This window comes from Arachis ipaensis, chromosome B5 (assembly GCF_059453495.1).
Source record: "Arachis ipaensis isolate K30076 ecotype BB chromosome B5, ASM5945349v1, whole genome shotgun sequence".
Taxonomy (NCBI): Eukaryota; Viridiplantae; Streptophyta; class Magnoliopsida; order Fabales; family Fabaceae; genus Arachis; species Arachis ipaensis.
Genome location: NC_142440.1, coordinates 158501628 through 158625242, shown reverse-complemented (window position 1 = coordinate 158625242; position 123615 = coordinate 158501628). Strand labels below are relative to the sequence as shown.

At 31.1% G+C, this 123615-nt stretch overlaps 12 protein-coding genes, 1 long non-coding RNA gene and 1 pseudogene across 16 annotated transcripts; 7 read left to right on the top strand and 7 right to left on the bottom strand.

Moving 5' to 3' along the window:
* Positions 1–5028: 5028 nt before the first annotated feature.
* On the top strand, positions 5029–7724 carry LOC107644881 (beta-hydroxylase 1). Its single transcript, XM_088489052.1, has 7 exons — positions 5029–5555; positions 5762–5821; positions 5926–5997; positions 6415–6549; positions 6858–6983; positions 7359–7415; positions 7522–7724. Exons 1-7 carry the CDS (start codon positions 5163–5165, stop codon positions 7630–7632), a joined length of 954 nt encoding a protein of 317 aa, XP_088345178.1. The 5' UTR covers positions 5029–5162; the 3' UTR covers positions 7633–7724.
* Positions 7725–12612: 4888 nt separating this feature from the next.
* MIND (septum site-determining protein (MIND)) lies at positions 12613–14301 on the bottom strand. Its single transcript, XM_021103259.2, has 2 exons — positions 13004–14301; positions 12613–12831 (listed from the first exon to the last, which is right to left on the bottom strand). The coding sequence occupies exon 1, from the start codon at positions 14203–14205 to the stop codon at positions 13198–13200; it is 1008 nt and encodes a 335-aa protein (XP_020958918.1). The 5' UTR covers positions 14206–14301; the 3' UTR covers positions 12613–12831; positions 13004–13197.
* Positions 14302–28831: 14530 nt separating this feature from the next.
* On the top strand, positions 28832–31380 carry LOC107644879 (uncharacterized). The gene is made up of 2 exons (XM_016348827.3): positions 28832–29154; positions 30151–31380. Exon 2 carries the CDS (start codon positions 30580–30582, stop codon positions 31198–31200), a length of 621 nt encoding a protein of 206 aa, XP_016204313.1. The 5' UTR covers positions 28832–29154; positions 30151–30579; the 3' UTR covers positions 31201–31380.
* A 4517-nt stretch (positions 31381–35897) lies between these two features.
* LOC107644878 (pentatricopeptide repeat-containing protein At5g42450, mitochondrial-like) lies at positions 35898–38124 on the top strand. Its single transcript, XM_016348826.3, has one exon. It carries the CDS (start codon positions 36156–36158, stop codon positions 37794–37796), a length of 1641 nt encoding a protein of 546 aa, XP_016204312.1. The 5' UTR covers positions 35898–36155; the 3' UTR covers positions 37797–38124.
* A 513-nt stretch (positions 38125–38637) lies between these two features.
* LOC107644877 (deSI-like protein At4g17486) lies at positions 38638–41250 on the bottom strand. Its single transcript, XM_016348825.3, has 4 exons — positions 40759–41250; positions 39828–40089; positions 39283–39350; positions 38638–39140 (listed from the first exon to the last, which is right to left on the bottom strand). The coding sequence occupies exons 1-4, from the start codon at positions 40891–40893 to the stop codon at positions 38841–38843; spliced, it is 765 nt and encodes a 254-aa protein (XP_016204311.1). The 5' UTR covers positions 40894–41250; the 3' UTR covers positions 38638–38840.
* A 4601-nt stretch (positions 41251–45851) lies between these two features.
* LOC107644875 (Protein kinase superfamily protein) lies at positions 45852–48821 on the bottom strand. Of its 2 annotated transcripts, XM_016348824.3 has the most exons (2): positions 48244–48696; positions 45852–47817 (listed from the first exon to the last, which is right to left on the bottom strand). In XM_016348824.3, exons 1-2 carry the CDS (start codon positions 48562–48564, stop codon positions 46075–46077), a joined length of 2064 nt encoding a protein of 687 aa, XP_016204310.1. In that variant the 5' UTR covers positions 48565–48696; the 3' UTR covers positions 45852–46074. The 2 variants fall into 2 exon arrangements, with proteins under 2 accessions (XP_016204310.1, XP_016204309.1); XM_016348823.3 differs by having other exon boundaries at positions 45852–48821.
* An 11120-nt stretch (positions 48822–59941) lies between these two features.
* On the top strand, positions 59942–61156 carry LOC107641535 (putative F-box protein At2g33200). Its single transcript, XM_016345021.2, has one exon. It carries the CDS (start codon positions 59942–59944, stop codon positions 61154–61156), a length of 1215 nt encoding a protein of 404 aa, XP_016200507.2.
* A 4763-nt stretch (positions 61157–65919) lies between these two features.
* LOC107641534 (uncharacterized) lies at positions 65920–69145 on the top strand. The gene is made up of 2 exons (XR_015883625.1): positions 65920–66448; positions 68476–69145. It is a non-coding gene; the product is annotated as an uncharacterized LOC107641534 (long non-coding RNA).
* Positions 69146–79357: 10212 nt separating this feature from the next.
* Positions 79358–81628, top strand: LOC107642225 (RNA-binding protein-like RNA recognition motif protein). Its single transcript, XM_016345519.3, has 5 exons — positions 79358–79492; positions 80216–80288; positions 80742–80815; positions 80914–81040; positions 81116–81628. The coding sequence occupies exons 2-5, from the start codon at positions 80286–80288 to the stop codon at positions 81380–81382; spliced, it is 471 nt and encodes a 156-aa protein (XP_016201005.1). The 5' UTR covers positions 79358–79492; positions 80216–80285; the 3' UTR covers positions 81383–81628.
* Positions 81629–88277: 6649 nt separating this feature from the next.
* LOC107641533 (threonine--tRNA ligase, mitochondrial 1 pseudogene) lies at positions 88278–90393 on the bottom strand (annotated as a pseudogene). Its single transcript, XR_015883232.1, has one exon. The product of XR_015883232.1 is annotated as a threonine--tRNA ligase, mitochondrial 1 pseudogene (transcript).
* A 6968-nt stretch (positions 90394–97361) lies between these two features.
* Positions 97362–99267, bottom strand: LOC107644874 (large ribosomal subunit protein eL34). Its single transcript, XM_016348822.3, has 3 exons — positions 98992–99267; positions 97714–97823; positions 97362–97632 (listed from the first exon to the last, which is right to left on the bottom strand). Exons 1-3 carry the CDS (start codon positions 99148–99150, stop codon positions 97539–97541), a joined length of 363 nt encoding a protein of 120 aa, XP_016204308.1. The 5' UTR covers positions 99151–99267; the 3' UTR covers positions 97362–97538.
* Positions 99268–108620: 9353 nt separating this feature from the next.
* Positions 108621–114839, top strand: LOC107644873 (uncharacterized). 2 transcript variants are annotated; one of them, XM_016348820.3, is made up of 6 exons: positions 108621–109010; positions 109426–109652; positions 109749–109859; positions 110083–110241; positions 110349–110590; positions 114190–114839. In XM_016348820.3, the coding sequence occupies exons 1-6, from the start codon at positions 108751–108753 to the stop codon at positions 114511–114513; spliced, it is 1323 nt and encodes a 440-aa protein (XP_016204306.1). In that variant the 5' UTR covers positions 108621–108750; the 3' UTR covers positions 114514–114839. The 2 variants fall into 2 exon arrangements, with proteins under 2 accessions (XP_016204306.1, XP_016204307.1); XM_016348821.3 differs by having other exon boundaries at positions 108816–109010; positions 109431–109652.
* Positions 111300–112590, bottom strand: LOC148566401 (putative F-box protein At2g33200). Its single transcript, XM_088486085.1, has one exon. The coding sequence runs from the start codon at positions 112588–112590 to the stop codon at positions 111364–111366; it is 1227 nt and encodes a 408-aa protein (XP_088342211.1). The 3' UTR covers positions 111300–111363.
* A 4811-nt stretch (positions 114840–119650) lies between the features above and the next one.
* Positions 119651–122114, bottom strand: SCL8 (SCARECROW-like 8). Its single transcript, XM_016348819.3, has one exon. It carries the CDS (start codon positions 121901–121903, stop codon positions 119876–119878), a length of 2028 nt encoding a protein of 675 aa, XP_016204305.1. The 5' UTR covers positions 121904–122114; the 3' UTR covers positions 119651–119875.
* Positions 122115–123615: the final 1501 nt, after the last annotated feature.

The following is a 123615-nucleotide window of genomic DNA, read 5'->3' as shown; positions in this document are numbered from 1 at the left end:
GGGTTTGGATTAGGTATAAGTAAGAGTAAGAACAACTCAACAGTGGTGTGTCCCCCACATCAAGCTGAATGATACTATTATATAATAAGACGAATGTTAGTTAGAACACCACGCAGCATGTTTTTTTATAAAAATTGTTAACTAAATCTTGAAATAATATCTCTTGGTAGAAATACATTGATGAAGTAACACTACGACATACAGTACTACATGCAGTATATTAATATTGTCGGTTCCACTACGTTATCAACAGCATATCTGCCAACTTCTGCCAACTCTTATTTATAATTGTGTTTCATGGAAATGTGTTTTGTGGATGTGTCTAATAAAAATGTCTTTTTTATAGTTATGTTTAATAGAAGTGTCTTTATAGATATATTTTCTGGATGTGTCTCTTTATATATGTATTTAAAATATATTAATTATTAGACACATCTACAAACACACTTCCATAAAACACAATTATAAATAAGAATTGGCAGAAGTTGGCAGATAATATGTTGGTACCCTATACTTTTCCTAATACTATTATTATGTTTATGAATCTCAAAATGTTGGTTGGTAATTAATTATTAATTATTACACTTCAACCTATATAGTAGTATAACGTACACTTCCCTTAAATAGTTAAATTAAAATTGTATTTGGGTACATACGTTGTATGTATACTTGTATCGCAATCGGTATCAGAGTAAAGTGATCATGTGATGCTGATGTGGTTTGTTTATATAGAACCCAAAATCTCTGTCGTCATTGATGTCACAACTCAATGTGAACCTCAAATAATTCCTCTCCTTAATTAATGTAACCGTCTCCAAAGCCTTACATTATTATTCCTCAGTCAAATCAAATTTCTGATAGCTAAATAATTCTCGTGGCTACTCCAAATAAAGATATCTTTGAATGAAATCAAATTCAAATAGTAAAACATTGTTTAATCTGGAAAGACATTAATTTTTAAACTTAATTATGACACTTTTTAATTTAGATATGGGTGGAAGAATGGTGTAGAACACAGTTATGGAGTGTATAGGTACTTTACGCAGTTGTGGTGTCAACAGCAAATCAAACCCTCCAATTTGTGTTTAAAAAATAAAAAAAATTGTATTACACAAATCGGACCTTCCGATTTGTATTTTAAACAATTAAAAAAATTTAATAATCAAATCGGACTATCCGATTTTCCTTCCCACACAAATCGGATGGTCCGATTTGTATTCATAATTTTTTTAACAAAGACATCGGACAGTCCGATTTCTTCACTTTATGGTTCAAAAAAAATTTCTCACATTCATGTCTAGCACTACTCCACCTCCATACCCAAGCACAACACACACAGAATTTGCATATCCAAAAAAATGAGCCTAATTACGATATACCGAAAAGTAATAGAATAAAAAAAAAGCAGAAGAATATAATATATAACAACTATGTCAAATAAATATTAAAATTAACTATTAAAATTAATTATTAATATAAAATACATACTAAAATATAAAATATATATTAAAAATAAATTAAATTATATATATTTATATATAAATATATAGTGGTTAATTATAATAATTAATTTTGATGTATAAATAATATTTTTAAATATATAATAACTAGGTTTTTTTTCATAAAAATAACATAAACGTACTAAATAGAATGTTAATGAAGTTGTATGGAAGTAATTAAATGCAGACTTTGTTGTATATATGTAGGCTTTGTAGCTTAGCTTGATGTTAAAAAGTGTCCTATGAAATCAATTACACGGCCGATTGAGCAGTGGAAAATTCATTAGTTATGAACCACTTAAATTATTAAAAAATATTATATGCATTGTTTTTTATATTTTTATTTTAATATTAAAAATAATAAATAAACTAAAAATAAAAATGCTACTTTTTATACTAAAAAGTGTACAAATAAATAGTACAAATTTTATTTATCAAAAAGATATGGATTGGCTTAAAACACCGAAAGGAGTATTATTATAATAAGCATGTATAGTTATTGGAAAATATATAGTATAATATAATAATAGAATTAACGGATATAGAAGGGCCGCATCACCGTTTTCGGTCCTTGAATTGAATGTCATGACTTTAAAGCTTAAACACATTTCACACTTTCCATGGCCGGAGACAAATTGGTAGGAAAGCCTAACATACACATGATGCTATCGTTATCTCTAGTGATCTTTTGCAATTTGCACTTTGGAACTACATGTCTATTGAGTTGTAGTAGATGTTGACATTTTTAATTAATTAGGTTACTTTGTAACATAGTCATGACTTTATTTAGGGATTATGAATGTCAAATAAATAATGGGTTTTTTTTAGTGAGTTTAATTTTGACATATTGACAGTATAAAACGTTTTATATAATTATGTAATTATATTCATTTTTTTAGATAATTATTTATGTAATTAATATAAAAAATAATTATTTCTATTGATGTGATATTACATAATTAAATATTAAAATACACATAAAATTATATTTTACACTGATGGTATATTAAAATTAAATTTAAATTTTATAAAAAAAATAATATGAGATTTTGATTTGCTTTTAAGTTTTTGATAATATTAGAAAGACAAAAAAGTCTAGATTTATTTTATTTAGTATCTATTAATTTTAATAATAATTAATAAATACTAAATAAAACAAATTTTAACTGTTTTTAGCTAATTTTTTTGTTATTAAATATTTTTGAAATTTTAGTATTTCTAAAAATATTTTTGAAACATTTTACTTTTAAGGTTTTAATATAAAATAATCATGATATGTTTATGTTCTAGTACATATGAACTTCAATCAAGATATAGTTTGGTTTTTTTTTTTTTTTTTTTTGTGTTAGGTAACTTTTGGATCTTCTTTAATATAGCACGTGTGAATATATGTTAAACACATTCCGACATTTAAATATGTATTTATTCGAATAGGACTTAAGAGTTCTATAAAAAAAATTACATTATGTAATTATTACAACATAACTCAATCTTAAACAATATATATAATAATACTTTGTCACGCAACTATAATTTTAAGGATTAATTAATATGCTTACTATAGATTTTTTTTCGAAGATTAGTCCAAATAAATTTATATCTATCTGAATGTTATTATTTATAATCGAGTCGAATTCTGACCGAAAAAGCAATTCACTCTCAATTCATTTTGACATTTTGTATTGAATATTTGAATCTATCTAAAATTTCTCACACATTTCACTCTCATATTTTGTTGAATCCTAAACTTTTACACAATTACACTTAATTTAGAATTCTTTCAAGAACACTCTTACATATCGTTTATCCTGGATGATAACAATATTAAAGAAAATAAGTTACAAATCAAAAGATACTTTCTCCCTTGTTTCTTTTTAGTTGAACTTGTACAATCAATCTAAAAACAGCTTGCCACCAAATTTCCAAAATGATTCTGAAGATTGGATCACGATCAAGATATCAAGTTCTAACTAGATAATTATATAATTAAATTATATACAATAAAATAATACAAACAAAATAATAATAAGACATGTTACATGTATACAAAATTAACTATTAAATTGACTATTTGTTTATATAAAATATATATTAAAATATAAAATATATATTAAAAATAAAATAAAATAATATATATTTATATATAAATATATAATAATCAATTTAATTACTTATTTTTTCTGTATAGATAGTATTTTTGAATAATAATAATAATAAGTACCGGAGCTAAGTACATGTACTTGAGTAAAAGTGCCTTTCATTCCCAATTTTAATGCACATGGATGGTTGGATACCCTTAAAGATTCTAGTCTATACCTGTATATATATAAAAAATAATTTTAATTCTTTAACTAATAATTAAATTATAATTTTTCTAGAAAGTTAGTAAATTTTATTATTTTAGGCCGTACTTAATCAGGTAATAATATCTTTATATATATAAAAAAAAAAAAACTTAAATACATTAGAGTACGTGTATATAAGCTTTTTTTTCTATAGTGGTTAAATATTGTCTAAAATAAATAAAAGCATTGATTTTTAAATTTTTCTGTTTTTATATTTATCAAGTTATTATTAAAAATAGTTAATAAAAATATAACTTGAGGACATTTAAAAAGATTATTTATAAATAAAATAAGAATTTAACCATCGTATATTTTAAAAATGTGTTAAAATTATTATTAATAAGTTTTAAAATTGATTTAATAAATATATTAAAGTTTTATATGTTTTCTATAAAAGCTTACTCCAAAAACACATGGTAGGTAGACTATAAAATAAAATAAAGGCCGTTTGGAAAAGAAGTAAGTTTGAATAATGTATAGCCAAGAATGAAGGGTTTTACTTATTCTTTTACTATATAGAATGAAGGGTTTAATTAGTATAAACAGAAAAATACTAGAAACTATATATCAGAATTTATTATTTTTTATTGTTATTTAATTATTAATTTAATCTTTTTAATAATTTAATAATGTATTTTTTATATTTTTAAATATTAATAATTTTTTTTTTACTAAAGATAGGAGATTCGAACCCGCGACCTCTTAATTGAGTATCGGGAGATTATGTCATTTGAGCTATATCTCATTGGCTTTTAAATATTAATAATTAAAATAATAAAAAAATAAATTTTAATAGTAGTCGAACAATTTTTCATAAATAAATACATAAAATAAAGAAAAATAAAGGATGCTAGGGAGACAATGGACTACCATACTATTTAAAATAACCAATCTGAATACTAACGATAATAAATATCTTCCCAAAAACTTAAACTGATTTTGGGATTCACCAAGGATCGTTGACCTTTCAAATTTAACGCTCTAATACCATATCATGATACAACTCATCCCAAAAGCTTCAACTGATCAAAAAAATAACACTAATAATTATATCTCTAATACTCTCTAAACCTCTATTCATTGTATAAATATTCTATTGGCTTCTCGTACTTTCGCTAAAATAAAATACATAAACATATAGCATAGGGTCCACATTAGAAAGAGGTGGAAATTAAAGTTCAAACAGAAATCAAAGTTGTGGTCTCTGTTGTTTCTCTCCCTTTAAAACCCCCCTCTCCTTCCTTCATTCTCTTCCCCTCTCACCATCACCACTCACTTCTTTCTCTCTCTTTTCAGAGCCTCACAACTCAAACCCACCATGGCGGCAGGACTCTCCGCCGCAATTGCCTGGAAGCCCCTCCTCCGACCTCACCACCACCACCACCACAAACACCAATCCTTCAATCCTCACACTCCAACGCCTGCTTCCTTCTTCAGAACACACCAGAAGCCCGCAACTATAAAGTTCACTACCTGTGTTCTCATGGAAGACCCCAAGAAAACCGCCAGCAGCCACGTGGCGGAAAGCGAAAAGGACGAAGAAGAAACCGTTGTGGTTTATCCTCAGCTGGTTCCGCCACGTGTCGCGGAGAGATTGGCCAGGAAGAAGTCTGAGAGATTAACGTACCTCATTACCGCCATGATGTCTAGCTTTGGCATCACTTCCATGGCGGTCTTCGCTGTTTATTATAGATTCGCATGGCAATTTGAGGTAATTATGTAATTATCTCATTAACTGCTTTCACAATTTTCACACTATTTTATAATATTCCAGACTTACGTGCACTTATCTTATAATTTGACTAAATTGTTATCTAACAGTAATAATACTTGCATTATTGAATTCCGTTTGATTAATTAAGAATAATTCAAGCATGTGTTAGTTAATCTGAAATTGAGAGTTGGTGGTTGGTGTAGGGTGGAGAAATTCCATTGTCTGAAATGTTTGGCACATTTGCTCTCTCCGTTGGTGCTGCTGTAAGCCCCTTACATTACAAAATTTTACAAATTCAGAATTTGATTGCTTCCAATTCTATGTGAAATTTGGGTATAGCATATGATATGTGATGATATTGTTTCAGGTGGGTATGGAATTTTGGGCTAGATGGGCACACAGAGCTCTCTGGCATGCTTCTTTGTGGCACATGCATGAGGTAATTTAATTTGATTTTTATTTATTTAATTATAACTTCCAAATGAAGCTTTCCAAAACACAGTAGAGAATCAAGATTCATAATCTCAATTTAGACTTTGTCGGTGCTTAGTCTTACTTTTAGACCTTTTGGTTAAACATGTATTATATTAATCCTGATTTCAAAGTCTTAACTGTTATTTTCACTTGCAAAGACAATATCGTGTGAGTTTTCGTCATAATTTTTTAATAGTTTTACAAATGCAAGGCCCAAACACAAAGTATAAGTATTGAAATTAGAATGATTTGTGATTTTGGTTTATCCTTCCCAATCCGTGATCAACAAATCAGTGTAAAGTATGTGATATGATATCTATCTTAAAAAAGAATAAAGAAAAGGACAAAAAGAAGTGAAATTTTGGTTTGAATAAAATTGCAGTCCCACCATAGACCAAGAGATGGACCCTTCGAATTGAACGATGTGTTTGCAATAATAAACGCTGTTCCTGCCATTGCTCTTCTCTCCTTCGGTTTCTTCCACAAAGGACTAATCCCTGGCCTCTGCTTTGGTGCTGTAAGTATATATATAATAATCTTTTACTTTTTCTTTGTTTTATTAAATGCTGTTACCTAAATATAAATCGGTACCAATTCACGTGAAGTTGACAGTTGAGAATCGTTAGATGATAATTTAGTCAAATATTTAAATCATTTAACAATTTTTAGCTATCAACTTTACGTAAAGACAACTAACTACATCTAAATTTTCACGATATAAATAACTACTTTTTATATCTATGGTGTGAATGATAATCTAAAAGAACGAATGCAGTCATAATTGAATTTCTTGATTAATTAATTGATTTGAGTATAATGGTGCAGGGTCTTGGAATCACAGTGTTTGGAATGGCTTACATGTTTGTGCACGATGGCTTAGTTCATAGGAGATTCCCTGTAGGTCCCATTGCCAATGTTCCCTACTTCAGAAGAGTTGCTGCTGCTCACAAAGTAAACTAATTAATTCTTCTATTACATCTTCAATTTCTTATATTAAATTAATATTAATTTATGAAAATATGATAATTCCTCTCCTATTTTTGATAATGTCACTCATTACATTTTTTTTATTCATTGTATGTTTCTATGAATTTATAGAAAAAATAGCAGCATTATCAAAATAGAAGTAACATTATAATTTCCCTAATTTATGGATGCTATACTATATATTAGGCTATGATTGGTTTCACTTAATTAATAGGAACATAGGGAGGAAACACATGTTGATGTTTGTTTATTTGTGAAAATGATCTGATACAGTACCGAGATCAAGATTTTGTTGTTTAATTTGTCTCTGTTATTTATTTATTTATTTATTTATTTCAGCTTCACCATTCGGACAAATTCAATGGGGTGCCATATGGCCTCTTTTTGGGACCAAAGGTTAGAGAGTTACATATATTCTTGTTTATTTCTCCCTTTATTATTATTTTTTTTCATTTTAAATTATTATATTTTTGGATGCTTACATATGTTTCTTGTGGTGCAGGAAATTGAAGAAGTGGGAGGGTTAGAAGAGCTTGAGAAAGAGATTAGTAGGAGAACAAAATCTTATAATAATAATAATAATAATAATAATAATAATAATAATAGTTCATGACAAATTCAAACATTGACCAGAAAAGCTGTTTTAAAGAATTATATATCATTGTAGAGAAAAATCAAATCAAATGAAATGAAAATTTGCTATCATTTGTACAGTTCTTTTTTTTTATTATTATTATTATATAGCAGCATATATAGTGTAAAAGGGGAAAAAGAGGTATAAAAGAGGTCAAGAAAAGTAATAAAAAAAGGGTTGTGCAAAAAATAATTGGTGCCTTCAATTTTGGCTCTTTGCTAAGACAATGGAGGAATGAGAAATGTACATTCAATAAACATGTTTTTCACTTTTTTGTGTGAAGCAATAACAACATTTGAACTCAATTTAAATGTAGATGACACTAATAATATAATAGAAAAGAGAGAGAAAAACATATATATATTTGAATAAAACTACTAATAGCCTACATTTTGTGTATATGACGAGAATTAGTAATAAATAATGATTAAAATAAGTTCAAGTAACATTATTTTGTATCCAAATAAATTAATAATAGAGAGTTTATTATTTATGTATTTATTTTGATGTTGGATTCATGTAGCCCCAAGTGGGATGGGATGAGTGAGGAAACAGTTCATGGCATGTGCCCTTTTGTGGGGCACTCACTACTCACAAGAAAGCACAGCCAATTCTACTATTGTGTCTTACTCTTACTTGAGGAAAAATATTTTTTTAAAATTTAAAAAAAATTGTACAATATTAATAACAAAATTATTATCTTAATTTAAAAATAATTTATTTTTTTTATTATTTTCTTAACTTAAAAAAATTAATCTATTTCGTAACCAAATCAAATTACATGTCCTTCATATAAGGAGAACGTTTATCTTTTCGTAATTTCAATATTATTAGAATATAATTAGGATCAATTAACATTATTTAGTATATCTAAATATTTATTATAAAAAATTACGTCTTTATTATTACGATTCTCTTAGTCCCTAATTATATTCTAACAAATATATTGAGCAAAAATATCACGTTGATGACTTAGGTTGTGTACAATGAGTCAATGCTAATTTGTAACCGGTTAATAGTATATACATGGTTAAATTAAATGAAAAACAAATTATCAATAAACATTAAATAATAATAAGAAATAGAATTTTAAATTGAATTTGAGTATTCAAATGCATATCTCACTAATCTAGATCAAATACTAAGCCAAAGGTTGGTAAATCTCAACTAGCTTCCCTTTGCACATAAACTATTTTTTTTTTATATATAAAAAAAGGTTTCGTTTCTCTAAGGACATTTACTTTGACTTCGAAAATAGCGAATATTTGACTTGCAATGAATTTGTTCAATGTAAGTGGGATATTAGATACACAGCTAGATTTGAGGAAGGAGGTAAGTAAAATAAAAAATCATATATCAGATTATAATAACGATGCTCCATGAACTAAGCACTTTGTTAAAATTGACCTCCATATAGTTGACGAACCCTAAGTCATTAAGTGTTTCATGACATGAAAAATAATCACATTTTGTATGATTTCTAATTCAAATATTTTTCTTCTTGTTTCAGGTTACATATTCCCCTCCTAAGTCCTAATACCAATAGTAAACTTTTAGTAGTATTAAATAAAAGCATATTGTAAGTTTGTAATCAATTTGGATTGATTGAATTGCCAGTTTATTTATCCGTTTAATAAAATATCAGTGATTTAAATTCTGTCTTATGCATATAGTAATTCATCGACCAACGACAATTTTAAAATTTTAAATGATATATCGCAAATAATTAAAAAAAAAAAAAGCGTATTGCATTGATTCATTGAATAATGTACTTGTTTTAATAATTAATAAATGTATTAATCATCATCTTATATGGTTTATGACGATTGGTGCTTCTCATCCTAGCTTTACCCTATAAAATATGTTAATTATTAACCCTATGAAATCAATCCACATGCAACCCATATTGCATATTTGCATGTCTAATCATGGGTGGGTAATTGTTGCTTGGACTAATCTTCCCTTTCGTTAATATAATTTTATTTTTTTAATTTACTTTATCCTTTCACCTGAACCTAACTCGTTTCTTTTTTGTGTGAGATACGTGTAAGCTAAATATAGAGCAAACATTTTCTCCAATTATTTCCCTTTTCTCTTTTGATTGGAGAAAAGCAACCTTAGTGATTCATGCACTTCACTTTTCTGAATAGTTCCAAATAATCCATTGGTGGTGATTCCATTTTTAATATATAACTGTCATATTTAGAGGAACATCCACCCATGGCCCTTATTGATTGCATTGCTTTATTTAGGGGGAAAAAAACTACAAATTATTAAGGTCAAAAGGGTTACCTGTAACTTAAAGTCTTCTTACTCATGAGTTTATACTGAAATTTATTCTCAATCCAGTAATCACTGTTTTTTTTTGTAAGTAGGCTTAATTTTTTTTTTATTAAAGATAGAAAGATTCGAACCCATAACCTCTTAAAAGAGTATGAAAAGAGTATGTCATTTGAGATATAAATATAATTCATTGACAGCTTAATTATTCTGTTAGTTTTTATAGGTTTATTAAATTTATAATTAAATCTTTATAGTTTTTTAGTTATTTTTAATTTTATAATTAGATATTTTTTAATATAAAAAATATTAGAATTAACTGAATATTTTTCGCAAATTGAAGGTATTCACAATTAAAAATTTATAATTACATATTTTTTTTACAAAAAATACTTCGTTAATTTTAACATTTTTTATATAAAAAGAACCTAATTATAAAATAAAAAAACAATCTAAAGACTTAATTAAAAAAATAAAAATTTACTTAAAATTTTAGTAAAACTATAAAATTTAACAGAATAATTAAACCTTATATATAATAAATGTTTTTTCGATGGTCGTATTCTATAATTAGTTAACATAGTAGTCACGTTATTGAAATCCAAATTAGAGAATTAAATGAAAGGTTAGTTTATAAATATTGCTTATGTAAAAAAAAAAAATTATCGTAGGATTTTGATTAGACATAATCATACATAAAATATCACGTGTCAATTGACCAAGTGTAGGTTATCTATTGAGCCTCGTCATATAATATGCTACAACTTTCACTAGAAACAGAAACCAACCGGCCAACAAACATAGGGTTGAATTTGGTAGTTAATTCTAGGTATCCAAAAAGATATATTATTGGAAATGACCTTATCTATATGAAATTACTTTTGTTTTGTCAAAAATAGAAATTGATATTCTTTTTTCCCACTGGATTAGATATTTAGAATTAGACTTACAGACAAAAGGGTATTAAAAAGATATTATTGGAAATGACCTTATCTATATGAATTTCTTTTGCTTTGCCAAAAATAGAAATTGATTTTCTTCTTCCTAATGGATTAGATATTTAGAATTAGACTTACAGACAAAATGGCATGTATACGTATGTAAATGAAAAATAAATATAAAAGCTAGAAAATAGTTATTTCTATACATGTTGCTATGATGCAAAGATAATGATGTGACACACAAATCACAAAGGATTTTGATGCTGCTTTTTCTATCTAAAAGAGCACATCCATCATTCACTGCTTGGTAATTAACATAGGTTCATTAATTGATCAAAATTGTGGTGGTAAATGGGAAAGGGAAAAGAGAATGTTAGAAGTCACAAGTCATTAAAAAAAATTATATACCGTGATTTTCTTCTTCTTATCAACCTTACTGTACACGCAAAAATATCCAATAGTTACCGCAACGGTGCATGTATGCATGAAATAATGATATAGTTAAAAGAATAATCATGAGTGGCCAATAATTTTGTTACAAACATGTAAAAAGTAATATCGCAACACATTTACTTTCGGAATGGACTTGCCTAACTCAAACCAAGTTGGCAAGTTTAGACCAAATAGTTTGTCATTAGTATTACCAAATATTTTTTAACATAAAAGTGGTATTGTTTTATAACATTTAATTTCTTGCAATTCCAAACTAAGTTTTGTTTTATTCAGTTCCGTTTTCTTTTTTTGGGAATTCACAACCCGTTTAGGGTATATAAATGCTTACTAGATTGGGTTCAATAATACTAAGCTGAGCCCAACAGAAATCATCGAGTCTTTGACCAGTTAACTGGGCCAATGGTCTTTTTGGCACCAATGCAAGACTCCGGAGTCAAAACAATAATACTCCTACATACCATATAGTTATGTACCCTTAATTAACTGTAGGTTAAATTATACAGTTAGTCCTTACACTTTCAGTGAAATTGCAAATTGGTCTCTATACTTTAAAAGTTTGTAATTTGATTCCTAAAGAAAATTAAAATTTGTAATTTAGTCCTCGCCATTTAAAAAGTGTTGATTTAACAGAATATTCTTAGAATATGCTGAAAATATTCTGTTAAAATAAGGAATATACTAAGAATATTCTATTAAATCAAACACTTTTTGAACGACGGAGACTAAATTATAAATTTTAATTCTCTTTAAAGACCCAATTACAAAATTTTAAAGTGTAGAGACCAACTGTGTAATTTAACCTTAACTAAACTTCGGCCCAAAATTATCCATTTACATATGACGAATCAACTTGACCCCAAAAAAGAATGAAACCTGCTAAAAAACTGCTATGTTTACAATACGGGGCACTCTACTATACAGATTGCGGTTGTATAGAGAGAGAATTAAATTTCTTTTATAGTTATTTTTTATTATTTTATTAATATTCGAAATGTGGGTCCCAGTATTTTTAATTTCTCTTTCATCACATAAAAGGAAAGATCTGTAAACTTACATCTTTACTTTATAATTCACCTTACAATACAAGTTCTTTGAAAATGTGGCTGAGGCTTGTCCTAATGGCAAATACATTTGCCTCCTAAAAGTGCCACATAAGTTCGAATCTCTTTTGGTGAAAAAGAGAGTATTTAGTGTGTGGGTGAGTAGAGTGTGTGTGTTGTATGCACCAAAAAAAAAAATTAATGGTGCATCATGATTCATATATGCAGTATTCTAGGATAGCAGAGATTGATAAATTGCTGAGAAGGACAAACCTTCCATAACATTATAAAATCATAGCAGGGATCAAGTTTCGCATCATATTAAGCAGATTTTTATCAGTGACACACTACTACATGCTGCATTAGAATTTAGAAACAAAAATGAACTTATCATGCATGGTGAAGTGTAAACTTACTCATCAAGGAGAGAATTTTGTTCCATGTTCCAAGGCATAAACAACACCCTAGTATGTAGATAAAACAGAGTAGAACAAAACAATATTATTGAATCACCATTAGGCAACCGATTAATAATGCAGAAATGAACTCAAAAAGTGACCCTAAACTAAATCATCCTGAATACTAACACAATTGAAATAAAGCAAATGAAGAAAGAAAGATATAAGCTTTGCTAACCCCCAAAACTGTACACAGCTTCCTCCTTGCTCCTCTCCCACTACCACCTACACATGATAACAAATTTGCAATACTCCATCCTAAAATAAGAAGCAAACAAAATCACACTAACTTGAAAACAGAACCAAAAAACCAATCACAAGCAAAGTTGAAATTTGAAAAAACATTCCAAACTTGGATTCATTGTGTTCTAGTTAGCCACCAAAGAAGGAGAAAAAGCCACGCTTTGGCTCCTCCTCAACCATGACAGCTTGCATTGTATCTTGCTCCACAAGCCTCCAAGCTGCTTGCTCAAATGCCAACCCTGCCAATGTTGGAGGCTTATTCAGAACCAAAGGGTACCCTCTATTGGTACTCCTTATAACCTCCGAATCCTCCGGAATCGCTCCGAGCAGCGGCAACCCTAGCATTTCTTGTACATCAAGAACAGACATCATGTCCTCACCCTTAATCATATCTGTCCTGACTCTATTCACAATCATCTTTATGTCCCTAATTCCATCACATTCAAGCAAACCAGTAACCCTATCAGCATCTCTAAGGGCAGTTATATCTGGTGTGGTTATCAGAATTGCCTCGTTCGCCGGCGTTATGGCGGTGATGAATCCAGCGTCGATGCCGGCGGGGCAATCAATGAGGATGAAGTCAGGGCAACCTTCTGTGCGCGATTTGAGAGCATCGACGAGCCAAATTAGGGCTTTTCCTCCAAACCCTAGGGGCAATTTTGACCTAGGCTTTGAAATGCAGAGCAATTCAAAGTTGGACCAACGCTTGTCCCTGACGAGAGCCTGGTCGAGCCTGCAATCGCCGTTGAGAACCTCGAGGGCGGTGTAGTTCACGCGATTCTCGAGGCCTAAGAGGAGGTCGAGGTTGCGGAGGCCGACGTCGGCGTCGATGGCGACGACGGAGAAGTCGAGTCTGGCGAGGGAGAGGCCGATGTTGGCGGTGGTTGTGGTCTTACCGACGCCGCCTTTTCCGGAGGTGACGACGACTACGCGGGGGGTTTCGCCGGAGAGCTGGGGTTTGCGGTTCCACTGGAGGAGGGCGGTGGGGGATTTGTGGAATTTTGGGGGTTTTGGTAGGGTTTTGGATTGGGGGAAGAGGAATGTAGGTCGTCGTGGTGGGTGGGTGAAGGTTGAGGTAGACGGAAAAAGTGGTGGTTTGGCGGTGGGGACGCCGGGGAGACGGTGGAGAGAGAGCATCGCCGAGCTGAGAGGGTAGCTCAGTGACAGTGAGTAACCACTGACACAGTGATATCGAAAGCAACAAATAAAAAATGCTTTCTTTTTTAGCTCACAATTTACATTGCTTGCTTCGAAATTGACACATAATTTGTTTTATTTTTTATTTTTTTGAGCTTTGAAGTTTTCTTAATTAGTATAAATAAATCATTTTTCAATTGAAATAATTGTGTGTTTATATTAAATGATTTAATTAAATATATTAAATTATCTAATAAAATTTTAATGATTATTTTATGTGAATAATTATTTAATTAATTTAATATTTTTGTATACTCGTTGATAAGAGAGAGTTAATATAGTGAAATAGAAAAGAAAATTCTCATTTCTTGATAATAAAAAAAAATTGTGTTGTAAAGATACTTTTTTTTAGGGAAAAAAAATTTTAATATGGACAATTTTTTTGAGTTGTTTTTTAATATGGGTATGTAAAGTGTTAAATTTTATGGTGGCGGTACCTATTTTATGGTCATTAAAGAGACGATAACAGGATAAAATAGGGTTAATGCTCAAATTCGTTCCTGAAAGATCACGCGATCTTCATTTTCGTCTCCGAATGATTTTTTTAATCAAATTAGTCCCTAAAAGATAAACTGTAAGTCAAATTAGTTTTTTCGTCAGTTGGATGATGACGTGTCACGTTAAGTGCCACGTGGCACGCCACATGGCAGGTCAGGCATACCACGTGTCACTTGACATGTAAAAAAGTTTTTATTAGTCAAAATAGTCCTTGAAAGTCCAGACATAAGTCATTTTCATCCCTCAAATTTTAAAAATTAGTCAAACTAGTCCTTATATAATTTTTTTTATTTTTTCTTCATAATATTAAATTTGAAATATTTTTTGATACTACTAATTTTAATAGAAATGTAATTGACAAACAAAACATTAGTAATTGTATCTTTTCTTCTTAAAAATTTTTTCAATAAAATTATCTCTCTCCTTTAATTCTTCTCAAAATCTCTCTTATTCTTTTCTATTCTAAAACATTTTTCTTACATTATTGCATTTTGCTGGAATATTCAAAATTGAAATGTATGTATTTATTAATCTAAACAAAGTTATATGCTCAAAATCAAAATTTATGTATGTTAACCTAAACAAAGTTATACCACTATTTTTTTTTATTACATCTTTTTTTTCATTACGGTATTACTTACATATAGGATGTAATGGTAGTGATACTTAGAGTCAAAATTTAAGAAGGTTCACAAATTTTGCTTCAATTTCTATATAAACTGGTAGTGATAAATCAATTTTTCAATTGTTGAGTTTTACTATATAAATTAAATAATAATAAAAATTATAATTTTAAAAATTTTAAAAATTTAAAATTTAAAATAATTACTATATTATTTAGTAAAATTTAAAATATTAAATTTTTAAATATATAATCAACAATAATTTGATAAACTCATTTAAATAAAAAAAAATTCACATAAAAAATTACAATTTGAAAATGTAAAATTTTAAAATATAAATGACAAAATAACTTTATAAAAATTTAATTATTTTTATTATTTTATGTAAAGAGAATTTTGTTTATTATGGTTTAAAAAATAATATTAAAATTAGTAGTATAAAAAAATATTATAAATTTAATATTATAAAAAAAATATATAAAGATTAGTTTGACTAATTTTTAAAATTTGAGGGATGAAAATGACTTACGTCTGGACTTTCAATGACTATTTTGACTAATAAAAAACTTTTTTACATGTCAAGTGACACTGACCTGCCACGTGGCACTTAACGTGACACGTCATCATCTAACTGACGGAAAGACTAATTTGACTTACAGTTTATCTTTCAGGAGCTAATTTGATTAAAAAAATTATTCAAAGCCAAAAATGAAGATCGTGTGATCTTTCAGAGACGAATTTGAATATTAACCCAGATAAAGTAAAAGCAAAAACTGCTCGTCAATTACGAGTAATATTTTTTAATTTTTTTAAATCTATCGGATTTGAGATTGGTTTATTTACTTAAAAAAAATTGTATTTACGAAAAATATTTGAAGCAAATAATATTTAAACTCAATAAATTTTGCATGATGGGACATTTTTACTAATTCGGAGACTGCGAAAAGCATAACAATTTAATATTATTTTAGATAAAATTAACTATTTTTTGAGAAAAAAATTGTTAAAAAATTAGTTTTCTTTTCCTATATAAGAGAGTTAGTGTTTCAGAAGCAACATTCATTTTGATTGAAAAGTTAAAACTGTGATTTTGTATAAGTCTTCATCATGTGAGAATTTTCTTGAGAAGTTTTTATTTTTTGAAGTCATGAAAATTAATGTGTGTTTATTAGTATATTTTGAAAGTGAGATTATACCATATATATATAATGGTGTGAAATTTATTTATGTAAGTCCAGTATTTTTTGTTATTCCCTGCATGATATCATTTGTAGAGTTATAAAATAGACTATGCCAGCACATATACGATAATTTGTCAAAGAGAATTAGCAGTATTTTATACAGGCAATTTGTGTTAGTTTTCAGTGATGTAATATAGTTTTAAGTAATGAATGTGACTGATGCCATCATGCTAGAAATGTTAATGATTTATCAACAGAATCAAGCTCATGTGTCGATGATCGAATTGTATGTTGAATTCGAAGAGTTGGCTATTAGTCACGGAGTTGACGAATCCTTCCTACCTGAAGGGGGCAACACAGATTGGGAAGAAAATGACATTGACAGTAAAGAGGAGTTCTTATCCAACAATGACATGTTGGGAGGAAACGAGATTACCGACACGGAAATTCAGGCTGCAACAAGCATGGTAAGAAGCCAACATTCATTTGGTGTTCCATCTTTCATGCGTGCTTTGGATCTTGAAGATATGAACGCACCCGAATTTCTTGAGTTGGCAAACTCAGGTATGTCAGCTTATCATTTTTTTTGTCAAGACAATTTTATTTTTATTTATCAAATTTCGGTTATACATTCTAATTTTATTTGTTGAATTATTTAAAATATATTTGTTTTTAAGTTACCAGTTAAAATGTTTCAAAAATTGCTTACTCTCTAAAAATGATAAATGTTGCTCAACTTGAGAGTACTTTTTAATAAGATTATTTTGTATAAAAGATAAAGAAAAAACCCAACTTACGTTATTTTACTAGATATTATGACTGCTTTGATGAAATTTTGTACAAATCATTGAAAATTGAAAACCCTTTAAATACAATTAGATATACTTTTTTTAGAACTTAGAAATTGTTATTCCACACACACAGGTATTTTTTTGTGCAAGATGGTGAGTTTGCTGTTGGAATGGAGTTCAGTTCTGGAGAAACTGTAGTCATGCCAATTAGGAATTATATTACTTCCATGGGTGTCGATTACAGGGTGTTTGAGTTTGAGCCTTTGATGTTTTATACGAAATGCATGCAGTACGGTAGAGGTCGTGATTGACTGATTCGCGTTAGTTTGATTCAGAGAAAATGTTGTTGGGAAATTAGACGATACAATGGAAGTCATACTTGCACTATAGACATAATATCTCAAGACCATTCGAAACTAGATTCTGACACAATCGTGGACGCTATAAGACTTCTAGTTGAAACCGACCCATATCTGAAGATCCGAGTTGTGACAACAGATGTTCAGTTGAAATTCAACTATACGATAAGTTATCGTAAAACATAATTGGCAAAGTAAAAGTCGATTACAAAAATCTTTGGTGGTTGAGAAGTTTTATACGAGTGTTGCCCGCATAGTGTGTGGCAATGTGTGCTTTGAACCCAGGATCTGTGGTTCAGGTTGATTCTATACTAGCATATCGTGGATCTGAGGTGGAGGAATGTGTAAAGATAATGCTTCGAGGTTTTTAGAGCTTCCATCCATGCATTAGAGTGTTCCGACATTACAAACCACTCGTGCATGTTGATGGCACACATCTGTATGGGCGATATAAAGGAGCTCTTTTGGTTGTTGTGTCTCAATATGGAAACCAAAATATTGTGTGACTTGCTTTTGCCATCGTTGAAGGAGAGACCACTAACGCATGGCATTTTTTTTCTGAATAATTTACGGAAAAATATCGTCAGGAGGGACGGTGTCGGTATTATTTTTTATTGGCACGACTATCAATGCAACAATGGCTAAATGTAATGGTGCGTGGAGTCCTCCTAGAGCATTTCATATGTTCTGTGTTAGGCATATTGCGTCAAACTTCCTATGAAGATTCAAGGCCCTTTACTTGTAAAAAATCATCATAAATATGGAAACATGTTCTTTATATTGAGTTGATCTTTGTTAAACCTAAAATTGCTATATACTATTTGAATTGCTGACGAGTGATATTATATTAAGAGTAAAGTATTGTTTTTGTCCCCAACGTTTGGGGTAAGTCTTAAAGTTGTCCCTAACATTTCAATAATCCTATTTAAGTTTCTAACATTTCAAAATTGACTCAATGTTGTCCTGTCGTTAGGGATCCATTAACAGAATTAACGGCGGGACAAAATTGAGACGATTTTGAAACGTTAGGGACTCAAATAAGATGAAAACGTTGGGAGCAAAAACGATACATAGAAATAAATTTTAGTTTTATCCTTCAATAATATCAATTTTTTACTGTACATAGTATTCAATTATTTTTTAATCACATCTAAGTAAATTACACTTAATCACATTATAAAAAAATAAATTTATTTAGAATGAAAGTAATGTGATCGTAACCCTAGAGCCGCCGCCGCTGTCTGATCGCTACCGCTGCCCCAACCCATTCCAACTGGCCCTCCATCTCTCGTTGACACAGATCTCCGATCCAGCCCATGTCCAGTCTGCAGTTCCACCTGCTCTTCCCCAATCTGCAAACCCAGAGACCACCGAACCTACATCACGCAATCATTCGAAAAAGTATAAGAGAGAGAGAGAAAGGCAAATCACAGAAGGGAAAAGAGGGAAAGAGAGAGAGAGGAAGGAGTTGACAGAGTTGACAGACTCTGGCGGCGGCGGCGACGAGCTTAGAAAATGGAAGGAGAGAGAGAGAGAGAGAGAAAGAGGATGTGGTTAGTGGTGGTGGAGGGGTAAAGATGATGCAGATGATGATAAGGGTAATTTAGAGTTTTTATGTGATTTTTTAGTGTTTAGATAATTTTGTTATATGGAATTCATGTTTTATGGGTACAAATGGTAATTTCTTTTTTTTATGGGTAGATGTGTCAGCGTTTTCAACTTTTATGGGTACAAATAGTAGTTTACTCAAAAGAAAAATCTTATTTCTTGATAATAAAAAGAAAAATATATACTTTTTGTGAAAAATAAATTGTGTCGTAAAGATGTTTTTTTATTGTATGGACAAACTATCATTTATATTATAAATAAAACTTGCCACAAAATCTTTTTTTCCTAACACATCTGACATATTATCTAACTAATTCATCAAAACTTGGTACTACCCATTTCTTATGGCTTTTTTATATAAATAAATAACAAAAATGTTTTATTTTCCAAAATATGCATGAAGAGAAATGCTTCCGAAAATGCGCAGGGCCACTTCAAGCGAGGCGCATACGAATTGGATTTACACTCCAATTCAGGTTTGGCGGCCACGAATTGGGACTGGCAGGGCAGGAATCATTTCTGGGTCGGCGCCCACGAAATGGGTGGGGAGGCCATGTTGTGGCTGGCGCCAGCGAAATGGTCAATTCTGGTGGGGCATCCACGAATTGGATTCCAAGTCAATGGTACTACACGCGATATGGTGCCCTTCAGGTGTACTGCATGCGAAGTTCGTTCCTAATTTGCCTATATGAACGCTTGTGCACCATTCACAGAAGGATGCATTCTCCTGCACTCTCTTCCAACTCTAAAATTTCTCTCAACCTAGCTACTTTCTTTCTCTCTAAAATATTGTGGGTGTTGGTTCAGTTTTGCTATGTGTATGGCTTCCGAAAATGTATATTTGATCATATATCATAATGGAGAAATTTCTCCTACGGCATAAGGTATTACGTTTGTTTGTGACGATCCCCTTTGGATAATGATTCTACCACATACATCATTGCAAGACCTGAAGAATTTGATTCTCATGAATACCGGAATGGTGGGAAAAAAGGAAATCACGAAGCTGACACAAGATGCCAGTTGCAGTAGACAACTCGTTTGCATATCAGAAAATGCAGATTAAATCTGATCAACATGTTTCGATGATGTTTTCTTATCATCGCAGCATTGGAAGTATCTATTCGTTGGAGCTTTGTTTGAATCTTCAAGATATAGGTGGAAGCTCATCTACTTCTAATAATGTGGATGGTGTTAGAAATTTCGGATCGGCGGATTTCGTTCCGGGTCGGGATACTGGTAGGACCCGTAATCCAAGCTTTAACGCGTTTGTGACGTCAGAACAGAATACAGATATTTGTCAAGAACCCCCCCTTCCAACCTTGTTGGATTCGATACATATCATCATGATGGCATGGCAAAAACTTCTGATGAAGATGAGATCGAAGATTTTAGCGGTGATGAGGCAGAAGCTGTTCCCGAAACCCAGTCGCTTCATCACGAGACAGTTCCTCCAATTCATGTCGAATCGGGGGGGTGGGGGTGGGGGTGGTGGTGTATCCAGCAGCATGCTAGCACACTACCTGTCTTTAACTCTTGGAGCAATGCAGTCGACCAATGCAGAAGACAGACCGAGCAGTTACGCTTTATCAGGTGAGATGGAGCTCGAGATTGGGTTGAAGTTTCTCAATAGGGAGATAGCGATGCTTGCTGTTAAAAACTATAATATCCGCTGGAGTGCAGAATACAAGGTAGTAGAGTCAAACCAAAGTAAGTATGTATGTCGATGCAAGCAGTTTGGGGATCAATGTCGTTGGATGGTATGGGTCGCAGAGGTCTTCCGGATTTTGGAAAATTCGAAAATACCAAGGGCCTCATAGTTGCTTGGCAAGTTTGATGTCTCAAGATCATGCTCAACTTGATAGCAATGTCAACTGCCAGCATATATTCCCCATGATGCATGCTGACGCGACCATTTGCATAAAGGTGTTACAAGGATCAGTCGAGTTTGCATACGGGTACAAGGTTTCATACAAGAAGGTTTGGCATGCAAAGCAGAGGGCAATTGCCAAAATCTATGGTGATTGGGACGATTCGTATGACCAGGTGTGGAGATACTTCAACGCCCTGCAAGCTTTCGTGGTATAACTGGCATTGCACACTTATTGGGCTTGGTTATTCATTGTGGTTTTAGTGGTTTATATGTTTTAATAAGTAAGCATTTTCACAACAGGAACAATTGTTGACCTACAAACGAGGCCTTACTATGTTGGAAACACTCTAGACCGTGAGAGTGTCATGTTTCATCAGGTTTTCTAGTCCTTCCTCTCGTGTGCTGAGGCTTTCAAGCACTGTAAGCCACTGGTCTCAGTAAACGGAACACACCTGTATGGTAAGTACGCAGGCACCCTACTTATGGGCATAGCACAGGACGGGAATAACAACATTCTGTCAATCACTTTCGCAATTGTGGAGAGAGAGAATACAGATTCATGGTACTTTTTCCTTACCAATCTAAAGAGGCATGTAGTGAGGCAACCAGGAATTCTGCTTATCTCTGATAGGCATGCAGCAATAAAGGCTGCTTTAGAGCGGGATGGGTGTGGATGGGAGCACAATGTTTACTGTGTATGACATATCGCCTCTAACTTCGCAACAAGTTTCAACAGTGAAGAAGCCAAAAGACACCTGGTTAACGCCGTGTATTTGAAGACGCAAGAGCAGGCGCAGTACTACCTATAGTTAATCAGCGGCGATGATCCTGTAATATCTCCGCAGATGATGGCATGGATCCGAGGGTTAGAGCCACCTAAATAGCTACAGCATTGCGATGACGGTCATCGATATGGTCACATGATGACCAATCTTTCTGAGTGTATCAACTCCGTCCTCAAGGGCACTAAAAATTTACCAGTTTGTGCAATTATCAAGTCTACCTATCATCGCCTTAATGAATTATTTGTGAACAAGGGTCGCCAGGCACAATCACAGATCGCATGCGGTCAGGTATTCTTGCAATTCCTGCAAAAAGCGATATTAGCAAACAGTGGGGGAATTTCCCAGATGCTTGTGATGTCGTATGACAGAGCTACTTCAATCTTCACAGTTGATGAGATAGCAGCTGTAGGGGTGCAGTCTTGGTTTCGCATTTACCTTGAGCATCAGATGTGTGCTGTGGTTTCTTCCAAGCGTTGCACTACCCCTGTGCTCATGCTTTGGCCGCATGCGCCTTTGCAAGACGCGACTGGCAACAATATGTCGAGGCAGTTTATTGGGTTGAAAACATGTTCTAAGTCTACGAGATGGAATTCCAACCAATGCCAGACGAGGAGATGTGGTCCCCATACGAAGTACAACGTGTACGTTTCAATACCCACCTACAACGTATAATGGAAGGACATCCGGTGTCTATAAGGATTCGTAATGAGATGGACAAGGTTGAGTCGGGCTCAGGTAAGCGATGCAGACTTTGCAGGACACCATGGCATACTAGGTGACACTGTCTGCATATTTCTGCCACTTAGTATACCACCATTTTTGTTTAATGTATCAGTTTAGTGCAATATTTGAGCATGTTTCTGCTGAATTATATAAACTTGTTGTTGTTGCTTTATTTCATGTTATGTCGCGTTGTTGTTTAGTTTACCACATTGTTGAATTTATTGCATAGTTGCCGGTACATGGGAACCATCGTTACTAAAACTACGTACATACATCACATGAAAATAAGAACACAACATAAAATTCAACAACAAATGGTGGAACTGACATACGGATAAAATGGAAAGAAATAGCACAACATCGAATGACTAACACAATAGGATGAAGTAGATACTCAAGCGAAGGAAAAGTAAATGAAATAAATGTTACAACAGAATACTAAATATATAAGCCACGCAACTAATGGTGGTCGTGTCCCAATCTGCCACCTGTCCCACAAGCAGGAGCTCGAATGTCACGACAAGGATGACCATCATGACCCTCGTCATCGTCCACATTAGCATCAACCCCGGCGTAAGAAAGACGTCGGCCTTGCATCTGCGTAGCATCGTACGGTCGGAGCACAGATCCGGCGGTGTCACCAATAGAGACGGACCTCTTCCCTACCACAGCAGGCTGAATGACGGTATCGAAGCGGTTGAGGGCAAGACCAAGATCTGTTAGGGAATGTGGGAATGATTGCTGAGGGATGAAATGGTCCAACCCGTCGAATAACGAACAAAGAATGGCGTTAAGCACATAGCTCGATATAACCAACAAATAATGGCACTACCCCAACTGTAGGTACTGATGGCATCATAATCTACCAATAACGGAAGACATCGAACATGGACCATATTATTGGCCTTGTCCAGTAGTAGCACGCCTCCCAACAAGTACAATATGTAACAATGTGCATACTGCATGAGGGCATTGTCTTGTAAATCAAGTGGCATCTGCTGAAGACGATTCTTGAGCCACTTCAACTTTATGTTGAATTTCGTTGTCCTTACGTGGCCAGCTGGAACTTCATCAAGAAGTTCGTGACACCACTCCCAAAGATCTCTTTGGTGGAACTTGCTCTATGACCTCAAAGTACCACTGACAGACTCACCATCAATAGGTAGACCTAATTGCATTGCAACATCTTCCAGGGTTTTGGTACGCTCACCCCAAGGGAGGTGAAATGTGTGAGTTTCGGGATGCCATCGTTTGACACAGGCATTTATAAGTGGATTGTCATACTCGAAGCACTTTATTAAGCAAGCATGGTAAAATCCTGTTCATCTTAAATAAGGCTCAAGTCTCTGCCGCCTAATTTCCATACTTGGATCAGAATCTGACATGAAAACGTTGACAAGTGTGCCATGAGGAGTGAGAATATGTGTGAACTGCAACAGAAGAAAAAAAAAGAATATAATAAAAAATACTTTAACCAGTTTTATTTGTCGACAAAAACAAGAATATAATTTAAAAATTTTACTTAAACACTTAAACTAACCTTATGAAGCAAATGTGTCGCAATATGAAACTCGTACGGGTACGGGTACAATTCTTTTTTACCACCACCACTTTTTTTTTTTTTAAAAAACCCCCTTTCCCTTTAAACCGAATGCATAAGGTCCCTCCCCTTCACCTTTTTATATGTGTTCCATCTCCTTTCCCAAGTGTCCTTTATCACCCAACATAACCAATGCCTGCCTCGTACGGGTACTGGTACTTGCTGAAAATTGGCAGCTTTGACCACCCACTTCGTGGCCTCCAGGAACAAATACTCATTTCGTGGACGCCGCCAGTGCATTGGTTCCACTTCGCTGCCGCTGCCCCTGAGGTCGCCCAATTCGTGTGCGCTAGTGGCGATGTGAGCCATTTCGTGCATGCCAGCAATGTATTAAAGCCGCAGCTTTTTAACCTGCCATGCCAGTTATAATTCGTGGCCGCCACACCTGAATTGGAGTGTAAATCCAATTCGCATGCGTCTCCCTGAAGTGGCTCTACGCATTTTTGGAAACATTTCTCTTCATGCGTATTTTGGAAAATAAAATATTTCTGTTATTTATTTATATAAAAAAGTCCATTTCTCATATTACATCGAAAAAATAATTGAACAATTGTTATAAGTGGTGGAAAAAAACTTTAGTAGATGTTGAAATACATTTTATCTATAGATGAATAAATTGTTAAAGTATATAGACTTGCATACTTTTCTCCATTTAAGAGAAGAGGGGCTCTTACAAATTTACAATTGTAGAATGTTCGTATATAAAGAAGACATGAAAAATTAGATATATAGTCTTTTGAAAATATTTTTCATTACATATAATTAATGAAAAAAAATAGATTTCTTTTATTTAAGATTTAAATTGAAAACTCAATTAAGTTATAAAAAATTACAATTCTAGTAAACTTTAAATTTATTATTAATATCATAATGAATTAATAAACAAATTAGTATTTATTAATGGATATTATTAATATGTGTTTTGAAAATACATTTTAAGAATATTATAAAAAATATTTTATTAAAAATTAAAATTTACATAATATAATTAAATTTTCTATTTTTTTTGTTCTATACGACTCTACTGTATTTACCAGTCCGATAAATTAATAACTAATTTATGGTGTATAAGACGGGATCCAAATCCTAATATTTGTCTAAGCAAATGAATAAACTGTTAGACAAATTGGTTAAATCTTCTATTAATTAATGAGTGAACTACCAACTCGATCACTGTCCATTTTCAAGAATAACAACGTGATCCCTCAAAATAAAATCGATCTACTTCGGTCTCTGTTCCCTGATTTCGTCACACAACGCGGTCTCTGTGGGTATTTTTCCGTCAATTATGAATGAAAAATGCTGACGTGTCAGGTTCAAAAATGGACGGGGTCTAATTGTCTCTAAATTTAAATTGGTTAGGAGTTTATTTGTCCTTATATTTCTTTAAACAATATTTTTTTAAATTATTTTTTATTCATTATATTAATATTCTTTTTTCAATAAATTATTAAATATATGGTATAATAAGTACAGACTAATTAATAAATTATTCAAATTTAAAAGTATCATTTATTAGGGCAAATCACTATATTAAGCCAAGGGGAGCAAAAAATTACACAAATCCGTCAAACCAAAAATTATTTCATGAATCAACCAATGCATGTTTATATATAGTTCGAATCAACTAAATTCGAACTTGATCTGCACATAATTCGAATCATGTTGCTTCGAATTATACACAAAACTCACACACACTAATTCGAATAAACCTAATTCAAATTACACACATACAATAATTTGAATCAGGTTGATTCGAATTACACCCTCATTTATTAAAAGATTTATTAAAAAAATAATAATTTAAAATTAAAAAATATATATATTTTATTTCATACATTAAAAAAAGCTAACAAAATATTTAATTACGAGATTTCTTTAAAATATTAATGAGCTATCAATTCGAATTCCATACAATACTCTTTTGTCCATTTTTAATAGCTTATGAATATTTTTTAATAATTTTTTTTAAATTATATGGTGAGATATTACATGATTCGAATTACGCATGGGAAGTTCAATCACTCTGATTCGAATTATATGGTGAGCAATTCGAATTCTATACAATACTCTTCTGCCCATTCTTGATAGCTCATGAATATTTTTTAATAAATTTATTTTAATCATACCACAAAAAATATTTTATTCTATGCAAAATAATTTAAAAATGGCTTAAAAGATGTTAGGAGTAGTATAAAAATTTGTAATGACTTAGGACATTAAAGAAATACTCTACATAGTCAATAATAATTTAGAAATTAAAGAAAATATATTTTTATCATGTATTTACCTAAATCACTAGAATATTACAAACTTTTATAGTACTCATAACATTTTTTAAGCCATTTTTTAAAATTATTTTGTATAGAATAAAATATATATTTTTAATTGTTTTGGATGGAATAAAATATTTTCTTTAATTTCTAAATTATTATTAACTATGTAGAGTATTTTATTTAAAATTTGTGTACATGCATGTATTTACCTAAATCATTAGAACATTACAAATTGTTATAGTACTCCTAACATTTTTTAATCAATTTTTTAAATTATTTTGCATAGAATAAAATATTTTTTTGTGGTATAGTTAAAATAAATTTATTAAAAAATATTCATGAGCTATCAAGAATGGGCAGAAGAGTATTGTATAGAATTCGAATTGCTCACCATATAATTCGAATCAGAGTGATTGAACTTCCCCATGCGTAATTTGAATCATGTAATATCTCACCATATAATTTAAAAAAATTTATTAAAAAATATTCATGAGCTATTAAAAATGGACAAAAGAGTATTATATGGAATTCGAATTGATAACTCATTAATATTTTAAAGAAGTCTTGTAATTAAATATTTTGTTAGGTTTTTTTAATATATGAAATAAAATATATATTTTTTTAATTTTAAATTATTAATTTTTTTAATAAATGAGGGTGTAATTCGAATCAACCTGATTCGAATTATTGTATGTGTGTAATTCGAATCAGGTTAATTCGAATTAGTGTGTGTGAGTTTTGTGTATAATTCGAAGCAACATGATTCGAATTATGTGTAGATCAAGTTCGAATCTAGTTAATTCGCACTACATATAAATAGGCATTGGTTGATTCATGAACCAAATTTTGGTTTGGCGGATTTGCGTAAAAATTTCTTCCCCTTGGCTTATTTTAGTGTTTTGCCCCATTTATTATGAAACTAAATAAATAATTTTCAAATATATAAATAATAAACATTAAAATTCAGTTAATACATTAATAATAATAATCCTATGATATACTATTAGTATTATGATCTAAATAATTTTTCACAATAAAGTAAAAACTAATCAACACATTATTTGATATATAGTAAAATATTTTTGAGTAATAATAAATTTAATTTTTTTTTATCTCTTTAAACTAAATTAATAGTCCTATTTGATATCTTTGTACTAAAATACACTATAAATAAGTTACTAATACTAAATAAAATAATTAATATATATATATAATAAACTCAACAAATTCAAAGTATCGATAATATTATTAATCTATTAACAATACATATTGTCATAAGGTTATAGATTGATAAAGATTTATCAATATAAGAATAATATAAATTAATTAAAATTTTAAGTATATTAAAATTCAATTAAATTTACATATATTTTACTCAAAATTATATTTTATACATATATAATATTTTAATTATTTCATTTAGTATTAGTAGTTTACTCATAATGTATTTTAGTATAAAGATATCAAATAGAATTATTAATTTAGTTTAAAGAGATAAAAAATTAAATTTGTTATTACTCAAAAATATTTTACTATATATCAAATAATGTGTTCATTAGTTTTTACTTTATTGTTAAAATTATCTAGATCATAATATTAATAGTATATCATAGGGTTATTATTATTAATGTATTAACCGAATTTTAATGCTTATTATTTATATATTTAAAAATTATATTTAAAAATTATTTATTTAGTTTTATAATAAATGATATTTTAAATTTGAATAATTTATTAATTAATTTGTACTTATTATACTATATATTTAATAATTTATTGAAAAAAGAATATTAATATAATAAATAAAAAATAATTTAAAAAAATATTGTTTAAAGAATTATAAGGACAAATAAATTCCAAACTAATTTAAATTTAGAGATAATTAGACCTCTATCTATTTCTGAACCTGACACGTCAGAATTTTTTGTTTAGAGTTGACGGAAAAATACCCACAAGAACTGCGTTGTATGACAGAATCAGATGATAGGATCAAAGTGGATCGATTTTATTTTGAGGGTGGTATTGTCATTCTTAAAAATAGACAGGAGCCGAATTGGTAGTTCACCCTTAACTAATAGACTAATTTGACAATAATGGTAGATGATTATGCCACGTGGTCCAAGTTGTCAGTGAGAGAGCATGGGCCCAGTAGGGTGGGGGTGTCCATTCCAAAGCCCAACAAACACGACGTGTCGTTCCAACAAAAGTCACATACTATAATACACTTGCCTCTCCTTTTTAACCCCGCCACGTGTGTATTTCCTATTGGCCCTTCACACGATTACCCTCTCCTTCTCCCGTCTCACCTCACGTTATCGCTAATTCATTCATATATCTCTCTCCTCAGACACCCACGCTTTCTCTCTCTTTCTTCGCTCTTTCTCTCTCTTTTCTCTTTCAAGCACATAACTTCTCACTTTCTTTTCCTACCCGTCTACGTTTTCTTCAGATCCAACCACAATTTAGATCACCATCACCACCACCACCACCACCAACAACATTTCTTCTTACTTCCGTCTTCAACCACTCTGATAGGTTCACCCCCCTTTTGCTCTCTATGCCATTCCCTCAGGTTTGATTTCTCTTTTTCTCATTCAAATTTGCCGTTTCTTGTTCTTTTTCTTCTGATTTTGATCTCATCGGTTGGTTCCCTCCCCCCTTTCGGGCTGTGATAATTGAACATTTTTGGGTAATTTTGGATCTAGGTCTGTACTATTTGCTTGTGCTATTGATTTTGATGAAACAGGTGCCTTGAATTATGGGTTGTTTAGATCTTGTATTTTTTTAATATATGAGCTGTGTTTAAATTTTAGTAGAAAGTGAATTTCTTCATGTTTTGCTTCTAAATTGGGTGGATCTGATCTCCTTAGAGGTGTAAATGATTTATTCCGTTTTGGATTTGTGCTAAATCAAATTGGGGGAATTGTGGTGTTGGAGATTTTGTTTGGGAAAATCATCAAATCAATCACAGTGAACATGAATAATTGGCCTGAGGTTTGGTCAGATTTTTGTTTTGGCCAATAATTCGTCATGCTTTTACATTATATATAAGTCATTAAAGGACACACTCTCACAATAAATAATGTTATTTTAAGTGATTCTTATTTTGTTCTTTGGGGACATAGGTTGTTAGGCCGACATGTTATTGGTTGCTTGTGACTTTAGAATGAATCGATAGAGGATTTAGGTAGTTGAAGCACTATGGGCACCAGTTGTCTGTTTGACTTGTATTCATCTATGCCTTTTGTTGTTTCATGTGAAAGGGAAAGATTGCTACCAGATTTGAATTATTTATTTATTTATTTAGGACTGATATAGAATGAAATTTGTGGTAGATATAGATCTAAACATTTAGATTACATTTTATGCCGCCTTTCTCCCAGTCCTCAACAAAGATTTGGCTTACAAATAAGAGCTTGATGTACTATTTGATGTTAGCCTTTTTAGTCTTTATCCATCTACTTGTCTTACTTGATCTGTGAATGAATCATGTTTCTCTATTTCTTAAAGCACTTCTATCATCTTCTGATTTTGATGGATTGCATTATGTGTGTTTACTTAACTGCAGTCGGGAAGGGTGTACCTGAACCGGAGTGTCACAGCAGCGTGCAGATATTTCATTAGTCTTGTAGAGCTGTTGGCCTTTTCAGGATGGGCAAGTGCAAGGGCTGTGGGAAGTTAGGAAGAATGAGACCAAGGGATGGATCTATGAGTGCTTATGAATTTTCTCTTCTGTTGTCTCCTGTTGTTTCTGTTTGGGATTGCATTGTTCGCAAGATGAGGTACTCATATAGGCCTGAGTGGGTGTAGCTGTTTCGTTTGCATCAATTGTGTAGCATTAGTCTAAATACTTCAACTAATTAGAATATATTTAGCATTACAATTTAGGGAAAGAGGGAAAAAAGTTATAGAAATATGTATACAGCACTAAAGAATTTATCTTGAAGGAAAAGGAGTTCAGAAAAGATAATTTAGTATTTAGACGCAGTTATATTCTATGGATACCATGGCATGTAATAAAGGGCAACATGTGAGGAAGGCCAAGAAGAAGCAGGTGAAAGACGAGTTGGATCGTCTCAAGCAGGCTGAGAAGAAAAAAAGGCGCTTGGAGAAAGCTCTCGCGACGTCTGCCGCCATCATTTCCGAATTGGAGAAGAAGAAACAGAAGAAGAAAGAGGAACAACAAAGACTAGATGAGGAGGGCGCTGCAATTGCCGAGGCCGTTGCTCTGCATGTTCTGCTCGGTGAAGACTCGGAGGATTCGTGCAAGGTTGTTATCAACGATGAAACATGCAAGACCTGGAACTGCGATCGTAATCTTGACATCTTCGTGGGTGGAGAGAGAGCTTGCTTCCCTCATCTATACGGCGGCACATGGTCTGTGGAAACAAGGGGTTGGGTCACTGATGCATACAGATATGGTTGCAAGTGGGGAGCTGCTGAAAATGGAGGGTGGACATTTTCATCAGAGCCTCTCGGGAGGAATGCACATGAAAAACCACTATATGAAGATGCAACAGGATGGGGGCGTGCCGGTTTCTCCGCTGATCTTATCGCCGCACAAGCAGTTTCGTCACTGCAGATTGCTGAGGCTGATGAGGAAAGGATTATCTTCTGAGAAAAGAAGGGAATGCTGAGACTGAGATGGTGATAATATTAACCGTGTTGTTGTGTTTTTGTGCTTTTTTTATTTTGCTGGATATGTGTGTATATATTATGACTATACTATGAGAGTCTTGTCAGAACATTTCTTGCTTCAGTTGTGTTTGAACACTTAACATGTTGCTTTGCTTTGTCACCTTGTTTTTTGTTATTGATTGTTTATCTTTTAACTGTAATGCGATGCCTCCTAATTTACCGTGTGGAGTTACTTCTAAAATAGTGAAGCTATAGAGACATACTTTTTTTTAGCTGATTGTTAATAATATTAAAATCACAAATGAACCCCCAATTTATATTTGACAACTACTCCAATGAAAATATAAAAAATATCTAAAAATATTAAAAATATCTTTTTATGATGATTTTGGTTTAAAAAGTATGAATTATTTGTTTTGTCATACTTTTAACAAAAATGACATTTTTATATAGCATATAAAAATCAAATTCTAAATCTTTATCTATCATTTAATAGTCAAAATCAAATTGTTACTTGTTGTGAAAGGTTTGTATAGCAATTGAATCTTTGTTTTATTTCTACAACTTATAAGTGTTGAATCGTAAACACTTTCCATCTAGAACAATAAATGGGCACATTTTTCAAAAAAATCACTCAATTAACATCGATATTTGCCAATATAATTGAGTTAGAAGGAGTGTAGTTAGTTAGACTCAATTTGGATAAACAATTAAATTATTTTAGAAAGATAGTTTAAATGATAAATATTTATATTAAAAGTAATTTATAAATAAGTTATTTTGTTTTAGAAAAATAGTTTAAATAATAAATATTTATATTAAAAGTAATTTATAAATAAGTTATTTTGTATTTAATTTTTTAAGTATTTATTTTAAAAAAAATGATAAAAACAATTATTTGAGAGAAGTTATTTTTTTTTAATTTTTTATAAATACTAAAATAGCTTTTTAAAAAGCTGCAATTTGATTTTGAAAATTATATCAGACACTAATACTATATCTTTTTATAAATTAAAAGTAAAAAAAAACTTAGTAAAAAAAAGAGTAAAAGTTTGCCTACGGTAGCCCCTAGATACCCCGACAGGCTAAGACAGATTTAAATTCCCGACACTTGCTTAAGTAAACGAGTGAACTAACCATTCGACCAACCCAAGTTAGTTTTTACTTTGAAGTTTTAAAACTCTTAGATGTGAAGAAAGAGAAAATTTTTTTTCTTTTATTGATTTTTGTTTTATGTTGGACTAAATTCAGTAGTATTTTAACATTGAGTCATCAAAATACTTTTTTTTTTTGTGTAGCAAACCCATTTTAAGTTAGAATTATTTGTTTTATTTAAAATTATAGTGGGTTAAAATTAAAGACGGTAGTAGTAATAAATCAAAGAAAAAAAATAATTTTATAATTTTTTATTTAAAATTTGTTTGGATTAATAATTTTTTGTTTTATTATTTTTGTTTTGGGCTTTTTTATTTTAAAATTGATATTAAACTATTATAATAAAAACATAAAAGATAAAAAAAACTAATAAAATAAGAATATCTTTTTTACAGTTAATTTTAAAAGACTAAAATATCATTTAAAATTAAGATTATTTAATTTGAATTAAAAAATGATTTATTTTAATAAAATAACATATTTTTAGTTAATTTTTAAAATACACAAATGTCCTTTTAAAATTAAAGTTGTTTGATTGTTTCAAATATTAAAAATTTAGGAAAAGTCTAGGGGCAGCAACTTTATTAAATTATGGTCAGCATGTAACCAGCAAAGAAAAGTGAGCCATTAGATGAAATCTCACACCAATCTCACACCATTAAAACCATCATTGATGGCTATTTGATGGCTACAAATCACAAAAGTTGCTGCCCCTAGCATTCCTCAAAAATTTATATTTGAATTTAGAATAATAAAATTATCATTTTTGAGAAATAATTTTAGAATATATATTTAAAGATTAATTAAATAGATAAAGAAATATTTTTAATATTAATGTGTTTAAAAGACATTTAAAATATCCTATTCAGACTATGTGTTAAAAAGACTCTTTTAGGTATGTTAACACCTATGAATTTTGTGCTATTGACTTAAGTTGTTTAAAATTTAAAAAAATTATACTAATAATATCACCTTGCAATTTGATATGATTCTTAACTTGTAACATACTATATCCATTTCATATTACTTAATTTTCTATAGGAGTATATAAGAGTACTTAAGAATACATAGAAATAAGTTGTATTTTTTTTTTGAAAAATAATAATTTTTTTAATTTATAATTAAAAAATCTTTAATAAATATGATTTATTTTTATATATATCTTGTGTGCTCCTACAAAAAGTTAAGTTGTATAAAATAAAAATCTATATAATATATAACAAATTAAGAATCATGTCAAATTGTAGGATGAAAATCTATTTTTTATTTTTATTAAATTATAAAAATATTTTAGTAAAAATATTGATATAATATATATATTTTTTAAAAATTAACTGTCTACATAACATTTTGTTATTTGTCCACATTTTTATCATATGTTTACGTATCGAAGTAAATATCACATCTCAAGTATTTTACTAGTTTACAACAATAGACAGAAAATTGATTCTAGAGACATATTCCCAATAAATAATCCAAATCTCCTTGGCAACCGACAAGTCAAAGGAAAGTAGTAGGGTGATCCATCCTCGTTTCAAAAGGAGTCCTTTTTATTTCATTTCATTTTATTTCAATATAGTGAAATATCATCCCCTCCAAATTCTCTCTCCCTTTAAAATCTTTTCCATGACTGCCACAGCTTGTCTGAGGCGAATTGGCCGCTGTCATAGCAGCCGTCACCGCTGCTTATGGCGGCACAATCCTTCTCGTTCGTCCTGTCTCTGCCAATGATCATGGTGGCGGTGGATCCCACCTTGCCGCCATCCGGCAGAAGATCCACGACCCTAGCACTACCGTTCCATCAAGAGAAGTCCAGCGCTTATCGGGACCAGTCCAGCTAACCCCCTCGATGTTCTCGTCATTGGTGGGGGCGCCACGAGTTCAGGCGTGGCACTGGATGCCGTGACACGTGGACTCCGCGTTGGTCTCGTTGAGAGAGAAGATTTCTCTTCGGGAACTTCCTCCCGCTCCACTAAGCTCATACATGGAGGTATGTCTGATTTGTTTGCCAGTGAACGCCAACTGAAATTGTTTGAACATTCTAGGCAGGAGAATTTGTAATCGGTGGTTTTTGGGAGTGTTTGGCAACTAAACACCTAGATAATTAGGTGCAAAATAAAACTGATTATGTTTCGGACTAGCTGTATAGTGATGGTCATTCGTGTATAGTGGTCCGTCGGTTTATAGTCGTAAGCGGTGGTGGTCGGCAGTTGCTGACGTTAGCAAAGGTGGTAAAATATTGTTGAGAGAAAATTCGCTTGATATAAACCAACCTAAATTTATTTGTTTTTTTATACTAGTTTTTAAATTGATTGAGAGAAAACAAAGTTTAATTTGTTTGTTTGTGGGGCCACCAAACGGTAATTTAGAAAGAACTAGACCACATTTTATGCATAATTGGCCTCGGGTTTTTCCAAAAACCCCTTATATTAGGTGTGATTAATAATTTAGGAGCGTTCAATACCGGACTAACTAAAAATAAGCATGGGTCCATAGCATATGTTGTTGGGTTTTGGGTTTGTCATTTTATAAGTATCATCCTACAATTTGACATGATTCTTAACTTGTTATATACTATGTAGATTTTCATCTTATACAACTTAACTTTTTGTAGGAGCACACAAAAAATTATTATTTTTAAAAAAAAAAAAATACAACTTATTTCTATGTCCTCCTAAGTACTCTGATGTACTTCTATAGAAAATTAAGTAATATGAAATGGATATCTATATTATATAGTATGTTACAAGTTAAGAATCATATCAAATTGCAGGGTGATATTATTAATATAATTTTTTTAAATTTTAAACAACTTAAATCAACAGTACAAAATTTATAGATGTTAACATACCTAAAAAAGTCTTTTTAACACATATCTTAAATGTCTTTTAAACACATTAATATTAAAAATATTTCTTTGTCTCTTTAATTAATCTTTAAATATATATTCTAAAATTATTCCTCAAAAATGATAATTTTATTATTCTAAATTCAAATATAAATTTTTAATATTTAAAACAATCAAACAACTTTAATTTTAAAAGGACATTTGTGTATTTTAAAAATTAACTAAAAATATGTTATTTTATTAAAATAAATTATATTTTTAATTCAAATTAAATAATCTTAATTTTAAATAATATTTTAGTCTTTTAAAATTAACTATAAAAAGATATTCTTAATTTCTTATTTTATTAATTTTTTATCTTTTATGTTTTTATTATAATAGTTCAATATCATTTTTAAAATAAAATAACTCAAAATGAAAATAATAAAACAAAATTCTCAATCCAAACAAATTTCAAATAAAAAATCATAAAATTATTATTTTTTCTTTGATTTATTCCTACTATGGTCTTTAATTTTAACCCACTACCATTTTAAATAAAAAAATATTTCCAACTTAAAATGGGTTTGCGACAAAAAAAAAAGTGTTTCGATGATCCAATATTAAAATACTACTGGATTTAGCCCAAAATAAAACAAAAATCAATAAAAAAAAATGTTTCTCTTTCTTCACATTTAAGAGCTTTTAAAACTTGTAGGGAGACATGTGATGTAGTGGCAAAGATGTTTGCTTCAGCCACACCAGGATCGAATCCTAGTGGAGCTGCTGTGTGTGTGTGGAATGTGTGTGAATATGTGTTGTATGACCAAAAAACATAGAGCTTTTAAAACTTCAAAGTTCAAAGACAAACATAGAGCATCCAACCAAATTCATTTGATTTGAGGGAAACAACATAATTCGTGGTTACTAACAAACCTTAACTTCCACATTGGATGAAGACTAATATGAAAACCATAGTTTCTAGATTATCTATTGCTCCTCCTACATGGATCACACCCCATGTTGTTTCATATGGCTATCTGACTGGAACCCACCAAAAACATGCCATCAAGCATGGAACGTCACCTGTAGAAAGAGTGATTCCTCTGTATGGCTCAGGTTTAATCACTTTCCAAGTTGCCTGCCACATGTTTGAGGAAATGTCTGACTTAACTGTTACATCAGCCACTGCCATAATTGGTGGCTTCGCTAAACGGCACTGCCATGAAGAAGCTGTCTATCTTTTCTCAAGAATGCTTGCCTCGACAATTAGGCCAAACGAGTTCACTTTTGGAACTGTGATTCACTCCTCCACTGTATCTGGAAATGTTCATCTTGGCAGGCAGCTGCATGCCTGTGCAGCAAAGATTGGCCTTGGTTCTCATGTATTTGTTGGTAGTGCTCTTCTTGATTTGTATGTGAAATTGAGTACTATGGAAGAAGCACTGAAGGCTTTCAGAGATACCCAACATCCCAATGTGGTGTCTTATACAACTATGATCTCTGGATATTTGAAGAGACGCATGTTCGAAGATGCCTTACGCATTTTCTCCGAGATGCCTGAGAGGAATGTTGTCTCTTGGAATGCAATGGTTGGTGGCTGCAGTCAAACAGGCCATAATGAAGAGGCTGTGAATTTTTTCATTGACATGCTTAAAGAAGGATATATACCTAATGAATCTACATTTCCCTGTGTAATTTGTGCAGCTGCAAATATTGCGGCCCTTGGAATTGGGAAAAGTTTCCATGCTTGTGCAATCAAGTTTCTGGGTAAGCTTGATGGGTTTGTTGGTAATTCGCTTATCAGCTTTTACGCAAAGTGTGGAAGCATCGAAGAAAGCCTCCTAGTATTCAACAAACTTCTTAAAAGGAACATAGTTTCTTGGAATGCTTTAATATGTGGTTATGCACAGAATGGAAGAGGTGTTGAAGCAATAAGATTCTTCGAAAGAATGCGTTATACAGGTCCTAAACCCAATGAGGTTACTCTTCTTGGACTACTCTTGGCTTGTAATCATGCTGGTCTTGTTGATGAAGGTTACTCATATTTCAATCAAGCTAGGCTTGAGAGCCCGAATTTGCTAAAACCTGAGCATTATGCTTGCATGGTTGACTTGCTTGCTCGCTCTGGACGCTTCACAGAAGCCAAACATTTCCTTCAGAGTTTGCATTTCGACCCGGGAATCGGATTTTGGAAGGCATTACTTGGGGGATGTCAAGTCCACTCAAACATGGAGTTAGGGGAGCTTGCAGCAAGAAAGATATTGGCTTTGGATCCTGATGATGTGTCTTCATATGTGATGTTGTCAAATGCACATTCTGCAGCGGGTAGGTGGTCAGATGTGTCGATGCTAAGGACAGAGATGAAGGAGAAAGGGTTGAAGAGGATTCCGGGTTGCAGTTGGATTGAAGTCACAGGCAAAGTTCATGTCTTTCTTACTGCAGATCATAGTCATACTGAAAATGAGGAAATTTATGTTCTTCTTGGAATTTTCTATGAACACTTCAGGGAAAATGAGGCTTCCGATTTGCTCAACATTCATTGCATTTCAGTTCAGCATAATAAACAATGGAAACAATTGAGTCTGATATAGGATTTTGTATGCTACAAAGGGTTTAATGTTAATTTCTTTTAGCTTGTAACATGAGCATTCTTTCATTTGTTGAACAATAATGAAGTGCGGAAAAGTCTAGCAGGGAAATTCAGAGGTTAGTGAGAATAACAATAACCAAAGTTAAGTGGTGGGAGAGATTTATTATCATTTTCTTGATGGAAGTCATTTTGAATTTCTCAAGCTAGCTTTCATGATTTAAGGCCAATGCTTTATAGCTACTTCTCAAATTTAAGCTACAATATTTACTGTAACATTCACAATTGGCAAATTTCTTTGTATTTTACTAAATAATTTAATTTCATATGCATGTACCCCTTCCCCCTTGAAGCTTTAGAAGCATTAGAACTAAAAGAATAAATCTTTCATATGAATAAAATCTTTTAGATCATAGTTAAGTCTTTAGTATGCATTTGTCTTAAGATACTGTGCTACAGAACAGTTAAGCTGTATTGTTGTCCTTTTATCAATTTAGATATACTAATTAATTAATTAATATCTTGTTCAATAACTGTTTTGTAACAGGATTTGAATACTAGGCGTGCAACTTTCTCTGATAATGTTGATGGAAATGATGTGGTAATAGATTCTTGCTAAAACCGAGAGATTATTTATTTTAATTTTTTATTAATAATACAAGTTCGTAGATAATAACTTTTGTTTCGGGCAAATTCATCTTAATGAAAATATTACTCACCAGTTTTCACCTTTTTCCTGTTAAGTTTCTAGATGGCCCCAATCAAGGTGAAAACATATGAGTGATAGTAAGATAACAAAAAGTACTGATTAAGAACATTGCATCTATCTAAGTGAGACTTAAGTAGGAAGAAAATAGCATAACCACCTTTAGATGAACAGTGTCTTAAGAGGGCATCAATAGAAGATTTGAGTTGAACAAGAAACCGAAAATTTTACATTTGATACACAATGAATAACATGTAATATTTTGTTTCCCTTTTCTGACTTACAGTTACAATTCACATCTATTGCTTTGAGACTTTCACATACACACACACACACACACACTCAAGAATCATGTGAAGATGATGAACTCCGTAGCAGTGCCTTGTCATCTTCATGCGTCGGTGGTCGTCGAGGCTCAACCCCGTTCTCATTCTCAGCTTCTGAACTAGTAGATGGTTTTGCACCAGTGGTAATCATATTTTTCAACCAAGAAGCTTGAAATCTAGGTGATGCTGATGCTCCTCCTCTGTTTGAATTAGGGGACTCTGGTGGAGCACCATTTCTGACATTATTGGTAAGACCTACAAGGAACCGTAATGCTACTTTGCTTGCCGATACAACCTCTGTCTTGGCTTGCCTCAACTGCAGTAACCGAAAATTGTTATCAGTATATTTTTCTCAAACCATGGCAAAATAACAAACATGTTTTGATGATACAATTCCCAGAAATATTATCTTTGACAAAACACCATGTTATGAGTGGATTTTGAAATTTGTTTCTTACACGTATTGCTGTATTTCCAGCCACTTCCATAGCAGTGTCACCAGCATTCGCAAACCTATTAACCCAACCTGTCATGAAAAGTGAAAACCATTTAAAAAAAAAAAACCAACTTGAAGCAATATTCCACAACATGGATCTAAAACCTCCACCTCTCAGCGTATCAATCCACAATGGGAAGTGGCACATTATCTAGCCAATCAATCCAAAGCCACCTAAGTACCTCCTCACACCCTTCCCTATAATATGAATGATTTTTAACTAGATATTTCCCAACTTGCTGTCCCTATATTCAGAAGATAAAGGCAGATGCAACCCAAGCCAACAGCATTTCTGTTGTTCAAGAGAAACAACAGAAATGCAAACTAATATTTAAGTTTGGCACACATTCTATCATGTTAAACTAATAAGAAAGTTAATGAATAGTCCTAAATATTTCTAAGGCATCTTTACTTCTAATACTTTTCATGCATATTACCGAGTCATCTTTTAGCAACCAAAAAAGCCAAATACATATCATATAAGTAGCATTACAGTTACGTGTTTACCTGGAAGTTTTGGAACACCAAGCCTCTCACAGAATTCATCGCAGAAGTGGTTGCAGTTTTTGGCCAATAGATCGTACGAACACCCAGGCCACTCTCTACTGAGTTCTCTCAATATTTGATTTACCTTGAAAATGGAACAACTTGTTTTCCCTAGAACAATAAATTCTCGGTATGTGTACATTGGATTTTTTCCAGAAGGGCAACTAAAAACTCCAGTACCTTGCTCACAGAATCCAAATGACCATTCATCTTCACCATAAACCTGTGTCAGCAGAACACACAATCCTAATAAGTCAGCATGTGACAAAATAAAACACAGGTTTCCATTACAATTTTCCAAGAAAATATGTATGTGCAGCATTGAATTTTTTGACAGTTTGCAAAAATGTAACCATTTTCCAGGATGTATGGGACACAGGTATGGCAACTTGGAGTCATAGCTTAGCTTTAAAGCATGCATGCATCAGTTATGGTAATCAATGTCCAATTGTCCATAATCCATATCTCAATTTATTCTCCATGCTTTTACAGCCATGCACTCTACAGAGCTAAAGACAACCCATAAACACTTCACTCCCAAAATAATCTAATATGAAACGTCTAGAATTAACACCTAGTATTTCTCTAACAACCAAATTTATCCATAGAATTAGGAGCTATATAGTTATACTACAAACAAGCCAATCACAAACTGTTTCTCAATCAGAAAAGAATTACTAAGTAAAGATTAAATCTAATCACAAAACAGTAGTGTGAGTCACATATTGAGCCAATTACAATTCGGTATTAACAGTCTCTAATGAACAATTCAATTACTACACATGAATCAAGAACAAACAGAGAAAGACACAAGAAAAAAAAAAAGAGAAAAAACCAGATCCAATCTACAGTGACAAAAAAGCCACCGACAAAAAGAAGAAAGAATTAAGACCTGAACGGCGCTGTGGAAGATGCCACCGAGACCAATCCCGTCCTTGAAGATCTTGTTGATCTGAACAATGGTGCTGTTCGTCTTCTCCGATCCACTATTCGTCACATCGTATATATGCAGTATCACATCCGTCATCTTCTTCTTCTTCTTCTTCTTCTTCTTTTCTTTCTTCACAACAAACCCAAACAAAAACTCTAACTTCACACAACCTCACTTCCCCTTTCTCTCTCTATACTCTCAGGTTCTCTCTCAGAAACGATTCGATTCAAGAATCACCAACAACAAAAACATAAACTACAGCAAGTATTCTTCTTTCTCTTTCTCTCAGATTTGAATCGAAGCAAGATTCCTCCTCGGGATTCTGGAAAACCCTTTCAATCTTTTCACACACAAACTGCAATTTTAGAAGATTTTTCGCTCTCTGAATTTTTATATTTTTTAGAGGGAGGGAACAAATAGAGAGAAAGAGAGAGTGTGTGTGTAAAATAGAACAAGGCTAAGATATCTAAATTGAAAAAATAAAAAAATAAAAAAAAATGAATGGCTGAAAATACATTTTTACCCCTAATGGGAAGGTGAAATTACGAATTATACCCTTTTCTTTACAGCTGGCGGCTACAGTGGGGACGTGTTTGGCTAATGATAAGTTGGAGTGGGAGAGAAAATGTGGGGTCCCACTTGGTCATGCAGGGCATTATTAATGGTCACACAAACAGTGCGGCTAGTGTTCATTGAAATGACGATAATACCCTTTGTTTTTTTCTATTTGTTGACCGTTGTGGAGGCAAAAGTATTGGTTAGTTGATGGACAATTCGGTCAGATAAAGAGGGAAAATGTGGTGTGGTTAATTCATTAATTAATGATTTTTAATGTTATTAAAATAAATGTTTATATTATAACTAACAATGATAGTGTTTAAGGATATGTATGGTGTGTATTAGTCAATTATTTTGGTGATCAGTGTCATTGTCATGTCAACATTCATTTGATTAATTGCGATTTTTTCAGTGTTAAAAGGAGGTCATATTTGTGCATTTGTTTAGTGATATGGCAATGACACCAAAGATAATAATATCGATAATGTTAGAAAGATGAAAATAAATAATTGTAATTTATTTTTATTCGGTAGGTCAGGTATCGGACAATTTGGATTAGTGTTCTGGTTGATGAGGGGGAGATCTCGCCTGGTCGTAAGTTATCGGGTTGGAGTAGACGACGCCTCGAGCACTTCGTGTGAGGAGGGGGTGTCACCTGCAAAGACACTCCGACGCTCTAGTCAGCAAAGTGTGCAGGCGAAAAAGGTCGAATGGTATGATACGGATCAACCCTCTTCTTGCGTTCTTGCGCCAAAGATCTTACCATTTCCGGAGTAATTGGAGTTACATCTATTTTTCGATTTCCATTCAAGAGTTCTTATGTATTTCCACGCCCCCTTTCGAGACTCCGAAAATTGGACAAATTCCTTTTTCTTAGGAACACATACAAGATTCGTCACCACAATAGGGGTAACCCCGCCGTTAACTACTTCAATTTTATAGTAAAATACATGCCCTACTAAGAAAAAGACAGAATTTGTAACTCCTTGGGAAAGGGTAAGACCTTTCCCATATATACCGTGTCAAAGATGGGCCCTGCAAGGACAGGCCCATAATCTTCGATGCTTCCTTCGCACAGCTGTAGCAAAGTTGTCAGGGACGCGTGTTCGGGTCGGCGACTGACCGCCTCACTCCTAACCGTCCGGATCGAGTGGTGCTCGGGTCGGGTTTGGGCCAAGCCGTAACAATTTTATTTAATATTTATTAATTATTGATAAATGTTAAATTTTGACAATTTTTTTAATTTATTTTGATTACTAAATATTTCCAAAACTATATATAACAATACTTAAGAAAAAACTATTGCATGTTCTAAAAGATTTAGACTTGTTTTATACTTTAATCTATTAGTAAGAATGACATGTTAGGTAAAAATTAGTTTTGTCATAAAAAAATTACTGATATGTCATATTATTAATGAATAATATATAATTCATACAATAATATCTTATATTAAATATTTAAATATTAGTATATATATTTTTGGTAAACCATAAACAATGAAATTTAAAGTAAGACTTTCATGTACATTACCTAAATGGCCAAATTTCTCACGACTAAACAAACATTATCGATCACTAGTTTTTCTTTCTTTTATCACTTAGGAGCCGTGCGAGATGAAAGTCTCATGTACGATTTTGAATGAAAGAAAGAAGTGATGAATCTTTTTTTTGACTTTGACTCTCCCACTCCAGTCTTTATTTTTTTTTCTGTTATTCCGAAAGTAGCTGCTTCAATTTCAGTACAATACTTAAATATTTATTGTTGTTAACATATATAATATATTGATTAGTAATTACAATCATTTAAGAGTAACACATGCTTAATCTCTATAATATGTAAATAAGGTGTTATTATTAGTTCATAGTTACACTGCCAAAAAGATAGAGACGACCCTACTTCTTTTTATTGAAAACATGTTGAAGTGAAAAGAGAATGACCTCACCATATATATAGAAGCTTAATTGCTATACATACAACACCTCATTATATGGAATGTGACATCTCTTCAACTTGTCACAATTATTCAATGCACAAATGTCCCATTTACACATGCTCAGCAATTTAATATATATCAACATGTCACATCTTTCCCATTTATTTTTGTTCTCTTTTTTTCTTCTTCTTATTTTTAGCTAATTTTGTTCTTCATATGTGAACTTATCTTGTTTTGTTCTTTTTGGAAGTTGCTTAGCTTGTTGATGTTAACTGCTAAGCATAGTCATATATATATGTTGTAATTGGATTACATAGAAAAAAACTAATGTAAATCAACATAAGAAGATTTGATTAAACAGGTTATAGAATAACCAAGTTGGGTTGGTCTAGTGGTTAGCTCACTAGTCCGCTTAAGCAAGTGTCGGGGGTTCGAATCCCGCCTTGTGCATGCAGCAACCCATTGGCCAGCGGCAAACCCTTAAATGGAGCTCAGTACCGCGACGGATTAGTCCTTGACCTGCCGGGTTGGGGGATACCGTGGGAAACCAAACAGGTTATAGAATCTAATTAATTATTGCAGCTGTCATGCTTTGGTTATTGAGCTGCTTGCCGTGACTTGAGCCTTTAGCAACTCCAAAAGTTAATGCTAGATCTTGATTAGCCTAATACTAAATTTTTTATTTTGTGACACTTAAATTAATTGGTCTCATATAATAATAATAATAGAGGCAGTGTAAAAAAGAATAAAATCCAATCCCATGTAACCGAAGAAGCATTTGATTTAACTAGATTTAGGTCCAGTTTGGATAACCAATTTAATTAAACTTCTTTTAATAAAATAACTTAAATAATAAATGATTCTGTTAAGAGTAACTTATAAATAAGTTATTTTGTGTTTGGATTTTTAACTTTAAAAGTATTTATTTTATAGAAATGTGATGAAAAGTAGAAGTATTATAAGAGAAGTCATTTTTTTAACTTCTCTATAAACTCCTAAATAACTTCTTAGAAAGTTACAATTTAGTTTTAAAAATTACACCAGACATTAATAAACGGGCTTAGTTCAGTTTCTCCTTATCCTATTTCTCATATGTATTATGTATATATAAACATGTACATGTGACCAATATATTATACTATTATAGATAAATATTTTACATATTCACTGCTTCTTCCATTTGTTTTTGTTTGATAATGATTACTTATTAGTGAAGCTTATATAAAAGGAGTGGAGTAAATGACTCTATTAAATATTAATGACCAACCCCACTTGCAAAATTAGCAGCATTTCACAGAGTTTATTAGCTTTATTGACTTGAAGGCACTGAAATAGAAGGGGAAAAAAAGTTGTTTGTTAACCTATTAGTAATTTAATCTTTAAATGTTGACAAATACAAAAAAAAAAAAAAGTGTGGTACCAACTATGGGTGAGCATAGGTCGGTTCAGTTCGGTTTGGTTCGAATTTATTGTTTGGTTCGAATTTATAGTGAAATTAGAATCGAACCGATTAAAATGTAATTAGTTCGGTTTGATTTGGATTGCATTTTTTTGTATATGTATCCGAAGCAAACCAAACCGATTAAAAACGGATTGGTTCAGTTCGGGTAATTGGGTACCCGATAATTTTGAAATTCATAAAAAAAAAAACAAATTTTTATCTTAAAAATTAACAAGTACAATAAACATGTAACATCAATAGAAATAATCTAAACATGTTAAACACCAAATACATTAAAAATTAAACTCCTTAAAATCCAAACATATTAATAATGTATAATCATTGTCTAATGGAAAAGTCATATATAATTTTTTATTTTTTATTATTTAATTAATATATGATCGGGTTCGCGGGTTGGTTCGGGTTCCGCACCCCTAAAACCGATACCCGAACCAATCATCAACAAAAACCATCAGTTTAATTCGAGTTGAACTTGATTACCCGTTGGTTTCAGAACCAATTTAATTAGTTCGGTTCGGATTCGGACGGATAATGTTTTCTAGTTGTGTTTATATAATACAGAATATTGTGCCAACTCAAATTTTATTTATTGTTTGATGGAATATGAATTTAATTTAAATAACATTTATATTATATTTAATAGCAGATAAAATATCATAGAATAGAGAAATAACATTATTGCATAACTATAGTTCTACGCAGTTTTCACAATTTGTTTGTAGGTGGTTCCACTTGAGCTTCTATTTAATAGATTTTGTTAACATGTTTTTGATCTTTCTAATTAACCTTTTTTTTCCTATTAGACCCAAATAGAAGAACCTTTCTATCAAATACTATTAGGCAGTGTTTGAAAAGCTCATCTCTTAAATTAATGTAAAGAAATAAAGTTGGGCAAAAACAGGTCAATGATTTAGCAATTGATGGAAATGCTTCTTTGAAAAATTTAAAGGAGAACAAATCACTAATAATAATAAGGTTGCTATCTTTTGATAGAGCGGAAATTGCTCCTTCATTCATGGCCTCATGTATGATAACATTATTCTTAATATAAAGTAATTATCAGAAATTAGATTCATGATTTCATGACAACTGTTCATCTTTCAACTGAAGCAGAAGAAGGTTATACTTATATCATAGACAAGGTTTCAATAGTATGAAGCTTAAAACATGATGAAAAATTGAAAACAAAGATTACTCTAACATTTGTATCACAAACTATAAGTAAATGCAGCTAACTATGATTATCTCTTTATAAATCTGATACTTTTTTAGTACATCAGCAAGAATTTGCAACATTTGTAGCATGTTTGATCCTATCTCTCTATCTGCCTTCATTGGTCATTAGTTGAGAAAAAACCTGGCTAGAACTTATGTCAGAATAGCCTTTATCAGAATCATCTTCAGTTCTTGTGCTGCTAGAAGCATTCCCGGGAACAATCGTCGCAGTCGCGTTATCCGGTTCACCTTGTTGTCCATTTTCTTGGAGCTGAAGCAAGTACTCCAAATTCCACAACACATCACCCATGCTTGGCCTATCAACACCATACTCAGCCAAACATTTCTCTGCTGTTTCCCCGAATTTCTTCAATGAACTCTCCTTGATTTGTCCAACAAGACGCGGATCAATGATTTGTTCAAGCATTCCCTTCTTCTGACATTCAAGTGCCCATTCTGCTAAATTCACCTGTTCCCTGTCAAGTTGTGGATCAACAGCAGGTCTAGCACACAGCACCTCGAAAAGCACAACGCCGAATGAGTACACATCTGACTTATCCGTGAGTTGCTGCCTCCGGAAATACTCTGGATCAAGATAACCAAAACTACCCTTGACATTAGTACTCACATGAGTTTCATTGATACATGGCCCTGATCTTGATAGACCAAAATCAGCAACCTTGGCCACATAATTCTCATCAAGCAAGATATTGGTTGATTTGATGTCCCGGTGAATGATTCCTTGCGCGAAACCAGTGTGAAGATAATGCAGACCTCTAGCCGCGCCAATGCATATCTCGAGTCGCTGCTTCCAGGACAAAGGTGGATGTGCTGAAGAGCCATACAAATGCTTCTTAAGTGGTCCTTTCTCCACATACTCATAAACAAGAATCATTTCTGAATGTTCTTCACAGTATCCAACCAGCGAAACAAGATGGCGATGGCGAATCTTGGACAAAATAGTTATTTCAGTCTGGAATTCCGGAAGGCCCTGCCTTGATCCTGGCATCCCTCTCTTGACAGCAACCTTTAACTTGTCCCTGAGAACTCCTTTATAAACCATGCCAAAACCTCCAGACCCTATAATCAAAGTTCTATCAAAATTGTTTGTTGCTAATTGAATCTCAGCAAAAGGGATCTTCAAACCAAGATAACCATAAGAACCAGGAGATGGAAAAGCTACAGCTTCAGACATTCTACTTTGTGAACTCCCTCCAAACATGCGCAACGGCGTCCACACTACACTTTCTACTGATCTTTCTCTTGGTTTCTTCCTCTTGCATTTGACAATAAGCAAAATAGCAGCTACAACTAGAACCAAAACAATAGTCCCTCCAACAATTGAGCCTACCAAAACCCAAATCCTCTTCTTCCTCGGCGAAACATGCGAATCCATGACATTAACCATCTTCAATATCTCTGCTCCATTCAGTATGGCATTCTTCCTCATTGAACTGCTAAGATCAGAAGGGCCAACACTTATCTGAATAACACCCGAATCATCAGAATCTGCAATGAAATCCACATAGACTGGAGATGCAAGTGCGTGGAATGTAAGGGATGACAGATCAACATCCTTATATGCAGAGTAGTTGTTGATATACACATCAAAGTAAAGCAAATTAAGAGCAGGACTAACAATATCACAGAAATGCAACCGAATCAAGTGTCGAACGCCACCGGAAGCCACCGGAAAATTCCATGTTATGTTGAACTGTGAAGCTAAGGTGGACTGATTCATATTCATCTCCTGAGCAGTCATATAAACATTATCCGGCGCAATCTCTCGGGTTGCACCTCCCTTCTGATAATTGGGGGTGTGAGTGGTAACTGCAGCCTTAGCTGCTTCCTTTAAGACAAGAAAATCCTCATCAGGGATCCAAGTCCTCCAAAGGGTATCATTAAAAGGGGTTAATTTCAAACCCCCAACATTGATCCTATGAACAGTTTCAAAAACCTGATTTGAGAAGTTCTTGTACTCCTCAACACCAGAGGCACTAACAAACCTAGCTCCAAAATCTAAAAGAAAATCATCAGGGGCAGAAAAAACTTCCACAGCATTGACAAATCCAAAACCAGAATTCCTCAAAGGCCTAAACATAATTTCAAGAAAATCAGACTCTGATTTCAAAATGAACTCTTTAATCATTGCATCATCATTATTTGGCTTGAAATTGAACCTACTGAGAACCAAATTCCCATCAACCAAGACACTAAAGTTTGCAGATTTAAGATCATGACCTTGTGCCTTAAAAGGTGAGAAATGAAAACGAACCAAGTGAGTGCCGTTTTTCCTCATGCTGAACCTGTAGCCACCATTGTTGGTGAAAACTCTTGCAGTGTGATACAAAGATGGCAACTTTGGATTTGGGTTTTGGTTTCTGAGAGGAAAGGATTTGCCAGAAGAGAGAAAGTTTGAGCCTTGGTTGGTACCATCATCACCAATGAAAATCCTGTTGAAGAATGAAGCATTGTTCTGTGATCCACAGCTTAGGAGGTAGTTGTCTATAGGAGTAAAAGAAGAAGAGAATGGGATCATGAAAAGAAGAAGAATGAAGGGTATGATAATAATGATAACAAGCTTTTGAGTATCCATGGAAATTGAATTTAATTTTAAGGCCTTTTGTTGTGTATGGAACTCACATGGAAGAAGAAGCAGCCATGAAGATCATTTTTTTGGAGTGAAAGGAAACATGGAGATAAAGACAAACAACAGTGACAGATAGGTATCTGAAGATTTTGCAGTGGATGAATTTATTAAGAGAGAAGAAACAGTGTCACCATGAATTTTCGGTTGCTCTAAGTCAAAGATGTTGTCCCTACTCCCTACCTTCATTTTAAGAAATTAATAAAAAAAAAAAAATCATTTTTGTTGAATGTTTCATACGAATTATGTCTTTCCAATGCAAACTGAAGTAACTGTACTAGATTCAGATTGGTTTTGTTTTTCTGTTTCTTAGATCTTGTAGGTCCTTTTACTGAAGTATTAGAATATAAAAAAGGTTTATATTTTCCTATAGTTTATTTGTTAATGAATATCTATCATCTACTTGGTGCAATTTTTTAGTCAGTTATAGTGGTCATTCGGAAAGATGGTTTAATATTAGGGTCTTTATACTGTACAGATAAAAATTTGTACAGGTTTACAGAAATTCTATTTTAACCATAATTTTTTTGACATTCTATTTTAACCATAATTTTTTTGACATGTGTCCATCTTTTGTCTTGTAAATAAAAAGTTGGTTCATAACTTGACTTTGAAGCCTGGAAATAAAACAAGCCTATTTATTTCAAAATTTGTGTAGAGTTCACCTACAAATACATTGATTTTTATACAAGTGTTTCAATAATTGATAGCATTGTTTATTTTATTTTGTTAATCCAAATAACCCAATAATTTTTTTCTTAGTATTTTATAATAATTTTGATCTTACATTTAAATATATATTTGACATTTTTTACGGGCATATTAGTAAATTCAAAATTTATAATGTTAGAATAAATAAAATTATGACATAACATAATATTTATTATTATAAATACTGATTTGATAAAAATTATTTTAAATTATAATTTATATTATACAAAGTATTGGAATAATTTAAATTATAGGTTTTATATTTATAAATCTAAATGAATATAGTAAAAAAATTAAAAAATATTAGATGAATAAATTATTTTTATAATCAAATTTAAAAAGTTTTTTTTTCTTATGTGCCTCCTCCTTATTGTTAACTTAAGGTGGTTTATATCGTGTTACAAAATTATTAAACTAATTTGATTTAACTTAAGTATCAAACCAACTTGGTGTAATTATGTAATATCACCATATAATTATTTTCCAAAAAAAATGTGATACTCATATTACTATCCACTACAAATATTTTTATTGCAGATGATCAATGCGATTTTTTTTAAGGTTCTTTAAGAACAACTAAAATTAAATAAATAGTCAAATTAATCTCTATAAAAGATTATTTGTTCTTTAAATTAGTTCTTGAAAATTTTTTTTAATCAAATTCGTTCTTTAAAGATTTTAAATTAATCATGTTAGTTTTTTTGTCACTTTGTTTATTGATGGTATCAAAATTTATTAATGTAACATATTAAGTGACATTCTAACATACGCATATGAGTCTTAATTAACTATTAACATTATTAGTTTATGAAATTAGATTAAATCAACCCAAAATTAAAGGATTTCAATGCCTCAAGTTTTCTCCTCAATTAGATTTTGATTTGATCTAATTTCATAAACTAATAATGTTAATAATCAATTAAAACTCCTAAATATATGTTGGATGTCATTTAATATGTTATATCAACAAACAAAATCATTTAATTTAATCTAATTAATACAGTTGTTACGGAAAAAAAATTAAAACTAATATAAAAAAAATAAAACTAATATAAAAGAAAAGGCCTAGTACAGTGCTTCTTTTATTCATAGTTGACAAGTGCTTATTCGTAATTTATAAAAGGCGTAGTGCTACATTCTATCAAGGCATGCCACCACAGGGTGTTTTGTTGGTTTGCTAGTTAATGTGCTATTTATTATATATATTATATATATACACAATTAAATTATTTTATATTTATTTAATTTAATTTTAGTTTTATATTCATTTTTTAATTTATAATTCTTTAAAATTTATATAATTATTAAAATAAATATTAAATATTTTAATATTTACATTTACATATTAAAATATTAGTAAAAATATTTATTTTAAATTTTTTAGAATATTGAATCAAGTAGTAGGTCTTCGAGAATTTTAACTTTGGACTAATTAGTAGGACATATAATTATCACCATTAAATTTCATATGATAAATTGACAGAGGAACATAATGTATCCACCGTTTACTATCATGAGGACCAAATTGGTACTTTATTTTTTTTAAGGGCTAATTAATCCGAAGTTGAAAACTTCAAGGACCTAATAGTCACTTTACTCAACTTTTTACTATTTTATATTTTTTATTTATGTAGGACCGGTTCTACTAATTTATCTATTAAACCAATAAACTAATGAACTAATAAACTAATGAACCAATAACTTGATTGGTTCGATTTCGGCTCTGAAAATTATGGCTTCGGCAACTCTTTCCCTATCAGAAAAGTTGCGATTCAGCCGTCCTATTAGGAATACAGAAGGTTTTGGTTGAGGAAAATTGAGACAATTCTTACGTTAATTTCTAATTTCTAATTTTTAATTTTTATGAGTAAAGGTACGCATTCGCACTATAATATATATTCTTAATGATTTAATATGGATGATCTTGAGATTAAAAAATTTTAGAAAAATTCTAATATATATATATATATTAATTAGAACAAATATAATTAAAGCGACTAATGTAATAATATAAATAATAAATAAAATATATAAATTTTGTTCGTTATTATTTTAGTCAAATATAACAATAGAATCTAATAATTTTGATTATTTTTAAAGAACATTCTAAAAAAATTATGTTGATTATTTTTAATTATATTTTGACAAATATTTTTGTAATGAATCATACCATGAATATTATTTTTTTATATGTATCTAGATTTATAGATATAAAAAATATATCATGATTTTTTAATTTTAACAGTATAGATTTTGAATTTATTAATATATTTATAGAAAAAAAGATGTAAAATGTATATTTAACTACGAGACTAAAATTATTATAAAATATTGAAACAAAAGTTTATTGAGTTATTTGAATTAACAGAATTAAATAAATACTGCAATTGTTTTAAGAGACATGTATAAAAGCCAATTAATATGTATTCATATTATATGTGAACGTGAACAAGCTTTCAATATTAATAAATAGACTTGCTTCGTCTTCAGACTTCAAAGCCAAAGCTGAAAACCAACTTTCATTCACAAAAGGATAGACACGTGTCAAAAATTGTATGAACAAAAAAGAATCTCTTTAACTCTATACAAATTTACATCTGTATATTATAACTGTCCTTAATATTATTAATGAAATTGTTTCACATCAACTAAGTGTAAATTATCTTTATAAATGTAAGAATCCATCAAAAAAACAAAAGTGGTGTATGTGAAAATTATTTATAGGATAAATTATATTTTTTCTTGAAATTTACTAAAAATTTTAAAAATATTCTTAAGTTTTATTTTGTTTTAATTTTATTCTAAAAATTTTCAATTTGCATCAAATATATTTGTGATGGTTAATTTTTTAAAAAATTTAGGACCAATTCAACAATAATTTTATAAGAACAATCATCAACACAAGAAAACTAAAGATAGTTGTTATGTACTATTCTTAGATTAATATTAAATTTTTTGAAAATATAACTGTCAAAAGGTATATTTGATACAAAAGATTTTAGAAATAAAATTAAAATAAAATAAATTTTAAAATTATTTTTCAAATTTTTAATAAATTTTAAAGAAAAAAAAAAGATACTTTACATATTTAATGTTAACTTGGTATTAAAGAATAATGTTGCGTGGTACTAAGACCTAGTTTGGATAAATAGTTTGATTAAATTCTTTTTGAAAAAATAGCTTAAATAATAAATAATTATATTAAAAGTAGCTTATAAATAAGTTATTTTGTGTTTGAATTTTTAGTTTTAAAAGTGCTTATTTTAAAAGAAATGTAATAAAAAGTAGTAGTATAATGAGAGAAGTCTTTTTTTTAACTTCTCTATAAACTCCTAAATAGCTTCTTAGAAATCTGCAATTTGATTTTGAAAATTGCACCAAACATAAATACTACTACTTTTCATAAGTCAAAAGCTCAAAAAAATTATTTTTAAAGCTTTCGAAATGGACCCTAATTATAAAACACTTTTAAGGGAATATAATAAATTTTCTAAACATTTAAAACAATTTAAATGCCAAAATTGTGTGTAGGTATTCAAAATTTCAATTATTGCTAAATATTGCTGTGATTTAGTTTCAAAGGTGAGGGTGAATAAGAAAGGTCAACAATGTATAGAATTAGTGCATTGCATTGTAACATGGATGATAGGATCACATACTGGTCTATATACATGAATCAACATTTATTAATTAATTAATTCATGTTATAGTCTTATATAAATATAGTAGTATATACTGATGACTATTAAGTACTTAAGTAGTGGAAGACTGAGTGGTGGAGATTTAGGTTTGAGTCTAGTTAGCAATCATAGTTTGGCTGGCTGCTTCTCTATGAAGTGGTTGTAATCACAGTTTTAAGAAATTTTGATTATTAAGCATAACTGGCTGTACTCCATTATAGGGTATTCTAGCTTATCACAATTTAATTTCTATAATTTGGTATTATTATTATTATTATTATTATTATTATTATTAGAGTAATTACCCAAATCAGTCCCCGATGATTTTAGAATCGGACATTTTAGTCCCCAAGAAAAATTAATACACGGATCAGTCCCCAAGGTTTTACTCCGGCAGACAAATCAGTCCCCAGTTCATTTTCCGGCAGAATAATTACCCAGATCAGTCCCCAAAGATTTTAAAAACGGACATTTTAGTCCCCAAGAAAAACTAATGTACAAATCAATCCCCAACGTTTCTCTCTGTTAGACATAATAGTCCCCCATCCAAAAATAAATAAAATAAAATAATTATTATTATTAATTACACAATAATATTGTACTATATTTTTTGTATTTTTTAGACAAAAATAATGATAAATTTATTCATTAAATTTATATATATATATATATAGTCACTCAATAACAATAATAATAATAATAATAATAATAATAATAATAATAATAATAATAATAATAATAATAATAATAATAATAATAATAATAATAATAATAATAATAATAAAATGATTAGAGATTATTTTACAAGAAATTCAAAGTTAAAATCATTTGATATTTTTATATTTAATATAATCAAAAAATGTCCTAGGTAAAAAAAATTATATATGTTTATATTAAAAAATATGTATTAAAACAAAATATTTTAATTTGAATTTATATTAAATACATATTTTTTTTAATACAAACATATTTTTTAAAATAGTACATCTTTTAATTATATTAAATACAAAAATATCAAATAATTTTAACCTTGATTTTTTTAAAAATAATCTCTAATAATTTTATTTATTATTATTATTATTAATTACATAATAATATTATACCATGATTTTTTGTATTTTCTAGATAAAAATAATGATAAATTTATTTATTAAATTCTTTTATATATATATATATATATATATATATATATATATATCACTCAATAATAATAATAATAATCAATAAAATTATTAGAGATTATTTTATAAGAAATTTAAGGTTAAAACCATTTGATATTTTTGTATTTAATATAATCAAAAGATGTACTATTTTAAAAAATATGTTTGTATTAAAAAAATATGTATTTAATATAAATTTAAATTAAAATATTTTGTTTTAATACATATTTTTTAATATAAATATATATAATTTTTTTTACATAAGACATCTTTTGATTATATTAAATACAAAAATATCAAATGATTTTAACTTTGAATTTCTTATAAAATAATATCTAATAATTTTATTATTATTATTATTATTGAGTGACTATATATATATATATATATATTATATAAGAATTTAATGAATAAATTTATCATTATTTTTGTCTAAAAAATACAAAAAATATAGTACAATATTATTGTGCAATTAATAATAATAATTATTTTATTTTATTTTATTTTTAGACGGAGGACTATTATGTCTAACAGAGAGAAACATTGGGGATTGATTTGTACATTAGTTTTTCTTGGGGACTAAAATATCCGTTTTTGAAATCTTTGGGGACTGATCTGGATAATTACTCTACCGAAAAATAAACTGGGAATTGATTTGTCTGTCGGAGTAAAACCTTAGCCACTAATCTGTGTATTAATTTTCCTTGGGGACTAAAATATCTGATTCTAAAATCATTGGGGACTGATTTGGGTAATTACTCTAATAATAATAAAAGAAGTGCAACCCTTTCAAGCAAACCAACATGAAGCTCCTGCAACATTCTGCCACTCGCACCGCCCTCGTTCATCGTCTCCGTCACCGCAGTCCCCTTTTCCTCAGCAGAGGCGCCGACCTCGGCACTGCTCCTGTCATCGTCGTCGATGTCACCCCGCGGAAAGCCGCTCTGCCGAAGACCCCATGATAAAAGCGGTTCTGCTTGAATCTTTGAAAGTTGTTCTGATTTCCCCACTATTGTTGCGATTTGCTACTTTCTTTGCAATGAGCGTACTTGATTTTCTGGATTTAGAGTTATTTTTTTATTGAATTTCTGGATTTGAATTTTGAATTCCTGCTTGATCTGCAATTTCTGTTGATTCTTCTTGTTGCTGTTGTGGTTGAAATTCAAAATTGAAATCTGATTCTTCTTCTTCATCATCAATTTCATATTCTGGACTTGATGATTTGTGAACTGATCTTGTGAAATTGAATTTGTGATCTGTTGTTGGATTTGTTGCTAAATTGCTTGTTGAATCTGAATTTGCATCGATTTGGCCTCTCTTTTCTTGAATTTCTGTTGATGCTGCTGCAATTTCTTGTTCTGTTGATAGCTGAGATTTGGTTGCTTCTTGATCGATTTGTGGCTGTTGCTGTTGTTGCCTTAGTCTAGCTTTAATCTTCCCACTCAATTTTCCATTCTGCAACTTCATTCCAGCAAATTTCTGGCAAGATTGAACGCATATTCGGTTGGTAGCGATGATAGAATGGGATTTCGAATGTTCCCAAATTGGCAAATGGATTGAGCGCCTTCCATAACTGAAACCATCTCAGAGCTTTCCCTTTCAAACCTTTCCCCACCTCTATGAATCTCTGCTCCTCAGTTGTTTCTCTAGCGTTCCAGTATTGCACAGTACATATTGTCCACCAATGTTAGAACCCCTCTTCGAGTTAGGGAGAGAAACTCCAAATTCAACCAAGTTCAGTATCAATTCATTAATTCCTTATGATACATTGATGAAAGTCTCTTATTTGTACTCTTAAAAGACTAATTCTTATGGGCTTAACTAGTACCTTTCCTAATATTAAATCGTAACATAATTCCTTTTGTTTTGTCTGTGTTCTTTCCTTCTTGTTCTGCTTTTCATTCTTGGTGCCCTTCTGGTAGTTATCTAGTAGAATTGTTGGCATATTGATCGCCTTCAGCATTTACTTCCAAATCTTCCTCAGAGGGTTCATCTTTGTTCAGAATCTCAAATTTTGATGCATAATTTTTCTTTGGTGCATAATTATTACTGCTGTGGTTCTGCTCCGACTGACTAAGCCCAGCAGCACGCTGCTATCATGGTGGTTGTTCCGGCTTTCCGTAGCAGCTCCTCCCTTAGCATTTTCATCCACTTCACTGGTTTTGATGGGCACCTTGGTATTCACTTTGGATTCCTTTCCCAAGGCATAAAACGCAGGCACCAGCTTCTTTCTCAGTTCTACTTCCACACAAATTCGAACAAAACTTTCTTCTTGACTGAACAGGTGAGTTCATTGACTCTTAGCATAGTTCCAAGCGTCTTCTCTACCTTCCATTAGAAATATTGCAACTTTCTGAACTTCAATTTCCTGGGAGATAAACAAGGGTTTCATCTTTGAATGTGGAAGTAGTAATCCCTGTCATCCATGGACCATTGATCAAAGCATGAGCATGATCATCATAACTTGAAAAGTAAACTAGGAAGAAACCTCCTTCCAAATCCATAACACGAATGGCTTCCTTCTTCATCCATCTTTCCATAGCCTGTAGATTAATCCTTTTTAAGAGATATGATTTTTTATTTTAAATTTAAAAGAATGAAGATTTAAAATGCCAAATCTGAAAATAATTTTTATAATTTAATAACCGAAAAAGGCTGATTCATATTGATTACCTAGTTGTACGGAATATAAAATACTAGCTAACAAATACAAGTTTGTGCTGTGTAAGGAAGTAATATAAGTATAACGATAAATAAAAGAAACTCTAGGCTTATGTGATCTTTTCTCCTATTTTTTCTACAGTTTGCATATCACCTGAGATTAACATAGTTATAAACCTATTTCATTAGGTGAATTCTATCAAACCTCTTCGAAAATAACATGTAACTTACCTTTTTTAATGTGTCAAATTTTAATTGAGATGGTAATGATATAATTTCTTAAAATATAAAAACCTCACTTCCATTAATTGAAGCAACTTTTCACTCCTCCATTCTTTCTTCATCGCATAGCTTCCGTCCTTCTAAACATGGCCGTCGTTGTCGTGACAAGAAGCACCAACGTCGTCATCATCATTTCTTAACAACGTTGTTAAATTCTTGTCGTCCGTAACTTTGCCGTCCTTTCCAATATAGCCAGTACTGACTTTATCGTTATCTCTTATCTTCTCACTCGAACCTTCTTTCCGCAGTAATTAATGATTAGTTTGGTTATTAAATTTTTTTATTAAAAAATATATTTTTATTTAATTACATGATAGAACATATACTCGTATAATATAATAAAATAAAATCTATTCAGAGTACTTAAAAGTATAATTAAAATCAGGAACATATAAATATAATAATAAAATTTGTATCTTAAACAAATAAACATATCTTTTATCATACATAATTTATTAAAAATAAATAAATAAACGGTTAATATTAATAACAATCCAACTTTCTTACAAGTATTTTTTATAGTATTTTTATTCTTTTAAATTTTAATTTATTAGTACTTCATTATTTACTTAATAATTAAACAAATTATTTTTATAAAAAATTATTTTTTGTATTATCCTAAAGAAGAGACCAATATAACAGTTTAAAAAATAATATAAAAATAATATTTTAAATAAAAAATAGTTAATATTAAAATTTTTAAATGTAAAAATAAATTATATAAATATTTAAGAGATAAATATAAAATACATGCCTAAAATAAATAAAACAGACGAAAATAATTTTTTATTTCTCAAGAGTATTTCTATTTATATGTTTCATTTATTTTAGACATGTATTTTATATTTATCTCTTAAATATTTATATAATTTATTTTTGTATTTAAAAATTTTAATATTAAATATTTTTTATTTAAAATATTATTTTTACGTTATTTTTTTAAATTGTTATATTAGTCTTCTTTTTAAGATATTACAAAAAATAATTTTTCATAAAAATAATTTGTTTAATCATTAATTAAATAATAAAGTACTAATAAATTAAAAATTAAAAGAATAAAATATTATAAAAAATATGGTAAGAAAGTTGAATTTTATTATTTTAAATTTTTGTTATTAATTCTAACAATTTATTCAATTTTTTAAAATAATTTATGTATGATAAAGTATATATTTACTTATTTAGAGTACAAATTTTACTATTATATTTATATGTTCATAATTTTAATTATATTTTAAGTACTCTAAATAGATTTATTTTATTATATTATATTTTACATATGAATATATGTTCTATTATGTAATTAAATAAAGATATTTTTTCAATAAAAAATTTAATAACCAAACTAACCATTATTTATGTTAGTAAGGTGTGATCCACAGCAGAAAGAGGGAATTCAACGACGTAACTAAGGAATGATGCACTCTAAAAAAAGAGATTGCGTTATAGGGCAGTAGATGACGACGACGTCAGCGCTTCTAACTTCTTATCACGACGGCGACGGCGATGCTCGAAAGGATCGAAGGTCCGCGATGAAGAAAGAATTGAGGAATACAATGGAAAGGTGCTTCAATTAACGGGAGTGAGATTTTGATATTTTAAGAAATTATATCATTACCATCTCAAATAATAAATTACAAAATAACCCAATTATGGTTAAGATAATGACCAATTAAAATTTGACACATGACATGTTATTTTGAAGGGGTCGGGTAGGATTCACCATTTTATTATAATGATAGCGACATAAATAATAGTGTATGGAAATATAAATATTTAAAAATATACATATAAAAATAAATATGAAATTTAATTTATTTATTTAGAAAAAAATGTTTGGTACAAATCATATGATTATATGAATTCCAAATTCAGTAATTTTGATGGGATATTGTAGCAAGATGAAGAAAACATATTTATTGTCTTCAATGTAATTTTAAACTTTTTAAGTGATTGTAACTTTGTAAGTTTGAAACACACTTAGACTTCAATGTGTTCTTACTTATTTCGTGCTGCTTCCAACTAACAGGTCCATGCGCATTTTTAACAATTTCACGGGTGCTTGTTGCAAGTACTAAAGTTTGAGTAATGATTAGAAGTTCTAATCTATTCTATTAATTAGTTTTTTAATATTTAAATAGTAAAAATTTAAATATACATTTTTTTAAAGCATTAGATTAAAAGTTTAATTTACTTTTTGTATTTGATGCAACTCAAATTGTTGCAGATTAAACTATCATTGTAAAATTTTAGTATTTATTTTATAAATTAAATACGTAAAATATCAAAAGATTATAATTTTTATAAAATCTGTTAACTTATTTAAAATTATAATATTAAAAAATAATTTTTTTAGTGAATTTAGTAAATTTTTAATAATAAAAATAAAAAAATGAGAAGTTGCAATTTAGATATTTTTTTTAAAAGATTTTGTTTTCTTAAAAAAATATTTTTTATATAATAAATAAATAAAAAAATATTTTTATATTGTTATGTCCAAACATAATTAATAAATAAAAAAAAATGAAATATCTAAATATAAAATTATTTTTATTTTTTTATAAGATTTTTTAAAAGAAGATATGTCCAAACATAATTAATAAATAAAAAAATATTTTTACAATGAGATATCTAAATATAAAATTAATTTTATTTTCTTATAGTCACCAAAAAAAATTTTATTTTCTTATAAGATCTTTAAAAAATTAATTTAAAAAAAAAATCTTTCTTGAAAGATAATCTATCTAAACAAGCCCTAATATATATAGAGGTTTTGTTCAGTAACTAGCAAAAAGAAACCCTGGTTTAGGCGTCTCTTCTGAGATCTGAATCATGGGTGAGATTGATCGATGGGCAGACATCCATCCAGACATATTGAACGAAATTACAAAGCGGTTCCATTCCTACGACGACCACATCCCACTTCCACTGGTTTGCAAGGAATGGAACCTCAAACTTGTAAGCAACGAAATTCCGTGGTTACTGTTACCTGAAGAAACTTTCAAGGCTAGTTTTGATGAAGAGGAGGAGATCTACAGTCTCATGCATTTACCTGTTACCGATGAAGACATACTTGAGACTAAGGTTCTTGAAGAGAAGGGAGTCTACCATGCCATGCTGCCAGGTATGGAGATGCTGGACATCCTCATTCGTGGTTCCTGTTATGGATGGTTGATCACCCTAACAATATCCGAAGGTATGATGCAAATGTTAAACCCATTTACAAAGATGCATTTCGATCTTCCTCCACTGTCAACTTTTCCCAATATAGTTGAGTATAATCCTGGAGACGATGAATATACTTTTTGGGATTTTCGCGACAAAATCTCTAGCCTAGACCGCGATGGTATGCACAAGATCCAAGTTTGGAAGGTGGTCATAAATTCAGCTCCTAACAATGATAACAAAGATTTTATGGCGGTGGCTATATATGGACAGCTCAAAAGATTAGCCTTTTACAAACCTAACAATAATAGATGGTCAGACTTCACAAGAAACATAGACTTCGAAGATGTCATGTTTTTTAAAGAGAAGATATATGCAGTAGACTATGATGGCCAGCTATACGAATTTGATACAAACACAGAATCAGGGACTATGGGAGGAATCTACGCTGCACCTCCGACTGGGTTTACCGCATCCACTTTTCAGCTGAAGTATCTGATTGGATGTGACAATGGAAACATACTGATGTTGGTAAGACATTTTGGTACATTGAGGGGCACAGAGAAGGAACTCGAGACAAAGAAATTTGATATCTATGAATTGAGAAAAGGTTCCAAAAAATGGTCAAGATTACATAGTTTAGGGAATTTCATAGTTTTGATCGGACTCAATTCCAGCGTCCAGATGTTACCTACCAATTTTCTAGGTAAAGGAAATCAAATTTACTACACAGATGACTTAATAGAGCTGAAATCAACAGACATTCCTTCCACACGTGACATTGGCATCTTCGACTTGAAGGATACAAGTTTTCGAAGAATATTACGGGATGTCAAGTTTTTCTGTCCTCCTGTTTGGTGTTATCCCAATCAACATCTCTAGATTTTTCAGTGTCTCTCTTCTCTCATGTAGTTACTCTTGTTATTCAGTTTTTTGGAATTAACTAGTGTATGTTGACAAATACATAAAATTATATAAATTTTTTTTATTAAATATTAAATAAAAAATATATATAGTAATTATTATAAATATTTTATAATTTAAAAATATTAAAAATAATTAATATTTATTTTAATCAATTTGAATTGGTTGAATAGTCATTTTATTTGTCCGTTTAAACAAATATTTTGAGTTCAAATCTCATCTTGTGTATATAACAATCCATTAATTAACGACAAACCCTTGATAAATAGTGCATTAATATGTGATGGATTAATTCTCGACTTGTCGAGTTAAAAAATCCGTAGAAAAAAATTATATTGGTATTTAAAATAGATTAATTTCTCATTAATAGCAATACTTATAGACTTTTGTCTTTGTTAAAATTTACATAAGACAATTTTATTTGTTGATATCGTATTCATTTTTTAAGTTAAAACAATATGATCAACATTGTTACTTGTTGAAAGTTCACTTTTGATGAAATGATTTTTAAATTTTTTAATTTATAAACTTATATCATTACAAAAGTTATTAGATCGATTAATATTTTTTGGTAATATAATGTACCGAAACACCATTGTTGAGTAGTAATAAGTGTGAAAAGAAACTAATAACAACTTTTGTTATTCAATATATAATTTATTCTATTGAAAACTAAATTAATATTTCTTGAATTGGTAAATACATTTTCTTCTAATTTTTTATACCATTTTTTTGACAATATTTACCATTAAAAAATAGCAAATGACCATACTATCCTACAATATATATGATGTATAAAATAATTTTTATCTTAAAATTAATTATAGTTAATGAGATAAAATTTAAAATATTTTTTATTTTTTTACTCAAATATAAATTTAAATTTAGAATTGATTAACAACTCATCCTTTTTTAATTTCAATAACAAAAATAAAATTGATTAGATACAAAATATTCAACATTTAATAATTTCAATCATTTAAATTTTAGTTACCAAAAATTGGGTTGAAAATTAATTATAAACTTAATAATCAATAATATATTATATTAGTATATAAATAATAATATTTAATATATTAATTATTTTTTTTGACAGAACTAATGTATAATCTATTGAGGATTGATTTATTATCCAAAAATTTTTTCATAAATTTTGTAATATGTAAAATAATGATCTTATTTTTTATTATTATTTAAAAATTACTCATAATTTTTTAATTATATAATTAACTTAATTAATAACCTTTATTATTTCTTTTATACTAAAAAAGTATCAATTTATACTATTTACATATTTTTTGTTGTTAATAAATAAGTAGGTATTTACACTACTATACTTATTATCTTAGATGATGACTTAAGTTATTTATTTTATATATTAAATAATATTTTGAATGTTAAATTCATTAAATATTAAGATGAAAAAATTATTCAATAAATTATATAAATAAATTATATAAATAGTCATTACAGAAAAAAAAAATATTTATCATAAATAATAATTTTTGATATATATAGTGTCATGTATATATTAGGATTATCTATTTTAATTATGTGAGTGATTATTGTTATTTTTTATTTTTTTGTTATATTAGTAAATAATATTTAAAACTAAAAAAATAATTTATTTTTTAATTTGAATTAAAAAAATTTTGTAAATATATTCAACTTTTACATATACTAAGTGTTATAATATTAAATAGTATAGTATTTGTTATAATAATGGCTCAAAATATTAATTCAAGATATATTTGGGTCTAGTGAGACCTAAATGTAAGTAAGATCAACCTTAAAGGCCCATTGTTAGGTTCCAAATTCGACTTAGGTCTATTGCCTTAAAGGTCATCCAATGCAGATGAAGTCCATGTGTCCCCTCTTAAATCAACTCAAATTGGATCTCTGTTGCTAGTTAGGTATGGTAACGGATACTCAGGAGAGTGTGACAAGGAAAAATTCAAATTGGAGGCAGAAATTAGGGTAACTAAATTCAAGAAATGAATTTATTTATATATAAATTAGGATAAGTTAGTAATTTTATATTCGCGTGTATTTAATAAGTTTTATGGGACAGGTACTTGTGTCCGTGTTCCCATTAGGAGTGGCAAACGGGGAAGCCCACCCTGTCCTGCCAAAAGTCCGCCATCTGACGGATTGGACCGCTCCGCCTAGTGAGGCGGTCCTAAATTCTTCCTCCGCCCTGTCTAACGGTAGGCTGGCGGGTTAGCGGGCTAAGCCCGCCAAATCTTTCTTTTTTTTTTATAAATCATTAAATATTAAACAATGTATATAATTTCACAACTATTTTAATAAATTTATAATTTCTAAAGATATAAAAAATATAATTTCTAAATTCACAAATATTAAAGTCTTTATAATTATAAATATATAATAAACATAATTATAAACCAAATTTTTTAAAACAAAATAATAAAACTAATATTGTCCAAAATAAAATAAATATTGTCCAAAAAATATAATTAAACATCTTCAAATTTATAATCAATCAAACATAAAACATAATCTAAAATATAACTTAGAATATCTTCGATTATTATTTTTATCCTCTTGTAGATCAATAACATCACTGAATTTTATAAAAAAAATGACCTTGACAAAAAACCGCTTGGTCCGGTAGAAAAGTCTGTCCGCCTCGCCCCACCAAAACCTGTCAAAACCCACGAATTATATATATATATTTTATTTTGTAGAGATTTATAATTTTTTTTATCGACGATATTAGTAGTTATAGAAAAATTTTTACTTCCAAATAAACTTATAAACAATTAAAAACAAAATTAGTTGCAATTTTTTGATAATTTATTTAGTTTTTAGTTTAAATTAAAATTAAATTATATATTTAATTTATATTTATTTGTTTATCCTAATAATTGTATATAATAGATAATATATTTAACGGTCCGACTAGGTATCCTTTAAAAGTGGTCCTTTAATAAGCCTTTTATTACAATAATTTAAAAAAATTAAAATAAATATATCTAAATAGATTTAGTGTTTTTTTAAAATTAAATATACATCCAAAATATAAACTAAATAAAATTAAAATTTAAAATTTAAAATTTAAAATTCAAAATTTAAAATTTTTATTTCAGTTTTAGCATTTTTAATTATTAACAGATTATCATTTAAATACATATTCAAAAATTAAATTAAGTAAAATTGAAGATTTTAATTTTAAAATTCAAAAAATAAATTTTAAGGATTTTAATTATTAACCCACACATCTAAAGTCCCTAAAAAATATCATATTTTAAACTAATATGTTAGATATACTTTTATTGAATAAAATCTAAAAAAATTAGCTTAATTATTCATTTTAATAATTTTGAAAACGATAGTAAAAAAATAAGAAATATTAGATGTGTTTTTATCGAATAAAATATAAAAAAATTAGTTTTATTTTTAAGGTTTAAATTTAAATTTTGGATTTATGATTTTGGATGTGTTTTAAACATATTTTGTATATAAGTCAATAATTTTAGATGTGTAATAAATGAAAAATAACCAATATTTACAAACATACATTTTAATCATTTTAAAAGCATTAATGTTCAAATAAATAACGATAAAATTCAACAAATAATAAAAAAATGAGAAATATTAGATGAATTTTATCGAATAAGATATAAAAAATTTAATTTTATATTTAATGTTTAAATTTAAATTTCTGATTTATGATTTTGGATGTGTTTCAGAAATATTTTTTGTATCACTTAATAATTTTAGATGTGTTACAATTGAAAACAAAATCGAATTTTTACAAACAAACATTTTAATACTTTTAAAAGTATTAATATTAAAATAAGTAACGAAAAAATCTAACTATTAAAAAAAGAGAAATATTAGATGAGTTTTTTTTCGAATAAAATATAAAAAATTAATTTTATTTTTAATGCTTAAATTTAAATTTTAGATTTATAATTTTAGATGTGTTTCAAAAATATTTTCTGTATAATTTAATAATTTTAGATATGTGTTATAATTGAAAAAAATTAATTTTTACGAACATACATTTTAATAATTTTAAAAGCGTTAATATTCAAATAAGCAATGAAAAAATTCAACTAATAATAAAAAAAATTGTTGAAAACTATAAATTTTTATGTTGCTGGTCATTTCTAATCATTCTAGAGATAAAGATTAAAAAAATAAAAGAAAGAAAAAAAGGAAAAAAAAAAGTAAAGAAGAAGAAAAGAATATTGATGCATACACTGATCATTTATTGTTTAATTCAAATGTTGATATAATCTTATTAAAATTTCATTTGACAATAATGATGAATGAGTTTTGAGTTAGTATGTAAGTCACTCGAAATAGGAACAAAATAGCACGACTCATCTAATAATAATAATAATAATAAAATATTAAATATGAAATAATAAATTTACTTGTAGAGAAATAATACTCTTCTATAAAAATTTTTGTGAAAACAGTAAGAGAGAAAAAAAAAAAAAACGTACACGAGAGGGGGAGGGGAACGTGCAAATAAATAAAAAACTAATAAAATAACTATTTTATGAAGTAGGTAAGAAGTTAGAGAGATTCTAGTATTTAAAATTTAAATTAATTTTAATTACTAACATGTTTAGCTACAAATTAGGAATGTCTTTTAACTAAAATTTATTTAAATAATATTATTTAAATTTAAAAGCTGAATAAAGGCTGAATTTAAAAGGACACATAGCATTTTCCTATCGGTTTAAGTATCACTACAAGTCTACAACAGACACGGAACATAGCGGCCAAAAATTGCCGGCCGCTCAATTCACCGCCGCAAAACATGTCTGCAGAAGCACCAGCCATTCATGTGCATTGTGCCGCACCATCCGTGGCGACTGCATCAAGAAATGCTGCTTTATTTTGCCTTCTTTTTAATCTTATAACCAGTAATTTCCCCCAATATTGCAGAAACCTGCGAAGTGAGATTGGTAGCGCACGAAACCCTGGCACTGCTGCTCCACGGTGCGTCGCTGATCCATCTTCCTCTGTCTAGCGTCGTGCTTTCGACTCTCCTCCACAGTGCCTGAAACCCATACTCCCTCATTCACGGTGCGTGAAATCCCTAATCTCCTATCCACCCTGCGCCTCTGTGTGGTTGTGGTGTCGCGCGGCTGCCCTCCGTCCTTCTCTTACCGGCGTCGAACTTTCCCATCTCCTCGATCGTGCGTGAAACCCTTACACCCTCCTCCCCCTGCGCCAATCTGAGCTATCGCGGCCTCTCCCCTGTCACTGGTTCGTTCTTCTACATTGATCTTTCTTTCTTGCTTTCATTCTTGGTTCAGAATTTTGATTCCCGTTATTTTGATTTAGAATTTGTCTAATCTTCTTTTAATTGGGGTTAATTGTTGCTATTTAGAGTTAGGGATTTGAAGGTATTACTTTTTTTTATTTATTGTGTGCTTTATATTGAAATTGATAGTTAAAGTAAATAAATGAAAAAAGTTATTTGATTGATTCAGTTTCAATAATGTTTGATTTAGTTTTAATAATATTATTATGGATGTAACTGTTTGAAATAAGGTCCCCGACCATCCTTTTTCTGGGACTCTGTTACACACTTGCATTATCAATTGAGAGCCTTAAGGTTCAGCTCAGCTTAATTTCAGTCGAATCATGTGTATCGATTGTCTTCATTCCCTGCTTTATTAGAGTTTTTCCATAAAGTTAGAAAATAGAAATAGCTTAACTTTAGTACTAATAACTAGCTATCTACCATATATCAGTTATTGAGTCTGATGAAAGTTATTTGCTTAATTAATTTTATTGCTTATTCTATCTTCTTGTTAATTTATTATCGATTGATTGAATCTCTCAATGGATGAAAAACAAAAAAAAATAAATAAATATTTAACAAAGGCACATGAAAGATCCTAAATAGCATCAAATATAATGTAAGAGAACATGTGCAGAAGAAACATACATAAATTCACATACTTGTCTTCATATAGGAATTTCAGTGAATAACTACAATTATATAAACATGAATAAGAATAGTATTGTTATCATTTTATTGTTGTTCTTACCAAACTTCTATTGTGCTACAAAATATATTTAAAGCTGGTACTTGGACTAATAGCTCGCTCTATATATACTCAATTTACTCGGTTTGTTATTAATAGAAAAAGACTTAACTTTGTTATCAAAAGGACAATTTAATTTCTTCTCCTTTAACCTGTTATTAGATACACTAGGTGCTTGTGCTGCCTTAATCTTGTATATGAAAAAATTTAAAAAGTAAAAGGGTTCTTTATATACATTTTCTTTTTGGTTTGATTTGTTCTGAATTTTCTTTTTATGCACTTTAAATTTGGTTTTGCTCATTTTTTGTACCCAGTAAACTAGGGACAATTTAATTTCTTCTCCTTTAACCTGTTATTAGATACACTAGGGACAGGGACCTTTTCTTTTTTCGTCCTGTCTCTGTCTCTATTGGCTCAATGTTTCTGAATATTTTGTCCTGAGACACTTATCAAACACAATTTAGAATTTATATTACCCCTTTTGCCATCCCAATCTTTAGAAAGAACTCATTTGTCTTGGCTGTGAATTATAATATATACTTTAAGGGAGTGAGTGGAAATTACATATATGAGATGAGCACTACTTCCTGTTTTTTTTTTCCTCATAAATTTTCTATATGTTGGGAAACCTATGTTTATAGGAATGTAAGATTAGATTTGGAGTATCTCTGAAGAAGTTATTTTGATATTCTAAGTTCTAAGATGTTAACTTTGGATTTGCGGATATTCACTTGATCTCCCGTGTTGTGTAGGTATATATGCATGTTTTTAGGAAACTTTCTTTCATAATTTGGCCATGGCATGTGTTAGAAATGCTTGGAAAATGATGTAAATCTCTTGGTCTGATTGATGTTTCTATTTCAAACCCTTAAGTTCCAATGACGGTATTAAGTTATGTTCATGCTATCATAATGCTATGATGTTGAGGTCTTATGATTACAAGATGGGGATAACTATAGACTATAGTTATAAAATTTTTCACTTAAATTTTATGAAACACATATATAGTAAAGTAAGCATAATTTTACAGGCATATACATTCCTGAACAAAATTTGGATTGAGATAGTTGTCTGCTTGTTTTTTTATCAGATAAACTAAGTCTTAATAGTCCTACCTTTATATGCCTGATTATCAACTAATAAATTTTTAGTTAATTTTTTTTATTATTTAAGAGAATGCATGTTCCTTCATTTTTTCTATTATTATTATTATGCAATTTGATTGTGCTCCTTTGACAGGCTGCGGATTATAGCAATGTCAGTCGTGCCGGTTGATAGCATCCCTTCGTTGAATAGTGATCTCTTCTACGACATATTACGACGTCTTCATGGCCCTACCCTAGCTAGTGCAGCATGTACCTGTGCAGCGTTTTGTTCCGTTTCAAAAGAAGAAAGTTTGTGGGAAAATATGTGTTCATCTGTGTGGCCTGCAACCAACAGGAAAGATATCAAAAGCTTAATATCATCCATGGGGGGATTCAGAAAGTTTTATGCGGATTGTTTCCCACTTATAGTAAACAAGGAAGTCGCGGATTATCAAGAGAAGAACTTTCTTGAGTACCCGGATGATTGGACCGAGGCAGAATACTATGGTGATATGAATGAGTTCGAAAGCCTCTCTCCATCGGATTTCATCTCTATAGTCGACATTAGATTTAAGGATAAGGCAATCTGCTCGAAAGTTCAATGGGGTGTCGGAGTTCCAAATGCTAATGGATATGATGGTTGGTTCTACAACTGCCCCTTTAGGATTGATCTCCTCACATATGTCGGAGTTCCAAATGCATTTTATAAGAAATTAAATGACTCCCCACACTGATTAAGTTTATAGACAGTACTTTAACATATATGTTTTGAAAGAAACTATTAAATTTTATATAATTGAATTTTCATATAATTTTATAGATAATTTATTTAAATTTAAATTTTTATAAATTAATTTATTTTTGTTAAAATGAATTACACAATAAAAATTTCATATATTAAAGTAAAAAATAATCTATTTATAAGTAAAAAATTAAAAAATTATTCTTAAAAATTGAATATGCAGATAATAAAAATAAATTATAATTTATAAAAATTATTATAATAAATAGTAAAATTGTAAAAGTCATGTATCTATATACATTAAATTATATTAAATTATAAGATATTTATATATTTAATCAATTTAATTAATTAGTTGTAATGGATTTGATTTAATAATTTTAAAAAAATTAAATAATTTTTTTTAAAATATTCCAATCTAAATAATGTAGATTGAAAATAGAAAAAATATAACTAATTATATAATACAACATAATATTCGTAGAAGTTTGTTTTATAGCAGATTTAATGCTAAGATATTTATCACCATTTGTGGTATAATCTAATTTCACAATTATTCAAACGTTATTTTTATGAAAAAATTGTATTATTTACTTAAAAAAAAAATATTTACTCACTATTATAATTTAAATAAAATATATAATATATATTAAACTAATTTATTTTAATAATTAATCAATCACAAATATTTATCAAAGATATGAGATTTAAGAGCATACAAAGTAAATATATCACCTACAACTTTTACACTACCACGATAAGATGATTATCTTAAGTCTTTTTAGCATAAATTAAACAGAATAACATATAATAATAAAGAAACAATTAAATTCAAAAAAATTATAGAACACTTATCATACACTACGACTGTTAACATTGAGGACGCTTTAACCATTTATTCTTTTATTAGCTATCTTTTTATCTACTCTGCACTTCATCTACGAATATGTTAAGGACTAAATCTATACTTCAACCTTTTAAAATCTCATATATTCTTGTCAAACACAATATTATTATACGTCAGTCCATACATACCAAAGAACTGAAAATAACAAAAGCATCCATTTGTTTTTTATAGAAACTATTGAATGGAAGAACCGTTGGTAATAAAAAGATGATGTTCTCTTATAATATGTATATGATTTTTTATGAAAATAAAATAAAAATAAAAATAAAAGGCATGGAATAATATTGTGTATATTTAAGTCAATTTTAATCTTTTTTAATAACCAGATTTGTCATAACGTAATTGATAAATAATGACAGTGAGAGCCCCCTCGGGACTGGAGGAAGGTTTCCTCTTCTTCGGGTTCTCAACGACATGGACCTCATCCTCGTCCAAGTCCACCTCCACCCGATCTTCCGGTCCAACTGCCACCTGGAGGGGAGGATCCGCCCCAGCGCTGGTGCCAGCTGCCTCCCCTTGGGAGGGTTGAGACTGAACCTCCGGGTTAGGGGTATCCTCCGGAGGCGCCTGCGCTTCCTGAGCAGGGGTGGCAGAGTCGTCGTCACTCCCGGCCAAAAAGGTGTTGAAAAGTGAGTCAAGACCGGTCATCTCGGCAGACATTGACACTACAATGACACGCAAAAACCGGTTAGTCGTTAAAACAGGAAGATAAAAACATCACAAGCACAAATAAATCGAAAGAACGGACACTCACGTATGTAACTCCTGGCCATATCCTGGTCACCCATAAGGAGATGGGGTTAATAAGGTTTTTTCCAACGATTGCCAACAAGACGTCGGCTACCCTCTTGTTCACGGGGGACAACCCCAGGTTACCTTCGTAAAGGAGTTAGCCCCCCCTCCAAAACTCCAGTACGTCGGAATCCGGCCTTCCCCTTCTAAGGTCAACCAAAAGGAATGCCGACCTTCGGCTGGGCGGACCTTAAAATACTTGTCTTTAAAGCCATGATAAGAATCCTCAAAAACACTAAAAATCCTACGACCTTGGGCAGCCCGGAAGGACATGAAACCCTTTTTGGCTTTCCCTTCCTTCGAAGTATTTGTTAAGGTAAAAAGAAATAAAAACACTTCCACGGAGACCGGTAAATTCAGATGACCGCAGACCATCTCAAAACAGCGAATAGAGGCCCAACTGTTTGGATGCAATTGCGATGGCGCCACGTCACAACGGTTCAATAGCGCCATCTGGAAGGGGGAAAAGGGAGCCGGACTCCCAAGCGAGTGAACATGGCTTTGTACAACCACATCCAGTCGGGAACACGGGAAGCATGCAGGTTTAACTCGTAGATCCTTTCTTTGTCGGCAGGAACGAAGACCTCATAGTTAACTTCCTCGTCAGTCCCACCACAAAGGTACTCATTCTGCCGAAACTCGGTAAGCTCCTCCAACGACATTTGGTTCGGGATCTCCTTTACATCTGAGGTCACCCACGCGTATCGATCATACGCAGCCGGTCTCACGACTCTAACAACAGGACGCTGGGCCATACTTACAGTGGGGCACCACCCAAGATCAGTCTCTAAAAGGTAGGGAGGTCGGCAGCACGCACTACCAGAAAACTACAACATCACTGTCAAAGAAGCTAAAATCTACCTATTCAATAGCTATGACCATCGAAATAAGGTCAGAAAGACAAAATCCTAAGATGGTAAACCCCCTACACTATTCACCTAACGCTGAAACGCTACCAAGAATACAGTTCATACAGAATGACTCGCATCAATAAGCAAAACATGCAAAGCCAAAGCAAGGAAGCAAGCAGCATTACACCAATACCAGAGATGGGAATAAGGAAGCTTACCAGATAGAAGTAGAAAATGCGAAAGGAATCGAGTGATTGGTGGAATTTGAGCAAAGCAAGAAAACGCAGCAAAGATTCTGGAAAGAAAGAAGAGAGAAGACAGGAGAAATGCAATGGCAGCAACAATGAAACTGAAAGGAAACTGGAAAGGAGAGTGGAGAAAATCAGCCAGGGGAAGCGCAAAAGCCAGGGACAAAATGGTCATTTCAGCTAGAATTTCAAAATAATCATTAAGGGTAATTAATGTCAGGCGCGAGGAACGAGGTGACGAAAGACACCCGAGGCAGAGGAGAAACCTGCACGCGCGAAGAAGGCACGTTCCGGTCATGAGCGACCGATTAAGCGACCACCAACGGGCGAGAAAGCGAAACGTGCCATCAACGGCGCTCACGGCCATAGTTGGCACGTTGGAGGCACTGTTGTGGCCCAGCCCAGCTAGCCCCGCCACCGACCCGAACACCTGCCCCCCCTCACAGCTCATCAGTTTACAGCTGTGCTAGGAAGCTTCGAGGAAGATAGATCCGTCCTTAGGGGGCCCACCTCTGACAAGGTATATAAGGGGAGGGGACCTACCCTTCCCCCAAGGTACGTCACCCATTATTCCACCACTTTTTCACCTGCACACCCCACTGATTTGAGCGTCAGAGTGTCTTTGCAGGTGACACCCCCCACTTTGCGAGGAGCTCGGGAAGTTGGATACAACCAACTATTCAACCGGTCCTCAGAGATTAGAGAGACATTCCCGATCCGTCCAGTATCCGACCTACCGAACAAGTTATATTATTCTTGGTCTATTAAAGAATCCTATAGAACAGGCTTAACATGCTTTATTTCTCTTTTTGAGTTAGCTAAGTATGCTGAGTAATAATTAATCTGATTTTGATATTGGTAGGATGAATTTAAAAATGTTATAAAATAGGTTATGTAAAAAATATCTGAAAAAAGAAGTAATCTACTAAATAAAATGGATGTGTGGTGTGAAATAGTCAGAATTAAAAAAGAAAGTTGGAATAGAATCCATTCCAATTGAAAAAAGGCCTAATTACCGTGGCTCAAGTTTTCAGTCATTTAATTGGTTGCGAAGTCAGAATAAGAAAAAATAATGACGATGACTTGAAAACTTGGTTGGAAAAGACAAAAAAAAAAAATTTAAAAAATCAAATATTTTTTATATAATCAATATTTTAAAATTTTTAAAAATATATATAAATTCCGATTCCTCAACTAGAAGGTGGAGAAACAAAATATAGGAGAGAATGAAGATGGTGAGTTAGTGACCGTACATCTAAAGAATAATTATTTCATTGTTGTTGACTAGTTGTGATATTAGTTAGTTAATAGACCTTAAATAATGTAATTAGTAATTTGAGAGTGTTGTTTACTTATTATTATTGTTGTCTATGATATTGAATTGATGAGTTATTTGGTTATTGGTTAAGTGTGTTATATTATTTGAGATATATTTGTTATGGGTTGGCTTTTATGTGTTAAAGTTTAGGTTTTGTATTGATGGTTTTCAACATTTTATGGTTTAGATGTAAAAATTTAGTAAAAAATTGATAATTAAAAAATTAGGATTAGACATGAAAATTTGATCACTAAAATGTTTGGTTGCTGATTAACGATCGATTTAGCGACTGAAATGTTGGTTGCTAAAATACAAATCCCCACTTAGCGACCAAATTAAAGACTGAAACGTTGATCGCGACTTAGAGACCGAAATACTAGTCGTAAATTAGCGACTAAAAAGGTGGTCGCTATTTAGCGACCGATTTACTCAGTAACCAAAAAGTTAGTCATTATTTAGCGATCAATTATGTTAACAACCGATTTAGCAACCGATACTCTTTAGTGAGGGCTTAGTGGTCTTGTTCAAAAATCATTTGCTAACTTAGCGACCGAAGTTGGTCGCTATTTTCTAATTAGCAACCGATTTTTCTTCTTCTCCTTATTATTATTATATAAAATAGATTTAATTATTCTGTTTGTCTTTATAAACTATAGTTTTATCAAATTTTTAATTAAGTCCATATTTTTTTTCTTTTCAATTAAGTCTCTATACTACTTTTAATTTTGTAATTAGGTTATTTTTATGTAAAAAATGTTAAAATCAACAGAATATTTCTCTTAAAAAATATGTGGTCAAATATCTAATTAAATTTTTAATTATTGATACTTTTAATTTATAGAGAAATATTTAGTAACTAATTTTTTACACTAGAAATAATCTAATTACAAAATTAAAAATAGCGTAAGAACTTAATTGATAGAAAAAAATTATGTAAATTTAATTTACAAATTTGGTGAAACTATAAGAATCAATAGAGTATATATTATTTAAAAGGATGAAATTATCTAAATTCTAAAATGAATTTAAAAGAAAGAAAATTGTATATATTATTTAATATTAAATACTAAGATAAGAGTAGATAAGAAATAACAATCCTAAAGAGAAACACATATTCAAGTGTTGTATTGAATCCTAGGAAGCACCGATACGACACGCGATACGGACACGACACGACACGAATACGCCGACACGTTCTTTTTATAAAAAATTGGATACGACATGTTTAGGATACGTTGTGAATTAAAATTTAAATAATATATTAAATTAATAAAATATCATATTATAAATATAAGAGTAAATATAATTGCATAAAAAAGTCTTAAAATTATGCAATTATTAAAAAAAATGAAAAATTTTAATCTACTCTTGCCATCTTGCTAACAGAAAATGTATCAATTTTTTCTCCTCCAAGTCCATCATGAATCAATTATAAAAAAAAAATTGGTTAATCGGGCTATAAAATCACAAAATCAATTGAAGATTTGCAGTCCAGTAGAAAGATCTGTCTCATGAACATCTGAATCGGGTCGGATTCGTTCGGATTCGTGAACTCTCCACCAAGATTCGGGTCGGACTCGTTCAGATTCGTGACCGCTCCACCAAAATTTTGCATCGCAAGAAGACACGCCGCCGATACGCTCGTTTGAAGTATCCACCGAGTGTCGGTGTCGGATTCGTGTCCGACACGGATACGCCAGCACCATGAGAGAATCCGTGCTTCATAGATTGAATCTAAAATGCTGTAAGAATTTTGAGAGCCGCACGCATGACTTATTTATCAATGAAAAATTGTTGCTTGCTAACTCAAGGAAATTTTATGTCAATATAATTCAATTCACCACCTTTAGATTTTCGTCTCTTTCAATTTTACCACACATATTATTGTCGAGTTTAAGAATAATGTTTAAGTATGCTGTATGCAACTCTTCAATTTTGTAGATTGACAATTTGACTTTTGACATCTCAACTATATTATTGTACAACTCTAGCCCTTTTTTTTTCCTGCAAATTTATATAAGATCGAATTTATATGTTATGTTAGTGTGAAAGAACATCATTAGAAGCATTAAATTAAATTTCTAAGCTAACAAAAATCTATTTTACTTTTATATTTATCATTAGTTTTCCTAATATTAGAAACTGTAGGCACAATTTCAATTACTATTGGTATGTGACTGGATGTTATAAATTGGTTATCACTCTATGTTGTATTCAAATTTTGGATTTATTGAATAATACTCATTCTTCATTTTGTTTTCTTCACGTCTATACATTCAAGTTTTTTTTAACCAAATTAAACAATAATATCTGGGTGAGTGTCTTAGTTAATTATATTAAAAATTACAAATTTAAAATTTTAAAATAACTAAAATATCTTTATAATTAATTTTTTAAAACAACAAAATAATATTTTAAGTTTAATTTAAAAAAAAAAACTAAAATACTATTATAGAATTATTCATTTGATTTACTCATATTAAAAATGAGAAATTCAAATTTGATTTTAATAAGACTAAAATATTTTTTTAGTTTGTTTTAAATGACTAAGATTCTCTTTAAAACTCAAATAAAAACAAATTTTTAGTATTAATTTTTTAAAAAGACTTAAATATCCTTCATATTTAAGTATGTTTAATTATATTAGAAATTAATATTTGAATTTCATTATAACCAGTCTGAAGTTTTCTTGGAATTCATTTGAAAAGACTACAAAATTTTTAACATTGATTTTAAAAAGGCAAAAATACCCTTATATGATTAATTAAGATTGTATGTGTATTAAAAATTTAAAATTTTGCATATAAAAATGACTAAAATATCTTTATACTTAACTTTTAAAAAACTAAAATAAATTTTTACGATTAATCTCAATTTTTGAAAGACTAAAATACCCTTATAATTGATGTTCAAAAAAAACAAAACAACCTTTGAGGGTCAATTTAAAAAAAATAAAAATAAAATACCATCATACTATCATAGAACTAATTCATATTATTTGATTGTGTTAAAAATTAAAAATTTGAGTATAATTAAAAAAAAAAAACTCTTGTAGTTCATCATGTTACAGTACTAAAACACCCTTTTAATCATTAGCATGAAAAAGACTAAATTTTTCGTATAAGATTAATTAAAATTGTTTGATTATATTAAAATAAAAAAAAATAATATAATATTAAAAAGATAAAAATACTCTTATACTTAACCTTTAAAATACTAAAATATCTTTTTATAATAATTGATATTTAGTTAGGTTAGAAATTATAATTTTTAAGTTTTAAAATGAGTAAAATACCTATGTAATTACTTTCACTCATATTTTTTTATTGAATTATTGAAAGAACATTAGACCATAATAAAAAATTTTTTAAGAAAGATAAAGATTGTTGAGACTCAATAATTCATACAAGTAAAAGTTATTTGATGATTTTAAACTTTTCCTACATAAAAGTTTGCATGTAAAGTTATAGGTTTGATTTAGTAAATTTTTTTAGGAAGGTGTTTGTATTTTTTAAAAATATAAATATTTTATTTTATGTTTGATAAATATAAAAGATTATATACTTATATTTATAATTTTTACAAGATAAAATATTTAAATAGAAATTATATTTCACTACATAAAAAAAGTGTTATTTAAATTATAAAGTTGTGCATTATTAATAAATACATAAAAATAACTATTTTAATTATAATTTATTTATACAATGTAATTTTAATTTGCAATTGAATATACTAAAAAAGTGGAAAAATGAAAAAATGAAAAAATAAATTAGATATAATAAAAATTTATTATTTGTGCAAAGGATGAAATGATCAATTTGACCGTAAAAAAAATCAAATAATGTAATTTGGTAACATGGGCAAATGAACAAAAGAGCTTTTCCTCTGATGCAAAAAATAGTTAACCGAGTATAACAGGGTGGCGCATAGAAACCTTCAATCTGAGTGGTCTTACTGTGGCAATAAGTTTGAGGTGTTTTTCTAAAATAAAAAAAAAATATTATTTCTAAAAATACGTTATTTTTAACTCTTCACACACAGTACAGCTAAGTATGATTTTTTTTAATATTATCGGCATCAATGATAATTATTATTATCATCTTTAGAAATAATAAATTATATTTAATCAGAATTTTTTATTATAAATTAAAAAAAAATTACTATTTTTTAAAAAAATATAATTTATTTTGATAAATTTTGATGTACTCTAAAGATAATGATAATAATTATTATTGTTAATTTTTTTATTTTTATTTTTATTTTTTTCACCCAATCTAATACAATCTAATTTTTATAGATAAAACAAATTCTATACAAATACAGAAGTTCAACGGTCAAGTAAACTCTATTAAAATAATTAAAATTTAAATAACGTGTTTTTAAACATATATTTTTTATTTATTCAAAAAAATTCCATAAATTAAAAAATGTAGTTTCTTTGACTGAACATAAGGAAAGATCAATTAATATCTCTCCTTCGTCATTTCTTTGGTTTTTCGCGCGACTATAACTAATCTTTTTGTATTGTGTTCGGGAAAGCCACCTTCCCAACGTCAACCAAAAACCAAAAAAATAATATCATGCGCAGTTCGGACCTTCATGAGGCGCGAAGACAGCACCGCAGCGGCCAATGACTGGCGGTTAAAAGGGCCTGTAGAAATTTGTATGTTTTTTTTATATAACTACTTATTGATTATGTTCTTTTGGATCTTTAGGAAAGGTTATGCTACCGTTCTATATTTTTAAAAGAGAAGCTAATACAATAAGTGAAGCGTAGAGAACAACACCATAAAAATATAATTAACTAAAAAAAGCAAAACAAAAAAAAGTAATTATAGATTTTTTTTTTGTTATTTCTAATATTATTATCAACAAAAAAAATCTACATTTAATTACAGCTCTATCTTCTTTTTTATTATGGAAACGATACATTCTATCATTCTATGTTTGTTTTTTAGAGGAGTAAAGGAGTCAGTTTCGGTTATATTCTGTACTCTATCAATTAGTTGGACCCTTAAAACGTTAATGTTCACATATCTTGACTTCCAGGCATGTGAATTATACATAGATGGGTATATTATACATACATACGCACCTTCAATTATTTATCCTCCTAATTAGGGCTTCAATAATATTATATATTGACTATGAAAAAATAATAAAATTAGAAAAAATTAAATTATATAAATATATGTGATCATCATTTTAAATTGGATCAATTTGATATTTCTGTTCATCGCTTATTATTATTATTATTATTATTATTATTATTATTATTATTATTATTATTATTATTAGATACACTATCAGTGGTAATTTTTTTATTTTTTAATATTTATATTTTTTAATGTAACGATAATTTAACTTTTTCTGATAAAATTTTAATTGACATTAAAAAATAAAAAATTTAAAATTTAAAATTAAATACCAAAAAAGAATATAAAATAAAAAATAAGAGAGTAATGCTATATGAGAAAAACAATAATAGTATCTGTTAAAGAAAAATCTTACGGGGTGAATTGTGTAAAACATCCACACACACATAGATGTTAGGTGGTGTATCCTATTTTAAAATGTGTAGTGAGCAGCAAATTATGGCGGCCTTTGTTCATAGACTCAAGAGGCTGAAACCATTAATCATCTTGAAAAACTTAATTATACGTGACTAATGAAATGTTCTTTTTAATTTTTTTTTGCTGTTGAGCCTTTACCAAAAATCCTCTCCAAGCATTTTATATTGGGCCATGATGATTTGTAAACCAGTCTTCTATTTAGACATTTTGTCACTATTAACAAAATTTTTTACAAAAAAAAAATTAAAATTTATTTATAAAAGCTATATTTTTTAAAGAAGAGTGTTAGAGACCAACAACTTTTGGTATTTGTAGCCATTAAATAGTCATCAATGATGATTTTAATGGTGTGATATTAGTGTGAGATTTCATCCAATGACTCACTTTTCCTTACTGGTTACATGCTGATCAGAATTTAGAAAAGTTGCTGGCGTCCTAGACTTTTCTTTTTTTAAATTCTCCGTAGGAAAAATTCCTCAGATATCTTAAAAAATTCACTTTTTTACATATGTAATTTTTTATTTTAAATATTTTTATTTTTATTTTTATTTATTATCTTTTTATTTTTGTAACAACAAAAAAAAAACTAAGGAAATTTTACATTGGGCCGGTCCATTAAGTCAAGCCCACTGTGAAGCAACTCTACCTTGTGGAGTTCATCTTCTTCTTCTTCTTCATCATCTTTCAGTAACAGAATCCCTAACTAGTTGAAGTCGAAGGCATCGTTTTTCTTCACGGTAACCGTCTATTCATCTAATTTTCCAAGTTTTTACTCTAATTTTCGTTTCTGAACCATCTGAAAATCAATCAATTCATTGATTAGGTAGGTACTTCCGCAATATTTTCTGTTGTTCTGTTAATTGTGGGCAGCAATAAAAAAGCTCTCGAATTTAATTTGTATAACCATTTGGAAGCTCTGGTTAACTCTAATTTATATTCTAAGTTCGAGTGCTTTTCAGCGTTTTTAATTGACTAATTTTTTTTCTCAAAATTGTTTTGTTCTTTGATTTTTTTTCCTCGAGAGAAGGAACCCATTTTGCAAAATTGAAAATTTGACTATATAAAATTTTTTCATTTAATTATATTTGGATTTCTCTTTGTAGCATGGATCATTGAGCTTATTATTATTATTGTTATTCTTTTCTGTTAAAATGAGTGTTCCATTCAAAAGGGTAAGAAATAAATTCTTATCTGAAACAGAACAAGAAGAGTTTGTTGATCTTTGGCTTCTTAATTACAGTAAAATCAATCATACATAGGATTCTGTTCTCTAAGAATTGCTATTGCAAATTTGCACTTGCACTGTAGAACGATGACTCTTTTGCAGGCAATAGACTAACTTTGAATGAACCGTATTCAAGTTGATTCTATCAAAGAATTTGTTAATATGTCAACCTTCAAGTTTTTGCTAAGACCTGTAGAATGAAGAGTTACATTTATATTGTATTGTTTATTTGCAGAGTCAAGGAGATTTGATGCTTTGGAGTTTTAGTTGATTAGAAGAAGTTTCACTTGCACACTTTTGCAATCATGGTATGGTTTTAGCCTGAAATCTTAACTATCTCATGTTTCCTTGTTATTGAAATTAATTTTGTTTACCTAAAGAGTTTTGTAATGCTGCTCTACATGTTCCATATTGTTCTTTGCTTTTTGATAGGATTATCCTTATCTAAGAAGCATTATGTTCACATGATTTGTATGTCAAAATGGAACTTCTATCAGATGTATATATGTAGATACTAAGAAGAAATTCTTTTAGAATGAAAATTGTATTACAAAGAGGAACAACAGTACCTCCGATTTTAAATGCCATAGGAAAAGAGCACATCATCTCATAAATACACTTTTGGACTAAATTCCTGTTTTGGAGTTCTTAGAGTTTACTTAACTAATACGATAGAAACTAAAATTTTTCAGATAATTTTCTGATTTTTGGTTTTTTAAATGATTGTGTTCTGCACTTATTTTATGTATTGCTGATTGCAGGATCCAAATGGTTGCATTGATGATAAGTGTGAAAGTAGACTCTATATTGGTAACCTTGATCTTAGAATTACAGAGTAAGACTTATAATAACTCCTAGAAAGGCTTAATTGTGTTGTGCTACATTGAATCATGCGTATTCTAATACCATCTTTTTCTCTTTGATATTTACCAGAGCTGCTCTGCTCAGAATGTTTTCTCCCTTTGGAAAGATTGTTTCTGAGGACTTCTTGTGGCACACTCGTGGCCCGAAACGTGGGGAGCCACGGGGTTTTGCCTTTATCCAGTATAGCACAAATGAGGTACGTTGATTGCATACATTAGTTACTTGGCTCTCAAGCAAGTCCCTGATTTCCATTGTTAAAGTGAGTATGCAGGAAGCGAAATTGGCCAAGGAGAAAATGCATGGGAGGTTAGCTTGTGGCCGGCCGTTGGTTGTTCGCCTTGCAGGTGAGAAGTACATGTTGGAAACAGCCGATAACCCTACGAAAGCAACTGGTGAAGGACACAAGTTGCATCTTACCAGAAGCGGCATGGGACAGACAAGTCGTAGTGCAAAAATAGCCGCAATAAAGAACAAATTGAAATCCTTAGAGGAGGGTTCTAGGACCAAGAAGCAAAAGCAAAATGATGATATCTCTTGAACCAACCAAGTATGGACTGTAGAATTTGATGGCATAAAATTGAAGGAGGCGCACGTATTTGTGGCACCCATAAATTAGAATGTCATATATTTGACTTAGCTTTTTTTATTTATTTTTTTAATTTTAAAGACTGAGGTCTGAGGCAATTTGCTTTATCATATGACATTATATTAAGGAGGAACCTTCAAATTTAAAAGATGTACAAATATTAGTTTTACACTGCAATCATTGATTTTTTTTGTATCCACCTATTTGCGTTACAATATAAAAAAATTACATGAAAATGAGTTATAAAGTTGATAGAGTCTTCATAATTTACATGAAAATTAAACCCTACGTGACCTCACCAGGAATGGGAATATAATCTTGTTAATTCTTTTGGTTTCTTTTGAACAAAGTGCAGCAGGGTTTGGGGAAACCTTGAATCTCTGATGTTTATTTGAGTTAGGTTAGTGTGTGTGAGTGAAGGCATAGAAGCTTTGGACATTTTTACAAAGGCATCTGGGTTTAAGGTGAATTTGTCTAAGTTGAAAGCTAAATGTTCTAAAAATATTTCTCACAAAAAGAATGATATTTTATCTAGTGTTTCTAGCATTCATTTCACTCAACATTTCGTAAGATATTTAGGGGTGAATATTGATCATGATAGAGCTGCGCGAAAGATGTTTTAAGAAAATTCGTGCTAAATTGGCTAGTTGGAAAGGACGCATGCTAAACAAGGCTGGGAGATTGTGTTTGGTAAAATAAATTCTATCTTTAATTCCGGTCTATCAAATGAAAACTTCCCTTTCTATGCTCATGACAAGATTGACTCCATGATGCGTCAATTCTTGTGGAAAGGTAATGTGGATGGCAGAGGTCTTCCTTTAGTTAAGTGGAAGAAAGTTGTGGCTCCCAAAAATCTAGGAGGGCTTGCAGTTAGAGACTTGTAGTGTGTTAATGTGGCGCTTATTGGCAAATGTTGAAGGATAACGAGCAGTTGTGATGAAACTTCTTTCTTATAAATATTTGAAGCAAAATAGGGATTGAGAATTGGCTAAACATGGTTCTTTTGTGTCAAAAAGCATCTCTAAACTCTATATGTCCATAAAGAGGGTCTTGGGTGGCATACAGGGAGTTTGCTTCAGTCCTTGTGGTATGATCCTTGGAGTCCTTTAGGTATTCTTGCATATTTTCTTCCGTTTATTCATGTCTCTAATTTATTGCTCAAGTTGGATAATGTTTACTATAATGGGACTTAAAATTTTAAAAACTTGTCCATCCAAATTTTCGAGGATATTAAATCCTTTTTGGGGGGTTATTCCTCTTCTTGGAAGGAATGTGAATAAATCGGGTTGGATTTGGAAGCCAACTGCTTCGAAGGATTATACTACCAAAAACGGGTACAATTGGCTTGCATATATGAAATTTCAATGGAGAGGTGACGGGAATTGGAAGTGGCTATGGGAGATTTTCATTCCGAAAAAGGTCATATTCTTCTTTTGGCTTGCGTTGCATGATGCCATTCCCACTAATGTCTTTTGTCATAAAAGGGACTTAGCAGTGAGTGACCTTTGTAACAAATGTGGTAATGAGCCTGAATCTGTGTTGCATTGCCTTCGGGATTGTTCCACTGTTCGTGATGTATGGAATTCTTTAGATCCTTCTATTGTTGAACATGCTAATATTTCTGACTTCCGATCCTGGATTACTAGTGTTATTAATGGTAAAGAAGAAGTAGTGGCTGCTGGGATTTGGTGGATTTGGCGGAATAGATGTAATGATTTTTTTTAACCCGAATGAACCTTGGCATAGGAAGAAAATCTCTTGCCTTGTGAGAGTCTTGGTGAATGAGTTGAAAAGGGTGAAGAAGGATAGAAACTTCTGGGATTACGTAGTCCAGAATTTTTTGTGGCAGTCATCTCCCAAAATATTCTTAAGGTCAACTATGATGCTGGTATTTTTTCGGACTCTCTTGTAGTGGGATTTGAGTGCGTTATCCGTGATCATTATGGCACCTGGGTGCTAGGTAGCTCGGGGCGTATGTCCTTTGATTTAGTTTTTAGGCAGTCTAAAATGGTCTTATGATTACGTGGGAAGTTGATTGTGACTTCGTGATTTGTGAAATTGATTTTATAGAGATGTATCTTTTGCTGAATAATATTATCAACTATATTGCAAGTGATAATATGGATATTATAGAAAAGATTATGGAGTTGTTAAGTAAAAATTGAAAGGTGTCATTCACTTAGGTTAGAAAAAAAGTTAATATTGCTATAGATTGTTTGGCAAAAGATAGAAGTTAAGAGTGTTTATTCTCAATTGGTATGGATTCAGTCAAATGATGACCTCAAGCAGATTTTGTGGAAAGATTCTGCCGTGTAGTTTTTCGGGATTGTATTCTGCTTGTTTTAGTTTTTGTTAGAGACACAACAAAAAAAATGCCCTTTTTTGTTTTCCCTTGTGAATACAAGAAGTTTTGAGTTATATTAACAAACTTTGATAGATCTTGTGTATTCATCTCGTCCTCTAGACACGGAAACATTATACACACTGTAATCATTTGATATGTATTTTATAAAGTATAAATAGCACATCTAGTTCTGTTAAGTGCTACTCTAAGGAAGAAAAAAGAAAGAAAGAGAGAAACAAGGAAAGGGAATAGTATCTTTGTTATTCTTGGTCGAGTCTCCAATGATATATTTCTTACAATTGGAATGGATGCACAACACATATAGGGAATTGAGTTTCTCAAAGACTCATTAAGAAGTGATCACAGATTCACAGTATTCATCATACATTTTCCTTTTTGGTATACGAAGGTGCTGCACGCATTACACATATGAGGCCAATGCTTCCATTCCATCCCAACTAGTTATGCATCCCCATGCTCCTTGCAAGGAACATTAGTCCCCGAACCTACAATACAGTATAGTTCATACCACTTTCTGGTATGGTATTATATAAAATGGGTATAGGAATCAGGAAAACAGAAATCTTATCCTCTGATATGGCAATTTAAGATATAACTAAGCATAGATAAAACTATGATCAATCTTTATAAAGCAAGCTATGCATATAAGAAAGCTGATCAATAAATCGGCATTTGAAATTCTACAACAAGAAGACTAGAAGATCATCCTAATAAAGGAGAATCATAAATTCAGATGTGCTTTAACATCAGTCTTCTCTATAGTCTAATCTATCATCTCAGAACGACTTTTCCAGCATAACAGGGTTCTACAAGTGTATTTGGCTTCTAAATGAATAGTTTGATGTCTGTACCGTGCAGTCTGGCACATAAGCGATTCTAAGTACTGTGTACGTATCCCTGAAACTGGAATTGAAGTTTAAAATGTGAAGTAGTTAGGCGTAGATGAGGGTTGAAGAGAAGAGAGAGGGTGTCTTTGCCGTTAACCTGGTGGAGAAGAGGAAGAGATGTGCCATCGCAGATCCTCTCCTCCCCCCTCACATCAAACTTCCCACTACTTAAAACATAACTCCAAATAGATTTAATTATTCTATTGTTCTTTATAATTTCACTAAATTTTTAATTAAGTTCTTATACTTTTTTTTTAATTAGATTCTTATACTATTTTTAATTTTATAATTAGATTCTTCTTAACATAACAAATATTAGAGTTACTGAATATTTCTTTGCAAATTAAAAGTATTCATAATTAAAAATCTAACTAGATCTTTGATTCCATATATTTTGAAAAAAAATATTTTATTAATTTTAATATTTTTAATAAAAAAATTTAATTATAAAATTAAAAATAAAATAGGATCTCAATTAAAAAAAATATATAAAAACTTAATTAAAAATTTAATAAAACTATAAAGACAGAATAATTAAATCTTATAAATATCATCGTAGCTCAAACTGAAATAAAATTTATAAGACCAATTCTATGATGTTTTTTATTTAGTGTTTAACTTTTGTCTAAATTATTTTTTATAATAAATTTAAAATATTTAAAATTTTTGAATTTTTGTACTTTTAAATTTAAAATTAATTATTTAATCTATTTTAACAATTCAGACAATATCTTTTTAAGTACCATAACAAACACTAACTTATAAACAGTGTCAAAATATGTCATACCGTACTAGGTTCATGGAAAACCTGATTTTGCCAGGCCCAGGCTAGAGTTCACCGCTTTTCTGGGTCTCTGAACCCCTTTATAACTAAAAAAGAATTATTTTTGTTCTAGAATATATTAATGAGGTTTGGAGTCATGCCCCCAAACTCTTGCCAGAGGATCCTTATGAGAGGGCCCGGGTTCGTTTATGGGCCAACTATAATGATCGAATTAGGGGTGACAACCAGACAGATAGAGACGAATTTTTACCCTATCTAATCTTGTCCCATTTTATAATAATTCACATAAAATCTGTTTTATTTTTATTTGTGGGCAGTAAATTGTTGAATTTTAATCCATTCTGTAAGTACTTATTCTGACTTTATAATTATTAAAATTTAATAAATAAAATTAAATTTTAAAATTTATATAACTATCATTACATATATAACATAAATTAAAATAAAATTTTAAATATGATATAATATTATTAATTATTTTATTAATTATTTTATATATATTACATATATTATAGGAAGATGTTCACATGTACGTTGTACTTGAGTGAAACATGCTATTCTATTATTTTTAGCTATAGAGATATATATTAAAATATGTAGATGGTGGAGATTTTGATAAATTTTATAGTAAACTCCATTTTTCTAAATGCATGGAGGAAAAGAGATGCGTTGATTCCGTATCCCATTTTATAAGAGTGAAAAAGACACTTTTGTGCTACTTACTTGGCTAATGAATAATGATTGATGAGCCATGCGTTACTTTATTAAATAGAAGTCACAACTTAGCTAAAATTTTAATGAGTCCTTGACCCAAAATAAAATAGTAGATAAAATAGATAAATTTATAAAGTGAGTTAGTAATAATAATCACAAAAAGATATAAGTTTTTTTTTTCTCTTTTTGATTGCAAAATAGAACTTGTTAATAACTTTATATGTGTCATGCATTTTTAAAGTATATTTTTTATCCTTAAAGTTTGATAAAAATTTTAAAAATATTCCTAAATTTTATTTTATTTTAATTTTGTCCCAAAAATTTTTTATTTGCATCAATATACTCTTAACGTCTAATTTTTCAAAAAATTTAAGACCAATTCAACAATAATTTTATAAGAATAACCCTCAACACAAGTAAATCAAGCATAATTTTCATGCATTATTGTTAGATTGGTCTTAATTTTTTTTTTAAAATTTAGCCGGTAGGGGTATATTTGATGCAAATCGAAAATTTTTGGGACAAAATTGAAACAAAATAAAACTTAGAGGTATTTTTAAAATTTTTGTCAAACTTCAGGGACAAAAAGTATATTTACCCAAAAAAAATCATTAGATTCTTTTAATTTATTAGGTTGCGGCGAAAAAATTTAACAAACTTAGTTTAGATGTTTTTAACATTTTATAAGAAGTAAAAAATATCTATAACAACTGAATTTATTAATATAGAATTTAGAGCATATGAAATTATATTTTAAAATAAATAATTGTTCATTAATTATATTATAAAATTGAATAAATATGCTATTTGTTTTCAATATTTATATTTATTTTCATATTATTTTAAGAATTTTGTTCAATTTTATTTTTGACTCTTTAAATATATTTTACTTATAATTTCAGAGATTGACAATACTAATGGAGAATTTAATAATGTATCAATACTAATATAATTTATTGTTTGGACAAGCCAAAACTAGAGTTTATATAAAGTTAGCATCTAAAAATATAATTAAAATAATTTTAAAATATTAGAGATAAAATTAACATTAGAGATACTTTTAAAGATAAAAAAAATATATTTATTATTAAGTTTATTTTCATTTTTTATATTATGATTGAATATTCTTAAAAAGCATACCATTTTTGTAAAGACTAATCATTTATTATAGTATGGTTTCCATTGAAAATAAATATGAGAATATGATAAATATGCCTATTTAGAGTTTAGACACCTACAAAATTAGATGGTTTGACAAACTTTGTATTAATACCTTTGCTAATAGGTTTAGCTTAAAATGTGATATAGAATTATAGATAATAAATTTTGGAAGTTCTATAATAAATTTTAAAGGATAAAGTATATTTTTTGTCTCTAAAATTTGATAAAAAATTTTAAAAATATTTTTAAGTTTTATTTTATTTTAATTTTGTCCCAAAAATTTTTGATTTGCATCAAATATACTTTTGACGGCTAAATTTTCAAAAAATTTAAGACCAATCTAACAATAATGTATGAAAATTATGCTTGATTTGCTTGTGTTGAGGGTTACTCTTATGAAATTGTTGTTGAATTGGCCTTAAATTTTTTAAAAAATTAGTCATCAAAGGTATATTTGATACAAATCGAAAACTTTTTGGACAAAATTGAAACAAATAAAACTTAGAAAATTTTTAAAACTTTTGTCAAACTTAAAGGACAAAAAATATACTTTACCCATTTTAAAATAATATTGATTTTATCATTTATTACAAAAATACAAATTTATTTTGCTTGTGGTATTTTCATAATTAAGTTCAATGCTTCATAATATAAAAAAAATTATAATATAATACAAATTTCAAATTTCAAATTTCAGTCGCTCATCATTTTCATATAATCATATTAATAAAAAAAATTATACTATACATAAGAAAACAAATTAAGTTGTGCAAGGTTCAAAATTCATTAATTATATATCAAATTATACCAACAAAAAAAATTAAAAAACAAAACCAATAAAACTGGTGCAATAATCAATTAAACAAAAGCTACAAAAAATTAATATTTAACTGTCGTTTTCTGTCTTTAGTTCTTTACAAAAGGTAGCTCAACATTTCACGGAAGTTTCAACGGAAATTTTACAAAAGTTTCAAAAGAAATTTTTGCATCTTCACTGAACCGTTCGAGCAGGCCCTCGATACTCATAGTGGTAAGGTCCGCCTTATCTCTTATCCGCACGCTCACCTGTCCAGTTTCTGCTTCCTGCTCTCCAACAACCAAGATGTAGTTGTACTGTGCTAGCTGAGCCTCTCGCACCTTCTTTCCAATCTTCCTATCTGTTAAATCAGCATCAACATGAAACCCTTTGCTGTAGATTTCATCTTTCACCTTCTCTGCATAAGCTTGTGATTTCTTCGACACAGGGCAAACAATTGCTTGACAAGGACTTAGCCAGAAGGGCCATTTACCCATGTAGTGCATTAAAAGTATGGCAAACATGCGCTCAACAGATCCTAGAATGGCCCTGTGTATCATGACAACAGGCCTCTCAATCTTGGCTTCATCCTCAGCCAAGTATTCCAACTTAAAAAAATTAGGTAGTTGGAAATCAAGCTGCAAAGTTGCACACTGAAATTTCCTACTCAATGAATCAGATACATTGATATCAATCTTTGGTCCATAGAATGCACCATCCCCTTCATTCAGCTGCCAAGGCTTCCCAAATTCATCCAGAGCTTCCTTAAGGGCACTTTCAGCTTTCTCCCATGTTGCTGTTTCTCCTAAGGAATTCTCTGGCCTCGTTGAAAGCTTGAGATCGTATGTGAAACCAAATATTTCATAGACATAATCGATGAACTTCAAGGCTTCTCTAACTTCATCCTTTATCTGAGACTCCCTGCAAAAAATATGTGCATCATCCTGCCGAAATCTCCTAACACGCGTCAATCCACTCAAAGCACCGCGAGCTCTATGCTTGAAGACCAAGCAGGGCCCTGGGCAATTCATTGGTTTCAGCCCAAATTCCTGCTTTTCAATCTCCAAGATAAACATGTTCTCTTTATAATTTGCAGCATGACCAGATTGCACCCAGAGATCCATGTTAAATACATTTGGAGATATGACCTCTTCATAGCCCCTGACTCTGTATTGACTCCGTATGAAATCCATCAATTTGTTGTATACCCGTGCAACATGTGGAAGGAAAAACCTACTTCCTGGGCTCGATTCATGACGAAAAAAACGCTCCTGTTTCACTCCCAAAATATACTTTGTAGCCTCCTCCAACTTAAGCAAATATTCCTTTAAAATCCTGTGATCATACTTTTTAGCCTCCTCCAACTTAAGCAAATATTCCTTTAAACTCTTCTGATCAGGATAAGATATGCCATAAACTCTTTGTAAAATAGCCCGAGCTTTGTTCCCCCTCCAATATGCTGAAGAAGCCTTCAAACAGGCAATTGCCTTAACAAAGGAAGTATTGGGTATATGTGGTCCACGACACAGATCTACTAGTGGACCACATCTGTATACTGTGATGGTTTTATCCGCAGGCAAATCATTGATAATTTCAACCTTGAACTCATTATCTGAAAACATCTCAAGTGCTTGATCACGTGTTACTTCAATGCGCTCAAAAGGTTGTTTCTCCCCAGCTGCCTTCAACGCCCCAGCCTCAATTTGCTTGCAATGATCATCATTCAATCCCAAGTCACCATAAAACCCATCATAATAAAAACCCTCTCCTCTTGTAGTACAAGGCCCAATGCAAAGCATGCATCCGTACCCCATCTCAAGCGACTGGCCAAGAATGTGAGCACTAGAGTGCCAGAAAGTGTCGCGGCCTTCGTCGTCTTCGAACTTGTAGATCCTGAGTTCGCAATCCTGCTCGAGAGGCCTGGCCATGTCCCATAGCACGCCATTGACCCTCGCGATGAGTGCGTTGTTGGCGAGGTTCTTCGAAATCTCTTTCGCCACATCGAAAGGCGTCGTTTGCCACTTGGCGGCGTCCTTGACCGTGCCGTCGGGAAGTGTGACCTTGATTGGATCCGGCGACAGTGAGAGGCGCTGGGTTTTCTGCTCGGCCTGGATGGACTCGAACATCTTGATACGCTTCGGAATGGCGGCGTTCAGATACTCATCGTCCTTGGGGTGGGGCACCATGGCGGTTACGGTGGAGTAAAAGAAACGGTTACGGCGGAGATTGTGGATAGCGTAGCGGCGGAGCATTTTCAATACCTGCAGTCAGAAACTCAGAACTCTTGTTAGTGAGGTTTAGGGTTTTTATTTTTATTTTTTTTTGGTTGACTAGTTTAGTATCTTGTTTTTAATAGGGCTGTACACGGATCGGATCGGATCGGATATAGCCTAAAATTCTATCCGATCTGTACTGTCCTCTTCGGATCGGATCGGATATGATATTCGCATTTTTTAGGTTGGATCCGATCCGATCTGATCCGTATACTTGCGGATCGGATCGGATATCGAGTATATCCGCATAATAAAAAAAAACAATTTTAAGATTTTGTTTGGCTGTTTTTACAAAAAAAATATCCAGAAAATTCATATTTCACCTGTTTAAACCTATTTACTTCTAAAATATTATCAATATCAAATCCACAATCCGATCCTATCATAGTGCGGATTAGATCTGATCCGATCCGATGACTCTGCGGATCGGATAATATCCGCAAAATTCGGATCGGATGCGGATTATTACCGCGAATATGCGGATATTATCCGATCCATGTGCAGCCCTAGTTTTTAACATGGTATCAGAGCCATGGTATCCTCCTTGAAGAGTATAGGTTGTTTTTCTTGCGGTGAAATCACCGTAGTTTTTGCACTTTTTTTTTAGGAATTTTTTCTTGACCTTTTTGTCACTCCTTTGATACTTTTTCACCTCACCGACTAGCCTATTCTCTCCGTCTTGTGTCTTTTTGAATCGAATGATCAAACACCAATGTCATCCGCTGTTTTCCTATTCTCATGAAGAAATCATATAGTTTTTGCTCTCTTTCGGCAGTTCCATCTGCGTTCTCTCGTGGCAGTTCCGTATGCGTTCTCTCGTGACAGTTCCGTCTGCGTTCTCTCGTGACAGTTCGGTCTGCGTTCTCTCGTGGCAGTTCCATCTGCGTTCTGTTTGTGTTCTCTCGTGGCAGTTTCGTCTGCGTTTTCTCGTGGCAGTGTCGTCTGCGTTTCGTATGTGTTTCCTTGTGGCAGTTCCATCTGCGTTTCTTTTCGGCAGTTCCGTCTGCACTTCCTTCAGACAAGCGGCAATTCCGTCTGCGCTTCCTTCAGACTAGCGGTAGTTCCATCTGCGCTTCCTTCCGGCAATTCCGTCTGCACCCGTTTTTATCAGTTTATGCAGTTTTTTTCTCTTTATTTTATTGTTTTAAATAAGTTTCAAACTCAAGTTTACTTGAGTTTGAGGGGGATGTTAGAATATAATTAAGATCAATTAGGATCAATTAGTATTATTTAGTATATCTGAATATTTATTATAAGATATTATGTCTTTATTATTATGATTCTCTTAGTACCTATAAATACCCTTTTATATTGTATCATTCTAGATAACTTGAATAAGACACATAAAGCCTTTCTCTAGTTTAGTCTCTTGTTTCTAACAATCTTAAACAATTTTTTTATTTTTATTTATTTTTTTTATTTTTAATCAAATTTCTAATAAAATTTAATAAATAATCAAATATTTAGTATTGTATTAATGTTTTTATGCTGTTAAGAGTTTTTGACTAAAAACAATCAAGAGTTAAAAAAGAAAAAAAAAAAACTCAAAATCAATAAAAGCGTAGCCTAAAAAAGACAAAAATGTGCCCTAAGAAACAGGAATTGAAAAAGTGGGCACCCACGCCCGACGAGAGGTACTCTAACACCCGACGACCTCGAATCACTCCCGGCAGACTCCCCAGCACACCCGTTGGCCTTCATTCCACGCCCGGTAGACCCCTCCAAGTCTTCATACATGCCTGGCGGCCTATATTCCACGCCTGGCGGGCTGCTTCTCTTGGAATATGTTTCGGGGCTTTTTCCGCAATTATTGAGTAAATCCCCATAATAGTCCCTAAGATTCGTTACCCAATATGATCCCTGAGATCCCAATTGCACCATTGTAATCCTTCAGATACGGCTCCGGGCACCATAATAGTTCCTGTACAATTTTTCGGTGATGAGTCATGATCGTCGATCTGATGTGTCACGAAGATGCCACGTTGGAGAGCCAAAACGTTGGCATTTTGGGTTGGCACCCCAATTTGGCAAAAACGTCGTCGTTTGGCCTAAAATAAAAATATGAAACGCTCTTCATCAAAAACACACCATGTCTTCGCTTGTCTTCTCCACTTCCATCCTCTGTCTTCTTCTTTTCTTCTTCTTCTTCATCCTCTCTTCATGAATGCCACTACCAGGGACGGATCCAGAAATAGTATCATGGGGGCCAATAACATATATAATATTAAAAAATTATGCAAAAAATTATATAATGTAAAATACATTACAAAAATATACTGATAGAGAATATATTTTAAAGTACAAAAAATATATATGTACTTTTTATTAACGAAGTGGTCGATTCCTCATTTCATAAAATTCATCGATAATAGAATTTGTATCAAATTTTTCTGCAATTTTCTTTTCAATATAATTAAAAGACAATTAGCAAGAAATTTATCTTTCATTTTGTTTTTGAATTATTCTTCACAATATTCATAGCTGAAAAAGAACTCTCAGTTGTAGTAGTTGAAACAGAGAAAATTAATATCAAATGAATCAAGAAGGACGCTCACAAGAAGAAAAAATATTTTTTTAATATTGTTACTTACTTTAATTAAAAAATATTAGTAATAATATTTTTCATATTTTTTTAATATTGTTACTTACTTTAAATATTAGAAATCATTAATATTTAAGTTAGATTGGATTTTTATTTATATTAGACTAAATACTAAATAAATTAAAAAAAAAATTAAATCGTACTTAATAACTTATTACTATTAATCTTTTTTTTTTTAAAAGTTGGGGGGCCGAGGCCTCCACTCGCCCCCCTCCCCCCGTAAGTCCGTCTCTGGCCACTACCTTATGGTTCCATTGGTGAGGTTGAAATTCTTACACTCAAAAGATATCAAAATCAAGTTTTACTTCATCGTTCGTTTCCTCATACGTCAGAAACAAGAGATTCTACCATTTGTAAAGGTAATTTTTTTTATTCTTTTTTTGCAATGCATGATGATTTTTGTATATGCTTGTGTTGTGAGTGTGGTTGGAATTATGTTTTTTTTTTTTCTGTTACTATGGTTCTAGGGTTTGATTAGGTTGGGGTTTCATGAGATACTCTGTTTGATTATGGTCATGCTCTGTTTGAAAATAATGCTCTGTTACTTCCTTAGGGTTCCATTGGTGAGGTTGAAATTCTTGCACTCAGGGCTTTCTATTTTGAATTTAATACTTTTTGCTAGACAAAGACTACACAAGGAAAAAATAATCCTTTATGTTTTGCTGTAAAGTCCTCCATTTTGAGGCAACTTTGTTTAACATGCTCATGTTAATTGGCTGCCCTTTGTGTTATGTGACTAACTGTGTTAAGTTGAACCATTATCTTAATACAATTATCTTTTAAGTTTGAACCATTATCTTAATTCAGTGCTGGCTGATTTTCAATCACTTATACTGCCTTCTTTAACATATTACTGTTTTAATTAATTGAGTTATCCAAGTTTATATTCCATCAACAAACACCATTTAACAGTTTCTAATACCATAATCATATTATTATTTTTTACATATTGTTCATTCAATGAATACAGGGTACATACCACCAACTCTTTTAACTCAGGCTTTACAATACAGGATAACAATTAACACAATCAATACAGACACAACTAATACCAATAATTGGTTAACCAATTTTTTATTCCGGACATCTTCTTCTAATCTCCCAAGCCTCCAATCAAAGTTCATCTTCACTTCATGATTATCTCCATAAGATTCTGGTTTCTCAACTGGTTCATCCTGCCCAGTATCTGCCCACACAAAAAGCACATGTCATCTCTTTCTACTTGTCTGTAATCAAGCAAACATATAACATGCTCAAACTTCAAGGAAGAAGAATAAGAGAAGAACAGTCAGGTAGGTAGGAGCAATCATAATAACACAAGTAATACTGATAACTCACATTATAATTGGGACAACTAAAAAATAGTTTATTTGGGTTTGAATCTATCCCTGACCACCTGAGATCTGGCCGGCAGCCGCAACCGCACCATTCCGGCACCCCGGATCTTCTGCTCCTGTTTTGCGTTCTCGTCCGATGGCCACTGCACGGTGAACTAATAGAGCTTCCAGCTCTAGTGTTTCCACCACCCATCATGGATATTCACTTCCAGCTCCAAGAACAACAGCAACAACTAGAATGGAAAAACAACGATGAAGAAGAAGAAGAAATTAACTTACTGAACATTTGGGAATTTAGGGTTAAATATAGAGAGAGGGACCACATTGGGTATAAATTGAAACTTTGCCAGCTCAACTAGCCGTTGGCATCATCCAGCGTGGCAAAACGAGGCCACATCAGCGTCTTGCTGATGACTCATCACCGAAAAACTGTCCAGGGACTATTATGGTGCCCGGAGCCGTATCTGGAGGATTACAATGGTGCAATTGGGATCTCAGGGACCACATTGAATAACGACCCGAATCTCAAGAACCATTATGGGTATTTACTCCGCAATTATCTCTAATACAATCTTGGATTAAACACAATTACAACATTCAGATACAACAATTAAATCCCAAGCTTAATTATCCATATCATTAAAAGTCTTAATTATTAATTCTTTCTAAAAATATAAGGAATTTAATTCATTTAGAATTTAAATTGAATTGTTATTTTGAATTTCAATTTAAAGTCATCAAGTCCTCGGACTACTTTTTTTTTTTCTTTCACTTTTTTATGGGTGACTAATTCTTTGTTAAATGGTTAGGAGCTTTGTTTATGTTTTTTATGGGTTATTAATCTACGTTTATTTTATTTTAAAATTTTGCATTGATCTATTCATGATTGAGTTATTCATTTTTCATTCGGATTAGTAGTATCAAAATGTATGCTAATCTCTTTTGAATTCTTTTATTATAATTGAAAATTTTGATATTTGAATTAAAGTTTGAAAACTTTCACATTACTCTTTGAATTCGGCTAGAAATAGTGGTTGAATTAGTGTGCGACATATACATGATTTTCAATCACTCTAATTTTGAATAAGTGACATATAATTCGGATTAGAACAACTTCTGAAAATTGTATTTTTTTTTTTAAATTTAACTGGACATAACTAACTTGAATACGTGACATATAATTCGACCTAAAGTACTTTTAAATCTTATTTGAATCTAAAATCAATTTTTATACTTAATCTCTTGATTAATTAATTGACGAATAATTAATGCTTGAGAACTGAGGAGCTAAGGAATCAGTTACTAAAGGTTTTATCGTGAAAGATCTTTGCAAAGTTCAAGATAAGTAACCAAAGTTTGGTTTCTTTAAAAGTATAAACACCTCCGAAACCATTGACTCTCACTATCATTATTTTTTCTCAAATCATTATTCAAGCTCACTGCTCGTGGCGTTCAAGTATTCAAGATTCTCAAAACTCTCAACAAAATACACTCTTGCCTTCCTCATCAATCAAGTTTTGTTAATTTAACTAAACTTTTAATTTGATATTTACTTGTTTAATCCTTTAATTCTCGTGAAAACGATATCCGCTCATCATGGTATTACTTGAACGATTTGGTGCACTTGCTGGAATCTGTGAGCTTCAAATTTCGCTCATCAAAAAATTATGTGAGTTAATTTGAATTGTAAAAGATTTAACATTTTAGTTTAATCTACAGAACAATTTGACTCGCAGTTGTATTTTTCATACACCAAATTGAAGCGTTTAATATTTCATAAGCCAAAGTGATTCATCCGTATAATTGATATTATTTGTCACTTACGGCATAGCTTAAAAACATAAATATAAAAAGTATTGTAAAGAACAATGGTGAAAATTATATATAATCCATCACAAAATTCACCGAGAATCCAGACTCCTATTAACATCATTATTTTCCTGTACAAATTTGTGATATTGATATTACTAACTTTGATTTTACTAGCTTTGTTCAGATAATGCCAGCCAGCTATCGCATCCTCATATCGAAAGGAGAAGAGAAGCAAGCAAGATTTTCTTGACAAATCCAGCTTCTTCAACGGCTCCCACACCTGATTTCTGAGCTTTGGAACTTTAGTAGTTGACTAGTTGGATTGGAAGCACCAGACATGGAAATGAGTAGTCTTCATATGCTACTAAATTAAGTGCAGTTGTTTTAATGTGACATGTTGCCTTATGTAGGGTAAAGGAACAACCTCCTCATCCTGGTTTACAAATAAAAAGTTCTGTTTCTGTTTCAATTCCATATAAATAGTTAAATAGATAATTATAAATAAGGAAATAATATTGTCATTCTTATTTTAATGTCACTTTTTTTTGGTAAATTCTTACAAATATACAATGCAAAAATATTATGTAAGTTGAATTATAAAAAGGAAGAGTGACATTATTTTTTCCTATATACTTACTCGGCTAATTGCTATTCCCAACTCTATCTAATTATCTATCACTATCAAAATAAGACGCTCAACACGGTATCAAACCTTATTCTTAATTTATCTTCTTAAAATGAATTATGAAATAATATATCTTATTATTTATTAAAACAAAAATTCATCTTAAACATTTTATACAATTAATAAAACATTAAAACCACTTAAAAATATTGATTTGTACTTTATTATTAATAAAATATCAATATACTTTTAAAATTTATTTGAAAAAACACTTTATATTATATATATATATATATATATATATATATATATATATATATATATATATATATATATATATATACCATGTTCTGATATTTCACAAAAAAAAAAATTAAAATAGTGTATGTACATGTCCAATATCCATGTCCTTTCTTCATAACTCAACACTATGTATGTTGCTTAGGAATTTATGTACATTCATAACTCAATACACGTATTGAATTACAAATTTATTGTTTTATGTTGATGGCCACATTTTTGAAGTGTAAGAGTAGAGTAATATTTAGAAATCAAGATGAAAATAACATAGAATCTTGAGATAAACAAAACTGTATAGAAATGAATTTGTTAACAACCGTATTGGAATGTGTTCAGCCAAGACAACAAGAACAATGAACACCACAATAACACTAATAAAATTTGTGATTTACTATAATCACTCAAACCTAAGAGTCTTCCAAAAAGATATGATTCCATTCTGTTTTCCAAATTTAACCCTTCAAGGATTGCTTTTCCTTAGCTTTTTGGATCTTCAAGACCTTCTTCACAATCTTTTGCTCTTCAACCAAAAAAGCGCGAATAATCCTACAGAATCATGGAGCACATAAGCAAGAAACACCAAAAAGTATATATTATAGAAGATATATCACTACGTTGAAAACAAACCTTTCCCTAACAGCGCTTCCAGACAAAACCCCTCCATATGCACGGTTCACAGTCCTGCGATTTCTAGGCAACCTTGATCTCTTGTATTCCGCCGGCCTCAAGTGTGGAATCTGCAATTATCAACCATAAATCACATTATAACAAAGTAACCTTAGTTGTAGACACCATTGTACAAACTTAAAAAAACAAAAGTTATATGCCTCAAATGTAAAAATACTCTTGTACAAACAAATCCCTTGCAGTAAAATACACTTGACAAAGCACGGTAAAAACATGTATGATGCATAAACATGTGCATATTCACTATGCTCTGGATAATTAAGCTGAGAGCCTTATCCCAATGATGGGCCAGTTGCATAGATCAAACAATGCCACTGCACCAATATCATGTTTGAACGAAACTCATCTTAAATATCAAGAATGTGAAATTCCACTCAGAGCTTGTTTGGAATGCTAGGAATTAGATTTCACTCAAGAGTTGAATTCTTTTTCTTGCTTTGGAACAACTAAAAATGAATGACTTGAATTCCTTTGAGAATTCCAATTCTCATTTATCCTTCATTTGTAAATCAGACCAAAAGGGGTCTGATTTCCAAATCAACTCTCACACTCTTCAAACTTGAATTCTATTCCATTAATATATTGTAGTCATTCCAAATCATGGAATTGAGTTTCAAATAGAAATGAATTCTTTTCTTAAAGGAAATAGAATTCTTTTCTCATGTTAAATGGTTTCCAAACAAGCTCTCAAGGAAAAGTATCAAAAAGCTAAAGTACTAAACAAGAATCAAACTTTCACAACAAGCTAAACTACTAAACAGGAATCTCATAAAATTAATTTGTACCCGCAACAGGCACAAATCGATTCAGTCTCATATCAAGACAAGTACAGCAACACAACGTTAACCTAAAGCTGCAAATGCCGGTTACATTTGTCCATCGACACAATATGATGCAAACCCATGGAGAGTTGCAGACTACCAGTTTTATCCTAAATGCAAAATAGCTCCATTTTAATAACTCTTCTCAGTGATCGAACTACACAGCTACCCGAACCCTAATGTAAACTCCTACAGTTCCCAGATTCTTCTAAAATGCATCAGTGCTCTCCAACCATGCATCTCCCACTACACAAACACTAGCAATTGAAAAATACAATTGAAATGCAAGAAAAAAAAACAAACAATTTCTACAGGGAACAACAAAGCACATCAAATTTATACGAAAAGGAGAAAAAGAAATAAAAATGGAAACAGAAAGAAAGAAAGAGGGACATACACCCTGAATCCTCTTGCCAGTGACGGGGCACTTAGGACCGCTGGCTCTCTTCTTGGTTGTCTGGTAAACGAGCTTGCCACCAGGAGTCTTCACCACTCTGTGTTGATTCGATTTCGTAGCATAGCTGTGGCGCTTCCGATAGGTAAGACGCTGCACCATCTTCTTTGATGTGCTCCCTCTGCTGCGTTAGGGTTTTTAGAAGAGAGGAGAAAAGGCGCCGCAGAGACGGATTATATGGTAGGGTACTTGATGAATGGATGAATTGAAATTGGCAATGACCTAGATCGGACGGTCATCATCTCATTTTGGACATTATACTTGCCTTTTTTTTTTTGTTCATCACATGGGCCATAAACAAGACCCACACCCACAGAAAGAACCGGTTACCACCTAACTCACTACACCACTAATAATACAACCACCCCAGCAAATGTTAATATTAAGAAGAAATATAAGGAGCTAATACCTGTACTGGATAATGTATATAATGGGGTTAATTTAAATTAAAATTAAATTAATATCATATGTTTATTATTTTTGGTATTCAGATGATTATTTTAAATAATATAGATGTATTGTATTTAATAAATTAATAGTATTTTATTATGGATGTTCGAATCTGTATTATAGCGGATGGTTACTTCTTGTATTGGGTCAAAGATTTAGTTCATTGTACACATTGTATACTTACTCCATTAGCTCCCTGGTAGAATTCTAATATTAATAGAAATTCAAGTGCAGTCAACTTCACATTGATAGTTGAAAACCGTTAGATAATTTGACTAAATTTTCATTTAACAGCTTTGGAGCAAGTCTTTGATTTCCATTGTTGAAGTGAGTATGCAGGAAGCAAAATTGGCCAAGGAGAAAATGCATGGGAGGTTAGCTTGTGGCCGACCGTTGCATCTTATCAGAAGCGGCATGGGACAGACAAGTCGTAGCGCAAAAATAGCCGCAATAAAGAACAAATTGAAATCCTTAGAGGAGGGTTCTAGGACCAAGAAGCAGAAGCAAAATGATGATATTTCTTGAACCAACCAAGTATGGACTATAAAATTGAAGGAGGCGCACGTATTGGTGGCACCCATAAACTAGAATGTCATATATTTGACTTAGCTTTTTTTTTTTTTAAGCCCGAAGCAATTTGCTTTATCATGACATTATATTAAGGAGGAATCTTCAAATTTAAAAGATGTACAAATATTAGTTTTGCACTACAATCATTGATTATTATTGTATCCACTTATTTGTATTACAAAGTAAGTTATACCTTGAGATAGGCAACTTTGATGATAAATAAACCAAAAGATTTACACCCAATTGATCCCAAAAGAATTTGAGATCTTCATTACGCAATAACAGCACACTACGCAATAACCACAACAAGCCAAACAGTAACTACCCTGAAACTAATTCCTGAACCTGTGCTTCTGTTTCTTGCATTTCCTATGAGTTTTTTTTTTTTTTTTTTTTTTTTTTAACAAGGTTTGCATACAATGGGGAAATTCTGATGTTTAGTATCCGAATGGATTTTCATGGCCCCTTTGTTCGTAAAGACAGCATTGAGACACCTTAAACACTTGTGCTGATGCACTTATTTGACTTAGCTATTTTTTTCTATTATTTTATTTTATTTTATTTTAAAGCTTGAGGCAATTTACTTTATCACATGACATTATATCAAATTTAAGATAAGTACAAATATTAGTTTATATTTTAGAGATAAGCAACATTAATGATACATAAATCAAAAAATTAAAACAATTTACTTAAATAAAATATTTGAGATTCATATTTATGCAAATACAATAATTCTCGCGGTATATGAGGAGACCGAATTCTAAGTTTGTTTTTAAATTGTCAAAATAAATTTAAACCATATAAATGAGTCTAGATAATGAATAAATAATAAAAAAGTATTTATTGAGGTAAACTAATTTGTGTAGAGAATGTTTATTAAGATCAAGGAAGGGTGTGTAAAAAAATACAGATTTTGGATTTTAAACCAAATTCAAAACAAACTATTAAAACAACAAATTTTAAATAAAAAATTTAAATCAAATCAAATTTATTTTATAATTTAATTTTTAATCCAAATGATTTAATTAATTTTAAATGCGGATCCAAGATTCTGATTAAAATTTAGATCTAAATTTTAAAAAAAAAAACTTTAACTTTGATTCAAGAATCAGTTCATACTTAATCACGCACAAATCCAGTCTTTTTCTCTTTGTCCTCTTCTCCTTCAACCGTTGAACGCCTCATCTCTTCTCCTTTCTCTGCTGGTGCTTCTTTCGTATTTAAATTAATTAATTTAATTTTCAGCTTATTTTAATTTTAATTTTATTCATATTATACACTAAACTCATTATGAGATTTTTAGTGTGGAGAGAGGGTGTGCGGTATACGTAACTGTCATTGTTGCAAATCAAATTAGTTTAATTACAACAATGCTAAGGAACCAAAAGGATATTAGCCAAATATCTCTGGGTGAATCCAAAATCTCTACGACTTAATATATATGGATGTTTTTTCTACTAAGTATCAGAATGTTTCTTTTTCATACTAAATGGATGTTCTTTTATATATTTTTCGAATTTTTTTGTATTGCAAATGTGAATGTCTCTATTTCTTTAAGAATTTCATATTTTTTTTAATTTTATAGATATTTAATTATTTTTACTAAAATATAACTGGATATTTCTTTTGTTAAGTATTAGGATATTTTTTTCCATATTAAATGAATGTTTTTTTTATATTTCTGTAATTGTATAGTTTACAGTCTCTTTAATCATCAAAATAGCACCTAATATCCCAAAATGCAGAGAGCAACATCGTGATGATTTCATATGAATTTGGAATGATTAGCTTAGCGTATCCAATTTTTAACCAAAAAAATTTAAAAATAAAAAAGATATAGGCATAGGGAGTATGGTGGAACATAGAGCAGCGTAAAGTACCCCCAACGCATCTGCATTCTGCTCCCACAGGCCACAGCCTGACCTCACCGACCTCGAACCCGAACCCTCTCTTCGTCTCACCGCCCCAAACAAGACCCAACCCATTCGATTCATTCTTGCCTATCGCACCCTTCTCTATTCTCTTCTTATTCTGTTATTCATCAAAGCAACACCAACACCACACAAATCTCTCATATTTCTTAGCTATTTTTCACTGCGCAATCATCACAACAACATCAATATGGCTCCGGTAACACATCTGGTTCACGAAAGGGAAGCGGTTCTTGTCGACGGTGGCGAATCCGACGAACCAGATGTCGGTGATAGAAGAGGAGTGGGTCGCGGTGGAGAGGCGGAGAGGGCCCGACGGTGAGAGAGAAAGGTTTGTGTGTGTGATTATTGGAGGTGGGTAGGTTAATGTGAGAGAGAAGAGAAAGGTTTTTATAGGTTTCAATTAGGTTTACTTAATCAATTTTAAATTTTTTAAATTTTGAATTTAAAAATTTAAAATTAATTATTAATATAAATTAATGTAGTTTTGTTTAGCTTTTGGCTGGTAACCTCTTGGTTCCATATACTTTTCCATTTAATTATCAGCTAATTTTAATTATTTTACTTCTATTGTATACATTATACACTAAACTTATTGTCTCCTTATACTTTTTCTTTAAGTTTTTTAATCAATTGATAATTGTTGTTGAAGGTTGTAGAAGGCTTAGAGAAGGGGGGTTAAATCTATGACATTCTTTTACTTTAATGAAATAACATTTTTAAAACAAACTTTCAATTTGAATCTGTTTGAACTCAGCAGCAAAAAATTTATGAGACAATGTCTCATGAATATCAGAAAACAGAAAAGAGAAGCTGACAACATCATGTATCCTAGTTCGGTTGCCTTGTATGTGCAATACAACCTACATCCAGTCGTTGTGGTGAAATTTTCACTATAGTTAAAGTATTACATACACCAATTCCACAGATTGACACAATCCTTTCACACTCAAGTTCTAACCTAACTTGACTTGGTTATGCTAAGACCTAACTCTTCACTCTTAGTGCTAACCCAACTAAAAAAAGGATACCTTATTGGTACAAGATACAAGATACAGAATCAACCTAAAGAAATCTGAAATAACTCTAGGCTTTTCTCTCAAGTGTTTCTCTCTACCTCTTTCCACTCTTAGGCTCTTTCAATGACTCTCTCATTCAGCCTTTTACCTCAAGAAATTACAGAAAGATAAACATTGAAAAGAAAATTAGAATCTATAAAACATGAAGGAGATTAATGTTTCAACAGCCTCTTTGCTGTGTGATAAACCAGATTTGCTTGCCTCTGATTTAGTTCCTCATTCTGGCGGAATGCTCCTTTGACTAGGAAGTACTGTCCAAGTTGATGAACTTTTTCAGAGAACTTTTCTCAGAACGTAAACCTCAAAACACTGGTTATCTCTCCTTAGCTTTAGAATGATGAAAACTCTTCTTTTGTATCTCCTTACATGTTGCTGTGTTGCTTTCTCTTAGGTCAACCCTCGAGCTATGTGCTTTACCAACTCACCATATCACTTTTCCAGTTAATCCTCAAAATAGGAACTTTGATTCTGACCCTTTTTGTTGACCAAAAGCCACAGAAAAGCAAAAACAACTATTTTCAATGGTAAAAACCAGATCTTAGCCATTGAAACACTACTTGGTCCCCAAGTCACAAATTTGACCATAGATTTGCAGCAATATTGATCAGAGGTCATCTTTTCCATCTATCCCAATTTGGAGCGGCAGAGAGTTGAAGATGAAGAGAAGAAAATGAGATGCATGTAGAAGGAAATAAATCACCTTTAGCTTCTAACTTCTCTTGATACAGTTTGATGTGGGTGATTAGACTTCAACCTTTTTTGCTAAACCTTCTCTTTCTTGCTTCTTTGGTGAACAGCTTAGGAGCTAAATTTTCTTTCTCTCTTTGAGTTCTAACCATAAGGAAAAAAGGTGAACGTTACTTTTGGTGAAAGCAAATTGGAGGGATTTGAATGAGAGATGCAATTGGACTTGGATCAGTTATCATTCATGCAACCCGTTTGATTTCTTTAGCCCATCTGATTTCATTTACTTTGATTCCTTTCGGCTTTCTTTGTTTGTACAACCCATCAGTTTTGATTTTCTTATCTATTTTACTGGGCTGCTGCACCAAGGAATTTTGGCCTACAATACTCAACCAAAATAATCAAAACTATTTGGGTGATTAGTCCAATAATCTTATGTTTGTCATTATCAATTATGTTAGTTAATTTTTTAACTCAACAGTTGTTCCTCCTGATTTGAGCGCTACTGAATTTCTTGATTCCGCTGTTCTTTTTCATTCTTCTAACCTGAGCTTTCGTTTTTTTTTTTTATTCTTCTCTTTTATTTTTTTTAATCTTTGTTTGACTGTGTTTTTTATGTTCTGAACTTTTTTAACAAAAGAAAGAGAGTAGAGAGAACTATAATTTTAAACTTTGAACTTGTTTAGGGTTTAGGGTTTTTCCATGAATTCCCTGCTATGTTTAGGACTTAGGAGGAAGGCTTTCTTGCACTAGTATATTTTCTTACTCTGGTCTTGGGATATAAAGGTTAAGTGGTAGTGAGAGCTTGGACACATGTTTTGTAGTAGTGATGCGGCATTTATCTGATTGTTTTATATTTGGAGTTTGTTTAAAATCTGGTTTTTGAGATTAAAAAATCTAATTTCAAAACTAGATTTTCGAAAAAAGAAAACTAAATTTTAAATTTAAATATAAAAATTGGTTTAAAATCGATTTTCATTTTTTAAAACCAATTTAAAACCAATTTATTTTTAATTCTATCCTAATTTAATTTCATGAACCATAAAATTAGTTTTAAAATAATACAATTTGGATGTTTGAAAGGGGTGTCCGCGGTGCAGTTTGGTTCGATTTTTGAGTGAAAAGTCATCCGATCCTATCGTCTAATTAAACTGCGGTTCAGTTTTTTATCGAAGCCATCCGAATCAAACCAAACCCATTAAAATCGGTTTGATTTAGTTCGTTTTGTTCAGTTTTTTTAGTCAATTCAAAAAAAATACTTCCATACTACTTCACAAAGTCATAACATGATATATTTATAATCATTTATTTCTTCGAAGGAAGAAATCACTTTTATACTACTTCACAAAGTCATAACATGATATATTTATAATCATTTATTTCTTCGAAGGAAGAAATCACTTTTAGACGAATTACCAAACATAATCAGTATACATCAAAATCAATTCTACAAAAGTTAAAATGCAAACAAAGCTTACCTCTACAATAGGGCCTATTCTAAAAGTTTCCATGACCTCTTCTTTAGACACGAATGTAAGAAGTGGAATGAGTGTAAAAGGAATTTGAATTGACTAAACCACATTGAGCCATTCATTCATAGTATCAAATGAACTCTCTGATGTATTAAAAACTATAGCAGTTATCATTGTTGGAACAATAGCACAACTTCTAATAATCAATCACCTTAACCATTTCTTTATATTTAGCTTCAAAAATCCTTCAATTATGAATTGTCCTGCATATGTTCCTGTAATTGTAATTGTGCTACTTTGTCCCGTTGCTAACAAAAGTAATAAATTATACTAAATCAGTTCAAAGTAATTTTTTATTTTTATTTTTAAACAAATTTATAGTTTGAAAATTAAATTCAACTGATTTTAAAATTAGATTTTTAGTTACAAAATTTGGTTTGAAAATTAAGTTTTTAAAAATTGGTTTTAAAATTAAATTTTTTGTTAAAAAAAATCTAGTTTGAGATTAAAAAATCTAGTTTCAAAATTAGATTTTCGAAAAAAGAAAACCACATTTTAAATTTAAATATTAAAATTGGTTTAAAATCGATTTTTTTTTAAACCGATTTAAAACTAATTTCTTTTTAATGCTATTCTAGTTTAATTTCATGAACCATAAAATTAGTTCTAAAATAATATAATTTGGATGTTTGAAAGTCCAAACTATACCCACTCCTAAAATCAACCAATAAAAAATATAAGTGAGAACCATTTTACTAAACTATAATTAGTTATTGTAAGGTAAAAATGAAATACTATGAACCATGTTAAAGTGATAGTTCTGGGATTTTTTGAATTTAGGTGAGTGATTATATACTAGTAAATCATGAATATTAGGTTGTATAGGTTCATTTGATTTTCATGATTTCAATTAGGAAATGATCTTCTTGTGAATAAAAAAAAAAAAAAATATATATATATATATATATATATATATATATATATATATATATATAATTGTTCTAGGCTTCTAGCTTCTAGCTGTATTTTATTCGTGGTATTCCATTGTTTCTCATTGTTTGGACGGTTGGACCTTGGATACTTAGGGTTATTTTAAGGAAATTTTTTGATAAAAAATAAAATTGAATGAAAAACAAAAAATTATACTTAATTTTTAAAAAATTTGTGTATTGTATATGATAATTTCTCTTTTTAGGTTTTTTTTTTTTCATTCTAAAAAAAATCATCTTTATCTTTTACCATTTTTTTTTACCGTAACATTATCTTTATATTAAGAAAAAAAATAATTTTCTTCATCAAAATAATTTTTTTCAATTAGTATACATAGACTTAGGCTGTGTTTGTTTTTGAGAACAGGACAAGACAAAACATTGAGAAGAAGACATAAAGGACAGAGATACAAAATCTTTTGTTCTTGTATTCTGTTTGGTGATAAACTAAAATAAATTATGAAAATCTAATTTATTCTCATTTCCTTTTTATTCAAAAAGTTTGAGACGAAAAATTTAATTATGAAAAATTAATAAAAATAATGAAAGAAAAAATAAAAAATAAGCTGTGTTTTTTGTTAGTGTTTCCGTGTCCTTTCTGTCAGAATTGACGCAAAATACACTAATTCAGTGTCTCTGGACACATTGTCTCTATCCATGTCTCCTCTGTCAAATACGATTTTGTGTTTCAATATCCTTGTCTCAATATCCTGTCTCTGTAAACAAACACAGCCATAGAAATATAGCTTTTCATAAATCGTAGTAGAATTAGGGCCGTTTATGGTTAAATGTGTTTTTTTATAAACCGTAGTAAAAGTTTTACAGTTTATATGTAAATCCGCCTCTTAATAAATTGAACTTTATATTTGTGGGTTTTAGGAGTTTTTTTTTTTTGTTTTAACCCACTAAGAGGTTATAAATACCTCTTTAGTTATTGTAGTCGCAGATTGAGTGATTAGAAGTGCCAAAACACTTTTTTGGTTTCAAGATGAAATCATGGTGTAGACAAGTGAGGTTGAGTGAGTCCCTCTCTTGTTGTACGGTGAATTGGATATAAGATCTTTTCGATTCAATTCCCAAATTTTGACGTGAACGAATTAAGTTGAGGAGTTCTTTTGTTGTTGTATCAAGAAATTGGATAAAAATTAAGTGATTTTCTTTGTATTCAATTTTAATCTATCCCTTTTATTTTCTATTTTAATTTTAATGTATCTTTCTTATTTAATTTCAATTCATGTCATTTTGTTTTTATCCTTTTTTCATATTATTTAGTATCAGAACTCAAGTATTAGATTAATTCTTATTAATCTATGTCTGTTCTTCTTATATCCAAATAAAAAAGAGCCGAATATATTTCACGTCCTTCTTTATGTTCTTATCTTTCTTGTTTGCATTTCACTATTATCTAGTGGTTCTTGTTGATTTTATATTTAAAAAAATAAAAAGTATACAGTGCAAAAAAATAGAAAAAAAGAAAAATACGAAAAAAAAAGAAATTATCTTCTTTATATTTGTCCTTTTTCATATATTATTTTTTCTGCTACAAGATTTGATGATGAATCTTGTTTTGAAGAAGATGAGAAGAATGATACGTGCTTCAAATGCTCGTGACATGAAGAGATCAAATATTATTTAAAAGTTATTAGTTTATTTTGATGTATTTTGATTTTTGTTTATTTAGTTACTAAATTAGACTTTGTGTCTGTGAACTTTAGGATTTTCTTTATTTTAACTTATTAAGAGGTTATAAATTCCTTTATAGCTATTGTAATTGTAGATTGAGTGATTAGAAGTGCCAAAATATTTTTTTGGTTTCGAGATGATACCATTGTGTGAATAAGTGAAGTTGAGTGAGTTCATTTCTTGTTGCACGGGAAATTGGTGGAAGGTTGATGAATCCCTTCGATTCAATTCACAGACTATGGGGTGAACAAATTAAGTTGAGGAGTCACTTTTTTGTTGTATCAAGAAATTAAAAAAACATAAAATAATTCTCTTTGTATCTAATTTCAATCTATTCATTTTATTTTTTATTTCAATTTTAAATGTATGTTTTTTATTAATTTCAATTTATGTCATTTTATTGTATTTAAATAAATATAAGAGGAATGCTGAGAGACCAGCAGATTTTGTGATTTTTAGTCATTAATTAGCTATTAATAGTATTTTTAATAGTATGAAATTAAATTTAATAATATGAGATTACTTAATTTTTTACTGATTAAATACTGGCCAAATTTTAATAAAATTGTTGTGCTAAACTTCCTATAAATGTAAATTCCAAATTGTTTTATTTGAGTGAATTGTCCAAAAAATTTATACCCTCCTTATCCCAAAAGAATTTGAGATCACAATCTAGTCATTAACAATGTTACTATCAAGGTTTCTAAGAGTGAAACATTCACCAAGTCACTCTGCAACGCACGTGTTAAACCATGTCCTTTTGCCAGGTGAAATGCAACCGGATAGATAGATAGATAGATAAGCCATTCTCCAATCTCAGCTCAGCTCAGCCCTTGCCAACATGGCTTCCATCCCGATACGGTGGTCACCGCCGCTCACCGTCTTTTCTCCCCCGTGCCACGTGTCACTCCTTCCTTCTTTCAACCCGTTTGTAGTTCCACTGCGAAGAAGGACCACAACCTCGTTTTTGTCGAAGAAACCTCGTTCACGTCCAAGTGTTTCGGTAGTAGTGAAGTCACAGCTGAGTCAACCCATCATATCCCCTAATGACCACTGGGCAACTTGGTCAACTCTCTTCTCCATTGGTGCCTTTGGTCTCTGGTCAGTATTCATTCATCTCTCTCATCTATCTCACCACTTTATCATTTCCAACTTGGTAACTGTTTTGGATGCCCCTTTTGTTTGGTTCATCTGAAAACCACAGAAAGTTTATAAATTTCACCTTCTTTTTCTTCTTCTTCATGTTTCGGTTGTACTTGTAGTAAAAGCTTTACTTAGTTGTACATATGAACATGTTCCTCGTGAGAATCCTGAGTTCCAAATTTCTTGGAAGCTGGAAACTCAAGTAAGTAATGTAAGATTACATTCAGAATTTCAGATTTTGGGTTATAGGAGATTAGTACTTGAGTTAAGCAAAATGTGACTGTTAAGTATATGGAATTTCCTGTCATATATATTCTGAGTAACATAGACTATTCTATTAAGTATATATCAACATGTTTGTGTGGAATGCAAGGTCAGAGAAAACCAAGATTGGGAGCATGGTAAGTGCTGCTCTGGTGAGCACATTAGTTGGGCTTGCAGCAAGCAATTTAGGAATACTTCCATATGAAGCACCAGCATATTCTCTTGTCTTGGAGTTTCTCCTACCCTTAACCATTCCATTGCTATTGTTTAGAGCAAACTTGCATCAAGTGGTGCGTTCCACGGGGACGCTGCTCTTAGCTTTCTTACTTGGTTCAGGTGATACTGATACCAACTTTAATGCATTCCCTAAACATTTTTTCTTAGTTGATATTTGTAAAGTAATTTGATTTTTAATCATGTGGTGGATGGCAGTGGCTACAATTGTTGGTACTCTAGTGGCGTTTCTAATAGTGCCTATGCGATCCCTCGGCTCTGATAACTGGAAAATAGCTGCTGCTCTCATGGGTAGTTATATTGGTGGATGTAAGTGCTCAAACAATTTGCCTCTGAATTTAAATGCATGGATGTAGATTAAAATTTCAATATGTTGAAGTTTTTGTGATAGGATATCCTTTAAACATTAGCATTCTACTAACCAGCCTTAACTAGTGAACTTATTTTGAATGTGAACATTCATTTTAACAGTTATAAAAGCATGATAACTGAATGAATTTCCTTTGTCCTGTTTTCTTGTTGATTACTGTAGCTGTTAATTATGTTGCCATTTCAGAGGCGCTTGGCATGTCCGCGTCGGTTCTAGCTGCAGGAGTGGCCGCGGATAATGTTATATGCGCTTTATATTTCTTGGTATTGTTTGCATTGGCTTCTAAAATTCCTCCTGAGGCTGCAGCTCCAACAACCACAGGTACAAATCCTAAAACAGTATCCTAACATAAGAGCAAGAATTTGGATATCAAAGTCACATTCTCAAATGAGAACTGTTAGATTGATTTTGGTGAGTAATCTTGGCAGATAATGCAACTGATTTGGAATCGGATTATCAGGGCAACATCCCTGTGTTGCAGAGCTCTACAGCTCTTGCTACATCTTTTGTAATATGTAAAGTTGCTGCATACCTAACAAAATTATCTGGAATTCAAGGAGGAACGCTCCCGGCAGCCACGGCTATCATAGTCATTTTAGCCACTCTTCTCCCTAAGCAGATTGGTTCCCTTGGACCTGCCGGTCACACTCTTGCACTGGTCTTGATGCAGGTAACAAGAACAAAGTCTTAAATTTTGCCAATTTAAGTTAAGACACTAGTAGTTTGCATAAAGTAGGCCACATAATATCAGTTCATAAAAATTTAAGAGAATTGATGTGGAATGGAGATTGGGAAGGATAAGAAAAAAGGGTAAATTACTCTGACCTTCCTTGATGTTTCTGAAATTTGTCAAATTCACATTGATCTTCTCCTCTTTTACAAATTTCAGGAGAGTTAGGTGTAGTGCCACCTAAATTATAAGGGGAGGACAATGTCATATTTTACCAAAAAACCATGTTTTTTTTTTTGGTGACTACCAAAAAACCATGTTACATACATAAAAAAAACAGATACCAAATTAGTCACCTAAATAAAATACATATTAAAATACAACTTTTAGTGTCACAATAATATTCTTCCTTATATATATTGGAATCTACCTACCTCTTGGTATTTTTTCGTCACATCATATCACATATTTTTAACACTTTACAAGTAAAATAATCATATTAGGTATACATTAAAATTAACTACTAAAATTAATTATTAAGATAAAATACATATTAGAAAATAAAATACACATTAAAAATAAATTAATTATATACTAATAACTAATTTTGATGATTGATTTGTGTGTAAATAACATTTTTGCAAGTAAAAATATATAAACACAAAACTACTATTATAACCACTTATTAATCAATTAAAAAAACCTAAACAACATTGTTCCGAAAAACTGAATAACAAGAGTAACTACATCAGAGAAGAGTGGCAATGAAAAATCTAGAGATGTTGATTGGGATAACACCAAACAGGACGACAGAAAAACTTGACATCCCGTAATATTCTTCGGAAACTTCTATCCTTCAAGTCGAAGATGCCAGTGTCACATGTGGAAGCAAAGTCTTGTGATTTCAGATCTATTAAGTTATCCGTGTAGTAAATTTGATTTCCTTTGCCTAGAAAATTGGCAGGTAACATCTGAACACTGGAATTGAATCCGATCAAGACTACGTAATTCCCTAAACTATGTAATCTTGACCATGTTTTGGAACCTTTTCTGAGTTCATAGATGTCAAATTTCTTGGTCTCCAATTCCTTCTCTATGCCCCTCAACCGAGCAAAAAGTCTTACCAACATCAATATGTTTCCATTGGCACATCCAACCAGATACTTCAACACAGAAGTGGATGCGGTAAACCCAATTGGAGGTGGGGCATGGATTCCTCCCACAACAGTCCCAGATTCTGTGTTTGCATCAAATTCGTATATCTGGCCACCATAGTTTACAGCATATATCTTCTCCTTAAAAAATATGACATCTTCGAAATTTGTGTTTCTTGTGAAGCCAGACCATGACCATCTCTTATTGTTAGGTTTGTAAAAGGCTAATCTTCTGCAATGTCCATATATAGCCACCGCCATAAAATCTTTGTTATCATTGTTAGGAGGTGAATTTATGACAACCTTCCAAACTTGGATCTTGTGCATATAATCGCGCTCTAGGTTAGAGATTTTGTCAAAAAAATCCCAAAAAGTATATTCATCATCTCCAGGATTATACTCGATTATATTGGGAAAAGTTGACAGTGGAGGAAGATCGAAATGCATCTTTGTAAATGGATTTAACATTTGCATCATACCTTCGGATATTGTTAGGGTGATCAACCATCCATAACAGGAACCACGAATGAGGATGTCCAGCATCTGCATACCTGGCAGCATGGCATGGTAGACTCCCTTCTCTTCAAGAACCTTAGTCTCAAGTGTATCTTCATCGGCAACAGGTAAATGCATCAGACTGTAGATCTCCTCCTCCTCTTCATCAAAACTAGTCTTGAAAGTTTCTTCAGGTAACAGCAACCACGGAATTTCGTTGCTTCCGAGTTTGAGGTTCCATTCCTTGCAAACCAGTCGAAGTGGGATGTGGTCGTCGTAGGAATGGAGCCGCTTTGTAATTTCCTTCAACGTATCTGGATGGATGTCTAGCCATCGATCAGTCTCACGCATGTTTCAGATTTATGTCAAGGTACAGGTTCGCTATTTAATCTCAAATCTCAGAAGCGACGAACAAAAAGCCTGTGCAATGCGCGCATGCAGAATCCACAAATTCAGGGAACAACCAACAGTGTAGAAAACAATTTAAATCATCAACTTTTTGAATCGAAAAGAACAAAATTTTCTTCTTAAAAAAAGCTATACAATCTATAATAACAGTAACATCCAATCTATAATTGCATCCAATTCAGCATTATTAAACACAAATCAAATGAAAAAAAAAAAAAAAACCCAATTATTTCTTCCCTCCATTATAGGGTTTGAAAAAAAAGAAACAGATACATATTCAAACGCGCTAAAAACAGGGACAGGGGACTCACGGTGGGAGGGTGGCGCCGCAGCGGCGGGTAGCGCGGCAAGGAGGAAGGTCGGCGATGACGGTGGGCACGGACGTCGCTCAGAACGCGCGTGGAGGCCCCGGCAAAGACGACGCCTGGAATTGGGTGGAGGCGGCGGGTTGGTCAACTCGGCGGCAGCGACGTTGAACGGAGCTCGCGAATGGCAGCGGAAGACTCGGCACTGGTGGCCGTTCCACGTTGGCGGTGACTTCACCGGCGGATGACGGCGGCGCAGCAGGGATGGCGAGTGAGGGAAGAAGAGGAAGGATTGTGCAGTGAATTTTTGAATTTTTACCGAGTGTGAAAAGGTAACTAGTGGGTGAGTTTTTGGGGTGTTTTTTAAATTGTTTGGGCTTTTTGTTACGGAGCCCATCTGAATTTTTGAATGTTTGGGCTTTTTTGGGCTTTTACGTATTAGTACGATTTACCGAAAAAAAAAATATATTAGTACGAATATCTTGTAGATTCTAGATAGAACTGGATTATGGGCATCATTGGTGCACTTAAAAAAAAATCTTTTTAATTTTTTTAAAAAGTAAGAAAAATTTAATAATAGAAATTTCAACTGAAAATATTTTTAAATATCAATTAAATACAATAATATGTTATTTATTTATTATGTTAAAATATTTTTTTCAATGTCTATAAAAAAATGAGAATTATAATTTTTTTAAAAAAAAATTGCAAAAATACTAAAATTAGAAAACAAATATTTTTTACTGAAAAAAAGTTTGTAATATGTAAAGTTGCTGCATACGTAATAAAATTATCTGGTCTTGAAGCAGGTAACAAGAACAAAGTCTTAAATTTTGCCAATTTAAGTTAAGACACTAGTAGTTGCCTAAAGTAGGCCACATAATTATCAGTTCATAAAAATTTAAGAGAATTGATGTGGAATGGAGATTCAGAAAAAGGGTAAATTACTCTGATCTTTCTTGAGATTAAATGATATTACATAAGATGTTTCTGAATTTGTCATATTGACATTGATCTTCTCCTTTAGTCCTCTTTTACAAATTTTAAGGGAGTAAGCTGTAGTGTCACCAGAATTATAAGCGAGGACAATGTCATATTTTACAAAACAACTATATTACGTGCATTAAAAAAAAAACAGACACCAAATCAGCCATTTGTATAAAATACATGTTAAAATACAAATTTTAGTGTCACATTTTACAATTTGGAAAATGTGACATGAGGTGTGATTTGCCAGGTATTTTTCGCGGTGGTGGGAGCGAGTGGAAGTATATGGAATGTGATAAAGACTGCTCCAAGCATCTTCTTGTTTGCATTAGTTCAAGTTAGTATCCATCTTCTTGTGGTTCTAGGATTGGGGAAACTGTTTAAGTTGGATCTGAAACTGTTGTTGTTAGCATCAAATGCCAACATTGGAGGACCTACAACAGCCTGTGGCATGGCCAAGGCAAAACGCTGGGAATCTTTGGTGGTTCCTGGAATTCTTGCAGGCATTTTTGGAGTCGCAATCGCAACATTCCTTGGTATTGCTTTTGGTGTCATGGTTCTCAAACACTTGTAGAGATTACCAATTTCTAAGATTCAAATATCATCATCAAATTTCAAGTTAGGATGCTTAAACCAGTTTCAAAGTTCCACTTGACATAGTGTTATGCTTCATCTACTATTAGATTACACTTTTATAGTGTCATTGAAGTTTGCAAATTATAGCTTAAATTAAGCCAAGTGAGAAGAATAGTTAGTTAAATTTTATAAATATGAATTGGTCAAGGCTGAAACATAAAATTTTATGGCTATTTTAGGTTATCATGTGATTGTTAATTAATATACTTAATTTTGACTATTCATTTGTATCTAAGTTAATTACTAAGATTTGCTCCTCTCCCACATGCATGTTACATCAATTTTTTTTCTTTTTCCTTTTTTTTTTTACTTGACCTACCCAAAGGTTTAAGATACAAGATATGCTGAAACACAAACTTACTAAATATGTTTATGAATATATTTTAATATGAAACACCATAAATTAAACCAACGATCAAACTACAAAAGGTTAAAACATGCTATAAACTTTGATTCCATTTTTTTTTTGGGAAAAAAATGTATTTGCCCCATGATGTGAACGAAGACTTTGTTTTCCTAAGAGACAACTTTGTAAATGTTTGAAAATGCTTCCACTATAATAGATCATAATAAACAACATTCGGATTCAGACTTTGAAAGAAGAATATTAAAAATTCAAGTAAATATCTCTTAAGTATTTAATTATCATAAGTGATTCAATATACATATGTCTAGCTTCTAGAATGTAGGTGATGATATATTTTTTTATAAATAATAAATGTAATTAAACATAGTTTTTTTTTTTTTGGTTTCTTACGGTAACTTTAGGTTAAGAATTAATCTGTTACTAATCAGAGTTCCATTTAAAAATTTGTAACATGCACAAAATGGCAATCAAACACCTGACATTTGTTTAAAATTTGGTTATGTAACTAACCATAGTTTAATATCATAAAATCCTCTCAAATCCTATGTATTAGGTTATCATTTTCTTTTTTCAAAATAAAGTAAAGACATATGCGCGTCTGAATGAGTTCAAGTATTGGAAACTTTATGTTGATTAAAGAAGTTGAAAGGTGAATTGAATGAGATGAGAGTTTATGTTTCTCAAAAGGTTTGACTTTAGTTCATTACTAATTCAAGCACCCTTTCCCGTGACAAATGTAGAATTCTTATCCACCTTTTGGGTGACATGTTGGTGATTATCATTTCATTTCATTTCATCAAATCCAACATTCTCTATTCACCATTGGTGCTCCTCTTTTTCTTTTCTTTTCTTTTCTTTTCTTCTTAGCTTCTCCTATTATGTATCCCTACCTTTAGTAGTTAGGACTATATCCTCATTTCAATTAATTTGAGATTACCTTAATCAAATTACATCTTACTCAACAATCACCATCTTAATGATCCTTTTTTATGTACTAAAACATATAAATTTCCTTTTTTTTCCCTCCATATTATATTGTTATGAAATCATTTATTTTAAAAATTTAAACTAATGAAACTATATATATTTAAATTTTGTTAGTAATGTCATAATGTAACTCAGGGCTGTAGCCACTAGCCACTCCTTTGCCTTTCTTTCTTACATGATATTTGTTTACCTTTCTAATTATAGGTTATTCACCTTCAGTTGTTTTATTTATTTATTTATTTATTTATTTATTTATTTATTTATTTATTTATTTATTATTATTATTATTATTAATAATTTAATTTTGATACACTGTCAGTATAAAATAATTTTACACGTGCATCTAATTACATAACGCCACATTAGTAAAAATAATAACATTTCACATCGACCAAAATGTTAATCTAAAAGAACGGATGTGATTACACGAAGGTGTAACACTATGCATCAAAAGTAAATTCTATTATTATTGTTGTTATTTTATACATAATAATATTCTTCCTTATATATATTGGAATCTACCTCTTGGTATTTTTGCCTACATCTATTTTTAAGAAATTGTCTATATATAGTTTTTGCATTGTTGTAAAAACTGAGCTTTCAAACACTTTATTATTACAACTATGATAATCTCAATAATTGTCTAATTAAGATTTATTAATTATGTTAAGTTCTTAACATTATTGTACTAATTTGCTAGCTCCTGTTCCACTAACTTAACCATTATTAGCCTGTCTTCTTAGTTTCACAAATGACATATTTCCAATTTTTTGGATATTTTGGATGTTAGTATATTGCTATATTAATTATAATACCGTTCCACTGATTAGTATACTAATTAACTCAATAGCCCATGGAAGAAGAAAGATGATATTCCTGGGTTTTCTTTTTCTTTAATTTTTTTTCCTTTTTTAATGAATTGATGATATTCCTGTATCAAACAATGTATGATGGTTCTTTTAAATAAAAAGGTTGGGCCCATATGAAGTAGAAATATGTTTTAAAATTGTAATAAAGTTTATACTACAGAATTCAGACCCACATTAAATAATTTAATATTGAAAATGCTTTATAAAGATGCATCCAATCAGAAAAAATTGAGAACCCATGCGTTTTTTTTTTTTTTTAGTTTCAGTGAAAGGCTTTTAAATTTATTTTAAGATATAAGTTTTCCACTTGGGTGTGTCATCTTTATCTTTATACAGTAATCATTACATAATAGGTAGAATCTTTCACCAAAAAGGAAAAAAAAAATCTCTATATAAAATTTTACTTGTATCAAATAAATAATCTGTAGAAAAATTATAGATAAACAATAAATTGTAGCAAATGCAGTGCAAAGATAAAAACGTCAAATAATTGTTTCTCACTGCATGATGAGCTTTTATGATGCAAACTCATCTTAGCATAAGATAAATTAAAATGGACTCCAAATTTTATATAATAAAAAAATAAAACAACTAGTATTATTATTATATATAGTAACATGTTGTGATTAATTAAAAATGGTGTAGGTTGTTATTTTCTATGTGCCCATCGTTCATATTATTTTTTGGTACATCCATAATAAAAGGGGGGACCATCGTCCTTTTCAAGGATTAAAAAAATTAAAAAAAAAAAAAAAAACGTTACATGATGTTGTGGTTTATTTCTCTTAGAAGGGTGCCAAAAAGTCATTTATTAGCAAATTTAAAAGAAATAAATCGGGCATTAATCATGCATTGAAAATTTGTAATAAGAAACCATAGCATTGGAAACTCTCTTATGATTGCTAATAATCCAAGTTTAAAGCAACAAATTTTAGCGTTGCAATAATAAATGGTATATCAAGTTATCAACTAACATAACATGTGCTCGTGGCACTCTCTATCTATTACAGCGTATTAAGTTCCTTTCTTATCTTTCTTTCTTTCTTGCGGTTCCTTTGTTCTTTGGCTTTCATTTTTTTTTATACACATTTCCCTATTCAATAACCAATTATATTTATACGATTCTCGCATTATTTAACATAATTGTCCATTATTCGTATAGTAATTTTGTGAATGTTAGGTGATGAGAGGAAAAAATTTAGCACAATCTAAATTCAGAGGCTAATTCTTTTTAATATGGGGTTGACATCTGAGTTATGCTGAGTTATGGAGTATTGGGGAGATATACACAGTTGTGGCAGCGTTCAATATTTTTGTTTTAGTGGGAAGAAATCGTACCGTACGATTTCATTGCAGAGAGAAAGGGGCACAAATTGGACCCAAGATTTTTGAAATCGGACCCAGAATTTTCATTGCAGAATTTCATTGATACTGAAATTGGACCCAAGATTTTCTGCCAATACACAAATCAGACCCAGGGTTTTCAGTACCTCCAATAGGACGGTCTGATTTCTCTTGAACAGCCATTATACGCCAATGAATCACCATACACCCCCATAGTCCATATATACACCATTCCTTTCATCATATTAAAAATAAAAATAAAAAATTCAAATTCAGAGAGATTATTTATATACAAATAGTTACTATAAGAAACTAACAAGTCTTACGCTATTCATAAAAATATATTTTATCTATACAATTTTTTTTCCTCACAGAATTTTATAACTCTACTCAAATATTAATTCGTCATAGATTAAAATTTTATTTAAGAGCTTACTATTTAACAATTCAAACCATGAGCACTAGTTTTATATATAATAATGCAGGAATAAAACCTAAGATAGGATGGCCTTTTTTCATTCCAATCCCGTTACATTATTAACAGTATTTCTGTCAATTTCTGCCAACTCTTATTTATAATTATGTTTAATGGAATTGTCTTTGTAGATATGTCTAATAAAAATATTTTCTTATGGTTGTGTTTAATAGAAGTATCTTTATAAATATATTTTCTGAATGTATCTCTTTATATACGTGTTTAAAATATAATAATTAATTATTGTTGACAATAAATTGACAGATAATATGTTGGTACCATATATTTTTTCTTTTCATTATTTTGTTTCTTTTTCTTTTTCATGTGAATAATTAAGAGCGTTTCTTGTACTAGCCAAAAGGGGAACAATTGGTCAAATGGTTTCGGTACAATTAACCAATGAACAAAATTCACAGGCTAAAGCTGACTTGTAAATTGTAATCTATCTTTTTTTTTTTTATTAATCATTCTTGGTTTTTCGTAACAAGCATATACATAGAGCCATAGAAACATTGGTACAACGTTGAAACACAGGCTTTAATATTTGGTACAATGAGTTCTCTTATGGGGAATTCAATTTCCCCCCATAATATTTCCTTTCTAGGAGAAATATTAGTTTCTCTTATGGAAACGAGAAAGTGCATAAAAAGAGCAATATGGCCACTGAAAATAACTCACAAACTATACAAAAAGATTACGTGCAGATATCAATCAATGTCATTATTTCTACAACACAACACAAGAAAACAAATTCCGAATTAGAAATCAAACACAAACAGCCCTCAAAACGCATCGTTTTAGGTTGTGGAGCCCTCATAACGCATCCAAGTAAGTCAGCTACCAAACAGCAACCAACTCCTCTTTCACACACCCAAGTGATGATATAATAAAATAAAATAAAAATAATAAAAAGAAAACTATCAACTGGAATACATTAACGAATCATAAATGCAACTTCGCAACATAAATTTTCTCGGAATCCAAACACTACTTTATTTGTTTCTTATGTCTGGTGGGTACCAAAGTTAAAGGATTGAGCCAACCATTTTCAATTTTTTTTTTATGTCTTCATAACAATAATAATACAAAATAACTAACATATATTTATAATTTTCCAAATCTATTCTATTTGCCTTTCCATTATCTCTAGATAACGTTAAGATATATAGTAACAATGTGAGAGAGAGAGATATATATATTTATAATATTCAGAAGAAAATAAAGAGAAAAAAATATAATAATAAGAGAGAGAAGGAAGTTAGAGCCAAGCAGAAGCGACGGTGAGAGTTTTCCCCATCCATCCAAAGCAAATCCCACCGTTCTCTTCTTTAACGGTGAGTCCCGAGTTGACTCGGGTGTTACAATTGTTGCTCTGGGCGAGTCGTGACTTGATCGACTCGGCCACGTTCTGACTCAGTGGCTTGGACTTGAACCCCGCCATTCCCATGCGTGCCCGCCATTTTCCGAAAACTTCGTAACGCTCCACGCGGTCTCTGCCTTCACACGCCAACGAGTTGCAAACCCTTCGACTCAGTCCTTCCTCCACCTTGACTCGCTCGGAGTTACCATTGTTGTCCTTGCCGAGTGAGGACTCAACTGAGTCGAAGAGCGCGCCGTAATACGAACACGAATCGGCCACGCGCGCCAGAAACGGCGCCGTGTTCGCGTTTATTTCCTGTTCGATGATTGTAACCACGCGCGGCGAGAGTGACTTCACGCGCCTCAAGAGCTCGTCGCGTGGATTCTCCGTGGACACGCTCTCGTCCGGGATTCGGTTCAATTTGAAAGCGAAGTTCACAGCTAGAAACTCATCCGCGTCGCATCCAAGCGACTCGCGGGTCAACTCGGAGAATCGCTGAGTGACCTGAACGATTTTGAACTCGAATCCGATCCTAAACCTCTCTGCCTGTCTTGCTAGCATTTCGCCCACAGATTTTAATCTCTCTTCTTGGCCGCCGGTGTCCGCCACCGCCACGATCCTTACCATGGCCGGCGGGGTTCTTCCACGCGCGGAGAGCGCGAGTAGAAGGCTCACGTACTGTTTCCCGTGGCCTATATCGAAATCAACCACGCAGAACCTCTTCAGCTCCGTTTTGTTCTCAAATGCAGCTTCGAGGATTGCGAAGTTGGCTGCCATGAACCCTACCATGAAACAGAGCGAGTTTTCAAACATCAACTGAGTCGACTCGGCGTGTTCGTTGCTGAACAACTCGGCCACGGGAGGAGGATTCTCCAGCGGGTTTACCCTCGATTTGAGCGCCGAAACCATGCAATCCATCAACCTTTGATCCGAATTTCCATTCGGGTTGGAAACTTGACTCAACCTGGCCAGGATCTCAGTGGCAGAATCTTGTTTACCTTCGGCTATGGCAGATGCGGCCTCCATTAGCGTCTGCTTCCAGCACCCTATGGCAGGGGAAGCCACGGAGGAAGAAGACGAAGTTGAAGACGTTGTTGAGGATGTAGGGGACGAAGAAGCTGGTTTGGGTGTGGACCCGTTTCCCATGAGATTCTGAATGGTCTCTGACCACGCGCTAGTTGTGATCACAGAAGCCGCATCGGCTTCAGCTTCTTCTTCTTCGTCTTCTAGAAGCTGCTTCTCCAATTCCAGAAGCCTGTGGTCCATCGTATTAATCTTGTTGTCCGGTTCGGCCGGGAGCGGGAGCTGGACCCGGTTGGAAACGGAACCACTCAAATTGGAGCATCGGTAGGGGAAATGATTATTGGAGTTGGGAGGAGGCAAGGGGAGGCTGTTGGAGTGAATGGGGTTAGGGCGAAGCTGGTTGAAGAGAGGCATGCCAAAACGCTGCGTTTGGAAGGCATGATGAGTTGAGGAAGGGATTTGCAATTCAGGGATTGAGAAGTCTATGGGCGATAAAGGGGACAAAGGGGAACCTGTGTGAAACGACGCCGTCCTTGGCTTAACGGAGCGGAGTAGGAGGTTAGAGAGGACATGGTTGTTATTGCTGTTGTGGTTGTGGTTGTTAAGGAGGTGGTTATGTTGTTGTTGGGTTTGAAATTCGGCGAGGGTGCGTTTACCGATGAGGGTTGTTGGTGGTGGTTGTGTTGTTGGTGTTTGGTGGCGAGGCGTGATCTGTGAGGAAGGATCTAGAAACAGTGCGGGCAGCTGCTGTTGGGTTCGGTACAGGGGGTGGGAAGGGTGGAGGTGCCGGTGGTTGTTGGCTGCCACGGCGGAGGCGCTGGGGTTCGTGTTCATGGTGCTGGATCGGACTGCTCCGGTGAAGAAATCTGATGCCCCACCGCCGGTGAAGCCCGGCGATGACATTGTTTTGTGTGTATTTGCTGCGAAGAAAATAAGGAAAAAACAAGACAGTTAGGAAAAGGTGGTGGTGTTTTTGGAGAAGAGCATGAGACACAACGAGAGAGAAAGAGAGAGATTGAAGCAAAGTGAAGAGAGAGAAAGAGAATAAAAGTGAGAGAGAGGATGCTGTGTTGTATTGTGGAGTTTCTTATGAGGTTGAAATGATTCTAGTGGATATAACGGAGAAGTGAAGGGTTTTATTTTAAACTTTTCTTTTTCTTCCCTCTCCTAACTTGTTATTTTTTTTTTATTTCTTCAATAATATATACTAGACAACGAATTAATTACTAATTTTAGTTATTTTATTAGAATCATATTATGGTCTCAAAACAATAGAATTTTTTTTTTTTAAATCACGCTATTATTCTAATTTGTTGGTATCGATCTTATGTAAATTTAAATTATTTGAAGGCCAAATATAGTTTTTAACTAATGAGTATGTTTCGATGATAAATTTGATATCAAATATTTAAGTTCAATCTTGAATGTGTCAATACCAAATTTATTATTCTCATAAATATATTATGGCAAATCAAATTCTTATTTTTGGAAAATGATGTAGTCAAATTTATTAAAAATGTTATTTACATATTAAAATCAGTTATTATATATTTATATATAAATATAATTTATAAATAAATATATATAATTTAATTTATTTATAATATAAATTTTATATTTTTACAAAAATACATATATCAATAAATATGATATTTATTTTTTATTTAAAAAATCCAAACAAAATTATTAATATTATCTCATTTTCATAAATAAATAAGTATTGACATGGAAAAGAATATTATAATTTTGATCATACGATATTAAAATTTATAGTATTTATCTATTTTTATCTCTAAAAATTTCAGACCAAATATTTTAGTTCTCAATTAAAATTAAGAGTAAATTATGTTTTTAATAGAATGCAGAAACAGAAAGCAGAAGCAATGAAACAACAATTAAAAGAAAAACACCAACAACAACAATAGATAATGAAATTAGAACAACAATAAAAGCAAAACCAAAAATAGAAGTAGAAGCAAAAACAGAAATGGTGAGGAGCATCAACAACCAAGCGAGAAGGAGGAGCAGAAACGGCGAGCAGCGCGCGAGTGGCAGCGGCGCTGAACGCGGTCTCCCTCTCTCTCTTCTCCCTTTCTCCTCTCTTGCTCTTTGTTTCCCCTTCCTATCTCTTTCTTCTCCCTTGTCTTCTGTCTCCCCCTCTTCATCCGTGTGTGTGTGGCGGTTTCTCCTTCCGTTCTCTCCATCACAGGCGGTGGCGCGGCGGCGCTACCTTTCTTTTCCCCTTCTTTCCTCTCCCCCCCTCCCAAATTCTTTTTTTCTCCCTCGTCGCTCCCTTTTCTTTTTTTTTAAGTTAGGGTTAATTTGTTAAAAATGACGATTTTAAAATAAACTGAAACTTTTTAAACTATTTTGTAGCAAAAAAAAAAAAACTAGAGACGAAAGAAATTTTCGATCTCTACGTTAAAGACCAAAATCGTACTTAACTTTTTTGAAAACTACTTTATGTGATAATAAATATTTTGAAAAACCAAATTAACTATAATTTATTCAAAATTAATTTGTATTTTTTATACGTGTGACACTTAACATAATAACATCTCACGTGATAACTTAACGTGACACATAAAATAATCTCGTTAAGAGTTAATGAAATA

Excerpts from the sequence above, each read along its gene's own strand:
- LOC107644881 (XM_088489052.1), top strand. The coding sequence starts at position 5,163 with ATGGCGGCAGGACTCTCCGCCGCAATTGCCTGGAAGCCCCTCCTCCGA. Across the intron at positions 5,998-6,414 it reads CTTTGTGGCACATGCATGAG|TCCCACCATAGACCAAGAGA; the intron begins GTAATTTAATTT and ends ATAAAATTGCAG. Across the intron at positions 7,416-7,521 it reads GCCTCTTTTTGGGACCAAAG|GAAATTGAAGAAGTGGGAGG; the intron begins GTTAGAGAGTTA and ends CTTGTGGTGCAG.
- MIND (XM_021103259.2), bottom strand. The coding sequence starts at position 14,205 with ATGCTCTCTCTCCACCGTCTCCCCGGCGTCCCCACCGCCAAACCACCA.
- LOC107644879 (XM_016348827.3), top strand. The coding sequence starts at position 30,580 with ATGGATACCATGGCATGTAATAAAGGGCAACATGTGAGGAAGGCCAAG.
- LOC107644878 (XM_016348826.3), top strand. The coding sequence starts at position 36,156 with ATGAAGACTAATATGAAAACCATAGTTTCTAGATTATCTATTGCTCCT.
- LOC107644877 (XM_016348825.3), bottom strand. The coding sequence starts at position 40,893 with ATGACGGATGTGATACTGCATATATACGATGTGACGAATAGTGGATCG. Across the intron at positions 40,090-40,758 it reads TCTTCCACAGCGCCGTTCAG|GTTTATGGTGAAGATGAATG; the intron begins GTCTTAATTCTT and ends CTGCTGACACAG. Across the intron at positions 39,351-39,827 it reads TGGTGTTCCAAAACTTCCAG|GTTGGGTTAATAGGTTTGCG; the intron begins GTAAACACGTAA and ends TTTTCATGACAG.
- LOC107644875 (XM_016348823.3), bottom strand. The coding sequence starts at position 48,564 with ATGGATACTCAAAAGCTTGTTATCATTATTATCATACCCTTCATTCTT.
- LOC107641535 (XM_016345021.2), top strand. The coding sequence starts at position 59,942 with ATGGGTGAGATTGATCGATGGGCAGACATCCATCCAGACATATTGAAC.
- LOC107642225 (XM_016345519.3), top strand. Across the intron at positions 80,816-80,913 it reads CTTGATCTTAGAATTACAGA|AGCTGCTCTGCTCAGAATGT; the intron begins GTAAGACTTATA and ends GATATTTACCAG. Across the intron at positions 81,041-81,115 it reads TCCAGTATAGCACAAATGAG|GAAGCGAAATTGGCCAAGGA; the intron begins GTACGTTGATTG and ends GTGAGTATGCAG.
- LOC107644874 (XM_016348822.3), bottom strand. The coding sequence starts at position 99,150 with ATGGTGCAGCGTCTTACCTATCGGAAGCGCCACAGCTATGCTACGAAA. Across the intron at positions 97,824-98,991 it reads CTGGCAAGAGGATTCAGGGT|ATTCCACACTTGAGGCCGGC; the intron begins GTATGTCCCTCT and ends TGATAATTGCAG. Across the intron at positions 97,633-97,713 it reads GGAAGCGCTGTTAGGGAAAG|GATTATTCGCGCTTTTTTGG; the intron begins GTTTGTTTTCAA and ends ATGATTCTGTAG.
- LOC107644873 (XM_016348820.3), top strand. The coding sequence starts at position 108,751 with ATGGCTTCCATCCCGATACGGTGGTCACCGCCGCTCACCGTCTTTTCT. Across the intron at positions 109,011-109,425 it reads ATTGGTGCCTTTGGTCTCTG|GTCAGAGAAAACCAAGATTG; the intron begins GTCAGTATTCAT and ends GTGGAATGCAAG. Across the intron at positions 110,591-114,189 it reads TTGCACTGGTCTTGATGCAG|GTATTTTTCGCGGTGGTGGG; the intron begins GTAACAAGAACA and ends GTGATTTGCCAG.
- LOC148566401 (XM_088486085.1), bottom strand. The coding sequence starts at position 112,590 with ATGCGTGAGACTGATCGATGGCTAGACATCCATCCAGATACGTTGAAG.
- SCL8 (XM_016348819.3), bottom strand. The coding sequence starts at position 121,903 with ATGTCATCGCCGGGCTTCACCGGCGGTGGGGCATCAGATTTCTTCACC.